The following is a 138,199-nucleotide window of genomic DNA, read 5'->3' on the forward strand; positions in this document are numbered from 1 at the left end:
CATCTTTTAGAAATAAAAAACCTCAAATAATGATTATTTTTAAAAATTTTGGATGCATTTAAATAAATTTCTATAACTATTTCAATTTTGTTCATCACAGTTCGAACAAATATATGGAGCTTTTGACGTTTTATAACTCTTTTCGAACTAGATTTCACACAAAAATATTGTTTGAATTAGATTTCATACAAAAATATCGTTCAAATTATCATCTCAACATTTGAATGGAAAATACCATATCGTTGAACGGTCTCAAACTCCCTTCGAACTAAAAATGTCTGTTCAAACTAGGTGTAACCCTCCCCTGCTACAACTGTACAAAACTTCCCGCCACAAATATTGTTTGAATGCTTAATGCAACATTCGAATGTAAAATACATTATCTTTCGAACCGATTAACTTACATTCAAACTCGTTTATTTTTTGGGATCTTATCTTTCATCCTAGAAACTATAGTATCAGTTCGAATAGATAAAAAATCGCTTCAATTTTTTGACACAAAATTTAAATTTCGTCTCAAATAACTACTATTTGGGACAAAATTTAATTTGTTCCTAAGAGTTTTGTCCTAAAAAATAAATTTTCTTGTAGTGTCTGCTCTTTTCTCCTCTCTTTTTTCCTTCTCCCTTGCATATTTACTTGATTCTTCTTTTTCTCTTTGATTGCCTTTAGCTTCCAAAATTAAAGATTTTTGCCTCTATCATTTTGGTATATTGGGGAAAGTACTGCGTTATCTTGCTCTTCATAATTTTTGAGGTCCCTCAAAAAACAGAACACAAAAAATAAAAATTAAATTTGATCAGTTTTATTGTTAGTTAAGCTACCATTATTGATCTGAATCTTGTAGTCGTTGTTTGCTTTCAGAAAATACCTCATCTCTTGCTCTGTCATATCGTCCCATAAGAGCCAGATTCATCCTAACATGCCTTGGGAGGAGGAGAATGCAAACTACTTAAGGTCAAGGGTTTTGGGTGAGAATACTAATGGAAATGGTAGGCTTTGCATCAAGTTGAAGATTTCCAAGGCCGAGTTAGACCAGTTGTTTGATTATGAACATGAACACAAACACCCTCTTACAACTGCAAAATGTTTCCCTCACATCAAGGCTGATCCTTTTGATCATAAACGAGTAGAAGAACAAGGTTCTACACTTGCAAAAGAATTCCCTGGCATCTGCAACTTTTGCAATAAAGTCTTTGATTTTGGTAAAGCCCTCGGTGGTCAAGTTTTAGAGAGAGAGAGAGAGAGAGGGGGGGGGAGAAAGAGAAAGGGTGATGGGTGATTATATGAGATTAGTTGAGGTCGGTTGTATTCTAAGCTTCCTAAAATGGTGATGTGTTGTCCGGTCATTGGAGGGTGTAAACCCCTCTAACACCGCATTCGGTTTGAAGTTAAACTCTAAAATATAACCACCTTTTATTAGGGTTGTTCATTTAGCCTGTTAAGTTGACCCGACCCAAAATTTTTGGTGATCCCGACCTGAATTGATTGACCCGAAATGAAATGGGTCAGAAACAGACCTGATAACAAAAAACTATTGATCCACTACTTGTTTACCCATTTTGAAACGACACCGTTTTATACATTTACTCAAATTTCTTTACCTGATAACTGAAACTCTCCTCTCCCTCGAATGTCATTGTCCTGAATCTTTGTTTCTTCTGAACTCACTCTCACTCTCAGTCTTCGACTCTTTAGTCTCCTCTATTCTCTATTGAGAAAACTTGGGGAATAGCCCATCTTCTTATCTCAGAAAATCAGGCCACCAATCAGAATGCGACACGACAGTTGTTTAGAACCATTACCATGCATCCCCTCTTCAATTCCCCTCTTCCTATTCGAACTCCCCACCCGACAAGCATCCCACTCCATTCCAACCCAATCGCGATGACACCCCATTCATCCCTGACGGCAGAGAACCGGCGCAATTGCCTGTCGACGGTAGTGTAACCTCAACGGCACCCCTTACGGCGCATTGCTAGATTTTCGGTAAAATGTTTATATTTCAAAATTTTCGGTCTTAACAGAGCTTGTATTGGACTTGTATTGGAGTTCTTGTATTGGAGTTAGATTGACTTTTGAAGTGATTGTAATATGGGCTACAGAAATTAATTAGTTAATTTTTTTGATAACTTATCTCTCCATGAATACCAACTGTTTGTAAAAACATCTCAAAGGCCCTTCAGCCATTGCACATTACCTATCATTGGTGAATCTCGGCCACTACTCATTACCTATCATACGTGCATCTCAAAGGCCCTTCGGCCACTGCTCAATCGCAATAATAATTATGAACAGAGCATGCACTCTAATTAAGCCAATCATCATGTAGATGTCCTTAATCTGGCATCTCTCCCCTGTGTAAATGCATTAGAAAGATGTCCTTAAGATTGACTTTCTATGGTCAGTGATTTTTGAGTTGTTGACATAGTGCTGGAACGAATTGGTTCTTGATTTTTTAGTGTTGATGTTGTGTTTCGCGGGCTTGGGTAACTTCACACCCCCGGTATCCAAGCGCTAACCTGCACAGTTACAATAGAGGGGGGGACCTCGGGGTCCGTTAGTCATCCGATGCTTAAGTCAGTATCTTGAAGAAGAAGATAACGAAAATGGGAGCAAGAACGATGGTGTGTATAAAAGGTGATAGTATTTTTCTCATTACCTCATCTGCTGCTGGGTTGACCCTTATTTATAGTTATTGTTTTGGATTTGCCCCTAGTGGGGTGTTGCGTAGCATGTGGCGATACACTCTGCGCATTTTATTTACCGAGCAGCTTCCATGTTGTCACCTTACCGAGCAACGATGGCCTCAGGCCTTCTCTGTGCACTGCTCAGGTCTGGGGCCGCATTCAATGCAGCACACTCTACGCTCCGGGGCACATTAAATGCAACGTGGCTCTGTTCTGGACCGCATTAAATGCGGCGTATTTCTTGTCTTGCGTCCCTTCCATTTGGTGACGCACGTCACGCTTCTCTTCCCCTTCCCAATCCTCCTCCAGATCTCCCGTCCCGACCCGAATTCCCTATCCATATTCTGGTTTGGGCTTCTACCTTCCTTGCCCAGACTTAGGTGACAAGGCTGGGCCTTATTTTCGGCCCAACTTCCAGCAAAGTATTCTCCCTGGGACCTTGGGGCCAATGTAATGGATTTTTTTTCCATCACAGTACCGTGCGAATTTCGAGCACACTTGTGGGTTGGAAATTCAAAAATTTCATCTTTCTACCTTTTTTTTTGTAATTTAAGTGTCGGTTCAATAACCCGGAGTTGGTTCATTCCTCGCACGGTCTTTCCACTATCAAGATGCCTTTTCGAATCCCGCGCCGTCTCTTTAACTTGGAGACCATTTTATTACGCCTCCCCCATTCATACTCGCGTTTCGTTTCTTCCATTTCTCCTTCTCTGATACCTTCGTCTTGCTCTTCCCACCGTCTTGAATTCCTGACCATCCTCCCGGTTTCTCCTCTTCGTTTTTCTTCATGACTAAGCAGAGTGCCGACGAAGCTCGTTTCAAGTATTTCGCAGGGCATCGATGGAAGTCGTCCATGACCAAGACCAAACTCCACACTTTTTGCAGGGAGTTTCCTCTTCCCGACGGGACCTTGATTGAGGTTCTGTCCTCCCGTGTCACTATGGTGGACAGACAAGGCCTGGCGACGGCTGTAGCGCTTTACCCCCACATGTTTTCCATTGGGCTACATTTTCCGTTCTACAGTCCAGTGATTGACGTCCTGGACTTTCTGAAGCTTGCCCCTGCGCAAATCAATCCCAATGCCTGGTGTTTACTCCTGGCCAGTTGCGTGGCCTTTCGAGTTGTTCTGTCCTGTTCGGAAGACTACCCTGACCTGATTGCCCGTGAGTTTCTGAGCGTTTACCGAATCAATCGGCTTGATGGGAACTGCTGTAGCTTCCAGTCTTATACCGCCGAGAGACGTTTTACGACCTTGGAAAGGCGTTATTCTTCAATAAAGGAGTGGCACCGATTGGGAATGTCCCGAGGGGGAGAGAGACTGCAGTGAGTTCCCAGTTCAGTCTGTTTGGGGCAAAGTCCCGACCACCAAATCTCTGGCAATCACTTTATCGCAGAGGGAGGAGCTCCGAGTTGCTTTCGTGGTATCTTGGGTATTGGCCAATCCCGGCCTATCTGAGACCAACGCGCTTTTGAACGACGATTACATTCGCTGTTACCTCGTTCTCCCGCCCCGGAACCACGTATTGGGCAGGGACTTCTTGTCAGGTCCATCTTCCCTAACCCGGGAAAAACATCCTGCCCCTTCCCCTTCCGAGGGGGACCGCCCCAAACGTCAGCGCTCGGAGACGAAGGCACCAACTCCCCTTCAGTTCATCCCTGCCGAGGAAGTCCCAATCGTCTTGCCCTGCACCTCTAAACCTGAAGCTGCTCGGCGAAAGGGGAAAGGCTCTTAGTGAGTGGTTCCTGGAGGCGAGTCTGGTCGGGGCGTTCGTAGGGATGACTTGGTCAAAGTTGCTTCTAGAGATGGCTCCCACCGAGCAGTTCCTAAGGACAATCCTCTCCGTGCCGTGGAAAGGGCCCGCTAATCAGTCCAGTATGTCGATCCTTCTAGAGGTAAATCATCACAAATCTTCAACTCTTTTTTTTTTTTGACTATTTGAGTTGTGAGTGATAGTGTTCATCCTTCCCGAACAGGTCCTGCGGGGTAAGGGGATGTCGAAGCTGCTGTTGCCTCCCTATTTTGCTTCAACTTTTGAAGGCCCAGAGCCTTGGGGGTCAGCGCAGGCACCGGGCACCTTCACATCCTTTGATGAGGCTTTCCTTGAAGAAGAATAACTTCTGCACAAGCGGCCAACTTCCTTCGAGGAGATGCTTGCTGAGTTTGACGCATCTTTTGAAGGGTGCTTTCCACGTTCTCCTATCCCTAATCCTGAGTCAGCTTGCTCTGCTCATTCTGGGGGCTCCCCGATCCCCATTCCAGCAGCCCTTCCTTTGGAAGAGGAAATTCCACCCACCGCGGGGCTAGGATTCCCCAAGGCCACGGAGTAGAGCCCCGAAGGGGCTACTCCTAGGTCGGAGGTCGTGGGGCCAAGCTGCCAGGAGATTACAGATCCCATTCGCCCCCAGGTCTCGGTGCCTATACCAGTACTGGCTCCTCTTGCAGAGTTTGGCCCCTCGATGACTCCAGAACAAACTCTCCCTTCAGCGGAGATTGCCCAGGTACTGGTTTTCCTTCTTTGTTTTCGTTGTGTTGTTCATTTAATTGTTTGTTTCTCTCGTTTTCTTTTTGTTCTCTTATCTCATGCTGGGTCAGGTGTTTCGCTCAGGAGTGCCAGGTCCCGCAAGCTATGCCCTCCCCTCTGCAACAAGGTGTTGCCGTAGTGGAGGTGGAGGACGATCCCTCCCTGAGCAGTAGCCCCTTTTGCTCGGGCGATGTGCAGGTGAGAGCTCGGCTCGAGCCTGGGGTTCGCCAAGCTCTCACTCCGCCCTTCCGCAGGATCCTCCCATTGAGGTTTCCTTTCGAAGTGAGGGGGAAAAAAGTCCACCTCCCACACATCAAGAGGTTATTCTATCTCTGATGCCTGTCGAGCCCTCTTCTTCTTCCGAGCCAAGGGCATCGCAGGGTCCCGGGTTTGGTCGTGTCAAGGCCCGAACAGCTTTTTTTGAATCATACTTCCAGAAGTTCAAACCCCTTTTCACCAATGTAAGTGTTCTTCTGCATAGCTGCTTCTCTTTCCATTCTACTCCCCCCTCCTTCCGTTTTGTTCCTTCTTTTTTTGCTAACGAAATGGGTTGACGTCAATTTCCCAAGCTGCTGAGCAGTTTGCCGATCTGGTCTCCTGAGAGCAAGAAACTCTGGAAGATGATCTTAAGACTCAGAGGGAGTTAAACAAGTTGCTGAACCTCTGTGGGAGAAGCTGTTGAGTGAGAAACAGTCCCTGGAAGTGGAGAACAAGTAACTGAGAGAGAGCAATGCGCTACACCTTGAGAAGATCTGTGACCATAGGAAGCTGAATAAGGATAGGGTGGAGTTGATGACGATCATGAGCTTGGAGCTTGATCTCAAACGCAAGGAGCTTCAGTTGAAGGGCATAGAGATAGACAGACTCCAGGCTAGAATGGCCTCAATGGTCACAGACCTGGAGTCTACACAAAAGGATCTGGGGGCCTTTCGTGCCCAATCTGGCCTTCTCTTGGCCAAGGGGGAGAGTGCCCGTGCGGAGGTTCAGAAACTGGTACGTGTGCTAGAGTCTGCTCGGGAAGCTCTAGAGAGGAGCATTGGGACTGTTAATGCCTTGGCGGATGAGCAAAGACACGTGGCCGAGCTAGAGCGTGAGCTGGAGTTCGCCCAGGTAGTGTTAAAGTAGAGTGAGGGGACAATTGAGACGTTGAAGGCTCAGAAGAAGCATTCCACCCAGATTCGAGTTCGCATGTTCCATCGGTACATGAGACTTCTCAAATTTGTGGACGTGACCAAGGCTTTAGCTCGCGTCTCCATCTCCGGCATGGAGGCCTCTCTGAAGGCTGCTCAGGATCGCGCGACCCTGCTGGAATCATAACTCAGGAAAGCCCCTGCCCTTCACAATCAGGCCTGGATCAATGGGTACAGGGAAGGCCATGAGCGCCTCTGGGGACTGCTCCTCTAGAACCTTGGGATTGATCTCCGTGCTTTGAACCTTCGGGAGATCACGCCAGATGTTAAAGCTTACGAGAGGATGCTGACCTGGGGCGTAAAGGAAATGCCATCGGCTTTCGACAACACTCCTCCTTAGCTGCTTTTTCCATGGTTTTGTTGTCTCTTTTTATATGAAAACATTAATGTGTAAACTTGCCTATAGTGTTGATTTTGCTTCCTTTATTCTGGCCTGCCCCTTCCCGTTAGCTTTTGTAATGTGCTTCGTAGTCTCTGAATATTAAGCCCTATCGAACCGAGTAGAGTGCAAGGCTCCCATGCGCGGGTAAGCACCCCGCAGGATAATTACCGAGCCGTGGTCCTTAGCAGCGATCTCGATGGCACGGGTGTTATCTCCCTGTTTTTACCCCTTGCGAGACCCATAGCATAGTTCTGTCTCCTGGACACAAAGTGACGCATCCCTAGCTCTGCCCAGGTCTGACCGGTCCCCCATTGGGTGGGGTACCGCACCGGAACCACAGTGTAGTTGTTCGCTTGGGGGAGGCCTTTCCCCATTTTGGCCTAATTTTCAGTGGCGTTCCTGTGTAGGTATAGACAGATGACGTTAATTCGCATTCAATGATTCTTTTAGTATGAACTCCACCCGGCGATTCTATCATGCAACTACCATATATTCCCAAGTGTCCACCGAGTTGTACGTCTTAATATTCACGCACGTGGGCTTTTGGTCCTACTGTTGATCTCATGTTTATCCTGGAGCTGCTTTTCACCGACACCTCTTCCTTCCTTCTTCGATCTAGGCATCGTTCCACTTTTGTTAGCAGCACCAACTGTCTCCATCAAACTCGTGACCTAAGCTTTATGTTTAACTTTTTCTTCAGTTGCCCTTTATGCCCCGTTTTACGTGTCAGACGAGGTTTCCCACGCTCAATTCTCCTTATTAACCGCACCCCGGGATTTGTGTATCACAAGGGACGCATGGAAAACCCTGAAGGCCCCACATACACGTGGGGGCCAAGGGGGCTCTTAGGTGTCGCGAGGCCCTGAGGATGCCCCGAGTTGTTTTTACCTATAAAAAGGGACGTTTTCATCTTCCATTGAAATGCATCCAGCCCTGTCTTCTCTCTTCTCTATTAACTTTGCCAATCTTCCGTGGCCTTTTTCTTCCCTCCTGCAGCTTACAGGAGGCAGACATGTTCTATCTTGGTGCTCGAGATGCTGCCAATAGTGGTTCAGATGTTGGGAACACAACAAACTTCACACATCTCTTGTTCCTACCTTCTTGCTTACAATGCCTTACTTGTTATTGCCCGTTGCTTACGGGGGTCGACCTCCGTGAGCATTTGAACCAGAACCTGCATCCCACAGGTTCTGGATAGTGCTCGATCAAGTTAGTGGCGCGGCACCTGCGACTGAGGAGGGCAGGAATAGACAGTCGAGGGGGGCAATTACATCTTAGTCGTTGCCTGCCCATCGATCTTCTGTTACCCAAACTGCTGCCGCTTCCTGGTTCAACCTTCAATCCCAATTCGCCACCAGGAGACTCTTGGTAGGGTGCCACCCGGCCTCTCGCCTGCAAAAGAGGGGACATGCTTTGCTGAATCTACAAGGCACCCATCTTTCCAATGCCGCCGTTTTATATTTGTAATAGCTTCGTAGTTGGGCCCTATTTTCTCTCTTCTTCTTCTTCTTATTTTTTCTTCTTTCCATTATTTTTTTTTTTTTTTTTACCCTGGACGATGTAAAATTTCCCTTTGTCGCTCCGCTTGTAACGCTATTCGGGATATAAAGGATTTTGTCTACCTTCTTTTCTGCGGGCTTTTTATATTTTGTTTCACCCTCGTTTTTGCTTGGATGATAGCTGTTAACAGTTCAGACTTCATGGCTTGGTTCTTGTGCTTTATACTTTGTTGATTGAAACCTATAGGTTGGTAGAACTCGAGGGCCTTGTCCCTCACCGACGCGTTTCTTTCTCTCTTTTTAAACGAAGCTCAGCAAGTCATTTAGACTACATTGAGAATAGCTGTTAGCAGGTCAGAGCTCGTAGCTCGGTTCCTGTGCTTTATACTTTGTGGATTGGCTCTTACAGGTTGGCAGAGCTCGAGGGCCTTGCTCCCTCACCAACGTAATTCTTTCTCTCTTTTTGCACGAAGCTCAGCAAGTCATTTAGACTGTGTTGAGAATAACTGTTAGCAGGTCAAAGCTCATGGCTCGGTTCATGTGCTTTATACTTTGTGAATTGGCTCTTATAGGTTGGCAGAGCCCGAGGGCCCTACTCCCTCACCAACACATTTTTTTCTCTCTTTTTGCACGAAACTCGGCAAGTCATTTAGACTGTGTTGAGAATAGCTGTTAGCAGGTCAGAGCTTATGGATCGGTTCATGTGCTTTATACTTCGTGGATTGGCTCTTATAGGTTGACAGAGCCCGATGGCCCTGCTCCCTTACCAACGCATTTCTTTCTCTCTTTTTGCACGAAACTCGACAAGTCATTTAGACTGCGTTGAGAATAGCTGTTAGCAGGTCAGAGCTCATGGCTTGGTTCTGTGCTTTATAGTTAGTGGATTTGCTCTTATAGGTTGGCAGAGCCTGAGGGCCCTGCTCCCTCACCAACGCGTTTCTTTTTCTCTTTTTGCACAAAGCTCAGCAAGTCATTTAGACTGTGTTGAGAACAACTGTTAGCAGGTCAGAGCTCATGGTTCAGTTCCTATGCTTTATACCTCGTGGCCGGTCTCGAGATCGGGCTTATCTAACTTAGGCTGTTTCAGGGAGACATAGTAACACAACATTTCAAAATTAGTTCATAAAATTTTAACCAGTAATAGTCTTACATTCGTTTGAGCTCAGCTCAGATCATTTTTATACAAAATACTTTCTTAAGTGTTCTGCATTCCATGGGTGCGGCAGCTCGTTCCCGTCATGGTCCTTCAGCCGATATAAGCCAGGTCTTCCGGTCGCCGTTACCAAGTATGGCCCTTTCCACTTGGGACCCAGTTTGCCTTCATCGTGGGTCGTAACTCCAGTTTGCTTTAAGACCATATCACCTACTTTGAAGTTACGAGGTTGGACTCGTTTATTAAAGTACAGTTCAACTCTCCGTTTGTTGGCTACTGTTCGGCTTACCACTTCCTCAATCGCTCGCTGTTCCAATCTGAGTCATATTGATGCACCCTATACGTGGGTATGGTCACTTCTGCTGGTATCACGACTTCCGCTCCATAGACCAAGGAGAAAGGAGTTTCTCTAGTTGGGGTTCTTACTGACGTCCGATAGGCCCGCAACATGCTCGGAAGTTCTTCAGCCCATTCCCCTTTCTGCGCTCCCAGCTTCTTTTTTAAGATGTTGAGCAGCGACTTATTGGTTGCTTCTACCTGACCGTTAGCTTGCAAATGTCCTGGAGATGAGTACTTAGTCTTGATCTTGAGCTCTGAGCACCACTCTTGATAGTGCGAACAATAAAATTGTCTCTCATTATTGGAGATGAGGCTTTGGGGAATACCGAAACGGCAGATTATGGACTTCTAGAGGAAATTTGTTATTACCCGAGCTGTGATAGTCACTAAAGCTTCCGCCTCTACCCATTTAGTAAAATAGTCTACTGCTATCACGACAAATTTTACCCCTCCTTTTCCTACTGGGAGGGGACTAATGAGATCCAACCCCCATGGGTGAAGGGCCACTGGGCAATGACAGAAGTAAGTTTTTCGGGAGGACAATGAGGGCTTCCTCCTGATCGTCCAGAAGAATTCCCTCTTGAAGAAATTTCAAAATATCCGCAGCCCATTCCGGGGGCTGTAGGACCTCGATAGTTGACACCCGAATTCCCATTGCAGCTATATCGATAGTTTGGGCAACCACATGATCTGGGAGTGGGACCTTTTCTTGCCTTGAGGTTGCCTTAGCTAGCCGATCTGCTTCCTGGTTCTCTCCTCTAGGAACCTGATGGATGACAGAATACTGGAAGAGATCCCGCTCTTCTCCAACCCGTTGAAGATATCTTTTAATATTTTCTCACTTCATGAGGAACTGTCCGGTTACCTGTCCCACCACTATCTGCGAGTCGACTTTTACTTCAACTTCAGTTGCACCAAGAGACCTGGCAATCGTTAGTCCCGACAAGAGTGCCTCATATTCTGCTTCTTTGTTGGTGACTTTGAATTCGAGTTTGAGCACGTAATCAAATCTCTCACCTGAGTCCGTCACAATATGCACTCCCGCTCCACCTCTTCCTCGACAGGACAAGCAGTCGACATAGACCTACCACGGCTTGCCTTGGGGTGCAACAACCACTTCTTCCGGGAAGTTTGAGAATTTAGCTACAAAGTCTGCTAGTACCTGTCCTTTTATCGATGTCCGCGGGAGATATTCGACCTCAAACTCGCTTAGCTCAATCGCCCAATTAGTCATCCGGCCTGAAGTATCAGGTTTCTGCAATATTTTCCTCAGGGGGACATTGGTTTGGACCTTTATCGAGTGGGCTTGAAAGTAAGGACTCAACCGCCTGGCGATGATTACTAACGCGAAGGCAAGCATTTCTGTTTGGGGATACCTAGCGTTTGCACCTCAAAAAGCTCTGCTAATGTAATAGACTGGGCGTTGAGCCCCCACCTCCGTTTGGGTTAACACCGACGACACCGCTTGGGTGACACGTCAGGTACACAGTCATGTTCTTTCCAAACGTGGTTTGGCTGAGTAGCAACGGATGAGCCAGGTACTCGTTTAGTTCATCAAAAGCTCTATTTTAGTCTTCATCCCATTCTCACGCTTTTCTGAGGATTCCGAAGAAAGGAAGGCACGGTCGGTTGACCTGGCGATGAGGCGGCCCAGGGGGACTATCCTCCCTGTCAGCTTCTGAACTTCGTTGATATTCCTCGGCGGAGGCATATCCATGATGGCCCTGATCTTTTCGGGATTGGCCTCGATTCTTCGTTCAGAAACCATGAAGCCCAAGAACTTCCTTGACTTCACCCTAAAGGTGCATTTATGCAGGTTGAGCTTCATTTTGTACTTTCTCAGCACTGCGAAGGTTTCGTTGAGGTCGTCAAGATGTTGTTCGACCCTTTTGCTCTTAACCAGCAGATCATCTACATAGACTTTCATGTTCCTCCCGATATAGTTCATGAACATTCTGTTAACCAGGTGTTGGTATGTTGCTCCTGCATTTTTTGAGACCGAATGGCATTACCATGAAGCAATAAAGTCCTCGGTCGGTGATAAACGTCGTTTTCTCTTCGCCACTAGGACTCATTTATCTGATTGTAACTCGAGTATGAGTCCATGAAGCTGAGTAATGGATGCCTGACCGTCAAATCTACTATCAAATCAATCCTTGGGACAGGAAAATTGTCCTTCGGACAAGTTTTGTTCAAGTCGATGAAATCAACACACATCCTCCACTTCCCACTCGCCTAATTGACTAGTACAATATTAGAGAGCCATTCGGGATAGTAAACTTCTCGAATGAAACCCATAGCAAGGAGGCATTCCACTTCCTCAGCTATAGTCGCGTACTTCTCCGCACTAAAACTGCGGCGTTTCTGCTTGACCCTTTTGGCCTCAGGATTTACGCTAAGCTGGTGCTCTATCACCGACCCATCGATACCCGACATTTGATCATGGCTCCAAGCAAAGACATCATGATGCTTCAGGAGTAGCTGTTTCATGGACTGGCTTAGATCGTCGGACATTTTGGATCCCATTCGTACAGTTCGCTCTGGGTCTCCAGGATCCATTGGTACCAAGACTAGGGGTTTGTTGGGCTCTGCCTGTCTTAGCATTTCTTCATCCCTTACTTCACGATCTAGCTCGGTCACCGTTAGAGGTGGTGGCTGGGCTGCCCCTTTGAGTCTCGTCTGTCTTTGTGCCCCTTTGTTTCCCTCATCCTGCTCTTGTTCGGTCCGAGCAGGCGATGTCGATTTGGCAGCTTGCTCGTGGTTCGATTCTAGAGTTTGTATGGTTATCGTCTTTGACTTCATCTCCCTGGTGTAGCAGTCTCTCGCGGTCTGCTGTTCACCTCGCATCTCCCCCACCCCGAATACTGTTGAAAATTTTACTTTTAGGTGGTACGTCGAAGTGACAGTCTTCATTTGGTTCAATGACGGTTGCTCGAGTATCACGTTGTATGAGGAATGGGCCTTGACCACCAGGAAGCCTACCATGAGGGATGTGGTTCTGGGAGCCACGCCTACCAGTACGGACAGAGAAATCGCACCGACTGGTTGGATGGTATCCCCTGTGAAGCCTTTAAGGGGCGTTGGCGTCGATCGCAATCTGTCGGGGGAAATCCCCATTCTGCTGAAAGCTTCCCAAAAGAAGATGTCTGCTGAACTGCCATTGTCAATCAATACCCTCCTGGTCCGGTAGTAGGCTATCTATGATGTTACTACCAGCGCATCATCATGAGGTCGTAACAGTCTCTCCACATCCTCTTCACTGAACGTTACCAGATGTTCTCTGGAAGGGTCTCTGCGGTGTGGTTCGTTGGGTAGAGAATACTTCTCCATACCTGGCCTTCCTTGCATGGGCCTTTCTAGCTGAGGAAGTCGCTCCCCCTGCATACCTTCCCACTATGGTATTGATCTCCTCTATAGGGGGTTCTTTCCTTCTTGAATTTCCTTGATGCAGGTCCTCTTTATGAGGGTTTGTAGTTCTTCTTCTTTTGGGACTTGCGTTATTCCTCCGGGCATAGCCCTGGCCTTTACGAACTGGGCTATATCTCTTGCGGGCTGGATCCCGTCTTTCCCAGATGGGACTTCTATCCCAGCTTCTCCGAACGGGGCTCTGGTCTCGATTTTTTTGGACGAGGCTCCGGTCTTGGTTTGTCCAGGAGTAAGGGCGGTATTCTCGCCGTGAGTCACTTCTTTCATTATTGCGTCGATCGGTCCAGGTCTCTGAATCATTAGGTCTTCCCCATTTTGTATAACAATCTTGGGTGTTGTGCCCACTGCTCCTATGAAATGAACAATATTTGGGTCACGACGGACCCTGTCTCCACTCCCCTTGTCGACTTAAGTCTTCTTCCATTTCTACTGCCAAGCTTGAGTGCAAGCGTGGGCCATGCTTCCTCTTGTCTTTGACTTCATGGGCCCTTTTCTGGAGGGTTCCTCCGTCTGGCCCTTGATGTCGTTCTATCGCTTTCTTGTCTACCCTTTCCAAGTCACGCTTCCTATGTGCTGTCAATGCCTGGAGCGTGTCCTCCCCATTTATGTAACCATCTGTCTGGTCCATAAACTCCCTCAAAGTTGATGGCCTCTTACTGGCAATTTCCATCATAAAGGGACTGCGAGGCTAGACTTTTCCTAATAGGGCCGCCAACATGATCTTTTCGTCTTGGTCATCCGTTGTCATCCGTTCCCTGTTAAAGCGAGAGAGGTACGACTTAAGGCTCTCGTCATCCCTCTGCTTAATAGTTAGCAGGTAGGCGGCTGGCATTCTCCTCGTCCTACTGGCCATGAACTGCGTCAAGAACCGACGTGCCAGTTCGTTGAAGCTATCTACAGTTCCAGGTCGCAAGGAAACAAACCACACTCGTGCTGCCCCTTTAAGGTGAGGGGGAACGCCCTACATGCTATCTCACTAGGGAAACCGTGGAGAGTCATGTGGGCTTTGAAGGTCTCTAAATCCTGTAACGGGTCCTTGGTCCCATCGTACGCCTCCATCTGAGGGACCTTAAACCTTGGGGGTATTGGTACAACTAGAATCCTGGTGTTGCACGGTAGTTCAGCGTTAGTGAGCAGCTGATCCACCGTGGTGGGTTGACTCATCTGCTTTGCTACTTCCATCTGGATTTGCAGGTTTATTTTACGTCATTGTTCCTCTGCGGTGATTGGGTTAGGTTGGGGGTGGTCCCCAGAATGATGGCTTTGTTGATCCGCTTCGGTCTTTTCGACATTCCTTCGTAACGCAATGTTCTCCTGCCAGAGAGTCTCCACATCTACCATGAGCTTCTGTATCGCCTCGTTTTGCTAGTTAAACTTTGCTTCAACCACTTCAAACTGCATCCATTCACTCTGTGAATGCTAGGAGCGGGTTATTGCTGACATACAAAGGACACGCTAGTTATGGGACAACTAAGATCTCACAGACGGCGCCAATGTTGATGTCGTGTTTTGTGGGCCTGGACAACTTCATACCCCAAGTATCCAAGTGCTAACCTGCACAATTACAATGGAGGGGGGGACCTTAGGGTCCGTTAGTCATCCGATGCTTAAGTCAGTATCTTGAAGAATAAGATAATGAAAATGGGAGCAAGAACGATGGTCTATATGAAAGTGATAGTATTTTTCTCATTAACTCATTTGCTGCTGGGTTGACCCTTATTTATAGTTACCGTTTAGGATTTGCCCTTAGTGGGGTGTTGCGTAGCATGGGACGATACACTCTGCGCATTTTATTTACCGAGCAGCTTCCATGTCGTCACCTTACCGAGCAGCGATGGCCTTAGGCCTTCTCTGTGCACTGCTAAAGTCTTGGGCCACATTCAATGCAGCACACTTTACGCTCTGGGGCGCATTAAATGCGACGTGACCTCTATTCTGGGATGCATTAAATGCGACGTGGCCTCTGTTCTGGGCCGCATTAAATGCGGCGTATTTCTTGTCCTGCGTCCCTTCGATCTTGTGACGCACGTCACGCTCCTCTTCCCCCATTCTCAATCCTCCTCCAGATCTCCCGTCCTGACCCGAATTCCCTATCCATATTCTGGTCTGGGCTTCTACCTTCCTTGCCCAGACTTAGGTGACAAGGATGGGCTTTATTTTCGGCCCAACTTCCCGCAACGTCTTCTCCCTGGGCCCAATGTAATGGATTTTTCCCCCATCATAGGAAGTTTTTGATTTTATCGCGACGAAAAGCTTCGGTGTAGTGGAAGGGGATGGGTTGGAACGAGGAAGGGGAAGAGGAAGGGAACTAATCAGCTACACCCTACTCTATTGTAAACAACCTCCATAAAGCTTACATGTAGACAGCCCGTTGGTGGGTTATTTTTCCTCCAACAGAAACTGGGTTGGTCCAAAGCACCCCTCTTCTCTATCTCATAGGCTCCAACTCACTACTCCTTGTCGCTCGCTACTCCCTCGCAGCTCGCTTGCCCTAAGGAAGGATTTCTCGGTCTCACAGGCTCCAACTCGTAGCTCCCTCCATCTTGCCTCTCTGTCGTAGCTCGGTTGTTCTCTCAATATCTCTCTCTGACTGAAGGTATGGGTGATCTGAATTGTTAGGGTTCTTGGTCTTGGGTCGATTTTGGTTGTTGAACTTTTGGGTTTTATAGTTTTTTTTTCAATGCTATAAATGCTTGGCTGAAAACGCAAATATGTGTGTTTGTTTGGATGGATGGAGGTTTCGTGCAAATCTGTGTGTTTGTTTCAATGAAGATTTTGTGCAAATGTTTCCTGAGGTTCTGCTTGTTTGGATGGAGGTTTGGGTTGTCTGAGGCGATCTGACTGTCAATGGGATGCTTTAGGATATTTTAATTTGTCTCGATTTTACTAAATCCTAATGGATTTTGGTACAATTTGTTTTTTGCCTTTTGGATTTGTTTGAAATGGATGAGGAATGCCTTTTGTTGGATCAACATGGTTTACGTTTTAACTTTGCTTTGTCAGAGTTTTTGTTGTTGATCCATCTGTTGATATGGGCTTAATGCTAAGATAAGATGTTCATTATTGTGGTAGAATGTTATCATTGGGCCTTCTGATTGTTTAACATTCCGTAGCAGTAATATGTTATAAATTAGCAAGTCTTTGGGTATGTCAATGGCTGACGGTGATGGTTATTGACATTTTTTAGTATCTTTACCAGTCCTGTATAACATGTTAGGGTTATTAAAACGAGTAGAAAATGTACACCATGTTGTTAAAAAAAAAAAAAAAAAAAAAAGGAAGTCAAGAAAGCTGATAAATCCTACAATCAATATTAACCCTCTGTACTTCATCCTTGAAGTACCATAATGGGACATATAAAGCCATTCTTGCTAGTGGGATTGGATGGGTTAACCACCAATCTAAAACGACCAAAGCTAGGAAGGGGGTCGAGTAATAGTACAACTAGCAGTCCTAGTATTAGACTTGCAAAGTACAATGAACAGAAGATAAGGTTGATTGGAGTTAAAATGAAATGTCAAGGGTTTAAAGAGTTTATGGCCACAATTGAGCCTAGTTTTCCAATCCCTTCTTGCATTACTATTATGTAAGACTGTTTGAAGTTAAATATGTCAGAGAAGGACAAGTTAAGGGACATGTTTATCACATCTAGTTATAAGATTTGCATCACTAATAATTTATAGACATCCATTCAAAATCTTAACTATATGTGCATAACGACTGATTTCATTGATAATGATTGGAACTTGCATAAGAAAATAATAAATCTTATGAAAGTTTTTGTTCATAAATGGGCAACAATAGGAGGAGAAATTGAGTCATCCATTCTTCAATAGGGTATAAAGAAGATAATTTACCATCACTGTCTACAATGCATCTTCCAATCAAACGACCATTGATTATTTGAGGAAAAGGGCCAAAGTTAAAAATTGTACGGTATTAGATAATGAGTTTGTGCATATAAGATGTTGTGCACATATTTTAAATTTCATTGTCAATGAATGAAAGAAGTTGATGAATTGATTGTGAAGGTCCGCGATGGAGCGAAGTATGTGAAATCTTCCTTTGCAAGACTATTTAAACTCAAGCTATGTGCTGACAAGTAAAATATATTGGGTGGTGGGCTACTTTCTCTTGATACTCCAACCAGGTGGAACTCCATATATCCGATGTCAAGTGTGGCTCTAAAGTATCTTGCATCATTTGACCTGATGCAAGATGAAGAAGGTTAATTTGTACCACATCTCTTGGAGGTTGGAAGGGAGGAACCAAATCTGATGATTGGGAAACCATTGAGGCATTTGTATGGTTTTTGAAGATTTTCTATGATGTCACTTTATGGATTTCGAGATCAACTAATGCAACTTCAAATTGACTTACTAAAGAAATTGCTACACTACATAGCCATCTGAACAAATTTTCTAAAAGTGTTGATAAGAAGTTGGCAATAATGTCAAAGAGAAAGCTATTGAAATATAACAAATATTGGAGGGATTTTGAACATGTGAACAAAATCTTGTTCATTGCAGTTATGCTTGACCTGCGATCCAAGTTGAAAGTTTTGGAGTTTTGGTTTATTGATTTTCTTGGTCCTGAGAGAGCATCCAAGCTTGTTGCACGATTAAGGGGAATCATTGAGCGGTTGTATAAGCAATATTCAAGTAGGGGCTAATAAAGTGCTGGTGAGACCCAAAGCAACACTTCTTATGATGATGAGGATGATCTCTATAGTAGGTATCGCCAATATCAAATATCAAAAGGTGTTGTAAAGTCCAAATCAGAATTGAATAAGTATTTCATGGGAAGCCTTAAAGGATTGACACCCAACTTTGATATTCTAATGTGATGGAAGGTGAACTCAAGCAAATATTTGATCCTTACCAATATAGCACGGGATGTGTTGGTTATTTCCATCTCTACTGTTACTTTTGAGTCAGCATTCAGCATTGGGGGTTGTGTGTTAGATTTATTTCGAAACTCTTTGGCTCCAAAAACAGTTGAAGCTCTTATTTGCACTCAAATTTAGTTGAAAGTTCTCTCTATTAATTATGACTCCCAAGATTTAATGGAAGATACCGAAATCTATAAGCCGGAAAATGGTAAGACTCGTTTTCAAATATCATATATTTTTCATGTGGTTTTTATAATAGTTATATTTTTAACATAAATATTTTTCTTCATGTAGAGATAACTTTGAATAATGTTTTGACTATACACATTTGAAGAATACGAGGTATTGTAACTTCTTGATCAATTGGGATTTGTATTCATTATATATATTGAAATTCGACCAACTTTCCACTTCCTTTGTTATAGGTGTTATCTAAAAATTTAGTTTCAAGTACAAGTTCATTGTTGTCTTCATGGTGATTTGGCTGTTTTTGTTTTTCCTCTACAGTTTTTGGCCTTCTGATGCTGATTTGGCTGCGCTGCAGTTGCCTAACGACTTGGGTCTCATTCGAGATCTATTTGGTGATATTCCATTCAGCTAAACAGAGTTTGATTCTCTCTGTTTTGATAATATTGGGCAATTTTTTATTACATTGAAGTTTGTTGGACTGAGAAAAATGGAGTTTCTGATGACTTAAGTGGTGTTGCTTGTATCTCAAGTGCTCATTCAAATTGTGAATGAGTCATATTGGTTTTTGTTTTTGGTTGGAATTTGGGTATCAACATAGTGGAAAAGAGTTTATAGGTACTTATGGTTAAGATTTGTTAGATAAATGTTGGGAGTTATTAGCATATGTTGCCATGGTCTGATGTTTTGATAGAAGTGGGTGCAAACCTCGTGTAGAAATATATTGATTATTTGTACAGATTTGTCTTTTGGCCGACCTAGAAGGAGTACTTGGCTTCTAATTACAGATTTAGAATAGAAAGTCTTTGGACATGTCATATTTTGCTCTCTTAGTTCTTCATCACCTTCTTGGTTTAAGCAGCTCTGTCATGCTTTCTTTACTGCATAACAATGAATTCCATTGATTGGATCTTAGATTGTATGAATCGCATGAATTTAAGATTGCTTTGTAGACTGCCTTTTCTTTAATTCTACTTGGAAACGATTTAGTGCAAGTATATATGATTATGTGATTGTAACCTGCTATGTATAGGGCTGTAAGAAGACCGAATCGAACCAGAAAAATCGATTGGACCGAATGATTCAGTTTGGATTGGACCGATAGTCTTATTAGACTATCAGTCGATCTCAGGATATATTTTTAAATAATTATATATAATATATTATTTTAAATACTAATTGTATAAGTTAATTATGTAATTTTTATCTAAGGGATCACCATTAACCATATATACAATAAAATTATTTAATATTTTATTAACCATATATAAAATGTTAGAAAGATTACTTAATTTCATTAACCATATATATACAATGAAAAAAATGTTCATCAACTGACTAGATTGATAGGTAATAGTCTGGTTCAGCAAAAATGATGGACAGAAATTTTCGATCCGTGACTTTCCCTGGATTGAACCGGATCGGACCGGACTGATTACACCCCTAACTATGTAAGTGGGGCTTTGTATTAAAAAAAGTTGAGTGATCATTTAATGTCAAATGTTCCAATTTCAAGGATCATTTATTTTTACCATTTATAATGATTTCCAACATATCTTATGTGTTCAACTACGAGTTTAAAAAATTGCGTTTGCAACGAAGGCTCTTCCCATGAGAAAAATTTTGCTTAAAGCATATGTGCTCGAAGATGTGCTTGGAATTGCAACAGTGTTCAGACAAGATCGAACCAGATTGGATTCTCATTTTAGATTTTTTTGCAGATAATGGATACTAAATTTTTCTAGCAAACTGATCTAAAATTTATTTACCTTTATCAAAAAAAAAAAAAAAAAAGATCGAAATCGGATCAAGACTCCAATTCTCATTTGGCTTTATTTTTTTTTTTTTTTTTGGTATAGAATGGTCATCAAATTTTCCTACTATACTGATATGAAATTTATATCAACACCCACACACACACTAAAAAGAAAAAAAGAATCTGTCGGAAAAATTTATTTTTCTGGAACTAGATTCGGATCGGTTAATCGGTAACAAATTCGGTTCGGAAGCTAAGTTTTCAAGGTTTTCGGGCCGGGTCGGTTGAACAGTCCTACTCTTTATTGTTCACATATTCTGTTATACTGCAGCAAAACAACTTACATATGATCATAATTCAAACTTAGGTCATGCAAAAACATGCCATTGATTGAGATATTTATTATTGTTATAAGAAGTTAAAATAACTGATGTGGTAAACTTTTATATTAATAGTGTATTTGGTGTGTAAATAGACAAACTTGTAAATATATATTTTTGTACTTATTATTATTATTATTAGAAATATTGTGTATATCAATACTCTTTATTCAATTGAGCTGAGAGTAGGAGGATAGTACATATTTTACAGGGCTTCCTAGTTCCTTATTTGAAAATCTTCCACCCATGTTTAATTATTATGACCTTCCTAGTGGAATTTGGTATGGGCTGGGCCGAAACACTTTTTTTTTTTTTTTTTTTTTTAAATGAGGATTTGGGCCATACTCTTTTGAGATTTTGATTGATTCTCCAATTTATCTTGCCAATGAGGGCTGGATTTCTGGGCCTATATCAGTGCCAGTCCGAATTACCAGCTTTCCTCTTCAATAGCACAAAGGTTGAGGTTGAAATTCCTTAGAATTTTTATCGAAAATCTGACCCGGTAAGACTCATGTGGTCCTTACCATATTTATAATTATTTTAGTAATGCTATTCATCTTAATTTTTATCATCTTTCTATTATTTTACGATATAGATTAGATGATTAAAGATTATTTATTATATTTTACTTGTGAAACTATCATCTAATGACACATAATGGGATGATGAGAGAATGATGAATAGATTTTTTCTTTATAATTATTTGAGTAAATTTATCACATATAATTAAATTCTGAATAATTATTAATATTGTTGTATATATAATTCAATTCGTGTTTAAGCCCTAAAATTCCAAAACTTTCGAATTAGATTTTAAATCCCAATTTTTTTTTTTTTTGAATGTGTTAATGGAGCAAACAAATTATAATTTTGTCTTAAATCCCATCATTCTTTGGGTAGCACTTCAATCTATGTTTTGTAGAACTTATTTCATTTTATAAAAACAAAAAAAATTATAATTTTTTAAATTAACGCAATATAATATATTAATTATAAAATTCTTTTATTATAAAATAAATTTGAATTCAATTCAATTCAAGTTATCTTCTAATTTATACTGATCCCAATTGTAAAAGTTTATTATATGCTCTAAATTCTGAAAGCATGCAGAAACTAATTAATGAATAATTCTTGAGGGAGAGAGAGAGAGAAATGAAGAGAAGTAACTATGAAGCCCACTTAAAAGTGATCAACTAACTTATTAATTTGTACAAAGTCCAACTACAAGATCAAGTACAAGATCATCATCATGCAGATAATTATCAGATAGTAATAATTAATTCCTTATAATTATATATATGATGTTCATGAATGTTATCTCTAGGGTTTGTTCAATTAATCGTGCATGGCACTAAAACAATCGTTGGTCTTGTTGCCCTTATCTTCATTGAGATTTTCATCTAACTTATACGTACAACTTCAGACATCGATCATTGATATATGTAAAATGTGAAACACTTGGGGTTTTTGAAGGGACATGCATGCTAGCTCCTAATTGAAACGGTATTTGATCGATGATCTGAGGCTGCTAGCTAGACGAGTACTACTATAAACTAACCCTAGCTAAAAGTCTCTTGGATCAACAAAGACATTCCCAACTGGTCCCTTGGCCAGAATTGATGCATGATCTATGTCCTCGTTGTGAATCAATCTTTTCGCATACCAGAGATCATGGATGCGTGACATAGAGGGTTCCTGAGGAATATGCTTTATGAGAGGATCAGTGACCCCCAGCTCGGTTATGATCACCACCTTACAGTCCTTCACATTTTGACCCACATTTGATGCAAAGCTCCATGCCGATTTCATGAGCTCCCCGAGCTTCTCTCCTTCTCCTAGAAGCCCATAAAGAAAGAGAAACCCAACGTCTGGTCTTTGAAAGGAATGATCACTACTACTACTACTACTACTCATTGGCCTTCTTAGGCAAGGGCAGATTTTCTCTGTAATTGCATGGCTCAGTACTGTTGCATGAAGAAACGTCGACAGTGGATGCGGCTTTCCTACCTGAAGTTTGTAAGCTTCACGAGTATTCCACATGCTAAAAATCATCCAAGAGCTTGTGGATTTTATACATGATGAGGCGCTGGTTTCTTGACCACTACAGCTTGTTGATCTTTCCAGCTTGCTCATGATATTCCAACCCTCTTTTTCATAATAGCATACCCACGTGCCGAGGCTGAGCTTTTCTTTCAAAATGGTGTCAATGTCAGTTGGATAGACTTCTTTGTCTCTAAGCCTCTTTTCGTACAGGGAAATTGCCTGGTCTATGGGTAACTTCTCTATCTTTATATCTTGGGAGAGATTCTTTGCAGGGAAACCAATTGTCTGAACAAATATGACTAATGAACCAAGGTTCAGATAATTGCATTTGAGAGTGAAGAGGTTCCTAGAGGCTGTATTGTTCTTTTCAGTTGCTAACAATGTGTACTCTGCTCCATTTCTCAGCAGCCATTCTTCCACTGACTTTACAAGTTTCAATCCGATTCCCTTCCGTCTACATTAATTACACATCAAAATTAGTCACAGAACATGCAAATTAAGTTATTAATCATGTACATTAATAGCCATAAATATATATATATATATATTAATGCAAACCTCATTTTGCATGCTTTCGTGTACTTATTTATGCTGCAGATTATGATCCATCTTAATTGCCTCGTCAAAAGTCGACAAGCTGGGAACTATATACTGCTTTCAAGTATTAGAAATTAATACTCATTATTAATTCTCAAACGCCACATAGATCTATCTGATCAAGTGAATTGATCTCATGTCAAGCTTGATGACATAAAATCCCAACCAATATATATTAATTATTTCTATTAATTGTACAAAAATCAAGCAAGGCAACCAAGTTTTTTTTTTTTTTGCCATGTCTTACTATTCAGACATATAGTCATAGAAATAGTAAGCTGGATCGATCCATCAAGATCAACTAATTGACAAATTTACCTAATTTCTCAACCCAACTACTTTCAAGGGTTCAATCCCGGCCGGCAATCATGTAATGAATGAATGCATACTATTAATCACCCCAAAAATCCAAATCATCACATCATTAACTATATATAATAATGCATTGATCCTTGTGTAGTACTTCTTGATCGATCACTTGACAAAAGGGAAATCAAATGAGTACCTACCGGTGAGTAGGAGAGACTCGAAGGCCTAGAATGCAACCCATCTTCACATGTACTTGTGCTTCCCCATGAACAGTCCCGACATCCTTAATGCATCCTCGAACCACGCCGACAAGCTCCCCATTTTGAAGCAGCTCAGCTACCTGTAGGCCATTTTCAAGAACATTTTATATTCACATATAAGGTCTTGAGAAGGACAAGTAGATAAAAAGTAGTACCAAGAAAGCGATAGACATCTGTAATAAAATCTTAACTGCACGCAGATGGGGAGATAAAAGGATGTAACGAATGCATGATTTGGAAAGATATGAGGAAAAAAAGTGATCATGAGCGCGCGTTACCCACCAGAATGACATGAAGGGGGTAGAACCTAATCCTACATAAAGGGTCACAGCTTATAGCTATCATGTTAGTGAAAATGGAGACCCCCGTTTTAGACCTCATCTCACAAATCCTTTCAAGCTTCCCCACCACTTCAATATCTCTGTCTTCATCGAATTCCCTTATAAGAACTTTCTTCTCTATGTTGTCAACCATGTTTTTACTGGGCTAAAGCAAGCGATCGAGTTGGTTACCAGCTCTCAGGTGTAGTAGTACTACTGCATCGAAAAGGAAATATACTCGAAGATAGATATGACTCTGCTTTGAATAATGGACCTGGCTGCCACCAGGGACGCTCTGACCCGGAAAAAAAAAAAAAAAAAAAACCTCATATATATATATATATATATATATATATATATATTATAATCTTGTCTAATTTGTATATTTCCCTTAATTTTTGATATTTTTGTTTTTATTCTTATCCACATTTCATAATTGGTACTGTCAAATGCCTTTCATTGATGACCAAATCTTAAGGGGTGACTTGTAAATTGTCAATAATTTTTTTAATAGATATTTCTTATATATCATTAAATTAGAATTTGGTCTCGTTTAAAGTTTTATGGTAACTATATTTTGTTTACTTCAGAAATTAAATTAAAATATAATATTCACATTATATTATTTTTTTTTTAAATTTGTAATTATATGGGTGAAACATATATATATATATATATATATATATATATTTAACAAAAACCCAGCTTACTTCTATTGGATATAAATGGTTATGCAATTGCATTATTTAAAAATTTTTAAATATATGACGTTACAGCTATATATTATTAAGCAAAATACATAATTTAGTTTATGGTTTATATATATATATATATTATCTCTTTTTATAATTTCTATACAGATCGTTTCCATAGTTCAACCTCTTCTCTTAATTGCAACACATAAAAAAAAAAAAAAAAAAAAAAAAAAAAAAAAAAAAAAAAAGTAAATGTAAAATTAGTGGTATTCATATAAGAATGCAAACTTAAAACTTTTTTTTTTCTTTCTTATTTTTTACTCAGTTTTTTTATAAATTTATTAAAAGTGTTTTTAAAAAGTTTTAATTTAACTATTTGTTTTAGACCAAAAAAATATCAGTCTCCCCGATTTTATCTCTGACAGCCTGCACTCTGCATCTTATTCCTGCGTATATACTTATTTATTTACCTTATAAATATTTCATTTACAATTGAAGATAATTGTTGATGAGTGTAACCGCGTAGCTACTAGGTAAAAGGTGGCGATTTCTCATCATTTGGAGTACAATTATATCTAAGTACGTATAATATTCGTAGTACGTACACAATCTTCACGCGTGAAGATTGTTTATAGAGTTTTGATACACAATCTCTGCCACACATTAAACTCCACATTTTTTTTAATTTTTAAATTTTTTAATATTTTCTTTTTAAATTTTTTTTTGAGTTTATTCTTTTTAAATTATTTTAAATTTTCTATTCATTATTCATATAATAAATATTTGATAAAAGAAAAAAATAATAAAAATAATAAAAATATAGAATATAGAGTGTGAGGAGGTTGTGAAGATTTATTCTTGTTTATATCCTTTTAAACAATAATCTAGCTATTATAGTATCGCCATGTGATAATGATTCATACGATCTATTATAATCATTTGCATAGTCTACATCCTTTTAATCACTTCCATCGTCTAGAAGATTCTTTATATATTCATCCTATCAACTGATATATATATATATATATATATATATATGCATGCATGCTCTGCACTTACCAATGAATTGATCTAGTGACTAGTACAATATTTTCGAAGAATATTTTATTTGGGTAAGATTTCTCTAACACAAAGAATGAGAGTAATCCAATTCTTTTTTATCATTTTTAATAATCCGTGTGGCACTATTATGTTACGCTAAGAGCATTAGTATTGGTCTATACATATACATATCCACTTTGTCATTCAAGCAAAACTTTCACATTTACTTATGCATATTTGAGACAAAATAATAATAAAATATTATTTCTTGCCTAATTTTTTTTATAGACTTTGCAATTAGAGGAAGAGCGTGCAATAATATCAACTTCATAATTCTATGCTCAAAAACAGTTTGTAATATCAACTTAATACGATAAAAATTTCTTCAAGATCATTACAATACAAAGTTCATGTTCATAGTTAATCTCCAAATTTACATAGTTCCTGTTCATAGCTATGTAAATATTTGGAGATGTATACTCCAATGTAGATGAAATTGCCTCATATTATTCAAATATGACTTTGCATATATATATATGCATAGACCAATGTTATTGCTCTAAAGTAAAATGAGTCCATTATACCGACCCACGTAACATCCTTTCCTTTTTCTCTTTCTTTTTTTTTAAATTTGTTTAACTATTAACGGGTTGGGATAGGCTTTTAGCCCACAGACATTGGCCCAAACTCAAGGATTTAAAACTATCCAAGTGATCAACCCATGTCCCGACTTTCTTTTCTCCTTCTTTGTCACGCTCCCGTCGCACCAATTTTGTTTTCGATCTATATTCCTAGGGCTAGGTAAACTCTGTAACTCTGATTCCGTTTGACACCCGCTCTAACTCCGTCAGAGTCAAAAATATCGAAGTTTGAGATTAGAGTTAGAGTTGGAAGGTGAAAAATAATCGAAGTTCGAAGTTGAACAAGACGACTACTGACTCTAACTTCGACTCCGACAATTATACTTCCCCCACAAGACCCATTTTTAAGTAAATCTTAAAACGACATTATTTTCACTCCTATATATATTCATCTCTTTCCTTTCAGCTAACCCTATGCATTTTGTTCTCCTCAGTCGTCAGCCGCTTTGTTTTCTCTCTCTACTTCCTTTGCTTCTTTGTTCTAACTTCTCTCTCTTAGCCTTGCATCCCCTCTCTTTAATTGAGTCTCTCATTCTGGTCTTCATCACCCTGATTTTTGCTCTTGTTGTTGTCTAGGCATGGGGTGGCATGGGTGAATATACGAGCCATCTCAACTTCTCATCAAAGATCTGTTTCGAGGCTCGAAAGTGTGAGTGGGTAAGAAGATTTCTTAATTTTTGTTTGGATGCTGGAAAGTACGAGTTGGGAAAGAAAAATCCAACTATGAATGGGAACTCCAATTCCATTTCGATACCGAGCAAGCAAAGCGGAACCAAAGTTATCTCTTTAAAAGTTGTAATCGGAGTTGTTTTTGGACTCTACCTCTTATCAGAGTCGGTGCTTTAAGTTGAGGAACCCAACTCCATTGGAGTCATAGCCCACCCCTATTTTTCCCATGCCACCTTGGTTGTCGCTGGCTAGGAGATGTTGGTAAGGCATCCCCGACCTCCTCTCACCACCGATGTCCACCTTCCTTTTCTTTTCTTGCACTAACGCAATTGTTGGGCTTTATAGCCCTTTGTGCCGCCACCACAGAGATGCTGATGAGGAGATTTATGGCCTTCTCCCGGGGCTAGAACCCATTCCTCCTCTTTTTTTTTTTTTTTTTTTTTTTTTTTTTTTTTTTTTTTTTTTTTGAGAATGAAAAACAAAGGCACTGTGAATCGGACTTTCACCAGTTTTGGGCTTTAAAGCTTGCAGACAACACTTCCCATCCAGAATTTCTAATGAGGACAATCCAACCATCCTTACGCCATTGTCCACCAATCCCTATGGCAGTTCTTCTCCTCAACTCTATCATATGGATCAATACGTAAATTCATAAACACATGAAGTTTATGTGAAAACGCAGTTTGTGAAACATTAATATTAGGATTTTTTATCTTCAATGATCCAGGATATTGAATATAATAATACGACTTAGAAAGTGTATATCTCTTCTAGTAATTTGACGAAGATCTTATCTGATTACGAGAGAAGAATGACCCTTAACAATTTTACCTCCGAGTGTTTCAAAATGGTTAAAGGTACAATTATGTTGTAGATGAGAACCTTTGACACTATCAATACTTTAAATAGATTTTCTAGCTATTATAGAAATCCTAGAGGAATTTATTTCCCATTATAACTCATTAACTAAATGATTTAATTTGAACTAGCATAAATACATTAGAAGTATGGGGTGTGTAGAGTGTAGACTCCTTATGGAATTAAAATCTTGCACCATTCTCCAACATTATGATGGTGCTGGATCAGAGTTTTGGTCCGTGAGGATCTTTGGCACATTGACCGGTATTGGCTGCGCACAGGCGGTCCCATGTATTTATGCCATAGAAGACTTCAACAACTGACTCCTGAAACTCAAAAACTGTTCTCTGCATCAAGTCGTCAAAAAGGAGAAAAATACAGTACTGTTTTTTCTTTGCATGAGAGAGAGGGGTCTTGAACAAATTAAGTAGTTTTCGGAGGATGGGTATAGGCCTCTTTGTTTTTTTAACAGCGTCCAAACCCGCCGTACGTTTTACACCACAAAATGCATGGCAGGTGGGACTGGAAAACCAAGAGGCGGCATCTTCTTCGATCTCTTGATGATCAGTGGGATTAGCTACAAGTAAGCTTCGACTGAAATCTTATCTAATTTGATGAATTGACAAAAGAAGTATATATGAACCCCTCATCCCCCCAAAAGTGCAAAACAAAAAACAAATGTCCAAAGATTATAAAAAGTAACAAGCTAGTCTTTCCCAAGTAAAACAATGACGTTTTACCCTAAATCGAAGGATGCTCATCATGATCATATATATGCACAATTCACATGCTATGGTTACCTACTAGCTATTGATCATGGCAACATGAACATTCTTTTATACATGTTCATACGTGTATAAAGTCAAGGGCAGCCCCATGTTCATCATCATGAACTGCATATATATGTTTCACGCTATGAACATGTAAAAGGGACAGCTCCATCCATGTTATGGTTTCCTATTCATGGCACAATTCACATTTGCTTCAAGCACCACACTGCCGTCACATCAAGCCAAGCTAGCCATGTGGGTTATGCAACCATATATTAGTGGCTTCAACGTCGAGAAAAAATACGTCAGCAACTAAGATGAGCTTTTCTGTCGGTTCTCTCAATCAGGAAACAAACTCATGAATCATGTATTGATAAGCTAGAATCAAATAATAATAATAAAATCTTAATACATTATCAAATCTATAGGACTAGATGTTGTGGAAAATATACACACACAACGATGGCAAACTAAAGTAAAAGCGAGTAGGGTCAAGCATACGACACACAATATATGTGATTTGACAAATTGTCTATGTCTATAGAGCTGCAGAAATCTTATTAACTAGAGGATATTACAATCACTCAATCTCAACTCACACTCTTTAAGACCTTTTTATTCTCTCACACAATATGCACTTACTTGACAATTGTTCTCTCTTAAAATGTGTTTGAAAGTCGTACAAAATAAGTCAAATATGACATATATATAGTAAATGGTGCTGAAAATCCTAATATGGTAAAAACTGTGTTCTTCGCTCGAGTAGTGTATTGAGCGTGCATCGAGCGAACGACTAATCGACATTGGCTCTAGTGGGGTGTTAAGCGATGCTTGAGCAAACATTAGGATTTGTGTCTCGCAAACTCACTGTCGCACGACACTCGAGTGAACTCGCCGGTTGAGCTTCGCTCTAGTACATATCGAGCAAACACTCAATTTTTCGATTTTTAACTTCAAAATCAATCTCCATGTACATTCAAACACTAAAATCATATTATCTAACACGTGTAATTTGGTGCAAAAGAGTTTTAATAGATACACAACTCAAGGCCCTGTAATGGACCCCGTATCCCAAGAATTTTTGTCCTCTTAACTTCAGCAACACCAGATTGTACTTGTGAAGCTAGCTTTATATCTCTTTGACAGCATTGAAAGGGAGAAAATAGAACGGCCAAGCCCATATTTTGAGTCATTTTTTACACAATGAAGTGTATAATGTATGTTTGGACCTTTGGGCCAATTTCTATTATTGGGCCCGAGAGGCCCATGTTAAGATTTTGTGCTAGACTTCTAAGTCCAACCCTGTCTGATTAGGTTGGATGTATTCCTGTTGATGGTTAGGACCTTCTGATCCGAACCCTTGCCATCATAACCAATATCGACGAGTTTTCTTAGAAAAGATAAACTTATTAAATGGAGGCGTGAATTCAAAATCAAGAGGCAATTTTCTTAGAATAGCCAGATCAGATGGGAATTTGGCATTATTTCTTCACAAGTAACGCTACTAAGCTGCTCTAATTATATCGTTCACTTTATCCTATTAACCTAACACCTCTACATCGTGCCCTTTGATTTATTAAAAAGATAAAAAAAATATTTAAAACAAAATAGTTTTGAAAACATTAAAAAAAAAAAAAAAAAAAAAAAAAGATTAGATACAATTGAAGTAGTCATTAAAGATGCTCTAGTACTCGAATCGTCAAAAAAACCTACTACCCATAAATCATCTTAATTCATTTCATCTAATTATTAAAAAAAAATTAAATTTTTAAACAAAATATAATAAACAATTCAATTTTTTTCAAATTTAAAAAATATATATTAAAATAATTATATTCTAATAATATTTTATTCAACTCTCAACTCATATTATCTTAACTCAACTCACAATCCACTCGTCTCATGTTGATTAATTTATTAAAAGGTTATAAAAAAGCGCAATTTGTTTTTTTAATCTTATTTTACAGCCGTTGTTCTTGTGACCCGATCATGACCCGTTCAAAGTCTACTTCAAACTTATCAATTAAGGACTAGCAACATCATCTTTTTCTAGAAGCTAGGAACATTAATCAAATATATTCATTCATTTAATCTTCTCATTCTTTTGCGTAAATCACGGGAAGTCAGTGTATTACTATTCCCTCACCATTTTAAATCAATCATGTGGTTTCATTCACCATAAGTAATCAAAGGGTCCAAATCGTAAATCTTACCATACAGAGAACAAATGCTAGAGTCCCCTTTGAACAGGATTAGTTTGAATTCAGACATAAAATGAAATAATTTTGGATGAAATATAAAAATTAAAAAAAAATTATTAAAATATTATTTTTTAATATTATTATTATTTTAAAATTTAAAAAAATTGAATTGACATTTAAAAAAATTGAATTGTTTATTATATTTTATAAAAATTTAAAAAATTTATAATAATTAGGTGAAATGAAACATTTTTTTAATCCAAACAGACCTTAGCCAACCATTGATTTGATGGCCAAAGTTGTTTTTCACGTGACAAACAACTCATCACAATAATTCATCATGACACGCCAATAAAAATAACATTCCTCATATAAAATAAGTGCTCATTTTCTTTTATTTCAAGATATGTATAATAAATTAAAGTACGTTGTTGCCAAAACACTTTATTATTTTATAATCCCAATGATTTTCAAGCATCATTCAAGCATCTATTATTTTCCTATCAAACAAAACTTATTAAAATTAAAAAAATAATAATAAACTCAACTTAAATATAGAAATGAATAATCCCTCTTTGGGTTTGAGCGTCGGTTTTGATTTTATCTTTTAGTAAGTTTTTTTTGTAAGGAAATAATAGAGTCTTTTTTAGTTTAAAAGTTGAAAGTATTTTATCTTCTAAGAAAATAATAGATATTATAAATTTTCTTATTTAAATATAATTTAAAATATATTATAAATAAGAGTATGTTATTAAGTCATCTCAAATTTATCGCTCAGATGAACTCTAAATGGCTGATCCAAGTAGTGAAGGTCTTGGTCTTAGGATATCACTCCCTTCAAAGTTTAAAAATTTCATGAGTGTAAACAATCATTTGGGATCATACTCTTGATAAAAAGTCAACGATTTAACCAGTTTTTTGTAGAAAAACTTTTAAAGATACGGTGCATAAAACTAGAATTTACTTTACAGGGATGGATCCGAAGTAAAAAAAAAAAAAAAAAAAAAAAAAAAAATTATAGCTCAGATAACTTTTTTGAAAAAAAAAAATTAATAAACCATGTTCAAAATAAAAAGGAGTTTTAAAAAAATTAAAACCTTAAATTTGAGTTTAATAAATCACATTATTAGTTTCAAACGAACGTGTATAAACAATTGTCAACGACAGGTCATCGTCGCAGACATAAGTTGAATAAAAAAAATATATATATATTTTAATTAGATTAAATAATTGACGATTATTATTGCCTCAATATCATAATTTTAATATAATCGAACGGTTGAAAATAGCTTCAACCATTCTGCTCAAGCTACAGCCTATAACTAAACTAACGCCCGCCACTGCTTCTTTCTCGGCCTCTTTTAAGTTGCGGGTTGTGTCTTCCGGACAAGCATTGGTTGAGATCGAAGATGGAGTGTGATCGGAGAGTTGGGGTGGCGGTGGACTTTTCTCCTTGCAGCAAGAAAGCGCTGAAATGGGCTGTGGACAACGTCGTACGGGACGGGGATCACCTTATCCTCCTCAACGTACGCCCCGAAGGGAACTACGAGGATGGCGAGATACAGCTCTGGGCAGCCACGGGTTCCCGTATTTATCCTCTCTCTCTCTCTCTCTGTTTGTTTCCTAATAATTAATAAATTTCCTTTCTTTTCTTTTTTATTTTTTTCCTATCGGTAAAGTAAGAACTCGGATTTATAGAATTGTTGAAAAGTAGAAGGATCTCCTTGTTAATTTTCGTGATACAGAAGAAATTTTGATGAAGGGCTTGTGTTGGTTATAATTGATTTGATCTTTTCTTATTCGTTAATATGGGCTGCCTTGGGCCTTATGATCTCAGGATTTAGTTTAGTTTATGGGATTTTCACCAGTTATCTCCGTGCCTTCTTCAAAAACAAATCTGAAATGCTTGAATGCTTGAGTTTCTTTACGAATTTAAATTAAAAAAAAAAATTCCAGACTGGTGGAAAAAAGGCACATGATCGATCTAAATGGAACTAAAGAAGATAGTATTTTGTGGATAAATTTTAGAATTTGTTTTTGGTTCACAACGATTTTATTTTGTGTTTTTATCTATAGCTTTTTATTAGTGACATGCCTGCTGAAATTGTATGGTTTAAAGACAGACTTCTTTGCCATTCCATTTATTGTTGCTCATGGATGGTTGTTTCTCTAATTGCCTATATGCAGCCTTAATCCCTCTGAGGGAGTTATCTGATCCTATTATTATGAAGAAGTATGGAGTGAAGCCTGACCCCGAGACCCTAGACATTTTGAACACTGCTGCTGGGCAAAAACAGGTACGGCCGTATCTTGTTTAGATGTGTGATATCTGGTGCTTCTGATGTTATTGTAATTATCAATCACAATAATATTTCGGGGTGGGAGCAGATTACGGTGATCCTGAAGATTTACTGGGGAGATCCTCGTGAGAAGTTATGTGAAGCAATTGATAAAATTCCTCTGAGCTGCCTTATTATAGGGAACAGAGGGCTGGGCAAGATTAAAAGGTAAAATCATTTCCTGCGTCAATCAATTGTGATGTTTGTTTGTGTTATTTTAGGTATTTTCTCTTCTAAATGCTCTAATTTGTGATGTGGATGGCATTTCTTAGTATAGATAGTGTTTTCAGGTGGCTACCTCAGTAATCAAGTTTTATATTGACTTCTTGAGGCAATGATGTGATACAAACTTTGATTTTTCTCCCTAATTATCCTCTTATGAAGCTAAATACTTCATGCTTCCACAGTTAAGTGGTAAAAACCCCAAGGGGCTGGCCCAAGTGGTGAAGGCCTTCATCTTGGGTATCACTTTCTTCAAGGTCTAAGGTTCAACACCTCATGAGTGCAAACAATCTTTTGGAGCCACACCCCTGGTGAAAAGTCAGCTATTTAACTAGTTTCGTATAGAGAAACTTCCAAAGGTACTGTGCACTGGACCGGAGTTTACTCTGCAAGGGTGGGTCTTAAGGGCCCTACCTTGGAGAGTTTCCCGACATAAAAAAAAAAAAAAAAAAAAAAAAAAAAAAAATGTTAAGTGGTAAAACTATTCTGGGGGAAGTTGACCCAAAAGTTATGGGCCATTTTTTTAAGCATGAAAATAATATGCATCACCATATAGCTGTCGAGTACTCGAGTTTGTTGCCAGCTTTGTTAGTAAAAATGATTTTCACTGGAGTGGATAAATAACCATAAGACTTCAGATGCACAATTTCTGGTGCAACTGTTAGTCGATTGTGGGTCCTTCTGGGATTTGATTGGATTTGCTTTGCTTTTGTTTGAATTTTTACAGGGCTATATTAGGCAGTGTCAGCAACTATGTTGTGAATAATGGTTCCTGTCCTGTTACTGTGGTGAAGATTGCGGAGCATTGAACACTAGTTCCATATACCTGTATGTGCTCTAGGAATAAGTGCAAAACTCTTTGCCAGCTGACTCCTACTTCACTTAGTAGCGCTATAGAATGGACTTATATCAAATAAGCCTTCTAGGCCTGCTGTCTGTAACTTTGATTTCGAAGTTGGATGAACTTCAGAGTCGGTGTATATGCCAATGGATTTTGTGTTTTTGGCGCATCCTGTGTGAAAATTTTTCTCTTTGTCAATGATGGGTTGCTTTCCCTGTATTTTATGGCAAATAAACTATAATATTATACAACACTTCTGGTAATACAAAAAAAGCACTTTTTAGTTAACTTTTTGGATGTGATTTTTTTGGTATTGGTAAGACTATCAAAGCAAGTTTTGCTTTCAAATGGAACAAACAAGGCCTAAGAAACAGTTGTTGCAACAAGTAGCTTTAATAATATCAACTGGCAAGGGAGAATCACATAACGTTTACACCAATTTAGGAGCTTGTGACTTTCTGTATATGGCATCTTCTCGTTGAAGATGGTTTTCTTGTTTCAGCTCCTGAATATTGCATCTTCTTGTTTTGGTGGTCAAAACTTTACTTTCTTGATTCCATGTAAATTTTATTGGTCCCAGATACCCATGGCTGTACGTGTGCTCAGAAAGTTTTTATGATTTAAACTGCTTTTGGTTTCTTTTGGTTTTGCAGTCCACCATCAAAACCTTGCGCATTTTTTTGTGCCTTTTAGCTTCTATAAAACCAGGAGTTCAATAAAAAATTATGCACTAGGATGTGATATAACGTTTTTTAGAAGATCTACGAGTCTCATCCAAACAAGACATTATAACCTGACCTCTCTATGTTTGGTTCAAATTTTATTTCATCTCATGATCTGTTCCTGCAAATCCCATAATCATCCCAGGCACAAGTTTTCTTTTCCCCAGTCCAAACCCCACCCATAACGTCTTAGCTATCTTTATCTCTACCTCTACACTGCAATCTACCCTTGTCCAAAGCTCTTTGAATCGGGGTGGCAGGCCAACACTTTAAGCCTCGTTTGTTTTCGCATATGAGATGAGATAAGTTGAAATTAAAGTTAAAAGTTGAATAAAATATTGTTAGAATATATATTTTTTAATATTATTTTTTTTTTTTGAGATTTGAAAATGTTGAATTGTTTATTTTATTTTGTGTGAAAATTTAGAAAAATTGTAATGATTAGATGAGATAAATTGAGAGGACTTGTGAAAACAAACTAGGCTTACTATCAATAGCTTTTGGAGACTGTTGAACTATCAAGATGCCACGGTCACTCACCTACCTGTCACATCTTCAGACCATAATCTCATTTTGTTAAGCATGACTGTTAATTTTCCTACACTCCCAAAGCTATTCAGACCAGTGAAATATGAAATTTAGGCCAACTTCATCAATTTCACTTTCAAACGCTAGAATCTTGATTTTCAGAAGATCTTGATGATCGAATCCAACTTGTCATCACTCTTGATTCATAAATTTATTTCAAAGTTAATGGCTGATAGATTAAAATTGCATGAGCACTTTCAACAACCTTTTGTTCCTAGGAAGAAGAATTCTCAGCTGACCAAAAAATACAAAGAGAAAAAGAGAAGAAAACCAATACAAGAGGAAGAACCATTTTAAAATTTTCATCAGTTGGTAGTTCTCATGCAATGCTGAACTAATTTATAAAAGTATCATAAAGACTGAGCAAGTTGTGTCTTTACGTTTGGAAGTTGGGCAAGTTAGCAGAAAATTACCGAGGTTTATGCAATAGGAACAAAGGAGAACCACGGGTTCCTTTGCAAAAGAAGTATGCAAGTATTCTTCTGCTGATATTTTTCAAGGAAGTTTGACCTTTACCAAAATCCTACCCAGTTCGAATTATCTTCTGCACGAATTAACTCGTTCAGCTACATCTGTTCACTTTTGCAGTGTTCAGGAGCTCTCCTTCCTCTGATCAAAAGTGGAAAATGCCTTCCCACTAATCTCAATCCTCATTCTATTTCTTTAGCTCTTTTCGTTTTTTTTTTTTTTTTTTCCAGTTGAATTCTGTTGGCAGAAAATAATCCAGGGTCCAGAATAGTAGAATACAGGCTAAACAAGAAATGGATAAGCATGCTTGCAATTGCAAACTGGTAGGAATGCGCGTTATTGGTTACAAGAACTAGGTACATCGAGAGGATCTTGATATATATTACAAACTCTTCAAATTTAAATGAAAACCTCGGATTATTTATATATATATATATTATATATTTTACTATACTGCATAGCATGTTGAATTGTCGAGCCAGCTTAAACCGCCTATAAATCTAAGACCCATCAGTGAATAGAGCACCATGTCCACTAGATTTCATGAGCTTCTTCAGCAAAAGAACAAGAATTGCAATGGTCAGTCCAACAGCAGCCCATGTAAACAAGCGATCATCAGCCGCTTTATGAACCCTTGGCTTTTGCAGCTGTTGATCATTTGAGCTATTGGACGGAACCTCCTTTGCGACCCTAACTTCTGCAGGGCTGGAGTCGGCATTTAAAGGGACCTCATGCACTTCTTCAATAATCCTATCACCACCGGCATCTTGCGAATTCACCTGGGCTTCACCCTCACTGTTTGTGCTCTTTTCTTCAGGAGCCTCTGAGGTGCCATCTCGAGGAACAGGGGGTGTCTTGCTTAACATATATTCATGAATCTGTAGTTATTTTGATCAGAACAGGGTTTGACAGTAATGAAAAAACATGTGAACTGGGAAGAGATCTTAAGTGCTACTACCTCATATATTAGCTTTTGACGTTCAGGAGACCCAAACTTTGGGGGTGTTTCACGAGATTTTATGGCCAGATCTCGCCTCTCTTCCTTCTTGTAGTCCAGTGAGCCCAGTGCACCATTTGGATTGGTGGGCATAAATGCCATAAGTGCAACTAATGCCGTCCGCACTGCCAACATTAACAGTATATCAGCCAGGTAAGAACTGTTTGTTTGCTTGATTAATTCAAGGGTTAATCATTTTAAACTGGCAGGTATCTTCATCCATGTGAACCACAATCATCATTAATCCTTGAAGTAAACATGGGTAGCAAAAATAATGAAACTGTAGCTTTCACGTTGATATATTGCCAGATGCACGTACATATCGATCCAGTTTAGCCTGATATACCACCCCGTTTCCACCACAGAACTTAAGTCTACTCCAATGAACATGCCATGAGTTATTAAGACATTCAAAAGCAGAAATTAGAAGACCATGACAAAACACCCAAGCCAAACTAAGCTCAGGCTGGATAATTGGTCCAGGGAAACATGGAAAGACCATACAAATTAATAGTACTGCCAACATAAAAGATCAGAGAAAAATTCAAACAAAAAAGTTAAAAAAGCCATTTGCTACAGCTACACAGCACGTTCATGGTTGGTGATATTTATACATGGGAGATTACACCCAGGTAGAGCGGTTGGCTGTTAACTGACTGGTTGGGTTCTGAGCCTCTCCCCTATGACCAGCAGCCTGTTCTTGCTCTCATAATTCATGAAGACGGAAAGTGCATGCATGTTTATAAGCATAAGACAATCAAAGCCATAAGATGTGTTTCCAAATCTGATACTAAATCGCAGGATGCTATTTAACACAAACATCAGGGGTATGGTTAGAAGAATGATGTTTACCACTCCACGATGGCTGCCAATGCTCAGGATGATGATTTGATATGCTTAAGCAAATCTTGGTTTGGGTTTCGAAACGTCCATTCGGCTGAAAGAACGGCATTAAAGTTATTAGCACTGTCATAATTTCATGATTAAATGAATAATCAGCCGACACCCCAAAAAGACGATAAGCACATTAAAATGACTGTATTTGGGAGAGAGTGCAAAAAAAAAAAATTACAGTTAACAACATAAACGAAGGTGGCTTCAATGGGTATTCTGCGGGCAACTGGATCCTTCCATGATAGATTCCGCCTTCAAATTCAGTATCACGGGGTCCCCTGATTGCAAATTGCCATTCAAATACATTTTCCTGAAAACGAATATCAAGTGCTTACTTACAATACTGACAATACTACATGAACAGCAGAAATTAGCTCAAATTGCATATAGTGCAAATATTTCCGCAATTCTACCCACTCGGGGCTTTTTTGTCGCAAGAGGGAAGTTTTGCGAAAAAATAAATAAGGGAAACAAAATCCAATATATTGAACCATATAATGAAAAAATAAATATGGGAAACAAGCTCAAAATTGCCTATATAGAACCACCGTTCAACAGCGTCAAAAATATCTAAACCTAGACACGATATTCAATATACAATAGATCAAAAATTGGATTATTACCGCCATTTAATTATCTAATATCAGCTATATGCAAAAATACCGGAAAGAGGAGAAAACTCAATACTCAATTGCAGGAGAAATCCATAATCCGCATAGTCAAATTTAAACGACTTGAATTGAGCAATAGGGCCATCTATTCTCCAATTTCATTCAATTGTCTAACCCCACCCCCCCAAAAAAAAATCCCCAATTGAAGCACAGATCCGGTGAACAACATGATTAAGGTAACTCAATTCGAAACCCCAGAATGTACAAATATCAGAATTTGAAAAAAATATATCAAACGAAACAAAACAAGAACAATGAAAGTGTAAAGCAAAACCTCGAGAGGGCGGCTCATGAAATCATCGGAAGGATTAGATTGCATCTCTTTGTACTCCTGCATAATCCGCTTCACCGCCGGGTTCTTCAAGTTGTACTTGTCGGCCGCCATTGTTTTATCCGACGCCGAGATCCACCCACCACGGTCCGATAAAACCGTATATACACTACGCCTATACGTATACGAACATCGACAGAGCACTTAATAAGATATGAAAAAGATTGAAAGAAGTGTCTTCAATTTAATGGTCAGAGGCCCGGAATCCAATTCGTGACGTTGTCTGTGGAGCTGACACGTCATTTGAAGTGCGTTTTTGTACGTGTCGCTCATTCATTGGAAATGCCGGATAGAAACCTATGGCCACTTTCAAAGTCCAGCCCAGAGAAATCGGTTGCTTTAATAAGCCTTTCGTGGGATGTTAGGACTAATTAAGTCGACTTCCTGCGACGTTATAGCTAAATGGCCCACTTAGTAAAAATATCTTGAGGGAAGCCTTGACTAAACCGACGTTCATTTGTTTCGTCCTAACAATCTGTCCGTCGGCACTGTAGCTACTTCTAACTAAGATCTTGTTTGTGTAATAAAGTAAGAGAATGCTACGTATAATCCTCAAAAGATGATTATATTGTAAGTTTAGTTAATTTTATCTTTATATTTTTTTAAAGTTATAATAATATCCTTATCAAAATGGTAATTTTTTCTATTTAATGAATAGCTTGCACATACAATTCCTATTTGAGAACTGTAAATAGAATTTCTCATAAAGTAATTCTCAAACGAGTAATGATATAGTTACAATTCTTTTATAATTATAATTTATTTTTAAATAACTAATGAAATCATGTCACTCTATTAAAAATAAATTTTAATATTACAAAATTATGCTCTATTTCACGTAGAGTTGTAAAATAGTAATAAAATAATTGTAATATTATCATTTTCTTTTTCAAATATTCTCATATATTTTATTTTCAAACATCACTCAAACATAAAACATTTATAAATTTCAAATTTTTTATTTTTTCATTTAATCATTATAATTTTCTTAAAACTTTTAAACAAAACATAAAAATCAATATAATTTTTTCAAATTTCAAACCAAATATAATATTAAACAATTTTTTAATATTTTCATTTAACTTTTCTTTTCTTATTTCTCAAAACCCAATAAAACATATTAATTCATAATATGTTACAACTATAAAAAGATTTTATAAAAGTGAACTTACAAACTGATATAATTTTATGTAAAAGTCAAAGCCACATGACCCATACTTGAAAAGGACCAGTCAATGGTATAATTAGAGTTTCATTGAAATATTATAAAAAGCAAGAATTTCTCTTTCTCAAATAATATAAGATCTTATATATCGCATATCCTTATCACTTATTAGAACGAGATATTACAATATTAATTATACTTTTTAATAAAAATAATTTTATTAATTTATAGTTTTACTTTTTATAAAACTATTTTGTGATTAAAGCTTTTCTTATTTCCAAATAAACTTTTTGGCATTCAAGACTTGACGTATTTGTCAAGATTTTGTTTTTTTAATGAAATGTATTTGTCAAGTTGAAGATGGAACACATGGACATGGTTCATGCACAAACTGAAGCCTTTCGCTCTCTAAAGAAAACCATATAGCAAGAATGCAGGCTTCAAGAACTTTTCAACTACAAAAATCATTCTTATTACCGCTGTATTGTACATGACCCATTTGTCAGGGATGTTACATTTGTTGCTTGTTCAATCACTAGTCTATGTTCTCTTATCCATGTAACTGTCTTGGCCAAACTGCTTAGGGGGAAATAGTATATTGTTTGGGCTAGAACTCTAGATTATTCCTTCCCAATCTTGTTTATTAATCTACATCTTTATCCAAATGGCAGTCGTATAATCAATGCCGTTGTGTCCCACGCTGCAGGCCACCTTGATAACATCAGCACAGCAAATCAATGTAACTGTACTTTGATTATGATCTGTGTTGTGGGGATAAGAATTTGTCAAACGTTTGACACTGTCATATGGAACAACGTCCTATTATTTTCGTTTTACCGAACTAAGCTAAGATATTCTGTACCATTTACCATCCATCAACTACAATTGAGATCCCAGATTGTGAGGTTATCCCCATTTTCATCTGGCAAAGAAGATGTTTTCTTCTGAATACTTTGGCTTTGATGGAGTTGAAGATCAATTCAGTTGTTCTGAGAAAGTTTGGGAGAGAATGGACGAAATGAATGGTGGGAAACACTTGCATTTTAATGCAGAAGCAGATCACCGGGCTTCTGGCTTTGGTTTTTATCAAAAGGAGTCGTCGTCAGAGGAAGGATTCCTTCTCTCCAAGTATCAACAACAAGAAATGCAACATGTATCCTTATCGGGTTATGGGCTTGTTGATGATCTGCAGTTCCATATTGGGTCTCCACGGCTGCAAACATGTTTAGAGGAAATCTCAAAGCTTGGAGAATCTTCAACTTTAACTCCATACAATGAACCCAAGAATCGAAACAAGCAACCATTTTCTTTGCTGCTAAACAACTCTGAAAATAGGTTCAAAGGGTTGAATGATGGTGACAGAATAGTTGAGCAAAGTAATGGCATGCCACGTACAAAGGGAAGACCGGAAATTGTCAACCGAGGAAATACTGAGGCTAGCTGGAGCCAAGTTCATCCAGTCATCTTCCCAAACAGCTGATTGTCTTTCCACGCTTAGCCATCCTTTTGAGTTTGCCTTCAATGGCCTCTCCAATGAAGAGAACGATGACTCGGAGCTTGCAGAATTCCTTTTTGCTTCTGCTGAGAAAGTAGGCTTTCAACAGTTCGACCGTGCAAACAAGTTTCTCAACCAGTGTGATCACTGGTCTTCCAAAACAGGGAGCCCTGTCCAGCGAGTGGTTTTCTATTTTTCTAAAGCTCTTCGAGAGAAAATTGATCGAGAAACAGGAAGAATCGCACCAAAAAACTTGGGAAAAAGTCACTGTATCGATGCTGACGAGGTATTTATGAGTCCAAGCCCCCCGATGCTTGCAAGTCATGAAGAAATTCCCTTCGCCCAGCTTGCACAATTTGCAGGGATTCAAGCCATTGTAGAACACATGGCGGATGCGAGGAAGATTCATGTAATTGATCTTGGCATCCGTAATGGGGTGCAATGGACGATCTTGATGCAAGCTCTTGCAACTAGATATGAATGCCCTCTGGAGCTTCTCAAGATTACCGCTGTTGGAACTACTTCAAAACATTTACTCGTGGAAACAGGTAAGAGGTTGGAAAGTTTTTCCCAGTCCTTGAACTTACCCTTTTCTTTCAAGGTGGTTATGATATCAGACATGCTAGATCTCAGAGAAGATCTTTTCAAGCTAGATGCTAACGAAAGAGTTGCTGTTTACTCTGAGTACTTACTGAGGAACATGATTCCTCGGCCAAATCAGCTGGACTCTATAATGAAAGTGTTAAGAAGTATCAATCCATGCATTATGGTTGTCACTGAAGTTGAAGCAAACCACAATTCACCTGTTTTCGCGAGCCGTTTCGTTGAGGCCCTTTTCTTCTTCGGTGCATACTTCGATTGCCTAGAAACTTTTATGAAACGGGATGATCCGAACAGAATGGTCATAGAATCACTATTCTTCGGTGAGGCAATCAGGAATATAGTGGGGCAGAGGGAGAGGAAAGGAGTATTAGAAATGTAAAGATCGATGTCTGGAGAGCCTTTTTTGCTCGGTATGGAATGCTGGAGACAGAGTTGAGCATGTCATCTTTGTACCAAGCAAGGCTGGTGGTCAAGAAATTTGATTGTGAGAATTCTTGCACGCTTGATATGAATGGCAAATGCATGATTATAGTGTGGAAGGGTACGCCAATTTGTTCTCTTTCTGCTTGGAAGTTCCTCTGACAATAGCAGAAAGGAGGTGAAACATCAATGATACATGTCATTGCTGACAACCCGGTTGTCTTCTTTCTATTTTGTTGTCTTCTTTCTATTTTAAGTGTACAATTTGAAGGTGCATGTGATGTGGGCAATCCAAAAATGCCTATTATGCTTGATGGTTTACTTTCTTGAACGTCTATGACTAGTTTCTATTTTAAGTTCTGGATCTGTAATCTTCAGATCATGCCATTTTGAGGGTTTTAATATCTAAAACATGGGTGAAAAGGCAACCGCCATATATATATCTTTATATTGCTCATATCTAGAGTGGATTGCTAGAGTAGGATTCCTAACTCAGCGGTACTTACTCTCCAAATTAAAGAAACTCTTAGCATTTTCACTGTAATTGCACCCTAACTTGTGTATCAATGAACAATCAATCCTCCGCAGAAAGGATTTCTATCTGAAGAAAACCAAGCCATTGAAAGTCTCTCAACTACTAACCAAATAGCTTTCAACTATAGAAATTAACAAAATCCAGAGTGGAGCTGCATAAGTGCAGCCGAAAACATGGTTTGTGTATTCAGTTCTCTTAACCGGTTACATCTTACAAGCACAACCGTTGCGCAAGCTTTCAACTATCGAACATCCTGCGTGTGATGTATCGGTTCATGTTTTAGGTTCTGATTCCATGTTTGGGAATCTTTAGTTTATAAAATTTCCTAAGTCGATGGCTATTTGCAACAATTCTTTTAGCTATTCAAAGTTTTTTGTTTGATTGGTATCCTTTTACTGAAGAGAACATGGAACTTTAAGAAAAGAAATACAGCTGTGTGATATTGCGCTGCTGCTACATGGGTTCCTATTCTATTTTTATTGTTGGCTAGTGTCCTCGGATAATTTTGTATATCATTGCTTTGGGTTTGGTCTTCAATAACTATTTTAGTTCAAATCCGTGTTGTCGCGACTCGTGATTCAAGAGAACGATACAAGTTATGGAAGTTTTTGTCCCATAATGAAGTCGATAGCGTCTTCACTTCATTGTCTTATTCTGGATTTTGGACAATTTCTACCGGCGAGGAATCCAAAACGAGAGACAGATGGGAGGGCTATGAGCCTATTAAGAATTATTCATATCATGTCAAGACAAACCCATCCCTCTTGACCCTTAAAAAGCCATGAATGGCAGAATAGCACTCCTTGTTTGGGTAACGATACATCTCTCTGAAATATCAGAAGTCACTCTCTAACATGATCCAGAATGTTGAGCCAAATAAGGGACAACTATACATGACTGGTGTGCGCAGGTTATCAATTGAAGAAGTCATGAAAGTAGCGAGAGAAAGGTTCATCCAATTCTCTTCCCAAAACTGTGATGATCATTCCATGCTTGGCAGTGTTTTCGGCAGTGCTCCATTTGGTCTCTCCTGCCAAGAAACCAAAGATGTGGAACTAGCATGTCTTCTTTTAGCTTCGGCCGAGAAGGTTGGCAAGAAAGAATTTGATCAAGGAAGCAAACTGCTAAATCTGTGTGATTTCTTGTCCTCCAAGACAGGAAGTTCAGTTCAAAGAACCGTTCACTATTTTACCAAAGCTCTTCAAGAGAGGATTGAGAGAGAAACCAGGAGAATGACATTAGAAGGCTCAAAAAGTAGTGAAGAACAGAAATCTCATCAAGAAACAATGATGTATGTGGATCCTGCTCTCATTGTATGTTTCCTTCACCTTCCCTTCTATCAAATTATTAATTTTTCCGGAATCCAAGCAATTGTAGATAGTGTGGCCTCTGCAAAAAAGGTTCATTACATTGATCTTGCAATCAGAAGTGGTGGATGCTGTATAGTGTTGATGCAAGCTCTAGCAACTCGTTTTGAATGCCCAATTGAGCTACTTAAAGTAACTGCTGTTGGAACAACTTCAAAACAAGAAATTGAGAAGACAGGTAAAAGACTAGCCCATTTTGCTGAGACTTTGAACATGCCATTTCTATTCAAAATAGTAATGGTGAGAGACTTCAAAGATCTCAATGAAGACATCTTCGAGTCAAAGGCGGGTGAAGTTGTTGCTGTCTACTCCCCAGTCATGCTGAATAAAATGCTGATGAAGCCTAGTTTCTTGGAATCTTTAATCAAAGTGCTTAGAGATCTCAATCCATGTGTCATGGTGGTCACCGAAGTCGAAGCAGATCATAACTCACCAACTTTCTTAGGCCGGTTCAGTGAAGCACTCTTATTCTACAGTGCCTTTTTCGAATGCCTCGAAGTTTGTATGGATCAGAATGATTCTAATCGGATGACATTGGAAGCAACATACTTCAGTCGGGAGATCCGAGATATTGTTGCAACTGAGGGTGAGTACAGAACTTTCAGGCATATGAAGATTGATGCTTGGAGAAATTATTTTGAAAGATACAGTATGGAGGAACAAGAACTTAGTATCTCATCTTTACATCATGCAGAACTGTTGGTGAAAAACTTTGCTTGTGGTAGCTCTTGCACACTTGATAGGAATGGGAAATGCCTAACTGTTGGGTGGAGGGGAAGGCCAGTTCTTTCTCTTTCTGCTTGGAAATTCCAACGAGAAAAATCCCGAAAAAGGATTTGCAGAATGTTTTCTGAATCTCTTATTCAACAAACCCCCTAACTTATACGAGTGTTGCGGCCAACTGAACTGAAACAACCGCATTCTGATCATATATATTACTTAAAATTTTCCAGTTGATATTGTGATGATGATCATAATACTAAACAACCGCATTCCGAGCCATTTGATACGGGCCATAATAACTTCAGTGTGGAAGAACATTCACTTTGACAAGTCGGGATTTGAAACCGAATTATTACTGATCCTATTTTTTCTTGTGTATCAAAACTTTCCATTTAACATTATTATCAACTCTAGTCACTGATTTTACTGCAACATATACGGGATTTGATTTCCCCTTTGTAATATAAAAATACGATGTACCTGCTTCTTGAATAATATAGAAAAGTTTTCTCCTTCGATGGCTACTCCCTCTCTTTCTTAATATGGCATCAAAGCCACAACTTGTGTGACTGTAAAGTTTTAAATTCCGTACCTCATCGGCTGGTATGGCCGAAATATAGTATATCGGAATAGTAGTCAGTACAGAGAAGCACTGTGTTTCTTACCCGATAAAATTCCTGCCGTACCAGAGTGTTTCGACTGGTACCGGCCGGTATTCTGGATTTCGGTCAAAATGATAATTTCGGCCGGTACGTATATAGGGCCAAGTGATCTGGGGCTTTTTGTAATTTCGTCAAGATGGTAGGGGCATTTTGTAACAGCATTAGAAAAGTAAAAATGAGTCCACAGTAGAAAATTAATTTAATGCATGCACCTCGTTTTGCAAATGCTTTCTTAATTTTCTTAATTAATTTAAAATAGATATGGATATCGTCTATTCTAAACAAAATGATAAAAAAATATATTATGTCTTTTATTAAAAATGATAATTTCTCCTCACTTGAATTTTCAGAATTGTATTATTGTTTTATGTGATCTCAATGAATTTTTTTATTATTTATTTTAGTTGGTAGTATTATTTGTTATTTTTTTATGTGATCTCAAGATGAGTGATTTTATTTTAATACTGGACTGAGACTTATTTAGTTTTACAAGTATGTATGTTCTTAAAACTTAAGATTTATATTGAGAAGTATTATTGAGTTTATGACTTATTTTATTATTATTTTAGAATATAGTTTGTGTGCATATATGTATAATTTATTTATGTATAGACTATTCTAAAACAATACACGAAACGGTACTGGTATCGAATTATTTTATTTTAGTGCCTTGACCGAAACGGCCACCGAAATGGTATTCAAAACTTTAGGTCTGAGCCCCTTCTTCATGCCCTCCTCACCGTCTTTTGCCATAACTTCTTCCTTTGTTGCTACCAAGATTTCTTAAATATTTTAAAATTATATATAAAAATTAAAATTAAAAAAAAAAATCTTAAAAAACTTAACGTATCACCCCGAATTTGTGTTATTGAATCTATATTGATATCAAACTGATGAGGTTGGATTGATTGCAGTACTCTGTTAAGTTTTATTGTTTCCTTAATTGCGTGCTAATAATTTGTTAGTCCATTTCATGTATTTGTAACGTGTAATATGGATGGATGGAGACTTGAAATTAGTCTAATGGTCGATACTGCTGATATATATATATATATATATATATATATATATATATATACGTATATATGAAAGTCATCTGTGAATGATGATGAGATTGCGGATATCATATCCTATGTACTGCCTGTCCAGCTCTCTCGTAGCTAACTCCTGGTTGATGTGAACAGACAAACAATGGAACATGCGGACAAAAATGTTGAAAAAAACTGACCACATAAACCATATAAAATGCAGGCTGCATTGTAAGCTCCCCATCATGTGCGTACGTTTTCCTTCAAGTGCTTATCCGAGTACCAAGTCTTCTCGTTGTATCTACTCCATGTTGTCTATTACATCACTGTTTAGTTACTATTCTAATGTTCTTCAAGTCATTGTCTTTTCTTGGCTGAACTTCTTAGGTTTCTTGGTTCTGATTTGCAATTTCTCTTATTTATTCATATAACATTTGTATAATCTATATTGATTTAATCGTTCTGGAGCCATAGATATATGTCCATCCAAACCGCATTAATATTATCAAATCATCGTGTGCCGAGCTGCAGATCGGCTTGATAAACTTGATAACATCAACATAGTTCAATGTCAATGTATCTGTACTTGATTTTTGGAGTGAGCATTTATCAAATGCGTCATGCGTGATGCTTGCTATAACATGAAATACTTTAATTTAGTCAAGGAATTTAGAATAAGAAAATTAAGAGTAATCTGTTCGTTTGTGTTTGAATCGTTGTGTATATATTGTAATAAACTAGCACCGGGTACCATCTACCAGCAAACAACTACATTTGAGATCCCAGATTGTGAGGTTTTTTTCTAAGGTGTTTTCTTTTGGAGAAGAGTTTGGCTTTGATGCAGTTGAAGATAACTTCACCTGGTCCGAGAAAGTTTGGGAGAGTATGGACAAGGTGAATGGTGGGAAATACTTCTATCAAGAGGATTTATCAGAGGAAGATTTCAATTTCTCCCAACATCAACAACAACAAGTATCTTTCTCAGAAATTGGGTTTCTTGATGATCTGCAGTTCCATGCTGCATCTCCACCGCTTCATACTTGTTTAGAGGAAATTGCAAAACTTGGTGAATTCCCAACTCTAATCCCAGAAGTTGAACCCCAGAAGAGGAAGCGGCAACGATTTTCTTTAGCCTCCCTTGAGCTCCTAAAAAATTATGGAAATAGGTTCAAACAGTTTAATGGTGACAAAGTAACAGAGCCAAGTAATGATGTCGCATGCACGAAGGTGGAAGACCCGAAACTGTCAACTGAGGAAATCGTGAGGCTAGCTGGTGCAAAGTTCATCCAGTCCACTTCCCAACCCGCCGATGGTCCGTCCAGGCTTAGCCATCCTTTTCATCTTGACTTCTGTGGCCTTTCCGATGAGGAGAGAAGAGATGTGGAGCTGGCTGAATCCCTTTTTGCTTCTGCTGAAAAGGTGGGCTCCCAACAGTTTGAGCGTGCAAGGAAGTTTCTCAACCAGTGCGATCACTTGTCTTCCACTACGGGGAACCCTGTTCAGCGAGTAGTTTACTTTTTTTCTGAAGCTCTGCGAGAGAAGATTGATCGTGAGACAGGAAGAAACACATCAAAAGACTCGGGAAAAAGACCATCTATCAATGTTGATGAGGAATTAATGAGTTCAAGCCCCCCCACGCTTGCGGCTCATGAAGAACTTCCCTTTTCCCAGGTTACACAATTTGCAGGGATTCAAGCCATCATAGAAAACACGGTGGAGGCGAGGAAGATTCACATAATTGATCTTGGCATCCATAATGGGGTGCAATGGACGATCTTGATGCAAGCCCTTGCAACTAGATGTGAATGCCCTCTTGAGCTTCTTAAGATTACTGCCATTGGAACTACTTCAAAACATTTGCTCGTGGAAACAGGTAAGAGGTTGGCAAGTTTTGCGCAGTCCTTGAACTTGCCATTTTCTTTCAACGTGGTTATGGTATCAGACATGCTAGATCTCAGAGAAGATCTTTTCGAGCTAGATGCTGATGAAACAGTTGCCTTTTACTCTGCATACTTACTGAGGAGCATGATTACTCGGCCAAATCAGCTGGAATCTATAATGAAAGTGGTAAGAAGCATCAATCCATGCATTATGATTGTCACTGAAGTTGAGGCAAGCCACAATTCACCTGCTTTTGTGAGCCGTTTCGTTGAAGCTCTTTTCTTCTTCAGTGCATTCTTTGATTGCCTAGAAACTTTTATGAAACGGGATGATCAAAACAGAATGATCACAGAATCAAAGTTCTTCGGCGAGGGAATCAGGAATATAGTGGCAGCAGAGGGAGAGGAAAGGAAGATCAGGCATGTAAAGATTGATGTTTGGAGAGCTTTCTTTGCTCGGTATGGAATGGTGGAGACAGAATTGAGCAGGTCGTCCTTGTACCAAGCAACCATGCTGGTTAAAAAATTTCATTGTGAGAAGTCTTTCACGCTTGATATGAACGGGAAATGCCTGATTACTGTGTGGAAGGGTACTCCAATTTGTTCTCTTTCCGCCTGGAAGTTCCTTTCACAATAGCAGAAAGGTCCAGGAGTTGATTAAATGCCCCTTTTTAGGATTTACTTATGTTGTAGTTCTAATAGTCAATGACCCTGTTAATGTACAAATACTATGTTGGGAAATTCAATTTCAAAACTCAAAACATGAGCAGCTAGCATGCATGTTTATCATCAATACTACCACACATGATCAGTTCTCAAAGGACACCTCATCAAAGAACGTGTCAAGCCAGAATGTTCAAGAATAAATTTCTGTTATACACGTGTAATGCCTCTATTTGTAGTGATGGAATCTGTTACAAAAGAATATTCTATTTTTGGTTATAAATATCATCCTGTACCGAATACAATATCAATGAAGAAAACAAACAATTTCATTTCATTATCTAGCATGCATGTTGATATATAAATGCAGTTTGTTTTGAAGTATCTTTTACAACCGAGTGTTTGAGATCATAAAAAAACTCAAAACCAATACTCCCAAGACCTGATATAAATGAAAACTATTTAAAGACATTGAGTCTTGCATCTTTAATACTGACGTTTTGATTATTTTGTGATTAAATTATTCTGCTCATAATTTCTAGTTGTTTCAAGAAACTATTAAAAATTATTTGCAAATGTGCTGATACAGCAATTACATCATTAATCCACAATCTTATTGCATCAATTAATATAAAAGATTATTTATATTTGAGGCGATCTCATTAAGATTGTTCATCTGGATATCCAGCTATATCCAAACTCAGCCTCGAATGTGTGATGCGGCCTGGGTACCCATCCAAGTTAATCTGAGTTATAACCCTAGCAGTTACCTTGAAGAATCCGAATTTTTGAAACCTAGGTACTCAAATAAACCAATTTTTGCAAAAACAAATTCTACTTTTTTGTATTTTTTGTTTTTTAAATTTGAGTACCCGAATTGTGGGTACTAAGCTTTAAACCCAATACCCGCCTCACGTAGTTGTACGCACCCCAAATATGGACGGGTGGATAATCTGGTTATTTGTCGTAAAATTCGAACTGAAAAAAAAAAGTCGGCCTGGATGAATAGTGCTAGATCTCACAACAAATAATAGTGCATTCTAAACCAATATGCAAGGAAGAAAAAACAATCCTCTCTTTTGAAAAGTTCTTTTCTCCTCCTCGTTAAAACCCAAGACTTCCGATCATCCTTTTTGTTTTGGAGGAGGAGGAGTTGTTCCTACCTTCTATCTCATCTTTTTTTTCAACAATTTCATTGTCAAAAACATTTTTCTTTTATTTTCTTATTACGTAGGAAAATATTTGATACATCGCTTTTCAAATATCAAATCCGTAATTGTGTCACATTATCACACTTCTCATGCATAATCCTGTTTGGCTAGTGCATGAGCCTCCCACACCATCCAAGGCGTACATGAGCTCCACACGCTATAGCGTTTCGCGACTATGATGACTACATGCATGATTGTCAATATATTTTGTTTAAAATACTTGTTGAAAGTGAGACGGCCGAGGTTGATTAGTTATATAAATGTGACTAAATATTACACTCTTATAAAATGGACCTTGTCTCTTAGGCTGAAAAGATTGGGAGTTGTATTTCAATATTTGCTTACCTTTCTTCATGGGCTAACAGATGGTTTGAATGTGTAAGTGTTAAAAAAAACCAAATTGAACAAATTGAAAGTCCAGCTCTGCTTATGAAGCCTAAGTCCATTGAAAAGCCCCATGCCCAGTTGAGCCTTATCTCACAAACCCTTTTGAGAAAACTTTCTAACCGGTTGGGCTTATAACCTACTAAAAACAGTCTGCCAATAGTATTCTACCACGTACGCTTCTCAAGTTAGTGATGGTGTGACCGCACTTCACCCGATTATTTGAACATCCATGTCTGGCATTTGAATTTTCAAGTTCCCTTTCGCGATGGTGTGACCCCCAACTCATCGCCGGGGACCCCTCTCGCGATGGTGGCAGCGAATCGCACAGCCCCCTCTCGCAACCGTGGTAAGGGGACGAACAACCCCCCTCTCGCGACAGATCCAAAAACCCTAGCGACAAATTCATTGAATGGATCCATTTTTCTTATTTCCAAGAATTCTTCTTCTTCGATTCTCTCTTCACATCGTTCACTACTTCAGGCTATAACATTTTCCAGTTTCTTCGATTAAGCAATTGCTTTTCTCTTCAAAATTTTGGCTGGGTGTTATTTCCATATGAAGATATAAGCTAATTTTACATACTCATTGACAATAGATGACTTTGTGGATTAATATTTGGAAGGTTGTACTACTATTTTGTGAGCTTTTACTGGATCTTAACATTTTGAAGGTCGGGTTCTACAGTGAGAATTGGTATGGTAGAATAGATTTGTTACAAGTATTTTGCCCTGATTTTTTGCCTGATATTTGTCACGATATTGTGTAATGGAGGACAAAGTTCAGGGTCCAATAGAATCGAGTAGTAATAGAAGGCATTTAAATGAGTGTGTATAGTGTTTAGTACACCGTGCTGGGACCCGTTGTTTCTTATCATGCAAAGTTTTGCATTGAACTTGTGCTCTCTCGAGAATTTGTTTGGGTAGCTAGTAAGTAACGTCGGTGCAAACGGAGAAAGAGACAAAATTTCTTACATGTGGTTGAGATGCAAGGAATGGATTCAATGCAAGGTCCAGAGCAATCGATATCCTCTTAAAGTGATTTCGCAGGTCGTAACCAGAGAAAGACACAAAATCTCTTACATGTAGCGAGCAGTGATTTTTCGATGGAATGGGTTGAAATCAGTTGGACTGAGATGGTGGCAGTTGAACTTCCAAAGCTCTTGGCCCCTTGGGCAATGGTGCAAACAGATGAAAGAGATGATCGACCCCTCGCAATGAGCAGTGATTTTCGATTCCGATAGTAGAGATGAAGGGTCTCGATGAGATGTGTTTCAAAAGGCAGGGGCTGTTTGAACTAGCTTTCTAATCGTGTGTGGTTACACCTATATCCTTTTTGGTCTGATTTATGACGTGGCTGATGATGATAGGAGGGCTGATTATCTCTAATAAACGGCCTGACCGCTTAGAAGCAGCTTTGAACCCTTTTTCCTCTTTCTGCATTTATCGAAAGGAAGGAGTCGAGGTTCGTCGAAAGGGCGGAATGGAGAAATTGGAAAAGTGACCGTTAAAGGAAAGAGAAGAAGAAATGATGAAGGGAAGTGGGGATAAAAGGAGCTGAGGTGCAAGGATGAAGGGGATCGTTGTTGCTTTGTTTTTAGTGTTCTTTATTCTTTTCTGTTTCTATTACAAACGTTGCTCTGCTAGGTTTTTATAGATTTTTGGAATCATCTATTACAAGATGATTCAAGGCTAATTTCTGCAACTAGGGTTGTAGGGAGGGTTCTCTTCCCCTTTCTAAGTATTGTTGTTTGCTGTGATGCTTAGCAAGAATCTGTCTCTATATTTTCGTTCATGATTTACTGTGGGTTTTGGAAGGATCTCTTGTTCTTGACCTGTTGTAGACTCATGGCACAACAAAACCTTGAAATAATCAAGGATCCTTCAGGCCTAGAGTCTTCAAATGAAAAGGATGATTAATATAGTGAGAGATTTATTTTTACTAGTGCTATAATCTGAGAATGCATGTTTGTTTGAGTTTAAGTGTTAATATCGTGATTGGTTTGATATAAGCAGATGAACCTCGTTGTAGCGCCCCAATCTCCCTTATATAAATACACAGGGATTGAGACACCAGGATGGTGACAACACGGTCACACATCCCAACGAAGTGCCAGTGTGTGTACATGCAACAGTGTACAAATAAAATAACGCAGCGGATAATCAACTAAGAACCAGAATTTATTTACAATCAAACATCAGTAAAGATTTAAATAACAGTTATATAGTCATCCATAAAATAATTTACAATAGTTCCAGATAAACAAACGAGTGATCCCAGATCACTCCTCAGGCAGAGCCGTCTCCTCAGGCTCGCCCTCCTCCTCCTCATCTGCATCAAAATCTGCGTTACCACAAAATGGTATCGCAGGTAAGTATAACCCAAAACAACAACGTAATATAAAATGCATTAAATGCAACTAACATGCATGCACATGAAAAATATGCATTTTTCCACAAAACATCATTTTTTCCGAAAATGATAATTTTCCAATACACGCCAAAATCCCATTTTGGCCCAAAATATCCGTAAAACATTTTCCCAGAAAATGATTTACCCAAAATTCAACTCGCACTATTTTCCCAGAAAATAGTGCATTAATTCCAAATGCACCATGCATTATTTCCATATGCACCATGGCCTCCCCTATGGACCATCCGCACGTCCTGGCTTCGTAGCGGTGCTCAGTTCCGCGCCCAGCGCGTACATGGCCAAGCACCCACACTACGCAACGAGCGATGCCCAGTTCCGCGCCCAGCGCGTACGTGGCCAGACATCCTCTAGTCCCCGCCAGCAGAAGGACCACGGAGTGGGCACGAGACCATCTCGTCCGATCCCATTGTCGCCCGGCGCAATCCAGGGGACGTTACTCAGTATATTCCGCTCCCGAGTAACCAGAGGAGCTCCACCGAGTTAATACCCCATCTCGGCTTGGGGTCGTGATACACACGCACCAAAAATCCATTCTCACATGAAAACCCAGTTTTCATAAACACATGAACATGAATGCAATACACGAAAACCCAGTTTTCTTTTACAAACATGATCATGCATGAAATAATGAAATGCACATGTACCAACACAATATCCAAACCAACAATTACCAATCCAATCAAATCCAACCAAACAACTCCAATCACAAATCCATCCGACCCCCGAACTCCTCGGACTCAGTCCGGCATGCCAAAAATACAGTGAAATGGGTTAGTGCAAAAATACATTTAAATTACGAAAGTTCTTTGGAGAAATACTTACAGTGCAATATAATAATTTCCGGAGGATCACGAAGCTGCAAGTGGTGATGTCTGAGCAACACCACAGTGTAAAATACACTGTGGCCGTGGGTCACAGATACCCACTTTTCAACGAGGACAAACGAAGACCCAAAAATGGTAGGGTAGGGCCTAGAGAGGTCGGTGAAGCCAATGGTGGTGGTGGTTTGCCGTGGGTGGCGACGCAAGGGGTGGTTTTAGGCCAAAAATGCACAAATCGGAAATGGGCTTGGTGGGGCTTCACCGGTGACGGATCGGAGCTGGGTTGGGTCCAATGGGTTGTCAAGAGGTCGAGGATAATGTGGTAGGAAGATGGTGGCCAATGGTGGTGCGATGGCGGCGCAACGGCGGAAAGAGTGCCGCGGCTTCGTGGGCTTCCTGGGGCTAACGGCGGCACGAACGGAGGTGATATTGGTGGGGCGAGGTCGCCGGCGGCTGGGGAAGCTAGCGGGCTGGCGGTGTCGACCACCGCCGATGCACGGCGGCGCTGGTTGGTGGAGAAGGAACGGACGCGGGGAGAGAGAAAGAGAGAGAGGTTGGGTCCGCGCGCACGGGGAGGGGAGAAATAAGGAAGAAGAAAAAAAAAGAAAAGAAAGAAAAGAAAAGAAAAGGAGAGGAAGAAGAATGGAGGGAAAAGAAATGAGGTCCAATACTCATAACTTGGGTCACAAAAATGATCCAACAGAAATGATTTTAAAACCACAAGTTAAATAAAATAATTTAAACGTAATGGTAAAGTCAAATTGAAATAATTAAATCCCACGGTAATTAATTTAAATATTAAAAGTAATTTAAATGCATAACAATAAATAAATCTTAAGAAAGCACATAAAAATAATTTTCACCAATTTAAAATCATAGAAATAAACTCACTAAAAATCCAACCAATTTAAAATAAGAGAATAAATTTTGATTACATAAAAATAATTCCTTCAGTAAAAATACACTAAAATACGGGGTGTTACATCCTCCCCCCTTAAAAAAATTTCGTCCACGAAATTGGCAAGGTCAAATATTAAACCAAGACAAGATCAAGATTCAACCAAGAGAATACTTAGAACATACCGTCAAAATCAATCAAACAAGTACGGATATTGCTCCCTCATGTCGGCTTCTCTCTCCCAAGAGAAATCTTGAGCCAACGGATCACCCCACGACACTTTCACCATAGGTATTACCTTGGACCTTAACTCTTGCTCTTTCCAATCCACGATCTGGGTTGGAGCAACTTCATAAGTAAGGTTGGGCCGCAGTTGAATGTGTTCGGATCCACAAAACGTGGCTCTTGCTGTCCAAAACTCTTCTTCAATGAGGACACATGAAACACATCATGAACATCCCCAAAATAATCTGGCAAGGCAACTCTATAAGCAATAAGCCCAACCTTCTCTACGATCTGAAAAGGCCAATATATCTTGGACTAAGCTTTCCTTTCTTACCAAAGCGCTTAACGCCTTCTTCTTCAAAGGATAAGTCTCTTCTTCTTGTATCTGCGTAACTTTTCTGGCGACTTTGCGCTTCAGCCATCTTCTTCCTGATAAACTGAACTTGATCCTTCATTTCTTGAATTATCTCAGGCCCAAGCAATTTGTTCTCGCCAACTTCATCCCAACATAAAGGCGATCTGCACTTCCGTCCATATAAAGCTTCATACGGGGCCATCTGAATGGAGGAATGAAAACTGTTACTATAAGAGAACTCAATAAGCGGTAAGTGATTCTCCCAACTTCCTTGGAATTCCATGACACAAGACTGCAACATATCCTCCAGAGTCTGAATAGTACGCTCTGATTGGCCGTCCGTTTAGGGGTGATACGCCGAACTAAACTTCAATTTAGTACCTAATGCTGCCTGCAAACTCTTCCAGAAATGGGACGTGAATCGCGAGTCCCGATCTGACACAATACTCTTGGGTATTCCATGCAAACGCACTATCTCCTTGACATATAACCGAGTCAACTTACCCAACGAGTCAGTATTATTAACAGGCAAGAAATGGGCACTCTTGGTCAACCGATCCACAATCACCCAAATGGAGTTCTTCCCACTAGGAGTCCTCGGCAACCCTACCATAAAATCCATAGAAATATCATCCCACTTCCATTCCGGAATAGGGAAAGGTTGGAGTCTACCAGCAGGTCTCTGATGCTCAGCCTTCACCTATCGGCATGTGTCACATTTCTCAATAAACAAAGCGATGTCCAACTTCATTCCTTCCCACCAGAAATTCTTCTTTAAATCCCTATACATCTTCGTGCTTCCTGGATGAACCGAATAAGGAGCCGCATGAGCTTCTGCTAAAATCCGCTCTTTAAATTCAGAATCTCGGGAATCACTCTACGATCCCGAAACCGAAGAATGCCATCCTTATCCAAGCTGTAATGCAAGGGTCCTCTAGACTTTCTGACTCTTTTCCTGATAGCCAACAAATTAGGGTCCTTTCTTTGAAGAGTCTTTAATTCTTCAAAATCCACTACTCGGATATCCAAGACTGAAGATAATAATTCTTCTTGCTGTGAACTCTCGATAAGAAGTCTCCTCATTCCACAAAGGAGAGAGTCCACATCTGATGATTCCGCTTCATCCACTTGTTGTGACTTCCTACTCAAGGCATCAGCGACTAAATTTGCCTTTCCTGGATGATACTTGATTTCACACTGATAGTCGCTAATTAGCTCTAACCACCGTCTCTGCCTCATGTTTAGATTCTTCTGAGTAAACAGATGCTTCAAGCTCTTGTGATCAGTATAAACTTCACAGGCTTCGCCATACAGATAATGCCGCCAAATCTTAAGCGCAAAAACTATTGCCGCCAACTCCAAATCATGCGTGGGATAATTCCTTTCATGAATCTTCAGCTGACGAGATGCATAAGCAACAACCTGTCCCTCTTGCATAAGAACGCATCCCAACCCGAATTTGGATGCATCACTAAAAATCACAAATGGCTTGTGTGGCTCCGGAAGTGCCAAAATAGTGCCGTTGTCAATCTTCTCTTCAACTCTTGAAAACTTCTCTCACATTTGTCAGACCATACAAACTCAGTATTCTTCCTAGTCAAGGCAGTGAGAGGTCCTGATAGTCGAGAAAAACTTTCCACAAATCTTCGATAGTAACCGGCAAGTCCCAAGAAACTTCGTATCTCACGAACTGTCGAAGGCGAGGCCACGACAAAACAGCTTCTACTTTACTAGGATCTACAGCCACCCCTTCTTGAGAAATCACATGTCCAAGAAACTTAACTTCTTCTAACCAGAATTCACACTTGCTCAACTTAGCGTACAATTGATGTTCTCTTAATTTCCCAAGTGCCAGACGAAGGTGACAAGCATGCTCTTCCAAATCTCGAGAATAAATTAAAATGTCGTCGAGAAACACCACCACAAAAGAATCCAAGAAAGGCCGAAACACCCTATTCATTAAATCCATAAAAGCAGCAGGGCATTAGCTAACCCAAAAGACATCACCTTAAATTCATAATGCCCATACCTCGTCCTGAAAGCAGTCTTGGGCACGTCCTTATCTCTTATTCTCAACTGATAGTACCCTGACCTCAAGTCAATCTTCGAAAAGATAGCCGCTCCCTGAAGTTGGTCAAACAAATCATCAATTCTCGTAGAGGATACTTGTTCTTAATAGTCACCTTGTTAAGCTCCCGATAATCTATACACATTCTGAGAGTACCATATTCTTCTTGACAAACAACACGGGCGCTCCCCACGGTGAAGTACTAGGCTGAATAAATCCCTTGTCGACCAGTTCTTGCAATTGAGTCTTCAACTCTTTTAATTCAGCCGGTGCCATGCGATAAGGTGCTTTATGCACAGAAGCCGCACCAGGTTCCAAATCAATAACAAATTCCATATCGCGAACGGGAGGCAATCCGGCCAAATCATCTACAAACACATCAAGAAACTCGCCCACAACTGGAATATCTACTAACGACTTCTTCTCAGATGGCGTAGACTCGACTTGGACCAAAAAAGCATATGCTCCACGAGCTATATCTCTCCTAGCTTGAATTGCTGATATAATTGTTGGTTTTGCCTTCAACTTACTTCCCGCGAATTCCAAATAATCATCATCCGAGAGTTGAAAACCAATTACCCGACTTCTACAATCAATATTTGCTGAATATCGATATAGCCAATCCATTCCCAAAATTATATCAAATCCCAGCAACTTGAATACAATCAAATCTGCATCTAGTGTCCTCCCTCCAAAATCCAAAGGACAGCCTAAAGCAACTTTAGAGCACCACACCATCTCACCATTTGGAAGTGCCACTACTAGAGATTACGATAAAGGCTCCGTGACCAGATTACACATCCGTGCAAAAGTGGCAGACACAAAAGTTCGAGACGCCCCGGAATCAAACAAAGTACATGCATAGAAATCATATAGGCGAACTCTACCTGAAGCAAACACATCCACCAGACAATTCCAAATAATCCAACCATATCAAACATTAAATCAAATTAAAATAATTAAATGCATACCAGTAATAACCCCAGCATCGTGAGTCTCTGGAGCTCCATAATTCACATCACCAGGGGTCACTGCATAAACCCGAGCTTGTACCAACTGTCTCTGGTTGCCCCTTCCACCTCGTCGACCTACTCGCGCTCCTTGCCCTCCTTGAACTTGACCAGGACACTCCCGAGCAAAGTGACCGGGCTGGCCACATCTAAAACACTGAATCCCTCTCTGGCCGCAGTCACCCTCATGGGCTCTATTGCACCTGTTACAAACTGGAGCTCGACCTCCAGCACGAACACCGGTGGTCGACTGCGGACGGGCACTAGTCCTTTGCACGAACTTATGAGGCGACCCAGAACTACTCCCTTCACCAACGTAACTCCGCCTCTTCTAACCCGGAGGGGAACCTGCTCCAAAACTATTTTCCCGTTCTACAATGCTGGCTAAATCCACTAACTCTTGAAAGTCCTTAATCCGAAGGCAGGCCACTTGTTTACGTACCTCATGGCGCAAACCCTCCTGGAAGCGCTCGACCCACAACTCCTCCGTAGTAATGAGGTGAGGAGCGAACCGTCCAAGCTCCATAAATTTTCTTGCATATTGCTCAACAGTCATGCCACCTTGGACCAAATTATTGAACTCCCGAGCCTTTTGCCTTCTCACTGAAGCAGGAAAGAACCGGTCATCAAACTCTTTCTTGAAACGCTGCCAAGACACAGCAGCCAAGGAACCCAACTCCATTTCTAATAATGTTCGCTTGGTCTCCCACCAATTTGCCGCTTCACCTTGCAGCATATAACTTCCATATAATACCATCTGAGCCTCCGTGCATCTACAAACTTCAAATGTTCTTTCCAAATCTTGAATCCACCTCCTAGCTCGCATTGGGTCCTCCTCCCCAGTGAAGGCAGGGGTCCTATGCGTTAGGAAGCGCTCATAGGGACACCCCACTTGGGCTCCTCTACTTGAATCTCCCTGCGGCGGTCGGAAATTCTGTTGAAGAAATTCTGTCATTCTATTTAATGCTCTTGCCATAGCATAATTTCCATCACCTCTAGGTAACTCATCTTCAGGCACCTCAGCTTGCCTTCTTGGTCTCACCATAATCCTGTCATAGAACATTCTCCAACCACGCTTAAATCCAGATAATTTATACTCAATAAAAAATAAACAATAATTAAAGCGATAAATAAAATAATTCAAATAACATCAATTAACATCAAATGACATAGCAATAAACTCATAATATAAAATAAATAACTTAACTTACATCACTAAAAAAAATTTTATTATTTTAAAATAATAATAAAAATAATTTTCTGGTACTATCCTAAGGGACATGTGGTTTTACCCAGAGTCGAACTGCTCTGATACCACCTGTGGCGCCCCCAATCCCCCTTATATAAATACACAGGGACTGAGACACCAGGATGGTGACAACACAGTCACACATCCCAACGAAGTGCCAGTGTGTGTACATGCAACAGTGTACAAATAAAATAACGCAGCGGATAGTCAACTAAGTACCAGAATTTATTTACAATCAAACATCAGTAAAGATTTAAATAACAGTTATACAGTCATCCATAAAATAATTTACAATAGTTCCAGATAAACAAACGAGTGATCCCAGATCACTCCTCAGGCTCGCCCTCCTCCTCCTCATCTGCATCAAAATCTGCGTTACCACAAAATGGTATCGCAAGTAAGTATAACCCAAAACAACAACGTAATATAAAATGCATTAAATGCAACTAACATGCATGCACATGAAAAATATGCATTTTTCCACAAAACATCATTTTCCCCGAAAATGATAATTTTCCAACACACGCCAAAATCCCATTTTGGCCTAAAATATCCGTAAAACATTTTCCCAAAAAATGATTTACCCAAAATTCAACTCGCACTATTTTCCCAGAAAATAGTGCATTAATTCCAAATGCACCATGCATTATTTCCATATGCACCATGGCCTCCCCTATGGACCATCCGCACGTCCTGGCTTCGTAGCGGTGCTCAGTTCCGCGCCCAGCGCGTACATGGCCAAGCACCCACACTACGCAACGAGCGATGCCCAGTTCCGCGCCCAGCGCGTACGTGGCCAGACATCCTCTAGTCCCCGCCAGCAGAAGGACCACGGAGTGGGCACGAGACCATCTCGTCCGATCCCATTGTCGCCCGGCGACAATCCAGGGGACGTTACTCAGTATATTCCGCTCCCGAGTAACCAGAGGAGCTCCACCGAGTTAATACCCCATCTCGGCTTGGGGTCGTGATACACACGCACCAAAAATCCATTCTCACATGAAAACTCAGTTTTCATAAACACATGAACATGAATGCAATACACGAAAACCCAGTTTTCTTTTACAAACATGATCATGCATGAAATAATGAAATGCACATGTACCAACACAATATCCAAACCAACAATTACCAATCCAATCAAATCCAACCAAACAACTCCAATCACAAATCCATCCGACCCCCGAACTCCTCGGACTCAGTCCGGCATACCAAAAATACAGTGAAATGGGTTAGTGCAAAAATACATTTAAATTATGAAAGTTCTTTGGAGAAATACTTACAGTGCAATATAATAATTTTCGGAGGATCACGAAACTGCAAGTGGTGATGTCTGAGCAACACCACAGTGTAAAATACACTGTGGCTGTGGGTCACAGATACCCACTTTTCAACGAGGACAAACGAAGACCCAAAAATGGTAGGGTAGGGCCTAGAGAGGTCGGTGAAGCCAATGGTGGTGGTGGTTTGCCGTGGGTGGCGACGCAAGGGGTGGTTTTAGGCCAAAAATGCACAAATCGGAAATGGGCTTGGTGGGGCTTCACCGGTGACGGATCGGAGCTGGGGTTGGGTCCAATGGGTTGCCAAGAGGTCGAGGATGATGTGGTAGGAAGATGGTGGCCAATGGTGGTGCGATGGCGGCGCAACGACGGAAAGAGTGCCGCGGCTTCGTGGGCTTCGTGGGGGCTAACGGCGGCATGAACGGAGGTGATATTGGTGGGGCGAGGTCGCCGGCGGCTGGGGAAGCTAGAGGGCTGGGCGGTGTCGACCACCGCCGATGCACGGCGGCGCTGGTTGGTTGAGAAGGAACGGACGCGGGGAGAGAGAAAGAGAGAGAGGGTTGGGTCCGCGCGCACGGGGGAGGGAGAAATAAGGAAGAAAAAAAAAAAAGAAAAGAAAGAAAAGAAAAGAAAAGGAGAGGAAGAAAAATGGAGGGAAAAAAATGAGGTCTAATCCTCATAACTTGGGTCACAAAAATGATCCAACGGAGATGATTTTAAAACCACAAGTTAAATAAAATAATTTAAACGTAATGGTAAAGTCAAATTGAAATAATTAAATCCCACGGTAATTAATTTAAATATTAAAAGCAATTTAAATGCATAATAATAAATAAATATTAAGAAAGTACATAAAAATAATTTTCACCAATTTAAAATCATAGAAATAAACTCACTAAAAATCCAACCAATTTAAAATAAGAGAATAAATTTTGATTACATAAAAATAATTCCTTCAGTAAAAATACACTAAAATACAGGGTGTTACACTCGTGACCAACATCTCGGTTGAGGAAACCCTAACTCTGTATTCCTAATGTTTACTTTCCTAGCAATTATATTTTCGATTCTCAAAGATTTTAAACCATTTTCCTTGTGCTAACTGTTTCTATTCATCAACCCATTTTCTAGAAACTAAAAGTTGCAAATATTGTTTTCACGATAATTTGAATTAATATTTTCTTTTAGAGTAATTACAACCCCTCATTCTTGATGACAAATTACAAACTCATCCTACATTTTGTACAAATTTAGTGCACATAATCCATCCTATTTTCACAGTAAATAATTCTAAACACATTCAACATGGAAACTCTGTCAATATACTTTCATATTTTTTTTTTTTACTATTTTTTTCTTTCATTTGAACCTTTTGCTGGATTGATTGTATTGACAAAGTTGTCTATGTGAAGATGACTTTGGAAGCTCCCTTTACTTTTAAATCTGCATTTATATTTGAAAATATTATTTGGTGAGTATCAATGCATGACACTAATATGGTTCCTTAATCTCATATATTATAAAATGCATCCAACTCGATCCCATCTAATTTTATAGTGTATCAACCCCACGTGTCAATATAGTGACAAATGCTCATTAGATGCTGTAGTCGATAGACTGAGGTCGAGAATGACTTTTTTTTTTTATTTTAAACTGTTGTGCAATTTTTAGCATTAACATTCTTCTTTAGTCATCTCACTAAATTTCTGTTTTTTCTGAATAGCCATGGAGGCAATATAAGTGGAGTTCTCGAATAAAATCATCAGAATAGATGATTGTAGCATCTTTCTTCCAATTGATCCATTTGTTAGATGAACATAAACTGTATTTGGAATTATGGTCTCGTTTGTTTTTAAAAAATATCTCATTTCATCTCACCTCATTATTATAATTTTCATAAATCTTCACATAAAATAAAATAAATAATTCAACTTTTTCAAATCCTAAAATAAAAATAATATTAAAAAATATATTCTAATAATATTTAATTTAACTTTTTAATTTTAATCTCATCTCATCTTATCTCATTTTTAAAAACAAACGAACCTAAGTTATTTTCTAAACACCCAGGCTTCTAACTTTATTTTAATTTAACTATTTTTTATTAGAAAAATTCAATAAGTAATTTGTAAAAAATCAACTTACTATTTTTTACTTAAAATAATTTTATCTATTCATTATTTAAACAGGACGTATTTTAATTTTTAACTGCGTATAATCATTAAGAAAGAGGTGACCTAGGCGACGAGGCTACACGTGCCAAGCAAACTTGACATGTGGCGAAGGGTCTCTGTTTCATGGTTGCCACGTGTACGGCTCGAGGATAAATGCCTGCCTAACTCGTTGTTCGACAAGAAGGCCACCGTACAATCTCTCTCGCTCATCCTGCATTCCTGCGAGTCAACTTGGGGACTGTAGTACGGTTCCAGAGTAAGGAAAAATGGACGTGGGAAAGATAAGGGAAGAAGTGGAGAAGAGTGGGATGATCGACACGTGGTTGAGAAAGCACAGTCTGATTCACACCGGAGCTACGAGGCACCCTTTCATCCTCGGTATTCGAGATGGGACCGTCGATCTCTTCGCCTATAAAACATGGCTGGTATAATTCATAGTCTAATGCCTTCCTCTTCTGTTTTCTGATTTTCTTCTATGTTTTTCGTATTCGGTTCATAGGATTTAAGCGCTAAACCGAATTACCCACACTCATGATTGTAAACTCCAATATTCTGGAACGGACGCTGAAAATTTTTGAAGTCAGTTCTGGGATTTGTGTTGATTCATTGCAATCTGTTCCTGGAATTTCTCATGCAGGGACAGGATTACCTGTTTGTTAGAGCGTTTATCCCATTTGTAGCAAGTGTATTGATTAAAGCTTGGAAGGAATCGGATAACAGCAGTACGGATATGGAAGTGATATTGAGTGGAATGGCTTCTCTGAATGAGGAGATTTCGTGGTTCAAGAGTGAAATCCCCAAGTGGGGTCTTCAACTATCTGGCATTGTTCCTCAGAAAGCAAATCAAGATTATTGCCGGTATCATGTCCGATACCATCATGCATGACTGTCCTGTGCTTTGCATATATTGATTCAAAATTCTTATTGTATTTGATGTAAAAAAAAAAAAAAAAGATTTTGTTTTAGTTAAGTTGAACACCTTCAATTTTTTCGTTTTGCTTTTCATGTGAGACGTGATATTCTAAGAGGCCTTTGAAAATTATTGTGTAGGAAACTAGGCATTCTCTGAATTCTGCTCCTGGATTCATTGTTGTAGATATGGTTATCATTGGAATCATTTTGTGATCATTTTGCGTGTTCATACAGATTTCTGGAGAATTTGATGGGCCCGGATGTTGAATACACAGTGGCTATCACTGCCTTATGGACCATTGAAGCCGTTTATCAAGCGAGTTTTGCCCTCTGCCTGGAGGATGGGGCGAAGACTCCGGCAGGACTGAGGCAGACTTGCCAAAGATGGGGCAATGATGGCTTCCGTCAGTATTGTAATTCTTTGCAGCAAATTGCTAATCGTCATCTACAGAAGGCGTCCAATGATTTGCTCACAAAAGCTGAAGTAGCATTGCTACGTGTTTTGGAACATGAAGTTGAGTTTTGGAACATGAGCCGTGCTGAGGCCTAGTCAGCCTTAACTTCAGAAACCTTGACATGATATGAGTGAGATGGTTGTTTGTGTTTGATAGCGTGTCCATCATTTATGTTGCAGTGAATGAAATGATGCGCATCTCAGTTCTTGTTGTAACCTCTATCACTGTTTTGTTGGATCTGTCAAACGTGTATATTGGTCGTGTATTTCTGGTCTTTTGGATGCAAATAATGTTGGGGATCAAGTCCCATAAGAGTAAAGTGTGTGTATATATATATATAAGTCGTGGCATTATTTTGTCCATTGCAGGAAAACCTTGAATTACGAAGACGAGTGTCTGGCCATACTGTGCAGCAACTGCACTGTCTAGTGTCTGATCATATGCGCCCTCCATTTCTCATACAATTAATTGATACAATGAGAAAATAATTAGATATATTTGAAAGGAAAAATGATAGACTTACTATCTTCTTGCCACTCTTTTACTATTCTATAGTATATTTAAAATTTTTATTTTTTTATTATTATTTTTAAGTATTTTGTTAACATCTTTAATTATTAAGAAAAAAATTAAAAAAATATATAATTTTACTAATAGTATTTTTTTAAATATTAAGTAAATAAAAATAAAAAAAATAATAAATAAGTAATAGGAAGTAGTAAGTTTATCATTATGATAATAATATCATAAAGGGTGCAGTTACTATGTTGCCTCATCTTGATCACTAAGCATATTGTCTAGTGTAAAAAAGATTTTTATTTTTCACATTTTTTAATATAATTAAATACATTTAAAAAATAAAAAAGATATTAATATATTTAAAATTATTTTCTTAATCACTAAATAAAAAAAATTAAAAAAAAATTTGACTAAGAGTCAAATAGAGATGTAAAAAGGAGTGGGCGTAGTGTTTATTTACCATAAATGGTTGAAGCGGATACATAAAACCGCACCTTAAAATTAAATCAAGTTCTCACTTCCTTCTCCAAGTTTGCAGCTTTAGGCAGACAGGCACGTAGTATTAACATATAATGGGTATAAGTAGATATGAACAAGCTTCGATCTATCTATGGAGGGGTCGTGGTCTCTGCTAGTGCTGGTACCTACTAATACTAATAATAAATAAATAAATAAATAAATACATCAAAAAACTGTGGCTGCTGGGATTCGAGCCCAGGTCTCCACGGCCACAACGTGGAATTCTTACCACTAAACTACAGCCACAATATTAATACAGAGTATCTTTCAAATAGATAATGATAGACTTAAATTACGTTTAGATAGTAAAAATATCTGAAAAATATTGAGAATATTTGTAAATAGTAGTGAAAAAATAATGAAAAAGTAATAATAAAATATTAAAAAATAGGTGAAAATTAATGATAGTAGAAAAATAGGTAAAAGTAATAATAAAGTAAAAAATAGTAATCAAGTACTCTCACTTGCCAAACACACCCTTATTATTTCTTACCTTTCTTTTACTACTTTTATTTTTATTTTTATTTTTTAATTCTTTTTTATTTTCTTAAAGTGATTATTAGTGATTAATATTTTTTTAATTATCTCCTAACCAACTTTAAATTTTGCATATAATTAAACTTAAATAAAATAAAAACATTATTAAAAATATATATTTTTTAACGTAGATATTAAATTTATTTATTTATTTTATAAATAAGTGCACCAAACATCTATAAATGTAAATATTATTTCTCTATTATATATATATTTATAATGTAGATGCCATTGCGTCCAATATGAGGGTCAAAATTGATGACGTAACCCAAAAGAACATTGTAAATGATCACATAGTTTGTGATGGATAGCTGCAATTAGCACTTCTTTCTATATAAAAAATAAAAACAGAAAGAAGCATAAATGTCCATTTCTTTGAACAGAAAAGTAAGTCATGCACTAGTTGAGAGATCTTTGTTTAGATACAAGAATGTTTTATCTCTCGTTTCGTCTTATCATTTATATAATAAATAATTCAGTTTTTTTAAATTATAAAATAATAATAATATTAAAAAATAATATTTTATTTAATTTTTATTTTAATTTATTTCATTTTAATTCACTATTCAAACTGCACTTTCTAAAATTAAAAAATAAACTTCAAAAGAAGAAACACCGAAAAAGGAGACAAAATAAATATAGACTTAGAAACAACGAAAAAGGGGAATCCAACGAAGAAGATCAAGTTTTTTTTAATTAAATTTGAAAATGAATTTTTTTTTTAATATTATTTTTAACTTAAACGTGTAATAAGTTGATTTGTACTTGACCAAAAAATGAATGAATTGACCTCGTATTAATGATTTATACAGTTATAAGTTTGTGTAAATTGTTTACATTCATTTAAAAAAATAAACACATACGAGACTTTGTGGGAAAATTTCTTTTTTAATAAAGGACCTAATAATTTTTTAAATAGACTGTGCGATGGTTTTAAAGAAACGCCGTCGTTTTTTAGAGTACGGTCCCCTCAATAGGAACGCACGCGACGTCTATTCGCGTGCGGCACCGCTTGTAGATGATCGATATTTTTCGTATGATTTTTTTTATTTTTTTTTGGCCTTTCCCGTCCTGAAGCATCTTCACAGGAAGAGTGGCCGTACCGTAAAGGTTCGAAAAGCATCATAGCAGGAAGAGTTCGTTATATCTCTCTCTGGAGTCGAATATCCGAAGGACGCAGCCTGACACACGGAGCTCCTTCCCAAAATCTAAAGACAAATTCCTCGTCCCGGCGCGTGCTTCACACTCGCAAATCCCCCTCTTCGGTTTTTGTTTTCCCAATCTCGCAACTCTGCGAACTCTCAATCCCTCCCCCGTCCCCCCATTCACCACTATCCTTCAATCCGCAAACATACAGAATATACGGAAGAAACTCGTTGCTTGATTGAAGGTAACCTATTTCCAGCGAAACGTTTGTTGAATTAATTGACGTTGTGGTAACTCTTCAGATATTTAGAATAACGGTTGGACATGTATTTGGTTTGTATCAATTTTTTGTGTTCAATAATCTTGTATGAGCTCAAAGTGCGTATCGAAATTTGAATTTAGGGCTTCTGTTTCGCTGCCACAGAGAATGCATTATGAATTCTTGGAGGTCAGGGTTGCAAAAGAGTAGGAGAAAGTCTTTGTCTTTCTGGGATTGCGTAATTGGTTATATTGTAACCACATTTAAAAGGTTTTCATTCTTCCCGTTTTCTTTTCGTCTTTTATTTTGTATATTGTGTAGAGAGCGACAATTGCTTTTATTTTTTACATGTATGAATTTAGTGGTTAAAACATGTAACGTGAAAATCATGGATCGGGAAAAGAAAAATCTTTATCAGGTGAAATGGTAAACAATAGTTAGTTATTTGAATTATGGGATGTGAACAGGTTATCAAATTTTGTATTACTGCTTGGGCTCCTTGCTACATTTATCCCACTTACCGTTTTCAAATGGCTTTGGATGCTGCTAAGATCTAGGGCTTTGAGCAGTGAAGCTCAAGAGATACTTTCTTATTGGTATTCTAGCTTGGGGTTTTTGGATTTTATTTTTGCTTGTTAATATTGCCTGAAATTTAGAATGGAGCTTATGATTTTTCACTGTTCGTTTGAAGGTATCCATTGTTCTTTGAAGTGGTAGCCAGATTTGTTATGGGAGTCATACTGGAGGTGTCTTTAATGATACTTTATTGTGTTCGTTTATGCTCAATTTGTTTAGATGTGCCTTGCGATGAAAAGCCATTTTCATGTAAAAGAGTTATATATAAGATGTATTTTGTTCATAGGTTTGTGAATTTGCATGATTCCAATTGAATTTCAATTTTCTGGCTAGACGTAAAAAATGCAGTGTATGGTCACCACTTTTATGATTTTATCTCCTTCATCAGTACAGAATGTATATTTTCTTCTAAACTTATTGTATAATACATTCAAGCTCATATCCAGAAGGGAGCATCTTTTTTCAATACGGGAATAAAATCTTATCTAATTACAATAAAATGTTCAGAATAAAGTACATATTCAGAGAATAACCAAAAACAAATTTGCCAATCTAGAATCAATCACAAATGCCTGGACATAATTAAAAATTGAAAATATTAAATCTAAAGGGGACCAAGAAAGAGAGGCTATGTGTTTCAATTTACGTGTTTGGAAATCTTTTGACTGCATTCGATGGTTGTAAAGTAGACTTGTAATTAATTCCTTTTAGTTTTTACAGGGAACATGGCTCTTAGGAAATACATTCCGTCTGGTGCTGCACAGAAGGATATGAAACCATTGAGATTTTCCTCTAAAGGACATGAGAATTCTGAACTTGCGGATCCAGAGACAAGTCATACAATGGAGCATGAAGTGGATGTTGACCTCAGAGAAGTTTATTTTCTTATTATGCATTTTCTTTCAGCTGGGCCATGTCATAGAACTTATGGACAGTTTTGGAATGAACTGCTTGAACATCAACTTTTACCCAGAAGATATCATGCTTGGTATGCAAGGAATGGGAATGGGACACATAGTGGGGTTGAAAATGATGATGGCATGTCAGTTCCATTAAGTTACACCATGTTGGTCGAGAGGTATGCAATACATTTTTTGTTTTTCTCTTCAATTACTCTGTTTTTCTATGTCATTTCGGTACTGGCTAAGTTATGGAGTAACTATTAATATTTTTGTTGTTATTCATAATATATAATGGTTAGTTCCATTAACAATCACGACATTCAGGTTCCCATGTATATCCTATTCCTGCATTAATGGTACTGTTATGTTATAATTAGGGAATAAATAACAACTAGATTACTTATTTGTTGTGCTTTCCCCTTAAAACATTTTGATGATTAATGTTGCAATTTATACTTATTTAGGTATCCTCATGTTGAAAAGGATCACTTGGTAAAGCTTTTGAAGCAGCTATTACTAAGTGCAGCTCCTCCACCGCGCGATATCAGTGGTAGAAATGCCCCAAGTGCAGCTGACGTACCTACACTTCTTGGGATGGGTTCATTTTCACTTTTAAGCTGTGGGTGACTTCCTTTTAGTTTTATGCAGTTTATAGTGGTGTATAATAATTATAACAGTTGAAGTTGGGAATTTTTTAATCGATTGACGACTGGAAATAATATATATCTTGTGGTTCCAATACTAAGTCATTGTTTCTTTTTAATCTCTATTATTCATCCATTGGTGCATGAAAGTTCTGGGTATGCTATTTTCCTCATTCTTTTGAGGAAGTACTTTTGTGACCTCATTTTTTTTAGGAAGTACTTCTGTGACATCATTTGCACCCCTTTTCCCTGGTAGTGGTTGTTTTTCAATTTCTATCTTATTATGGTGTTCTTATCCTCTTTCAGATGATAGGGACAAAGGAAATAATGATGCCAATCGACCCCCTGGTTACATGCGTTGGCCTCATATGAAAGCTGATCAGGTTCGTGGTCTAGGTTTGAGGGAAATAGGGGGTGGTTTCACAAGACATTGTCGTGCACCATCTATTCGTGCAGCAAGTTATGCCATTGCAAAACCATCTACCATGGTACAGAAAATGCAAAATATCAAGAGGCTAAGGGGGCATAGGAATTCTGTATATTGTGGTATGGCTTCTAATTTTGGACTTGCATTTAAAATTTAAATTTTTGTGGAAGATGATTGTTGTCTATTATGGATTGATAATCAACAGGTTTTATATAGGTACTAAATCATTTATCAAGATATTTTTGGTTTGATGGGTATGATTAGGGAACACGATACGAAATTAGCGAGTTTGGGTTTTATGTTAACGGGTTCGGGTCAAAACGGGTTGATCCATTTAGACATGATTCATTAATGGGTCAACCCTCTTAACCCGTTAGTGACCCATTTAGATCCGTTAAATGTTTTACTCAAAATTACAATTATATCCTTTTAACCTAAAAACAAAAATACCCTAACCCTATTTCATATTTCCTAACTCTCTCTCAAACCCTCACTCTCGCTCAATTTTCAATTGAGTCAGTTCTCATGAGTCATGACCGCCTCCCACACTTCCTCTGAATTGTAATTTTGGTGTTTTTATTGTTTGGATTGTAATTTTGGACTTATGTAGTTAGTTTTATATTTTTGGGAGATTTTGATTTTAACTTTTATGTGAAATTATGTTAATCAGATCAAATGGATTATTTGGGTCAATTCAACCCATTTACATAAACGGTTGACACGGGTCAAAATGGGTCATGTCATGTCGTGTCAACCCGTTATTTTAATGACTCGTGTTAGGGTTTAGAAATCTGATTTGTTAAGCTTAACGGGTCGTGTTAGGGTTGGCCCATATCGTATAATGTACACAACTTGACATGACACGAACACGACCCGTTAACATGATTTGCCACCCCTAAATTGATTGAACCTTTTTGTTTCTTTATGTTTATTACTATTGCTATTTTATAAAACTTTGTAAGAGCTGCTTTTCCATCATTAGTATGGTGACCTACACGATTTAGTCATTTGCATCTGGTCTAATCATATTTAATAGCATGCTTGTAGAAACTTTTGTGGAGTGAGTTTGAGATAATTAAGAGCACATTGGGAATGCAAGGGTTGATTGGGCATTAACAGTTTCATTCTACTGAAGGTGGAGCAATTATGTATTTTTTTTTTTGGGCTGAAAACAAGCTTCTTGCAATGTGTGTGCTTCCTCTATTGGTGCCATCCCATTGGTAGGTGGCAGTTATGTGTTTTCCAAGAATCGAGACGTGTCCTGCCTCGGATGGGGTGGGTGAGCTGCATGCAAATCCTCTGGTCAGTGAAGAGGTATGTTGGGAAGCACCTATGCCACTGAATTCGCTGCACCCAAGAAGCAACATCCAGGTCTCATATTAGGTCTTAGACAAAGCCAGGGAGATTCAACATTGTGAGGGGATATTGTGTGATGGTTTCGAGAACCAATTTATAGCTCTCCTTGCAGCTATAGAGGCTGGACAGAGTCACTCTAGCTCACTAAGCGAGATCAATTCAGCAAATAAGAGAGCTAGAGAATTAAAAAGGCTCAACTAGACAGTCAACGATGAAGTAGGAGAGAGGAGTTCTAACCGTGGAAGATCAAGGGAAAGGGAAATGGATGTAGTTTTATGAAGCCGAAAATTGTTTCATGGAATGTGAGGGGGCTGAATGAGAAGGAAAAGTTTCTCAAAATTAGAAACCAATTATGTAGTTGGAGAGTAGACATCGTTTAGTTACAAGAAACGAAATTGGAATTTATCCCCCTAAGCACTATTAGGAGCTTGTGGTGTTGTAATTAAGTAGGGTGGCATTATTTACCATCCAATGGAGCATCGGGAGGTATCTTAGTGATGTGGGATAAAGAGTGGTAGAAAAGTTAGAAGATTGTATGTGGGATTATATGGTGGCTTGCTCATCCAAGAATGTTGTGGATGGATATTAGTGGGCCTTTGCCGGTATTTGTGGTCCTAACTTAGATTGTACAAAAAGTTTACTATGTGACGAATTGGCTGGCCTAGGCAGCATATGGGACTTAACTTGGTGTGTTGGTGCTGACTTTAACATTACTCGCTTCCTGAACAAACGATTGGGTGGCTCTAGCTTCAATTCACCAATGGTAGAGTTCTCTAACTTCATTTCTGAACAAGATTTACTTGATATTCCTCTTGCAGGTGGCACCTACACTTGGTCAAGCAACCGAGAACACCCTTCCGGGTTAAGGCTCAATAGATTCCTAGTATCACCTGAATGAGAATCACATTACTCGGAACTTATTCAAAAGAGGCTTCCCAAGTTGTGCTTAGATCACTTTCCCATGCTCCTTGATTGTCGAGGTATTCATGGTGGGCCAAGGCACTTCAAGTTCAAAAACATGTGGTTGAAATCAAATGGGTTTCTCGATAGAGTCCAGCAATGGTGGTCTTCTTATCAATTTCATGACACTCCAAGTTACATCATGTCATGTAAATTGAAGTCTCTGAATCTCTGAAGGTTTGGAATGAGCAAGCATTTGGTAATGTGGAAGATCAAAAGTGTACTCTCCTTGTGGAACTCAAAGGATTGGAGGGAGTAGGGGAGGAGAGGACTCGTAAAATTCAAGTGACTGCGGACCTCGAAGGGGTCTCTCTACCAGAAGAAATATCTTGGAGACAAAAGTTGGGAGCACTTTGTTTGAAGGAAGGGGATAAATGCACCAAGTTTTTCCATCGGGTGGCTAACTCGCATAGGAGGAACAATGCCATAGAGACGTTGATGGTTGATGGAGCTGCTTCTTCCAACCAAACCGGGATCACATTGTCAACTATTACAAGAGTTTGCTTTTTGAACAATTTTCTTGGAGATTGAGGCTAGATGGGCTTCCCTTTGACGCTCTTGACTTGCAAGAAGGAGGACAACTTGAGAGGCCTTTTGAAGAAACAAAAATCACAAAAGCGTTAGGAAGCATGTTGGGTGACAAAGCTCTAGATCCGGATGGATTTTCTATGGTTTTTTTCCAAATTTATTGGAAGTGATCAAAGAAGATATAATGGTGGTATTCCATGAATCTCATGAAAATGGTAGGTTTGAAAAGAGTCTCAATGCAACATTTATTGCTCTTATTCCAAAAAAACCTGGCACTGTAGAGGTAAAAGAGATTATCACCCTATTAGCTTGGTGAGTGGAATTTACAAGATCCTTTCAAAACTTTTAGCGAAAAGATTGAGCATGGTGGTTGTGAAGTTAATATCAAAGTCTCAAAATGCCTTTGTTTGAGGTAGGCAAATTCTCGATTCGGTGCTTATTGCCAACGAATGCATGGATAGTAAACTCAAGTCGGGAGTGCCGGGGCTTTTGTGTAGGCATGATATGGAGAAGGCCTATGACTGAGTCAATTGGAGATTTTTGCTTTACATGCTTAAGAGATGTGGCTTTCGATCAAAATGGTGTTCTTGGATCAAACAATGTATCTCCACTGTCTGTTTTTCTGTCTTGGTGAATGACACCAAAGGGCTTTTTTAAAAGCTCATGAAGCTTGAGACAAGGTGATCCTTTATCTCCGCCACTCTTTGTTTTTGTATTGGAAGCTCTTAGTAAGATGATTTCAAGTGTTGTGGAGGGCGGGTTCTTATCCGGATTCTTAGTGGGGGAGGCAAATTTTGTCTCACTTCACATATCTCATCTTTTATTTGCCGATGATACCCTAATTTTTTGTGGGGCCAGCCATGATCAAATTCGAGCTTTGAGAACACTCCTTTTATGCTTTGAAGCTGCTTCGGGTTAAAGGTGAACGTGACTAAATCAAATGTAGGATATCTCAGCTGCCGATGAAATATTTGGGCCTTCCTTTGGGTTCCCTGTTCAAATTGAAATCTATTTGGGACGATGTACTAGAAAAAATGGAGTGGAAATGGACGATGTACCCTTTCCAACTTGCCAACCTACATTTTATCACTATTTCCTATTTCCACCAAGGTGGCTTATCGCATGGAGAAACTTCAACGTGATTTCTTTTTTTTTTTAGAGGGGGGGGGGGGGGGGGATGAACGATGAGTCAATGAGTTAAAATGCCTCTTGGTAAAATAGGCCACAGTATGCTCCCCTATCCTGAAAGGAGGATTGGGTATTCAGAACTTGCAATCTTTTAACAAAGCTTTGCTTGGCAAATGACTATGGAGATACCACAATGAATGGGGAGCATTATGGAGAGCCATCATGGAATCGAAGTATTGTGAACCATGGGGAGGATGGTGTTCAAATGAGGTAAGTGGGACATAAGGGGTGGGAATATGGAAACACATATGAAGAGTATGGGACACATTCAAGAAATATCTGTTTTGAGGTGGGTGATGAATCCAAAATTAAAATTTTGGCACAATGTATGGTGTGGCAATAGGGCACTTAAGGAAGCTTATCTAGAATTCTATGGTATAACAAGAATTAAAGAAGCCTCAATTGCAGATCTCTTAATCCGATCTAATGGCACTCCCCATTGAAACGTTACATTCTTCAGAAATGCAAAAGATTTGGAAGTTGCCACTTTCTCGGAGTTCTATCATCTAGTGTACTCTACCCATATGAAGAGGGTGGGGGAAGGGAGAGAGGGGGGGGGGGGGTTGAAGACGATCTTTTGGCGCCCTTCTAAGAAAGGGAAGTACACAGTCCACTCAACTATCAAGCCATGACCACGCGTAACACAAATCCATTCCCATGGAAAAGTAGAAAGACAAAAGCACCCCTGAAGGCAATTTTTTTTTTTTGTATGGACGACTTCGTTAGGGAAGATCCTCACAATAGACAACCTATGGAAACACCACATCATAGTCATGGATTAGCATTGTGCGCGCAAAAAAAATGGAGAGTCCGTAGATCATCTATTACTTCATTGTGAAATTGCTACGACTTGTGGAATGACTTCTTTGCTCGGACGGGCTTAGCTTGCGTGATGCCGAAAAAGGTAATCGACCTCCTAGCTTCTTGGCGTGTCATCCAAGGCAACTCCTAGATTGAAACAGTGTGGAAGATGGTCCCAATTTGTCTATGGCGGTGTATTTGGAGGGAGAGGAATGCAAGAAGCTTTAAAGATCGATAGTGGTCAATGGATGAGCTTAGAAGTTTATTTTTCAATACTTTACTCTATTGGTCGATTGCAATTGGTTTTAATTGCATGTCTTTTCATGACTTCCTTGTATCATTAAACTCGCATGCATAGGCGACGCTCTTGTATATGTCCCATATACTTTGGCCTTTTTCTATTTTGTGCTCAATAAAATTTTGTTTACCAATAAAAAAAAATTTGAGACATCCTAAAATGGTCTAGAATTGACAGGTTTCCTGTTTCCCCCTAAATAGGAGGTCCAATTTCTAGATGTTTCTCAAAGGAGGCTTCTTAAGTTGTTATCATAACATTTCCTATCGATGCTTGATTTCTCATCCTTCAAATTCGAAAGTATGTAGCTAAAAGCAGAGGGTTTTGTGGACAAGATAAAGAAGTGGAGTCTGGATGCCCTAGTTTTTTATTGTCTTGCAAGTTGGAATCCTGGAAAAAGATGTGAAGAAATGAAATGAGGATATTGGCTTATTGAGAACCAACGAAACTATTATTGAGAAAGTGTGTTCTTGATGGCATTGCGGAAGATTCTCTTAATTATACCAGCAAGAAGATAGAGTCTTAACCATAGAAGAAGATGGACAGGCTTAGAAAGCATAGTGTCCAATTTTACATCTCTCTGCACTGGACGGTTAGTTGGCCTCCAAAATTGGATGGACTCCCATTAGATGCTATTGGAAAGGAGAAAGTTGAGTTGATGGGAAAAGAGTTGGAGGAAAGTGTGGTTCTCAAAGTCTTGCAAGCTCTAAATGGAGAGAAGGCGCCTACTCCAGACAACTTTTCTATTTTTTTCTTTTACAAGTATTGGGAGATACTCACTGCCCAATTTAATGAGTGTTTTCCATTAATTCCATTTGAGGGAAAGAAAGTTTGAAAAATACCTTAATACAAATTTTATTGCACTCACTTCTAACAAGGCAAGAGTTGTGGAGATCAAGGACTTTTGTCCTATTAGGTTGGTGTGAGGTGTCCACAAAATCATTGCTAAGGTTCTAGCGAACATGATGAAGACATTTGGAGGAGGTGATTTCCAGGGCCCAAAACAAATTTATTAAGGGGAGTCAGATTTTAGACCCCATCCTAATTGTTACTGAATGTCCTATTTGCAGGATCTGCTTGAGGACCCAAGGTTGTTATGCAAATTGGACCTGGAGAAGTCTTATGATCACGCCAACTGGGGCTTTTTGTTGTTTTCAAGAAGATGTAGTTTTAGGGCAAATTAATTCGAGTAAATAGCACTTTCTATTTCTTTTATGAAATTCTCTGTCTTGATAAATGGTAGGCCATTTATCTGGTTTCTCCAAGAGCTCTCCCAGATTGCATTAAAGGAACCCAGGCCATTATCCCCATTGTTCTTTGAGCGGGCTTTGAGGCTGTTTCAAGGTTGGAAGTTAACTTGACAAAATTAGAGCAAGTCCTTGTAGGTGATGTGGATGACATTGGGGCATATATTGTTTTCTCGTTGTTGAGTGGTGGGGGCAACATAGGTTCATTCTCCTTGCACTTTTAAAGGAAGTATAGTACCTGTATAGTGTAAAGTCACTTTATGATTGGCCTAGCAGCTTAATTTTACTCTCTGTTGGATTATCAACATCTATATACTTAATCACCGTCTATATACAGATCACTAGATCAGAGATACTTTTAAGTCCTTTTTCCTTTTCTATTAAAAACAATTATTGAAGAACACTTCCTGTAAGTATCTAATTTTTTGGTTTTAGTGATGTTTCTCTTTATGTAATTCCTGCAGCAATATTCGATCGCTCTGGGAGATATGTTGTTACTGGCTCAGATGATCGCCTTGTAAAAATCTGGTCAATGGAAACAGCTTATTGTCTGGCCAGCTGCCGTGGACATGAAGTGAGTCTGGATGGTCTATAAGACACAATCTTGCCTTCCTTGATCATTTATACATGCAGAGCCAAAAAAGAAAGACCAAAGTGGTTTATTTGTTACATAAAGTACAGGCTTTTTTTTGGAATACAGAGTTTCTTCATGTCTCATTACATATAAGATCATATTTTATGCTCATAGGGTGACATCACTGACTTGGCCGTGAGTTCCAACAATGCTTTGGTGGCATCCTCTTCAAATGACTGTACCATTCGAGTTGTAAGCTTTGTTCATTACTAAATAACATGTTTCCCCCCTTTATTTGCTGTTGGATGCTTAATGATTTTTTTATTGTTTTCCTTTTTTATGACAGTGGTGTTTGCCAGATGGGTTTCCCATTTCGGTTCTGAAGGGACATACTGGAGCTGTCACTGCTATTGCATTCAGCCCCAAGCCTAATTCTGTTTACAACCTTCTATCGTAAGGCAAATTCTTTTGTGTGTGGTCTTGTTAATTTGCCGTTTATAATTTGATCTTCTATATGACCTTGTTGATTTATGCTATGCATCACAATGGTTCTCTTTGTTTTTTTAAATTATTTGATTTATTGCTTTGGATTTTTCTCTTGTTTTTAAAATTTTATTGACCATTCTGAAGATCCAGACCAAGTAGGGGGGAGAATTCACACTGGAGGAGCAAAAATATCTTCTTGCTTGGTTTGGATGGTCTTGGATTCTTCTGCATTACACACTGGAGGGAGCATCTTCATGTTGCTGTTTGAGTGTTGCAAGATGATTCCCCTGTTTGGGAGTTTATTCCCAGAAGTGGTTCTCAAGCCCTTACATAATATAGGATTTAGAAATACCAATCCTATTAGCCATCTTTGTTTTTTTTTCCCCTTCCCTTGGTCATTCCCAACATGTTCTATTTTTTGTTTCTTTTCTGAAAAGGGCTATTGTTTGGTGCAATGGTAAAGTTACAGGCTGCCAAGCCCTAGTGGGCAGTTCCAAGTCTTGAGAGCAGCCACTCTATTAAAAAAATACTGAAGGGTAGGACTGTACCTAAGGCCGCTCCTTTCTATCAGAGTTTAGTATTAAAAGCCTCTCTTACTCTTCTTCTTCTTCGACTAGTCTTCTCATTGTATATATTTTTTGTTTGTTAAATTTTTTGTATTATAAATCAATTCATAAAGCTTTGGCATTAGTTCAAGTGATTTATGACTTCTTTCATCTGCAATATGAAATTTAATATTTCTTAGTTTCCAGTAGATATATATTCTCCACCTTTTTTTCTTATTGAAGTTCTGAAGTCTAATATGATTGTAATGTCTGCTACTGCAAACCAATCATTTTTGTAACATTGACTTTATTTGGCCTTGAGACTCATTCGCTGTGTAGGAAAGAAATTTTTTGTTTATACTTTAGATTTTATTTTTATTATTATTTATTTTATATAATTTACCTTGTTGTATATCCTTTTCCTCTGCAGGTCATCTGATGATGGAACATGTAGGATATGGGATGCTAGGAATTCCCAGTTGAGTCCAAGTATATATATTCCAAGGCCTTCAGATTCTCTAGCTGGTTTGTTGGTTTTTGAGTACCCTTTTGACTGATTGAATGATTTTTTGGTGTAAAAAAGCTATTCTGGAATAACTGATTCACTACAGGGAAAAACAATGCTCCATCCTCAAGTATTGTTCCACAGAGCCATCAAATTTTTTGTTGTGCATTTAATGCTAATGGAACCGTCTTTGTTACTGGCAGCTCTGACACACTTGCAAGGGTACGTGAAACTCAAATCTATCTGTTCTAGTTATACTGTATTCACACATCTTCTGCTTATTATTTATCTTGTTTTCTCTTTTATCAAAGATAAATGTCAATGTATTGCGTAAGTTTTAGTTCTTTGCTGTGTGTGTTTACAAAGTGAAGTAAAGATATGAAAGATTTTGTATAAAGAATGGTATGCTTGCAGGTATGGAATGCTTGTAAACCAAATGCGGATGATTCAGACCAACCAAATCATGAAATTGATGTGTTATCTGGCCACGAGAATGATGTCAATTATGTGCAATTTAGGTTAGTTTGGCCCGATATGTTGCCAATGTTATTGCCTAACTTTTTGCATGCTGACATGTTACTCCATGTTTTGCAGTGGATGTGCTGCAGCATCTAGATTTACTACGTCTGACACCTTGAGAGAAGATAATGTTCCAAAATTTAGGAACTTCTGGTGTGTTTCTTTGTTTGTTTGTTTTTTCTTTAGGGAATGGAGTTTGGAGAGTTAAAAGTAGCTTGCCTTGTGGCCAGCCCCCTTTTTTTCTCTCCCTTCAGCTCTGCCTATTTAGAAACCCATTTTATCTTTTATGGATATCTAAAAATATATACCTAATCTATATGTTTCCAGGTTTACTCATGACAACATAGTTACCTGTTCTCGTGATGGCAGTGCTATTATTTGGATTCCAAGATCACGTAGATCACATGTAAGTTCTCATCATAAGACTTCTGACTTTCTGGTTCTTGTAGCGTCTGCTCTCTTCTCTTTCTCTCTCACCCCATATGATTTTTAGCTAGAAAATTGTAATTTTAGTATCTTGTTTCAGGGGAAAGCTGGCCGTTGGACAAGAGCTTATCATCTCAAAGTTCCACCTCCGCCAATGCCTCCTCAACCTCCACGAGGGGGTCCTCGTCAGAGGATGCTTCCAACCCCCCGGGGTGTTAATATGATTGTTTGGAGCCTAGACAAGCGCTTTGTCCTTGCTGCTATCATGGGTAACTTGCTTGCTGCTTTTTTTAATCTATTTTTATTTTTTCTGGATGTGTTGCTGGCACTTGCTTGAAGGTGATTGTTGTTAATATCAATTGAAAATGAGCATTGAAAATAAGTTGCCCTCTTTTTTTTATAGCAAATAGTTCAGGAAAAGAGTGTGTATGCTAGTGTTGACTTTTCAGTTTTGGGCTATGGAGCTAGATGGAGGTCACAATCAATTCGATCATGCACTTTTAAGGAGAATGGAATTCAATGTTCAGCATTTGCATGATTATGTTAGCTTGCATGATTATTAGAGGTAACAATCAATTCGATCATGCACTTTTAAGGAGAATGGAATTCAATGTTCAGCATTGGCTTCATCATTGTTCAGCATTTGCATGATTATGTTAGCTTGGATGGAACTCTACTGTTAAAGGTGGTATTTGGATTCTTCGCTTACAATGTGCAGCCTTGCTTGAAGCGTTCAGTGTGCACGGTGCAGTAGAAGCATATGTGTATGTTGCACATGGCTGCTAGCTCCTTTGTCAATGGGTGATTGAGGAAATTAGAACACGCAGAAGAGAAGGAATCCTGGAAGCCTGTCTTTAACTTGTCCAAAAGGCTTTATTATTATTATTTTTAATAAGTAAGAATTTTATGAATAAGAATTAGGCAAAACCCAAGTACATAGGATGTATACAAAAGGAGACCTACTTAAGAAGAAGAGGAAGAAATAGATACGAGGAACTCATGAACAGTGAGAAAATTAAAATCTATAGCCATTGACAAAAGAAATAAGGTTCTTATAAATTGGCTTCTAAGCTCCTTCGAAGCTCCAGTTGTTTCGTTCCCTCCAAATTCACCATAAGAGGCTTATGGGACCATCTTCCAAATTGCTGCAATTTGCTGAACACCATTAAGACTTCTCCAACTGGCTAGGAGATCAATCACCCTCCCCGGCATTATCCATGCTATCCCACCTTGGTGAATAAATCATCTCACAAGGCCCTAGCAACCTCACAGTGAAGAAGCAGATGATTCACTGTTTCATTTCTGCACATGCAACACCAGTAAATTATAATAATCTGCCTTTTCCATAGGTTGTCCATTGTCAATATATTTCCCAATGAGGCTGTCTGTACACAGAAAGCAGCCTTTAAAGGGGCCTGTGAGCCATACAATGAGGCTGTCCAAAAGGCTTTTTTGTCCATAAGCTATTTTCCATTATGATTTTGTCCGACTCAGTGGCAGGCTTTTCTGTTGACCTCCATCTACTCTTTGAATTGGTGGTTTCTATTCTTTTACAACTGAGAGTTATACTTTTTCATCAATCGACTTGTTGAACGATCTCTGCACTTTCCATTACACTAAATGACTTCGTCCACCTTCATTTGACTTGATGTGGACGTCCCAGGTGAGCTTGAGGGAGCTGTTAGCTTCAGTTCTTTACTTAGCTTCAATGGGATTGGTTCAAGCCAAGCCCCCTGGTAATAGAAAGAAGCTTTAACAGGTTGCCCCAGTCTTTAAACACTTAAAAATCTACTTTTGATCTATTGGAAGAGACGGATGGGTGTAGCAAAGACAGAAAATCAGAGTGCTATTTATGTGTACATCTATATATAGTTATATGTAAAAATATATATATATATATATTCGAGATTGATCTATATCAATCCCTCATCTTCATCTAATAGATAGTTTTGTAGAAAGGTGCATCTAGTTCTTTCTTACTATCTATTTTATTGGATCTATATAATGCCGATTCAATCTAGTCCACCTATTTCATTTAAGACCTGGAATTGTAATTCCTTTCATTTTTCAATCATTGATAAGAACTAATAAATAACTCAAGTTAAATTAAATGAGTCATTTGTACTTAAGGTTTATATGAAACCTCTATTTAACGAAGAGGAAACTAGAGTAAACATTGGAGTAGCAAAAATGCTGGGTTCTTCTGAATGAAATCACAGAAACATATCATAGAAATGACTTTTGTTCTGATTTTTGATAGCCGTGTCACATCCTATCTCATAAGGTAAGTGGCCCTATGTTAGTTGGGGTCGTTTTCTATTTTGGTCTTTATGATCAACTGCCTTACTCCGCGTGTGGCAAGATTTTCTGTAATATCATGTGTTGAGCATAGGAAGTTGGTGAATGGGATGCCATATTGCTTGGGAGAAAAAGTTCTTGTCCTTTATAATGATTCCAAGGAGCTTCAATTATAATATTGACTAGTCCTTTTGGAGTATATGTCTGTCCATATGGGGCATGGGCCTTTCTTAGATTGGTACATTATTCCACATCAGTGCTTGTTTGGATCACCACCTGACTATGATTTCATATATGACTTTTTCTGGCTTGCTCGTATATCTGCCCAGCTACGTCAGAAGCTTGTGCTTCGTGCAAACAGATGTTTAGCCTTAATGGAAGTGTCTCAGGTAGGAGTTTAAGCTTACACTGATAGTCATACAAGACTAGTTTTATGAATGATATTCATTCACAGGATTAGCAGGTAGAGGCTTATCTGCTTGACCTGTGAAGTGATGCTATGACGGTTTGAGTAGTGAAGAAAATCATGAGTTCACATGATATGGTTTAGCACACAATATAGGAAAGGACCTTCCATGCTCTTTAAAAAGGGGGAATCTAGTCCGTGGTTTGTTTTCTGCAAGCATTACCATGAGGATGAGGTTCTTGGCTGATTAATCATCTCAATTTCAAATATTCTTGGTATTGGAGGAGTCAAATGGAGGCTGATAGATACCCATTAGATTTGTCTCATTCTCTCTTTGGTTTTCTAAGCATTAACACGGGGCCTTATTATGATATCCCATATGATAAGGATAAGGGCAGGTGGTGTATGAGATCCCACATTGCTTGGGAATGAGAAGTTATTGCTCTTTATAATATTCCAATGGGGCTCCAATTGTATAATTGACTAGTCCTTTTAGAGTATAGGTCATATGGTTTGGGCCTTTCATTGGGGCGTTACACTTATAGTATTGGCTTCTTTCCTCTTGAAGTAACCACTTCCATCTAAGATTCTTTCCTACTTTTAATTGTAGTTATTTTTTTTCACTTGCTGCTTGAATGAAGCACTACTTCGTGCTTTTTATGTATTACATTTTTGGTCTGTTCATGTGCTCTCGGCCCATGTAAAAATCTCAAGAATTTTTATTTGACTACCTTTTATGAACTAGGAGTAAGCAGCATCATGCTCTCTAGAGTATCCTCATTGGCTTGGCCAAATGAGGAGGTTGGCTAAAATTTACATAATTGATGTAAAAAATATCCCACATTGAATTGGGCAAATCTAAAATAATTTAGACTTTTGCTACAATGGTTGGCCAAATATGGAGAACCACAATTGATTCACCAAACATTAAAATACTAATTTCTCACTCCGAACAAACATTAAAATATTAGTTTCTCACTCCAAGCAAAAATACTATTTGGTTTGTAATTAAGAGATGTAGATAGAATTTTAAATGAGTTTAATCAAATATTTTTTGTTATTAGCATTAAATGACTTTTGAAAATATGATTTTTTTAATATTAATTTAATTAGAATATAATTATTATTAACATTTAATTGGTAGAGATACAAAATGTGATAAAAATAAATTAAATTAAAAAAATATTTTATTATTATATAGAAAGTGAATGGATAATCCAATGTGGGGGTTGAATTTAAATGGAATAGGCAAATGTAAAAAAGTGTGATATTGGCTAAATTTTGAAAATGAATTTGGTCAATCCAATGAGGATGCTCTTAGTTGCTTTCTTGTGGAGGCTAAGTCGTGACTTTTAACCATATAATGTCGGTTCTGTGATGCAGATTGCAGAATTTGTGTTTGGAATGCTGCTGATGGTAGCTTAGTGCATTCTTTGACGGGTCATACTGAATCTGTAAGTGGTTCACTTTCTTTGTAATGAAACTATTTCCTTTGATTCTGGATATTTTGGAACAGAAGTGACTATTTATGATAGATGGAATGAGTGCCCTGTGTGCTGCTGCTTGTACCTAGTATTTAATAGTCACAAATGTTTATTAGATTCTTCTTTTACCTAGTGCTTGTTAATACCAACATGAGAAGTGTTGGAACATACAATTAAGATACCCCATTTGTTTAAGCGTTGTCTCTTTAGATTAACTGCTTGATCAGTACAGTGTCAAAGCTTTTTTTTGGATAAGTAAATACAGTGTCAAAGCTAAAGTCCATATGAAATGAATGCCCAACCTAATGAAGGTCAGTTGTACCTGATGCATGTTGCATAGCCTTCCAAGTAGGGGGCATATTTCAGTTTGATGATCTTTCAAACCAGCAAGGTTCCTATTGCTATCACTGGTCCCCACCATCTCTTGATGGCTTATGCCACTGCTTTTTTATTCGAGGATGTGTCAAGATGGATTCTCTGTTATTCAGGAAACTCATCATTTGATACAGAGTAATATTTCTAACTGTGCCAACTTGGTTTTTGATAGACATATGTTCTGGATGTTCATCCCTTCAATCCACGAATGGCCATGAGCGCTGGTTATGATGGAAAAACCATAGTGTGGGATGTAAGTTTCTACTTTCTTTTATCTCATTGAAGCTTTTTATAATTTTCTATTACTGAATCATCTTACTTTTTGTATTTTAGATATGGGAAGGCACACCTATTCGAATATATGACACTTCACGTTTCAAGCTGGTAGATGGCAAGTTTTCACCGTAAGTGAATGATAAAAGACTTCTAGAAGTAGAACTTATGCCTGCAATGAACCAGTCAGTTTGGTTTAGTCCTTATTAAAATCAATTTGGAAGGCCATTCTATTCATTTACTATTGACACTTCCCTCTACAATATTTTGCTTTTCGGAATAAGATTGAAATTGCCCACACTTTGTCTTATTATTTAACTAGATATTTCATTTTTTTGGGAATCAGAGATGCATTATATAAAATGAGAATAAAAGCCCAATTACAGTGAAAACAATGCTAGAAAAGAGAAAAAAGTGGGCAATGGACCAAAGTTCGTACCTGTTTTCCTTTTTTTGTTGGGGGGGGGGGGGGGGGTACTTTCAAAGGAGACAGTTTGTTGGTCCAACTGGTGGACTAAATGGTTTCTGTTAAAGGCCACAACTGATTAAGTGGTGTTGGAATCGATTGTTTTAGTGAATTTGTTGGATATTTCCATTTCCACGACTTCTGGTTCTTCATTTAGAGAAGGTAGTAAAATAGTGAATAACTAGGTGTTATCCATGTATACTTCCTATGTACTTGGGCTTTGCCTATTTATTTGATCAATAAAATCTTATTCTACCGATCAACAATGTAAGATAGTGGAATAGTGAGGATTGGGCAATTCAAAACTTTGGCAGCACCCAGAAAACATATGCGACTCTACTTGCACGTGGTGCTCCCTTGCTGTCGGGGAAAGGGTTGGGAGGGCCGTATTTTGAAGAGCTGAGGCTGAGAAAGCTTCTGTTGTAGTGCAATGCGTGTGGTTTGTGGGTGGCTAGAAAGCAATAGATTGGGACTTTCCCAGTCTAAAGAAGAAAAAAAAAAAAAAAGAACAAAAACCACACAAGCCATGGACAAGTGGGAGGGGGAGGGGGAAGAGGGCCCTTTCCACTAGGAGGAGATTTTGGCTTTTGGGTTCTTAGGGACAAAAAGAGAATGGTTTTTAGAGAGACGCTAAAATAGACATTTCATAATTCAATGTGGCCTTGGTCTTTACTCTTGCCGTAGGGGTCCTGTTGCTGTTTGTTGATCATTCTCTCGTATTGGCTTACATATGTAATATGTTGATGCTCCTGTAGTAGGATCAATTAGCAGTTGACATTCTCTTCCAAACTCTAAAGCTTAGACGTCGCATAGCAATAAATTTATTGTTTTCTTTATTGTTTTGATAAACTATCCATACTTTATTTTTTTAAGTAAGAAAGAGATTGTATTAATCCATGTACTTAGGCAAGGCTCAGGTATACAGGAAGTATACAAGAAAAGCCTAGTTACAAGCTAAGCGCTGCGAAAAGCAGCATAAAAGTCATTAAAATTTGTTCCATTCAATACAATAGATGATGCCCAAAGAAGCAATGTATGAAAGAAAGAGTCCCTAAACCCTTCCGGTGAGCGCTCCCTATCCTCAAAACAGCGACCATTCCTCTCATTCCATGTGCACCACATTAAGCATAGAGGCACCATCTTCCAAACAGCCGCGATCTGCCGGTTGCTCGAATACCTCTCCAACATGACAATAAATCTATCACCCACCTAGGCATTATCCATGCAATGCCAAGTCTTGTGAATATTTCATCCCATACAGCCTTGACTACTTCACAATGTGAGGAACCATCGGCGAAAAGTAAGTGAGAGATTGATAGACTACCATGTGAGGAACCACCCACTGAGAAACTCGAGATGAAGTCCCTATCCGCCATCCCTTTCAACATTCTACTTAGAACATCCATTACTAAAATGAAAAGAAGAGGGGATAAAGGGTCCCCTTGTCTCAAGCCCCGAGAGCTATTAAAGAAGCCTTCGGGAGTGTTGTTAACCAAAATAGAGAATCTGACTGTTGTGATACAATGTTTCATCCACTGACACCATCTTTCCCCAAATCCATACCTGCCAAGTATATACACCTAGAATTCCCAATTTATATTGTCAAAGGCTTTTTCCATATCCAATTTACATAAGATACCTGGAATGTCAGCTTTGACTCTACTCTCCAAGCATTCATTAGCGATGAGGACTGAGTCTAGTATATGCCTTCCTTTCACAAAGGCATTTTGGGACTTCAAGATAATCTTCCCTATGACTTCGCTCAACTGCTAGGCTAGAACTTTAGAGATGATCTTGTAAACCCCACTCACCAAACTTATAGGACGGAAATCTTACACCTCCACTGACCTTGCTCTTTTAGGAATAAGGGCGACAAATGTGGCATTAAGGTTTTTCTCAAATTTCATAAAAAAAGTGAAATTCGAGAAAGACCTTCATGATGTCTTCCTTGACAATGTCCCAACTAGCCTGGAAGACAGACATTGTGAAACCATTGGGCTCAGGGTTTTGTCTTTGTCCATCCCTTTTAGCACACTTAAGCGCCTCCTCCTCTTCGAACGGTGTCTAAGCAGCACTCGATTGATCGATAGAATAAAAAATCAGCCCATCTACTTTGGATCTCCAATGATGTTGCTCCTTTAGAAACTTATCATAAACGTGGACAATGTGATCCTTGATAGCGACTCTGTCCGAAAGAACCCTCCCTTCCAAATGAAGAACCTCGATGGCATTGTTTCTTCGATGGGAATTAGCTACTCTATGGAAAAACTTTGTGCTCTTGTCCCCTTCCTTCAACCAAAGGGCCCGAGATTTTTGCCTCTAGGAAATCTCCTCCATAAATGTGATTTTTTCCAGCTCAGCTACTACAACCATTTTCCTTGCCTTGTCATTATCCGAGAGGACCCCATCCACCTCTTTTTCATCAAGACGCTGCAGCTCATGAAATAGATTATTCCGCTGGTCATTAACGTTCCCAAATGCTTCCATGTTCCATTTTCTCATATCATTTTTCAAGACTTTAATTTTCCTGGCTAAAACAAAACTGGGAGCCCGAGAATTGATATGAGGACCACCATGTTCTAATCTTGTCTGTAAACCCATCTACCTTCATCCACATGTTCTCGAATTTAAAATATCTCTATCCCTTATGGAGACCCCCACAATCCAATAGGAGAGGAAAATGATCAAAGCAGAGCCTAGGGAGTCGTTTTTTGCATAGGTTGGGAAAGTGGGCCTTCCAAGAGGGAGAGACAATGGGCTCGTTTGGATACAGAAACCATCTCATCTCATCTCATCATTATAACTTTTCCAAATTCCCACACAAAATATAATAAATAATTCAACTTTTTCAAATCTCAAAACAATAATAATATTCTAACAATATTTTATTCAACTCATCTAAAACCATCTCATCCCATCTCTTCTCATCTCACTATCCAAACAAGCCTTGAATCTATCTAACCTAGACCAAGCTCTCCCGTTAGACCAGGTATAATCTCCCCCAACTGAAGGTAGATCAACCAAATCCAGCTCGAAAATTAAAGCTGAGAAATCAGCCATGGCGAAACCCGAGCTAGAGTCTCCCAACCTTTCACTCGAAAACCGAGTGATGTTGAGATCACCTCCGATACGCCATGGGCCATCCCACCAACTACACAAACCAGCAATACAAACCAACGATCTCATCCCAAAGAAGCTTTCTATAGCTGTCATTATTGGGCCCGTATACTCCTAAGAACCCCCATCCAAAACCATCTTCCACATTCATGAAGAACAAGCTACCGAAAATTTTCCGATATAATCCTCCACCAAATTTATTACTCTCTTGTCCCACATCACTATGATGCCCCCTGAAGCACCTTTAGAAGCAAGGTTGGTCCAACCCACATAAGAGCAATTCCACAAGTTACTTATTACGTTCCTATCAATAAACTTCAATTTAGTCCCCTATAAACAAATAACGTTAGCCTAACATTCCCTTATTAAATTCTTCACTCTAAGGCGTTTGCTCAGATCATTCAGTCCTTGGACATTCCATGAAAGGATCTTGGGCTTCATGGGACGTCGAGGTTCGCCCTGTCGTTGTGCCTCCTCCTACTAGCACTTCCTTCCCTTGCATAATAATTTATAGAACAAGAAAGCCTTTTGAGCTCCCTTTCTTTTTTAGAGGCAGATCTGTCTATGAGGGGTTGTCTTGTTTCGATGGCCGTAAGGAGTGCTTTAAACTGATCCTCAAAACCCTTGCAAGAGATCCCTATGCAATGGCGAATTTCATCTACCTTCTTTAGGACCCAATCTGATTGTGAGCTAATCCATAGAGGCGCTGGAGGTAGAGAGCAAATAGAACTAGGTTCGTCCCCCGCATCCCCTAGATCGTTAAAGGTAGCGATCTCTCCAGACTCCTTGCAAACTAATTGTAAAACAGACCCAATTGATGACCCGTCATCCAAGAGTGCCTCATCTTTGGGAGCAGTCTCATCCTTTTCTTCCAACGTGCACAAAGCCCTTGAAGGCGTCTCAGCAGCTACCACTATAAATGACCCCTTGACGTTAGAGTCTTCTTGGGTCATTGAGAGAGGGCACTGAGCCTTGGAAGAAGCCTCTAGAGGTTGTGGAGGATGTGGACCAGCGAAAACTTCGAATTGAGGCAGCCTAGTTGAGGCCACCACCTCATTGCGGTTGTTCATCCCCTCCGAGGCCGAAAGCTATTCCAAGTTGTGTACCGTAGGGACGACGGTGGTCGGCGGCTCTATCTGTGTCGACGACGAGCTCTTGGTGACCTGAGAACAGGCGGCAGCTTCATTTTGAACTAACCCAACAATTGTCGTCACCTCCATGCTTCTATCTTCCCTGTCTTGGCTTGTAACTGGACCCTACTTGGGCCTGTAGGATTGTCGGAGGTCGACGGTTTTTTCTGTGTCATCGGCGAGGCGGCCGGCGCAACCGTCAGAGGATTTGGGATTCTCAGGCGCAAGATGCTTCCTTAGCCCGCCACTTAGAGACGAGCCTAAGTGATGTCTCTCCAACCTTAACGGGCCTAACCCCTGCAGTCCTTACAACATCATTTGCGAGCCCCCTTCTGCTCGAGCCCAGCCCAGCCTTATCAGAACTCACCGCAGGCTCTCCATTCTTCATGAGCCCACTACCCTGACCCATAGCCAAACTTAAGCCCAAGTCCACTTTCCTCTTCAACATGTTAATTTCCTCCGATATCCCTGACAGTTGTGCTCTGACAGCCCACTGGATCCCTTTTACTTCTCCCATCTTCATACTATCGACAAAGGAGCCCTCATCTCCCATGTCAGTCTATGGAAAAAGACAGATAGCTGTAGGTGGGATAGGCCTGCAGCTGTGATCTCCTACGCTGCCAATCCCTTTACCCTTCGACCAACTCCTGTCAACCACCATAGCAGAGTTGCTCCTTGACTAAGTACTCGCCAGTAACCTTAGGATTGAAGCGTAGGTGACGCCTTTTGAGGGGAGAAACCTCTCTACCTCCATCCCACTACCAGTCTCCCCTCCCCTTCGAAATCCACCCTCTGCTCACACCCTACCTGTATTGGCAGCAGCAGAGTCATAGAAGCCGGTAACCTTCTCAAGGTGGTAAGCAAAGTCTTCCCAGCCACTGCCCTTCGAACCTTCAAGGACAATCACAGAACCCCTATTCTTGTCATTCTCGAGCTCTGCCAAATGCAAGAAGCATCCCTTAGAGTTAACATGACGTTGAATGGTGAGAACTCCATCACCCACCCTCATTTTTCTGAAGAAGCCTTCATTCCGACGAGAGTCTAGACCTTCCTCTACCATTTGTACCACCCATGAAGCCAACCTCCTACTTATGACAATAAATGTAACCATGATACTGCTTCTCTCAGTGATACAAATGTATTGCCACCCACTTCTGAAAGAACAAAGGTTTTTGCTTCCAGTGTAAATCACCTATCACCCGCCATCTTATTAACACTAAAAGAAAGACTAGTAACAAAAGGTAAAAGAGTTCCCGACGAGAAGCGTCGTGGGATAAGGGAGTTAGCTCCGGCGAGAAGCCCTGGAGGTGAGATTACTGACGAACATGAGAATATAGAAATTGTACGGAGATAGCATTATAATATTCATTATTGGTCTTGAAATATTGATGTTCTAATGATAATTCCAATCTGGATAATTCTTAATAAACTATTATGCTACATGTTCTTTTCTAAGTTTAAGAAACTTCAAGCTTCGAGTTTCCTAGTAGCCTATGATTCCATGAATATTAGTAGCCTATGGCTGAGGTTGAACCTTGACAGAAGAAGTATCAGAATTATCAAAGTTGGAGTTTACAAGCGTAATGCAAGTGCAGGAGTTAAATTTGGGAATGGAGCTTTTTATTGCAAAATTGAAGACAGACTAGGATAAAACTAATAATAAGTCTTTAATATGTAAATATGAACTTTGGAATTTTAGCTTTTGCATGAACTTCTTGTTGCTCACATGAAACTACAATTTAGTTTGTTTCTTTTTTTGGCAGGAAGGATATATCTGTTTTGTCATATATCTATAGCTCATATCATAAGTCCTAGGGGTTGCCTCAAGTTGTAAGGGTCTTGGTCTTGTTGGTATGCTCCCTCCAGGTCTAAGATTTGAACCCTTAGGTGCAAACAATTTCTAGGGGCCACGTCCCATTTTTGAAAAGCCAATGATTTATCATTTACCTGATCTGTGTGATGGGAACGCTTAGGTCTACGGTTTAACCGGGTTAAAGACGTTGCGTATACATGGTCTCCGGGATTCCTCATCGTCAAAAAAATATCTAAAGTTGTTTCCTAGTCTGCGTGCGAATTTATATTAACAACATGTAACTGTGTAAATTTTTTAACATGAACTGAACTGAACTAAGCCCTAATCCCAACTAAATTGGAGCTTGGCCTAAATATAAACTCGGGTAAATTTGGAGACATGGATTTTTCAATTGCTTGTGATCTGATGGTAAATTTAGCCCTAAAGATAGGGCAGAATGATTTTTCTTTTTAATGAAATTTTAACTCATTTGTAAGGGATGGGACGTCAATTATACTCTCGGATGATGTTGGTCAACTGTATATACTAAACACAGGGCAAGGAGAGTCCCTAATAGATGCCAAATATGATCAGGTACTTCATTTAGTTTCTTTCCCAACCCTCCATAATAATAATAATAATAATAAAGGAGTTTTCTGCAGCTCTTTGCTGTGCTTATTTTGTGTGCTCTTGTTTGACAGTTCTTCCTTGGTGATTATCGCCCCCTTATTTATGATGCTCATGGAAATGCAGTTGACCAGGTTGGTTGATTTTTGGCAACTTTGTTCATTTGTGATTTTTTACTAGGTGCTCCATATTTACCCTTTTTTTTTTTTTTTTACTATAGTTTCTAAGTTCTGTTGCTTGGGGTAAAAAAAGCTACATGCTAATTATGGTGCTATACTTCTCTAAGAAATTATTCAGAATTGGTTTATTTTTGGTTTATATAGATCGCAAGTAGTTCTACCACAATGGACTGCTTGAATTTAATGCAACATTACGCTAAAATGTGATGCTTATGCTACATTTTACATAATAAATATGCTCATACCATGAGAAAGTAAAGATTAACATAAATGAATGAAAGGGATTAGGCCCTGTTTGGATACAAGAAGTGTTTCATCTCATCTCATCATTACAATTTTCCTAAATTCCCACACAAAATATAATAAACAATTCAACTTTTTCAAATCCCAAAATAATAATAATATTAAAAAATAATGTTTTATTCAACTTTCGACTTTCATCTCAACTCACTATCAAAACCGCACCTTAATGATTACGCTTGTATGTTTTAAAAATGTTTGGTCGTTTAATAATGTGTGATCATACTCTAGCAAAAAGACTGAGGCAGCCATCAATTTATGGTCCATGGAGGTTGACCCACTTGAGTACACCATCATTTGTCAGTGCTGTTACCTCATATGCGACTCCACTCAGGGCCACAGGAATGGAGTTGTGATCCTTCTGATCACCAGCCCTGCACACTACCCAAAAGTTTCAAAGAAAAATGTTTTATGATGTGTGGAATGTTCTATCGCTGTTTTTTAAGATAAAGGATGCTTACAATGTTACAGTATGGGATGCTATTTACTGATTATTCAACTCATTTTTATTTTTATGTTTTAAAGTGTTGTAGGTAACAATGACAACGAGTATACAGATCAGAGCCTGTAGAGGAGACAATTACCTAATGAAGTTAACCTAGGCTATTAAGATTTTTGTTTGAATAATGCTGAATTTTATATATTTATTATTTTGAGGTTTAATAAAGTCTATATTGGCTATATAACCCTTATTACCTGGTGCTAGGAGAGTGTTAAGTAGCATTCCTAACTTTATAGGGAATGAGGTGTAACAACTTTCTTTCCCAATACTCTCTCTTTGGACAGCTTCTATATGTTTTAATGGGCTTAACTTTCATGATTTTCTCGTATCTTTTTCTCTTTCTAGATAGGTTTCTCTCTTGTATACAACCTGTGTACTAGGGTTGCGTCTTTTGGCTTTCAACAAAATGTTTTTACTTGTAAAAACTCATCTCCCAAATTCTGAAGCATGACAACATTGATTTAGGAAACTCAGCTTCCGCCATACCGGAGGAACATGGAAGATCTCCTTTGTGGCTCAGGTTCAATCTATGGACTACCTTAATATTAATCTATTTTTTGTGATAATCCCAAAATCTTTTTTTTTTTAATAATTAATAATCCCATTTGGTTGGAATGCTAGACATGATACCGTACCCAGAACCCTATCAGACTGCATACCAGCGAAGACGATTAGGAGCTCTGGGCAAAGAATGGCATCCTTCTTTGAGACTTGCTGTGGGGCCTGATTTCACCATAGATCCAGACTACCAAATGCTGCCTTTGGCAGACTTGGATGTATTGCCTGAACCACTGCCACATTTTGTGGATGCCATGGATTGGGAACCAGAAATTGAAGTACAAAGTGATGATACTGATTCAGAGTACAATGTTCCTGGTGATTATTCTACTGGAGGAGAGCAAGGAAGCTTTGGTTCGATTTCCTCTGGCGATCCAGAGTGCAGTGCAGAAGACAGTGAGGCTGACACTCAAATGGACAGCCTTCGTAGATCAAAGAGGAAAAAACATAAGGCAGAAGTAAGTTTATTTCTTTTCGAGGCAGAAAAAAGTTTTACTTGAGATTTTTGTTTGGGTTGCTTGAATTGATTTTCCCCTTTCAGGTTGATATAATGACTTCCTCTGGGAGGAGGGTTAAAAGGAGGAATCTGGATGAGGGTGCTGGCAATCCAATCAGATGTAACCAAACTAGGAAATCAAGAAATGGCCGAAAAGCTTCAAAGAGGAAATCTTCCACATCAAAGTCTTTTAGGCCTCAAAGAGCTGCTGCACGAAATGCACTTAATTTATTTTCGAAAATCACTGGTACATCTACAGATGGTGAAGGTGAAGATGGCTCTGAAATTTTTTCAGAAAGTGAATCCACATTGCAAGATTCAATCATTGAGAGTGATGAATCTGATAGGCCTTTGGAAAATGAGGAAACAAAGCATTTAAAAGGTAAAGAAGTGTCACTGGATGAGTCTAAGGATGTTGAACATTCTGAACTACCCGAATCTTGTATTGACAGTGGAAACCGGAAAAGATTGGTCCTCAAATTGCCAATTCGGGATTCAAATAAGCTTCTTCTCTCAGGGAGAACATTGCATAAAAGTAACTACCAGGCTGATTTGATGGGTTCATCATCTAAAGCTCCACAGGAGACCATTGAAGAAAGCAGCAATCATAAAAGCTCTCGGGATCTAGGATACTGTTCTGGTGATGTAAAGGGCAGCATCATTGAAAGAAAAGGGAGAAAGAGATTAGATAAGGTTGAAGATCATTTTAATCTGTCTGAAAGTTACAATAATAGGCAAATTAAATGGGGAGGGGCCAAGGCTCGCACATCCAGGCGTCTTAGATTTGGGGAAGGGATGTCATCAGGAGCTAATGTCAGATCTCATGCAAGTCTGGTTGGTCATGACGAAAAAGAGAATAATGTTGAAGGACATGTAAAATCTCAAAAGGACTGTGATGCAATATCCCCTTGTTTAGAAATTCTAAATTATGGGGATAATATGGATGGGTTGCCACTAACAGAGGAAACAAATATTGTTGCTACTACCTCTGAGGGTTTTAATGGTGAGTCACCAAAGTCTGTTCACATGGTTGCTCAGGATAGCACCACATCATTGCAGTACAAGGATGGGAACGATCAGCATCATGAACAAAATGAGAGAATGAGGATAAGGTCAAGAAGAATTTCAACAGATCCTGAAAGTCCTAAGCAGGAAAGGACATTTTCAGTAGAAAATCGGGACAATAGTTGGCATGCAAGCCCTTCAGACAAAGAACAAGATCCAGTTGTGCCTGCTGATGAAACCATCAGAATTAATACAGATCATGGAGATGAAGCACAAGAATTGGACAGTCAAATGAATAATAATTCTGTATCAATCGTGCAGGATTCACAGGTGTTGCATTCAAATAGAAACAAAATGTATACAGCTGTTTACAGAAGGTCGAAATCAAACAGGAGTAGGGCTAATTTAGAAATTGATAGTGGTGGCATGGGAGAAAGCAATTCACATGTGAGCAACCAGAGTCTAACTGTTGGACTGGACTCTCAAGGCTCTATTGATGGGGCTCGTAGGACAAGGTCCATGGTACCGAAGGCATCTACACGTGATTCAGATATTGTCATTGATAGTCTCAAGTCACAACAAGGACACGAATCAGGCCATTTTAGAAGTACCCGTAATAGTTCCACAGACAGATGTCAACTCCCTTCTGAAAAATGGGGATCAAGTTCTAGAATGACTGTTGGTTTGAGGTCTACTAGAAACAGGAGGAGCAGTAATTATGCCTGTGAGGGGAGTCCAATAGATAGAAGGAAGTCTCATCAGCCAGCTAGAAAAGGATCTTGGTTATTGTTGTCAAAACATGAAGAGGGCTCCCGATATATTCCCCAGCAAGGGGATGAAGTTGTATATTTGAGACAGGTGAGTTGTATGAGATACACATGATTTATTGTTGCTTATATTTATTCATTGTTTTTGGGCTTTGGTGCTTTGGGCTCTTAGTTATTTACCTTGGTAACTTCTATTTTTCAGGGCCATCAGGAGTATATTAATTATTTTAATTCAAAAGAATTGGGCCATTGGAGAACAATGATGGGAAGCCTTGACTTATCAAAAGAAATGATGGGAAACATAAGAGCTGTGGAGTTTTGTAGAGTTGAAAGCCTTGAGTATTCCTCACTTGCTGGGTCTGGGGATAGCTGCTGTAAAATGACTCTCCAATTTGTAGATCCAACTTCCAGTCTGTGCCATATATCTTTTAAATTGACTCTGCCAGAAGTGACTGGCTTCCCAGATTTCCTTGTTGAAAGAACTCGGTTTGATGCTGCTATGCAGAAAAGATGGTCATTTAGGGATAAATGCAGAGTTTGGTGGAAAAATGAAGGCGAAGAAGATGGTAGTTTGTGGGATGGTCGGATTGTGTCTGTGAAGGCCAAATCGGAAGAATTTCCCGACAGTCCGTGGGAGAGGTACACCGTTCAATACAAAAGTGATCCCAGAGAAAGGCATAATCATAGTCCTTGGGAGCTTTATGATGCTGATACTCAATGGGAGCAGCCTCATATTGATGATGAGATCAGAAATAAGCTGCTGTCTGCTTTTGCCAAGTTAGAGCAGTCGGGAAACAAACCCGAGGTATATAGGCAGAAAACTTTTATTTTTCTTTGAATTATGCGAATGCCCATATTTCTTATATGTGGTTAACATTTCAGGATCGTTATGGGGTTCAAAAATTGAAAAATGTTGCAGATAAATCATATTTTACTAACAGGTAAGTATTTGTTTATGCTTACGGAACTTGTTCATATGTTGCTAGTATTAAGGGTGAACATGTGAGTTCTTATTCAAGAAGTTAGCGACAGCATGAACTATCTCTTTGGGCATGCTCAATAACACGTGTCTTGCTTTACTGATACCTAAGGATGATCTTCCTTGCTCAATGTAATTTGTGCAGGTTTCCTGTTCCATTGTCACTTGAAGTGATCCAGGCAAGATTAGAGAACAATTATTACCGAAGTTTAGAGGCATTGAATCATGACATATCCGTCATGTCGTCAAATGCCAAAATATACTTCGGAAAAAATGCAGAAATGTCAGGCAAAATAGATCGCCTATCAGATTGGTTAATGCGGACATTATCATCTTTGTAGTTCCTAAAGTTCTGTAGAGTAGTTCCATAATTAGGTTCAAGTTTCTCCCCTGTTTTTGTAGATATTACATTGATTCTTATGTATTTAGAGGTTTTTTTTCATAGCACGTTCAGTTCTAATTTGGGGAATTGGTTAGTCTTTTGGGAATTCTTTTTAGAGGAGATGAATGTCTTCTGGAATTAGCCAGTTGCCGTAAAAACTTTTACCAGAAAATTCATTCATGTATAGACGGATGCTTGATACAATCATCAATAACAATGAAGGCAAAGAGAAACCTCACATTTTTTCTGGCTCTCTCTCTCTCTCTCTCTCTCTCTCTCTCTCTATATATATATATATATATATATATATATATATCCCTGTGTGTGTGTTTTTTGTCCTTTTGATGCCTAAATGCCTTCCATCAGAGTTGGTGTCCCATATTCAAATGCGAAGATGCAGGCTTCATGTCATTACAAACCTACGAAACTGTCCCCCCCCTTAAGCTGATCTAGCTGCTGATAACTCTCGTCGCTTTGGTCTTGCTGACTCTATTAAATAGTGGAAATTCTGATGCCATCTCAAAAATGTCATTTACAACTCCTCTTGGGAAATTTCCTTTCCCGGGTTTCCCCAGCCATTGGTAAAACACCGTTTTGTTCCCACAGGTATTTGTGGTCTTTTAAGGTTGTGTTTCCCGGCCGGAACTCGACCATTATACATCTTTAATTCCACCAGCACTAAGATTTTCTTTCCAAAATGATTTTTACCATTTGATAAATAATTGCTTACCTAAAATACAGTGCCAGCATTGGGTGTTACATTACTTACATACCATCAATTCAGTTAAGCAATCAGAGAAGATAGTTATTCCCCACTCATCTCCACCTTCTAGTCTTGACACTTCTCAACTAATAATTAATATTCCTTTGATCGGAACTTGTGCTCAAGTGGAAAAATGGCACTCATTAACCAAGACGCTCAGTCTCAGCTGAGAATCAATTACGCAACCATAGAACGCAAATCTTTTGATGCAAAAAAAAAAAAAAAAAAATCGAAGATCACTGCAGGCAATAATACATGATTACGTTACCAACTCTACGATGGTCACAGAAAATTGTGCGAGAATGCAGCATTTTTTGGCTTCTCAAAAAAAAAAAAAAAAATGAGCCTTGTCATCCATGTCCATGGATCAGTAATGAGTCTCTTGAACTCCATGCAACATACTGTCACAAAAGTCGTCCTACTATTTCCACTGAAGAGAAGAACAGCCTGAAAGATTGCATCAATACTTTGTTTCATTCTTAATCTCTCCATCGATGGCCACAGTTTGGGTTACAGCAGACAAAAAAACAGCGTCATACCCTCCTCCCCTCTAGCAGTGGCCTGCATATTTTTTGAAATTTTTTAGAAACTGGAACAGTCTAAAAGTTAAGAGTCAAAAAGTTGCTCATGATCTTATTAAGGGGTTGCCATGAATTTCTCACTAGAGAAACATAATATTGCCCAGCATAAATTAACTGTAGAAAACGACACTGAAGCACTTCTATCCATAGCAATAAGAGGGTATAGGAACTTCACTACTCATGATCTTATTAAGGGGTTGCCATGAATTTCTCACTAGAGAAACATAGTATTGCCCAGCATAAATTAACTGTAGAAAACGACACTGAAGCACTTCTATCCATAGCAATAAGAGGGTATAGGAACTTCACTACTCATGATCTTATTAAGGGGTTGCCATGAATTTCTCACTAGAGAAACATAGTATTGCCCAGCATAAATTAACTGTAGAAAACGACACTGAAGCACTTCTATCCATAGCAATAAGAGGGTATAGGAACTTCACCTGGAAGAAGACAGCCTCTCCATGGTTGCATTGAGTACAGCGAACAGATTTAGTGCGAGGAAGAGTTGGATCTGCAGCCACATCCTGTAACACTTGAGTGCGCTCTCCAACAGCATGGTGTATCTCGTTTCTATAGACACAGTTGTTATCAGCAACCTCCTGCAAGTTGTTGGAATCTTGACCAAATATTAAACAATCAAACGTATAAAAGAAGGAACAAAAACTCTTCTATCAGACAACAAAAGACCCTATTAATAAGGCAAAATCAATCTATGCAAACTGAGTCCTGCAACATTAAGAAATTCTTGCTGTAGCCAAAAGGAAATGCAACCATAAAACATTTTTAATCTTTAATAATTACATCAGAAATGCTAAACCCACCAAAAATTCGTCCCGAATGTGTGTCCCGAAGCTTTTTTTTTTTACTTAATGATTAAGGAAGTATTTTTTAATGATATTATGAATTTTTTATTTTTTTAAAAACATGTTTATGATGATTTAAAAAATACACGAAAAAAATAAAAGAAAAATAAAAAAATGAAATGTACTTTTCGGGACACATATTCGGGACAAATTTTCGGTGGGTGTAGTGTTACTCTAATTACATTTCCACTTCGGTGAAATGTTAACTTAGTTAAGAGGAAGTGAAGCCCTCAGCTACACAATAACAGCAAGGCTAAGAACTAGAGGGTGAAAACTTAGCTCAGACTAGAATGCATGAATGAGATGGCTGAAATGTCTTTCTTTAATATAATGTAAAACTCGGCTCATTTATAAACTAATTAAACAAACTTTAGAATTAGCATGCTAATGTTGCTAACCTATTGAGAATTTAGATGCGTTAGGGGATTCGGGTTTCAAAACAGATTGAACTCTCTTTTGGGTACATAAGAATCTAAGCAACAAGGACCCCAAAATCTATTCAGAACTTCAACTAGCGTGATAAACAACACATTTTCCCATATAATATAAGAATAAAATTAGGGTATGTAACCCTAGCCAGTAGAAACAATCTAAATTCAGGTTCTATCTTTTACTTATAAAAAAAAAAAAAAAAAAATTGACGTAAAAATTAAAGTTCGTAATTGGTCGACACGAAAGCAATAAATTTTATCGATTACACCGTTTATATAAAAAATAAATTAAAGAGAAACCCCACAATCAGTTTTACGGTAAGAATTTTAGTTAAAAAAATGAGAGCGAGAGAGGACCTGGTGATCGCAGTTGCGGCACGCGTAGAGGAGGATATTCTGGTCCTTATCTTCCTTAGGGTAGAGAATATTGTTGCTGAAATAAACAAAACTTCAAGCTTTGTTTCCCAAAAAGAATCATATAAAAAAAATCTTTGGAAAAATCGAAGCATGCTACGAATGACTGTGAAAGCAATGCACGATGATGGATACTGACCATTCGCGGCAAAATTTCATGGTACTCATCTTGCCAGGTAAAAGGAAGAGACCCGGGGGGCGGTAAGGATTTGAGTGCTGTGCTTGGCGGAATGCTTTGGCTGGCTATCTGGTGTCTGCTACTCTGCCTTTACAGCAGCACAAGAGGAGAGAGAGAGAGAGAGAGAGAGATGTCTCGTGTTGGCAGACAAAATTTAATTTGGAAATCTTTTAGTAACGCAAACCACGCGAGATTATGTTTAGTACGGCTCGAGAAAGAGATTATGAATTGATTCGAATTAACAGGTAAGAAATCGAATCAATTTTAGGGGATATTGGGATTGAAATATTCTCAATTCATTTCATCTCATTATTATAATTTTATCAAATTCTCATATAAAATATAATAAACAATTCAACTTTTTCAAGTCTCAAACAAAAATAATATTAAAAAATAATATATTAATAATATTTTTCAACTATTATCTCATCTCATCTCATTACTATCCAAACCTCCCCTAGAATTTTTGAACGGTTTATTGAACTGCTTTAATTGATCGATTTAGGTCGATTTAGATCGATTCTAGTAGATTTTAGATTGGTTTGAACCTATTTAAAATCATATTTATTCTTTAATTGTCTAATAACTATTTTTAAAAAAAAAATCTTGTACAGAAATATGATAAAACTAAACATTTATTAACTTTTTTATCATTATTTTCGATAAGAATTGCATAAAAATTAGAAGATAAAATATGTAGTTTTTTATTTTCTTTAGTTAAGCCAAAAAACTAGGAGATGAATGAGTATTTTTATATTAAATTTTTGGTTGTGCATAGAATACTACATTCACTATGTGCTTATTAGTTATAACTTAATGATCTCTATCTTCTTCGTATTTGAGGTAAAAAAAAATGTCAACAAATGAGATTAAATACATAAATTACATATTTATTAAAACTATTTATTTCATATAATTTTTTTTTATTGAAATCAGTCAATGAATTTATCTTTTATACTCTTTTATACATGATATAAAATGCTTGAATTGCAATATATATAATTTTTAATACTTTTTATCAACATTAAAATAACTGATTCAAAATTATTATGAAAATTGCCTGATTCATTGAATCGGTCCTTATCTGATTCTAAGCCTGATTCCGATTTTTCAAGCTTTGGTTAATATTATGTCTCTCTAACTTAAATCATCCATATTTAGTAAAGCAATTAATCAATTGTTAATTATCTTGATAATTTATGATAATGCAAATTATAAAAACATTGGTATTTTATTTTTTATTTTTTACATTATTAGTTTAGGTTTAATCCACATTGAATTTATAAGCAAGCTCGTAATATTTGATTAAAAAAAAAGGGTTAAAGTTGATGAGATTAACTAAGACATCCTAACTTGATTTCGTATTAATTTTTCTGAAAAATATGATACAGCTGCTACTTGTAAATTTGTGGCAGTTTGAAACTAGAAAGAAACAGTTTAGTTTGGGAAGTATGAGGTATAGAATACAAAATATAGGTTAGTTTGATGGTACAAACTACCAAGTACGATTTTTCCCTCTGAAAAAATATGCAAGCAAAAGAAGGTGGTCCAAGCTTCTGAAAAGACTGTAGCATTGGGCTAATGGCACACCCTGCTTTCTTGTTTGACCAAATGAAAAGGAGAGTGAATGAAAAATGTACTAAGAGCCAATACAAAGTTACAAAGCAGCTAATGCAAATCCGAAACATTTCACCAAATCCAACAGTCCAAACATTCCTAAGCTTATTTTAGAAGGCATAACTTGCAACAGCAGAAAGCCTTTAAGCTTCCTCAGCAACAGACGCGAATATATTTGGAGCAGACAGATCCCAGGTTAATAACAAACAAGTACAACAACAAAGCAAAATATCACTACTGCATATGTTGCTCCCCACCGTTGGACAGCCTCCTTCAGCGCCTTCGACCATGCCTCTTGCTCTTCCTGTGACTTGTCCTATCACCAGAATCAGACTCTGACGAATCAGAAGACTCAGAAGAACTGCTGTCCCTCCTACGCCTCCCCCTCTTCTGCTTCTTTTTCTTCCTCCGCTGCCTCCTCTCCTCTTCTGAATCAGATGAACTATAACCAGAGCTACTCTCATCTGAAGAAGAATCCGATTCTGTAACTGATGATGTCCCACTATCAGTCTCGAAAACTGAGGCCTCACTATCACTGCCAGAATCAGAAACTGACCTATACTTCCTTTTGCTTTTCTTTGAGCTCTTTTCAGCCTTCTCCTCCTTGAGGTCTGGATTATCTACACCATAAGGGATTGATGCTCTCATCCTCAGTTTGGGGTTCTTGAGCTGCTGGGTCCGAGAGGGTCGAGAGATGTAAACTCGTTCGTTTTTGCATTCATATGTCCAATGCCCACTCTGGAAACACTTCTGGCATTGTGAAGGCACGCCCGAAATAGTAGACATAGTGGTCTTAAGGTCTTTTCTTTCACCTAATCTCACAGCCTTTTCAGTGCTATTCAGATACATCTGTCTCTTAGCTTCCCTTTTCTCCTGCCATCTGCTAGGTCCTTCTTCCTTTTGCCCATAAGCATTAACATTTCGGGCTGCAGCCGCCGCTGCCCTTTCAGCCTGAGCACGACTAAGACCCTTCGCAGCAGTCAAGGTCGCTGCCTTGATTCTTTCAGCTGCAGCCTGGGCTTTCTCTTCCTTCTTACTTGACATTATCTCTATCTCAAATCAAACACAATAACTAAAGTTCTAATTCAATATCAATACCACCCAGATCCTCCTACAACATGCATTCAAAACACATATTAGTCGTTCCATTTTCAACTATTTACATTTCAGGGATTAACAACATAAGAAAACCAGAAACTCGAAATTAAACAGGAAGAAAAGCACAGACCCCTAAACATTCCCGACATGGAAATACTTGCAAAACAATACCTCCGTGTATGAATGAAATGCAAATCCAAAAACAAAGCACAGTTTTGCCTATCTAATTGTTCGAGAAATCTAACCAAACAAGCCAGATTCATTCAGAAAAATCACACATACCTAATTAAAAACAGTCAAAACACAAATTTTAACGCAATTCCAAACCCAAAGGAAAACACAAATTCAATTACAAGGCTTAGCTTGTATAATAATTTCACAAATATATCTTAAATCAAACCCGAGATACACAGGAAATAAGAGATCACCGATCATTTCCTCGGGAATAGTACCCGTCAGAAGAACATTAAAAAACCCTAAGCATCAAATAAACCCAGAAAACTAGTTCAATGTGATACAACTTTAACATTCACAGAAACCAAATTGAAAAGCCAGAAGAAACTCGAGCCCTAGATTCGATCGCATCCTACAACCACCTTAAAAATTACCCTTTTTATCACAATCCCAAAAAAAAAAAAAAAAAACAGAAACCAGATTCCGAAAAGGCAGAAGAAAGCAATAGTACCAGAACATAAGAGCGAAGGTCGTAGAAACTGTAAACGAAACCGGAAGACAACAAGTAGAGGGTAAGATGCGAAACTTCGTACCTTGCCTTACGTTGTAGCGGGATCTGAAGGGAGCGGATGATTCTTTAGAGTGCAAAGGGCCTTTTCTTTGTCAGACTCATTCATATAAAGAGTCGCGGATTTTTGGAATAAAAAGGAAAAAAACCTAAACGGCTTGTAGCATTGGTTTTTCAACCTACGAAGGTATTCGCCAAACGACATGATACACAACGTTGGTACTTGATACGTTCTCCAATTGCATTAACTAGTAACTACCCGTTGTCCTTATTTTTTCTTTTCGTTTTCATAAGAAAATTTGTGAGAAAGGAAAGGCACGAAACAATTGAATTTGAGTCAAAATAGGTTGAACTAATAAGATATAATTAATATAATCAAGTCAATTGCAGGTTAACTTGTGACATCAGAAATCAATTTGTATAATATGAATAAATTTTATTTTAAAATTTGATAAATATTTAGTTATATGTGTCTCTTTTTGTTGTTACGATGTAATATTAATAGTAGTATTTGACAACTTATCAAACTATTCATTTTTTATTAATATGTAAGTTCATTTTATGAATATTTACTTTCTTATATATTATTGGTTTGGGTATTGATAATAAAATACTTTATCATAAATTCAATTGTAATTTTGAGTAATTTATATGGTTATTCTTGTATCCTATGTCAAATTATATTAATTAGGTTAAAAAATAAATATATGGGACATCTTAATCCATTTATTTGAAACGGATTAAATAGGTCATGTCTAGGTTAACCCAATAAAATTTAATTATTAAATGAGTTAAGCAAACCGTGTTGTGTAACCTGTTATTCATATGATCCATATTAAGATTTTAGGGTCTAACCCATTTAATTAAAGGGATCATATTGAGATTGACTCATATAGTACAATACTTATGGCTTGACATGACAAGCTCATATATATATATATATATATATATATATACACACACACACGCACACTAGAACAAGAGCAATGTGCAAAGCATAAAGAAAAAAATTGATCAATCAATAATTTAATGCATAGGGAAACAATTATAAATTCTAGCAAAAATTTCTGGTCAATGATAGTTAAGTGGAATATAATAATTACATGTTTGCATAGATTAGAAAACAAAAATATTAGTTCAAAATACAACATAGTTTAATAAAAATTTATCATATTGATAGTTTTAGTAAACTTGTTTAGGACAAGTTTAAGACAAGTCTAACAAAAATATTAGTTCAAAATGTCGGTTGGTTGGTTTTTCTTCTGTGATTCATCATTTTGTACCATTATATATGAGATCAATTGAGAGGACATTGAAATTTTTGTGCTGCTGTTGGTTGAATCGTTCAAGGTCTACAGCAAGTTGAACTATCTATTCTTTTTGTGAAGCTTGTGCTGCAACATTCTCTATATATGGTAAATGCTCTTGTATAATAAAAATTTAATAGTTTTGCATGATTAATAAAAAGGCAAAGAATCTATATGTAGAAAATTCAAGTACAGTAAACTAATACAAATCTTACAATGCAATGTTTGTAGTTAAATTATTATGTATGTTGTAGATAAAAATAACATTTTTTAATGACAAACTAATTAAGAATAGGGTAATGAAATAGACTACTTTATTTTATTTTATTTGACATTCCAAGAAAATATGATATTCATCTTCTTACTTTTGAGAATAAGAGTTATTTTCTATGCTACCTATATTTTAATGCTACAATATAAAAATCAATTAAAAGAATTTTTCTTTTAATTTTTAATAGATTTTTTGTTTTTATAATATAAACCTCCATCAACATGAATAATGTAGTAAATATTTAAAATTAGAAAATAACCTTTTTTTATTTTACACAATAAAGTAGTGCAAAATAGAAAAAAAATACCTCGCGGGTGTAATTCAAGAAGTCATTTGCTGAGTGAACCAAATGCTTCTTCTGCAAATCTATATTGTGTTTGGTTTGATTTTCTAAATTCCTTCTCTCTGTTTGTGTGTTCCTTGAGGGAGCCTTTTTTATACATCTAATTTTTGTCTGAGTTTGTGGATTATAGCTGGTGCGAAAATATTTCAGATCGCCTGCTCACTGTTTGTTAAATATTTTTAGCAAATGATTTCTTCTAGATCTTCATATATATTTTATATTATGTTGGGTTTGATTTTTCAAACCACTGTTCTGTTTCGTGCTTTTCTAAGAGCATTAGCATTGGATCCATCAAATTCATCTTCAAAATTTGATGAAAAGTATAAGTTTTCTATAAATCTAAAACCTTCTATATATAACTCCACATTGGATTAGTCATTGGATTCATCAAAATAATAATATAATATTATTTTTTTAATAATATTTGTTTTAATTTCTTTTTTCATATTTTGCAATTACACTAACCATATGTACATTAATAATTTATTTTGATACTTAAATTATTGTTTTCTAATTAATGTTTTATCAATTTGTTTCTAACCGTAATGTAGCCAACCAACTTGTTTCCATCATGAAAACAAGCCGCAGCCCAAAATACAAAAACTAACAACAACTTATAACATCAATTTATAATACAAAGGCCAAGCTGCATCCCAAAAATCCATCAACATTCAGTATCACCCAACAAAGGCCAAGCCGCAGTATATTTCAGTATCAACATTTCTACCCAACATTTACACCAACAAACCAATTCATAAACCAACAACTTCAATATATTCACATTTTAGTATCAAAATAATGTAATAGCTCCACAAACCAGTTCATAAACCAGCAAATGAAAATAGCAGTACATTTCAGTAGCAGTTTTACACTTCAGTAGCAGTACCCAAATAATTTCAACAAGTTCAAAATAATTAATACAGATCTCATAGTGACTACCCAGCCACATGTTTGTCCAAAACATGTCTTCCTAGTTTTTTGCATTCTGTAACCTTAAAGATGACCTTAAGCTGCAGCCTGCAGAGAACAATATTTTAAATCTATAGATATTCAAAAAAATACAGCAAGAGAAATTATTAAAACACACCAAAGTAATGAAACCTAATGGAAAAGTCACCAAAGAGAAAAGGCAAAAGGCAATCAACTGTGCATATATGATCAGTGTACATGGTTTTAAGAATTATATTCTGTCACACAGGGCTTTCATGCGCAACAACATTGAGTACTCGATCGACTAATTGCTTGAAATCTAGCATGATCATTCAACTCATACTACTAACACTGCATATACAAAGGAAACCATTAATGTAGCGGCAGCTTTAGGAGGAGTAATATATATAGATATATATAAAGAGTGATTGGCATAAATTGATTAAGGACTTACAAATCCTAACCACATAATTTACAACACATTTGTACAGAGTCAAAGATTGTATAGCATCATGAGCAATCAGCCTTAGATTTTAGCAGAGTGACTGCTAATGATGTTATATCGTTTCTGTGAAGTAGTGATCTTTGTGTGCTGCAATTTAATTTGAAAATCCATGATGATGATCTATTGGAAGCCCCTGCCGAAAGCAGGAGCCCAATAACCTGCTCCATTGTCTCTCCCAACTTGCAGCATACATGACATTGGAATCAGACACAACCCTCTACTTCTCAGATCTTTCTTTGGCTCTTTATGACAATCCTAACGATTTCGAATGAAAACAAGAAAGTAACAGCAAAAAGAAATAAAATAATAATGCATATTAATTCCATTTCATTATTAGGACCATGCAGAAGAAGGAAAAAAAAAAGCTTTCCATTGAGACAAAGATCACATGATATCTTCTTTTTAAGAAGAAAGAATTATATTCCTATGTAGTCAAGAACTACCTGCAGCTCAGGTGCCTCTTTCCCCTTAATGTAGTTGTCATTCAACAACTAGTCAAGAAAGGGAAAAACCATTTCAAAAGCATTATCAATTTTAAGTGGTTGGTGAAACTTTAAACTTTAAAGCACTTGGTTTTCTAGTTTAGCAGACACAATAAAGTATTTGCTTTTCCAAATCCAAGTTCCCAACATCAGTCCAACACCCATTTAAAATGGGAGTGGATCCAATAAAGCATACTTGACCAGGGTCTTCAGGAAATATACAATTCCTTTGATCTCCTTGAACCTAACAAGATTATAGTAGAAGAAAATAACAATCATTAATTAATCGTGCCCCGTTGTTGACCATAAAGACACTCGTGCACATGCCACACAGAGAGAGAGAGAGAGAATTCTTCTATTGGGAAGTGAGAAATTATGGTTCATATAGTAGTATCTTACAGAAAGGTCCAGAGCAAGGCAGCGTCGACAATTTACCATGGTGAGTTCTATGTTTCTGAATTAACAGCTTGGAAGCCATGCCTTCAACCTCTAACTACTGTTAAGTTTCTATGGCTTTTCTAGGAGTAAAAAAAATTGTTGCGTCAAATTGTATTTGCTTACTTTCCACTTATCCTTCACACTTTTTCTTAAATATTTATAGAACATAATTTCTTCTAAATCTTCATATATATTGTATATTGTGTTTGGTTTAATTTTGTAAATCACTTCTCTGATTCGTGTATTCTAAAATTCTTTTTTCCTACATCTATAAAAAGCTAAAGGGCGACTCAATAAAAATAAAAATTGGATATAATATTGTTTTATGTTTAACTTACGAGTAATGCTACATACAGTCGTGAATTTGCAAGCGTCGTACAATCGTTTTGAAAAAGAGTGAGGTCTGTTATTAAAAAATTATTTTTTTTTCATATGAGTTCTGTATTTATTCATTTTTTTTTTCAAAATAATTACGTGGTGTTTGCACACTCATAACTGTAACAACCATTTCTTAACTTATATGGGAAGGTCAGGTGAGGGGATGGATGGGTTGGCTTGTGGATGATGGGATGTATACTTTGTGCTCTTTTTCTTCCCTCTCATGTGTCTCTAGTCCTTAGAGCATTCTCATTAGATTTCCCATATCTTCTCTATTTCTATAATTTAGAGAAAATTTTAGAGTTTTGAAAAAAAATCCCTCCCCATCCCAATCCCAATTTTCTGGTTATGGTTTACGGTGTGTACAGTCATTCCCTATATATGGGGAACGACTATACATCCCCTTCGCATTCAGTTTGACCTTCGTCTCGCATCTTCTTCCCTCTCGATTGACTCCTCCCTCGCAACACCAACGATCGCATCCCTTCTCCATTAGCAATTTTTGTAAGTTTGATTTCGGTTTCTTCAAAATTGTTACCGTTTATCTCCTCCCTCATTTTCTTGTATTTTTCTTTTCCTATCTCTCTCCTTCTTGGTTTCTCTCTTCCCCTTTTTCTTCTTTCCGACGCCATGATCAAGGTATAAGTATGCGATGAAGAGCCTACAACTCTCTTTCTACGTCAGCGATCTCTTCGCTATTTGGCTGCCGAGAAAGTTGAAATGCTTTTACCAACTTCATTTTTTTTTGTTACTCTCGTTTAGAATTTTGATTTTAGGCTTTATTTGAGGAAACCGCTTCTTATTTTTTCTTACGTTGCCATTGATTTGACTGTATTTTTTTGGTTGTGTTGACTGTTTGGCTGTCGAGAAAGTGATGATGCTTTGACACTTTTTTTTTTAATTACTTTGTTTCTCTCATTATTGTCCAACTGTTTTTCTTGATCAATCAATTCATTTAGGCTTGGGATTGTGGATTTTTTAGGATTATTTGTATTGGGTTTTTGGCTGTGTTGATTGTTTGGCTGTCGAGAAAGTGATGAGCAATTTCACACGAATTTTTTTTTTAAATCTGTTTCTCTCATTGCTGTCCAACCATTTTTCTTGATCGATCCATTCATTGAGGCTTGCGATTGTGGCTTTTTGAGGATACTCTGCAATGGGTTTTTGGTTGTGTATGTGGTTGGCTATGTTGACTGTTTGGCTGTTGAGAAATTGATGATGCTATCACATAGAATTTTTTTAATCTATTTCTATCATTACTGTCCAACCGTTTTTCTTGAGGAGAATTTAGTGGAGTTTGTGATTCTGAAATTTGTGGGGTTTATGGAATTGTTGTCCAACCGTATACACTATGTTGATAGTTGTATGATTGCGCGACAGTTTCGGGACTTCATCATTAAGTTGATCACACTCAATGTTCAGACCCTCACTATCATCACGCTCGTCTTCAATGATCATATTATATAGAATAACAAATGCTTTCATTATATTTTTTAGTTCATTGACTTTGAACATTCGGGAAGGTCCACAAATGATTGCAAATTGTTACATATAGGACAAAAAATGTTACCGTTTGAGAGTAGATAAAAAAAGTTACCGTTGAAGAAAAGATAGAGAATATTATCGTTAAATGTAGGAGTTCAAAATGTTACCGTTGTAGAAAGTCTTCAAAATCTTACTATCAGAGAAAGGACAACAAATGTTACCGTTACAGAAATGACAAAATTTTTTATCATCAATACGTGGCTAAGTATTACCATTAGAGAAACTGAAAAAAAGTAGATATTAAAAAATATCATCACATTAGAAAATGCACATATTAACAAAAATTACTATTTTTATAATACGGATTTCGGTTTGAAAAATAATACTATATCTGATAGTCAAAATCATATAAGTATTTAGTAGAATGTGATATTTGAAAAGAAGATAATAAGCCAAAAGAGTTAATAGTTAAGACTGTAAATGGAAATAAGAGAAAAAAGTAATAAAGAAAGAATGAAGAAATATTATTTAATATAATAGAGATAGAGATGTGGAATGAGATGTGGGAGGTTTTTAAAAGATGAATAAAATTTAGGGAAAAATTTTTAGATAATGTGATTTTTAGTTAAATTATAGGAAATTTTATGGAGACCTAATGTGAATGCTCTTATAGCCGAGTTTTTAGTGTTTCTTTTTTGTTAATTACACTTATGTCCTTAAGTTTGATCAATTGATTAGTGGATACAGTGTGATATAATGCGTCTGTTACAATTTTTTTTTTTTTTTCATCTGGTCCAATCGATTCTTAGAGCATTAGCATTAATCTATGCATATGCATATGCAAAATCACCTCTTTTGCATAACTATTTTGCCATTTAAGCAAAATTTCCATATTGGTTTATGCATATTTGAGACAAAATAATAATATTTTATTATTATTAATTTTTTGCTAAAATCAATTTTTTTTATATATAGTTTGCAATTAGCATCCACTACATACATTTGACATTAATAATACAAATGCAATAATAAAAAATATAATGTTTTTATATATTAGATTAAAAATATAATAAAATGAAAAAAAAATATAATATATTATAATAACAAAATGAATGTGCATGTGAATGTTTGTTGTGTTGTTGAATGATGGAGAAAAAGAAAGGATTGTGAGAGAAAGAGAGTGGGAGGAGAGAGAAATAATGATTAAAATATATTTTGTAGAGTGAATATTGGTTATCCAAATTTAGATAAGCATTGATTATAACTAGCTAAATATTTAGATATGTATAAGCTAATGTAGAGAATTTTAGGATCATATTATGTAAATATGACTTTGCATATACATATATATAGGCCAATGTGAATGCTCTTAAGGTGGATTTGTATCTTTTTTGTTGGGTTGATCTACAGTTGCGTATATTCCCTAATTTTTTTTTTCTACATCTATGTAAGCTAAAGGATGACTTTTTTAAAATAAAAATCCGAATATAATATTATTCTTTTTTGTTTAACTTAATGATCATATATTATATAATAATACACATGGAGAGTTTGACATGTTATAAACAATTATAGACAAAAATTGACTAGATGAAATTTCAAAACATTTTAACCCTTAAATAAAAAAATCTTTAATGTAACAATAGCATTAAATAAACAATCCCAAAAAATTAACGTTGTGATTCACAAACCCATGCAGAGAGTAGAAAGCAGAACAAACACCATACCCACAATGCATTTGCCGAATATCTTCAACCAGCAAAATCCGAAAACATCAACTGGAAAACAAGAAACAATTGGGAAAAAAACGAATTTAGTCTGGCAAAGAAATATTCGAAAAGATACATACAATCGGGAAAAAATCAGAATAAAAGAAAAAATTCGAGAAGAAATATAAACTATACTACCAATAAGATAAAAACCCAGAAAGTTGAAATGCCCAACCTCTTCAACCAACAAAATCTAAAAGAAACAAGCAGAAAAAATAATTAGTTTCGGATCTAAAAAAAAATAAAAAATAAAAAATTCCTAAAATCAACACTTAGATCCAAATACCACGAAAAAGAAGAAAATATTAAACCATACAAACACCAAGATGAAACGCCAGAAACGTCCCAGGCCCGAAAGTCTCCAACTAACAAAACATGAAAACAACCGGAAATAACCCACCAAAAATAATTAGTATTGTCTTCTATATAAAAAAACAGAAGTAAATAAAGAAACCCTTGTTGAAAACAACACTAAAAAAATTCCCAAAGAAATATTCACATCCACAACTCACAAACATAATAGGAAATAGATAATCAAACACCACAAGCACAGCGCACCTAGAGGAAGGCCAAATATGCAGAACTGAAAGAAAAGAGAACAAAATCAACAACAAAGAAAATGAAGTGACGCTCAGATTCACAGCCCACATATTGGAAAATCCATTTCAGAAGAACAAAACATTTCGGAGAGAGACTAACAAACTCACTTCATTGAAACTGAAACTAATACATACTACGCACACAGTAGGGAGTTTGATCTATAAGAGTTTTATTTAAACTCAATGTCCCACACACCCATCTTGATAGAGTTTGGAATAGTTCAAAACTTATCAGTTAATAGATGAGTTATAATGGGATAAGAAAACCCCTAAGAGATAAGATTAACTCTATATCTCTAATCACAGTCAAACACGATTGTCAGAAGTCTACAAATAGCACTGAGGGGGTTAAAGGGTTCTCACCTACAACATCAGAGTGCCTCTAGCCATTGGGAGATACTTGTTAGGCTAAGTTGCTAGGGTGAACATTCTCTCATAGTCAATTCAAATTCTTCATTAAACAGATAGAGAAATGTACGTGTTTAATTATCATTGTTTTATTATTGTGGATCATAGAAAATCAAAGATCCAATTATTAATATTCATGTTAAAATATTTAACATGTGGTATTAAAGACAAGTTATAGATTTTTTATGATCTCAATAAAGTATATAGTGAATAAATATTTGATTTTATATTTACTTTCGTATCTGTGATTTTATCATGCTACAAAAGACTAAAAAGACTGTCTTTTGATATGGAAGAGAAATTATGATGATATTCTCTATTACATCTATTATGTGAAAGACCCACACAATAACATTACGCACATGTATTTCGGTGTTCTTATTTCTCATTTTTGCCGTATTGTGTTAATGCTGGAGAAAGATAAAAAAACTCTCAGAATTGTTCGCGATTCCAACTTCTTGCTTGGGTTTTATTTTACTTCCCTGTGTATTGTTTACATTATTGTGTGTTGAGAAACCATGAGTTGCTGAGTGCTGTGTTGTATGGAAATTTAGAGGTTTTGTGTTGGAGAAAAGGGCCTTGTAACATTGAGCTGTAGGGTAGCTGTTGGGTGTGGGGTAGAGCACCGCATATGGTGGCCGGTAGCTCAACACGCGGCCCTGTAAAGGAGGTGGCCGGCGGCACAGTGGGGCCATGAAATCCCGAATGGGTGCCGCCCTTGCCTATTTATGATTCTCGTCGGCTACGTATGGTAAGGTTGACACTGGGAGGAGGAGTGAACCTCTTCGCTAGCGCCTCTGTAACGGCGGCAGAGGGCTCTCAAGCCCACTGGTCGCGACAGTTTGTGGCAATAACAGTAAACAAAAAAAAAAAAGAGGGAAAACTGTGAGTGGAGTTGGACCTCGGCAGCGGGAGGAGGCTGGGGAAGCCATGCCGTCTCTTCCTCACCGAAGACATCCACCGTTGCGTCAAAACCGAAGGAAGTGATCGGCGCTGCGTGTTGAGGGAAAAAGAGTGCGGCGCTGTGTGTAACGTGCGTTAAGGGAAGACAAAAAGAAACCAGTAGGGTTTCTTCTAAAGACTAAGGGCCTGGGCTTGGGCCTTGGCCCAGCCCGAGAAAGAGTTAACTGGCCACTGTTGTGGCCCAGTCCGGAAAAGAATTAAAAAAAAAAAAAAAACTCGATTCGAAATCGGGCTGTAGGCCCTATACAGAAGGCCCGAACTGGGGTCTTTGTTGACCAAAGACCTCACTAATGAACGGGTTTTGGCCCGGGTTACTGGACCGGACCGGTCAAATTATAATATTATTTATTTATTAAACAAAAAAATCTGAAATTTTATTTTTCTTTCATATGCATTTTATTATTGTTAAATACATGTATTAAATCTTATGTACATGTTATTATTAAATACATGTATGAATTGTTTATTTTGGCTCTCATTATCATGTCATGTATATTTGTTTATCTAATATGGGGCAAATGATTTATATCAAAATTAAAGAAAAGATTGGTTGCCCAAAGGTACAAGATTTTCTTAATTTTGGTGAAAAATCATTAAACTTCATAGTAAGGTGGATAAAGTTGGAGTAAATAATTTGTGTCAAGATTTACTCCCAAAGGAGGATCTTGATGACACTACTAGTTCATCCATTAAAGTAAAAGTTGGGGTGAACAATTTGTATGCCCGAGTTTACTCCCAAATGAGTATTTTGGTGATACAGCTAGTTTATCGACATAATTTAAGGTTGGAGTGAACACTTTGTATGCAAGATTTCACTCCCAAAAGAGAATTATGGTGATACAGCTAGTTCATCCATATAATTTAAAGTTGGATGGAACACTTTGTATGTCAGAGTTTACTCTTAAATGAGAATTCTGGTGATACAACTAGTTTATCCACAGAATTTAATACTTGTGAGAACACTTTGTGTATCAAGATCTACTTCCAAAGAAGGGTCTTGATGACACTATTAATTCATCCATAATTGTTCAAATTCTTATTATTGTTTCTGAGTGTCGAACTCAAAGCATTAATGTGATTAAAATACTTTTCTTGCAGTAAGTATACGAATATCTTTACAATGTTTGCTGTAAGGGATTGACTCTAGTACAGAGAAACATGAGCATGTCAAATTTATACTAAGAGTTTTAGACCCTGGTTTATCCATTTTAAGTCTTAACATCAATTATTATTGAGAATAGTGATAAGGGTCAGAAAAATACAATATTTTATCAAACTATAAGAATTTCTTAGTTTTGTACATAATGGTTTACTTCAAAGGCATTATTATTTCATTAAAGTAATGAGATATGAAAAAGTTGGTAGCATGATTGTTAGCTAGATACAAATTTATTTTGCTAATTTGTATGAAAAATCATTTGTATCTTTTGGGAAAGGAAGAAAATGATGGTGATAAAAATATAAGAATTGTGTCAATTGAAGTTTGAAAGAAACAATGACACATGAAGGTTTATGTGCTATAAGCATGAGACGTGATTCGAAGGGAAGGGTAAGCTTTTTTTTCTGTATAAGTTTCGAATCAGATCTTATACATGTTTATACATTCTTTTAGATTGAACTTGAGTGCAAATGTTCATATGTATTTTGTTTGTATAAGTTTCAAATCAAACTCTATAAATGTTGAGACTTATTTTAGTGGTTGAACTCAAGCACAAATGTTCAAATTTTTTAAATTGTTTCAAAATGCCATTTATGTTTGTTCCAATTTTTGTTCCAATAAAATTTGTATTTATCAGGCCTTCGTATTAGTATTTTTGTTAAAAAATTTTCATTTTCACTCATGAGGCATGTATTGGAACCAAATGAAAAATGATTTATGAATATTTTTTTACAATTTATGGCATAGAATTTGAAACATAATTTGTGACATAAAAGTTTGAAGAATATCTCCATGAAAAGTTGTAGAAATTAGTAAATAAAATATTTTCCGCATTTATATTTTCTAATATCAGGATGTGTATTGATTTGTATAAGAGGAAAACAAATCAAACATATCAAGAAAAAATGGTACAAGAAATAGAGAGTTTCTAGTGATAATGTATATATACTTTTTTATTTTTTTTATTATTATTAATTTTTTTTATAGAAGAGCCAGTAGTGGCCCCGTCCCAAGTTTATTAAAGAAGCCCTTACTTATGGCGGAGGAATACCGTGGAACAAGAAAAACAAATGGGAGAATACATCAAAGACTCCCAAACAAAAACAACCATCAATCCCAAAACAGCAATGACTCTAAACAAGCCTAAAAAGACCTCTAAATATGCCTAGCAAAGCCTGAAAGAATACATAAAAGATTTCCAAACAAAAACAACCATCAAACCCAAAACAACAACTACTCTAAACAAGCCTAAAAAGACCTCTAAACATGCCTAGCAAAACAAGAAAACTAAGACCGAATATAGGGAAGACCCAATTTGTCCAGCCTAGCTAGGCCTCTAATATGACAAGGTAGACTCTGGGTATCCATGTAAAACATATCCACACCCATCGCACCTTCCTTAGCTAAGGAATCTGCCACTGAGTTCCCTTCTCTAAAGCAATGACGACACTCAACATCCATCTCTTCAAGATGATCAACAATAAGATCCTAGAAATCCCACAAATACCAAAGAGAGCAATTCCTGGACTTAACCCAGGACACCACCACCTGTGAATCACAATCAACATCAACGTCCCTCCAACCGGCATTTCTGCAAAGATGAAGGCCCTCAAGCAAAGCACAGAGTTTAGCCTCTGTATTGGTACAAGACCCAAAAGTTTTAGAGAAAGCAAAAATAATTTTGCCATCCTTGTCACGAAACACTCCACCACCACCACCGCTCCCCGGATTACCCAAACTACTCTCATCCACATTCAATTTAACACGATTATGGGCCGGTTTGGACCACCAAACCACTCTTTCCTTTTTATGTTTAGGAACGACAAAGGGAATGTCAAGACGCGCTAGAAGCCTAGTATCTCCGATGCTCAACTTATCAACTTTGGATATACTTTCCATCACCACATGCACCCAGAATTTAATCGAATGCCAAACCTCATTCACAGACTCATTCCTATTTTCCATCCGGGCCTTACATCTGCGTTGCCACAATCTCCACACAACAATGGACGGAAGTAGACCAGTAAGAATCCCAACTTAGGACTGACGCGTAGCACGTCGAAACCAAGCTAAAATACGTTCGCTCCAGCTCTGGATAGCCACAAACGGAACATCCATCTCAGCGGAAACTTTCCTCCAAAGGGCAGTAGCAAAATCTCCACTACCCAGGACATGATTAAGATCTTCACATTGCCGATTCTCGCAACAATTACAACAAGAGACAATAAGAATACCAACCTTGCGAATTTGATCATCCACACTTAGACAATTAAAGAAAGCTTTCCATACACAAATAGATATCTTACCAGGCAACCATTTATTCCAGATCCATAGCGCACCATCCATTTTTGTAACTCTGACACAAATAATCTCCCAAGCCGACTTGGTAGAGAAATCCCCGTGCTTATCCGGAGTCCAAATTAACACATCATCTTTATTCTTCACCCTACCCACCAAAGACATAATCTCACTGGCCAGTTGCAGTCCGATGAGCTGATTGAGTTTATCCACGTCCCAATAGTTCTGCACCACTATATCTTTCACCCTAAGTTGAGTCTCCGAGATGTCATTTGCCCTCATACATATAGGTCCTGCCTCTATAAACTTGTCAAACCAAAGAGAGACCTTGCCTTCCCTTACTTTCCATTGAGAATTCTGTAACAACAACGGAATGCCTTGAAGAACATTTTTCCAAAACTGAGAGCCAAGCTGCCCTTCCTGAATCAAGGAAATATGATTATTTTTCACATACTTAACATGAAAATAATTAGCCCAGAGAGAGTCTTGAGTCAAAAGTTGCCAGCCAAACTTTAGGAACATAGCCCGTTGAACCTCACCAAGGTCCTTGACACCCACACCTCCCTCTTCACACGGAACACACAGTTTTTTACAAACTCTCCAATTCCTTTTCTTTTTTCCTTCCTTTTCTCCCCAAAAGAAAGTGGCAAACATGCTATCCAATTTCCTCTTCACAATTTTAGGCATGTGAACCACCGAAAGCAAATGAATAGGCATGCTAGAAAGAACGTGCCTCAAGATGATCAAGCGACCACCTTGCGATAACAATCTGTTTTTCCAACCCGCCAATTTGTTCGCAACTTTCTCCACAAGAGGATCAAAATGGGAAACTTTGAGCTTGCCATCAACTAGAGGGGCCCCCAGGTAGGTGAGTGGGAAATGACCCTGAGAGAAACCAGTATCAGCCAAAATACCTCTAGTACGACTAGGTGGTAACCACTTAGACCAGAAAATAGCAGACTTATCATAATTAATCTGTTGACCCGACCAAGCCTCAAACGTACGGAAAATCTCCATCAAGGATCTAACAGTGCTTTTAGACGCATTAGAAAATACCACAATATCATCAGCATACAAAAGTGAGACAACAAAGGGGCACTAGAAGGCAGGGAAAACAATTTAATTCTCCCCTCCCTCACCTTCTTGGAGATCAGTCGAGATAAAACTTATTGGACCAGAATAAAGAGATAGGGGGATAGAGGGTTACCTTGCCATAGACCCCTCTCAGATTTAAAGAAAACTTTATACGTACTATTCATCATGACAGAAAACCAAGGGGTGGAGACACAATTCCAAACAAGTGTGCAGAAGTGGTCAAGAATACCAAAGGAGCGAAGGACCAGCATCAAGAACCTCCAATCCACTCTATCGTAAGCCTTGCTCATATCAACTTTCATGAACAAATTACCCCCTCTTGCCATCTTATGCAACATTTTAATAACTTCTTGAGTAAGCGAAATATTTTGAAAAATACTGCGCCCCTTTACAAAAGCACCCTGTTCAGGAGAAATAAGCTTGCCAAGGACAGGAGATAATCGATTCACCAGTAATTTAGCGAAGACTTTGTAAATCACATTGCATAGACTTATCGGACGAAATTTATCAAAACTCGTAGGATTAGGCACCTTCGGGATCAACACAATAAAAGAAGAAGTGAAGAAACGAGGCAAACTTACCCCATGGAAGAAATCCTTCACCGCAGCCATGACATCATGCTTACTGAAATCCCAACAAGCAATGTAAAAAGCAGATCCTAGCCTGTCAAGACCAGGGCTAGAACCTGAAGAAATGGAAGCAATCACCTCTCTGACCTCGACCTCCGAAGGCTCAACCATAAAACCATCCTGATCACTATCCACAAAACAAGGCTGAATGAGAGAAGTTAAATTCGGAATAGCACCATTCCCAGACTGCCCAAGGAAATCTTCAAAATGCTTCACTGCCCCCTCATGAACTTGTTCCGGAGAAGAAAGATTGACATCGTCAGAAATACGCATGGACTTGACACTCGAGTTCCTACGCCTTTGAGCAATAACAGCATGAAAAAATTTGAAATTCCGATCACCCTCTTTAATCCACTTTTTCTTAGCCTGCTGAGTAAGCTAAACATGTTCCTTCTGCATCCAGGAGTCCAACTCAATCTTGGACTGCAACAAGTCAGAATCTAACTGATTGGAAAAGCCATTTGAAGGCTTTCCTCAAGAATCTCAATCTGCTCTTCAAGTTCTCGGATACAAAAATCCACCCTGCCAAATATGTTTTTGTTCCAAGCACGAAGAATGACTTTATTCTTCCTAATCTTTCCGGCTAGAATAATCAGATTATTGGCACCTTGGGACTCCACACACCAAGCCTCCCGAGCCACCCTAAGAAAATCCTCATGCAATAACCACATATTCTGAAAACGAAAGGGAATCAGACCATACCTTTGGAGGGAAGGCGTCAATTGGAGAAGAAGGGGCGAGTGATCAGACGTACTACGGTTAAGAAGCCTAGCCTCAACACCTCCACACCTGACTGTAAAAGTATTATTAACCAGAATATGATCAAGCTTAGCCCAGCTGTGAGCTAGACCCTGTTGCCCATTACACCAAGAGAATTAAGTACCAGAAAGGTTCCATTCCAACAAACCGCAATTATCAATACAATTATTAAATTCACTCATAGCCAAACGGGATCTTGGATTCCCACCCCGTCGTTCAGCGTCCACACGAATAATGTTAAAATCTCCCATAATAATCTAAGGAATTCCCGTGCAAGTTATACTACTTAGATGGTCCCATAACTCAAGACGCTCAATCATTAAGCATTTGGCATAAATGAAAGAAATCATGATAGCCTCGCCATTACAAGAGAACAAACCTGTAAGTGATTGGTTAGTCACGGCTACCCGATCCATATCTACCTCTTCTTTCCAACAAAGCCAAATTTTGCCTCCCACATCCATATTAGAAGTGAACTTGTGAAACCCAATACGAATCGCCCACTTATTAATTTTCTCAGCTGCCTGGAAAGGCTCAGATATTGCCAAGATTGAAATATTCATCTTCTTTAGCAAACTACGTAACCTTCTCTTGGAAGTGCCCAACCCTCGGACATTCCAAATTGCAATATTGCCAAACATCAACAAAGTTTGGAAGGAAGGGCCTTAGCCCTCTTAGATCTCCTCGGCTCAATAGTTTTTCCTCCCATAGGTACTCCCTCCTCCCCTATCCGCAAGTCACCAGGTTCTAAGTTATAGTCTTTATTAGCATCAACCACCGATAATGGCTCTTCGTCAGATAGAGCTTCATATCTGTTTTGACAAAGAAACCCATCAACAGTACCCAACATTCCTTCCTCTTCCTCTTCATGCGTAATATCTTCAACGAGCACCTCATCTTCGACATTGTTATGGTTCTGGCAAGTATCTACGGGTGGCTGGATTGTCAACCTAGCAAGCACGTCCTCTTCAACATTATTCTGAATCTGGCAATTTTCTACGAGTGGCTGGACTGTCAACCTTGCAAACATTTCATCTTCAACATTATTATGAATCTGGCACGTATCTTCGAGTGGCTGAACTGTCAACCTGCCAATTACCTCATCTTCATGCGTAACACGGTTCTCATTGTCTTGACTGGTACCAACTAGAATCGCTGGAGGAAAGGAAACCCCCTCCCCACTTTCACAAGTTCTTCCCCCGTCCCTGCAGTCCATCTGAGTCGCTTGACCCACAACTGGTTTCTCCTTTTCCTCTGTACTGCCCGCTGCCTTACAAGACTCACCCTTATCCTGAGCTATATCACCTTATTAGCTTCCTCATGCGTAGTCTCAAGCACTGGATTCTTCCATCCCACTTCCTTCCTTACTTTTGCATCATCCTTATATCCACCCACCTACCCCTTCCTATGCACGTCATTACCACGTTTGGCACTCTGCCCATTTCTGCAGACCACCTCGGTATGTCCTTGTCTAAAGCACTTGTTGCAGTAAAATCCTGGTTTCTCATATACAACCGGCTGCCAAATCTCATTCGAGTTGCCAATCCTCACAGGAAAGCCTGCAATCGGATCATCCCTGAGATCCGCTTCAACACACAACCACGCACCTGTGGCCCGAGTTCTGTATATTGTCTCGTTATCAGTGCCTAAGAATTTACTGAACATAGTAGCAAAACTTTGGAGGCAATCCAACCGATACAAGTGCAATGGGAGACCTGGTAAAAAGATCCATTGGGGGTGCAATGGAAGGTTCCTTTTTAACATCAAAACCCAATGTCCAACTAAACAACCTAAATTGCACACCAGCCACCACGCGCCCTTCACGAGCCCATGCATGGAGATAGTCTTTCTCATTCGCTAAGTGCAAGAGGACGTGGAAATCATCCATAAAACTTATCATAAGCACCTCACTAAACCCCCATGATTTAATAATATGCTTCCGCAACACATCAATGGATGGTCTAGTGTTCAGGAATTTAAGAACCAAAGCATACTTTAAATCTTCGGCAGCCCTTGCCATCTCAGTATCCGAAAAAACAAAACCCAGTTCACCATTGATTACCTTAAGCCGCCGGATTGGAAGTTTGAATGTTGGAGGTGGAATAGGCCGCTGCAAAGCTTCCACAAAAGATCTATGTTCGCACGCCTCAGAGTTTTTACCGGCCAAACGCTCCAGCCCCACCAGAAGGGGCCCTGTCGGAGTATTCTGCTCCAGCCCGCCGGTACTAAAGGCCACTGGAGGGCCGCTCATCACCACAATCGAAGGACCAGCGCCGCACCAGGGATAACCTTAGCAGAGCATGCACGCGTTACGTAAGGAAAGGTTTTACTCTACTGTTTATTACCAGTGATAATGTATATATACACATGTAAATCTTTTCTCTATAATGTTTGATAGATATAAGTATTTCATTACTTTCATAGATGATTTTTATGGTATGGATGTATCTATCTGTTATATGAGAAGTCTCAAGCCATTAGTAAATCTTGAGGCACTTCTCATAGGGAGGAAATGCAACTAGGTAGAAATGTGAAAATCATTGAATTTGATTGAAGTAGTGAGTGCCAGGAAAAATATTATGAGTCAGGTTATAACCCTGACCTATTTTGTTAACTTCTTGAAAAGATGTGTAGTAAAATTATTAAAGACAATGGTACATATCTTAAATTGTGTTCCCAGTAAGTAGTCTCAAAGACTTTTGAGTTGTGGAACTTGATTTAAGACTTCTACATGTATGAATAATCAATTTAAAGTAAGGTTTTACAATCCAAATGAAAGAAAGTTAGATCGTATAATAGTTAATGGTTGTATTGTCTCTATTCATAATTTGAATTATGAAGAAATTGAAATGTCAGATTCTTTATGGTTGGCAAAATCAGTGAGAGTATAGAAACTAGAGATGTGATTATTGTGAAGTGCATTCTTGTACTTTGAAAATACTTATAGTTCATTTTATGATTATCTTAATGATAACATGAAACAACAAGTAAATGATCATCTACCTCATCACAGGAACACCACTGAAGAATTGGCCATAAAGACATCAGAACAAGTAACCTCATATGATCTTCTTGATTTGATTTTTGGTTAGGTTGCGCGGTGTATTTTCAAAATTTGAATTTGACATATAAATAAATGAAGGTTCGTATATGTTTTCACAAGTTATAGAAATAAGTGATTTTATAAAAGACCGATGCATAAAAGAGTGATTGAAATCCATGAATCAATGTAAAATCTATAATTTCATCTAAATTGTCTGAAATGTATAAAAGTCGAATGTAAATGGGTGACAAAACTCTGACTTTAAAGGCAATGTTGAACGATATAGAGTCATACTTGTAATCAAGGGTTTCACTCAGAAATGAGCTGACTAGAAAGAGATTTCTAATAAACTTGAAAGAACTCATTAAGAATCACTTGACATGAGTAGCTCATTATGGTTTAGTGTTACATCAAAGAGATGTGAAAACAATTGTAGAATGCAAGTCTGAAGTCTACAAGAAACGAATAAAATGATTTTTTTTAGAAAGATAACAGATTTTTTTGAAAAATTTGTATCTGAAATTTGATAATACCAATACTGTTTTGGAATTAAGAAAAATATTATTAATGTATATACCCGTAAGTCAGTGGGAGTATATTTTTATGATCATGCATGTATATGACTTTTGGCAAGTATGAATTATGGTTTATAGTACAGCATTAAAGTTATGTCTCTAAGCAACTTTAAAAATGAAATTATGAATGAGACATCTTTCGTAATTGGGATTGAATCTTAATACCAAGACGATGACTGTTAGGATTGTCTTAGTATAGTTGTATAGAGTTTTGAAAGATTTTACATGAAGAATTGTTGTTTAATAAATGCTTTAAAAATAAAATGTGACATGCTCAATATTTTATAATGTCCTCAAAATGATTAGGTTGTTAAAGAAATTTTGTATATGAATGTTATAATAAATCTGATGATTGTACAAACCTGTATAAGGTTGAATGTAAGTTTTTCAGTTGACATTCTTGGTTGTTGCCAAACTAACCCAACGATGTTTGGCCCAAAAACTGTGAAAAGAGTGCAATGTTATTTGCAAGAAATTAAAGACTATATATATATATTTTTTTGATAATAAGTGATCACATTTCATTCATAAAAGAGGACATACAACTTTGACTTAAACAAGTCAGTTATAAACATTAATAGCTCCCCAGCACACTTTCGTGGCTGATATGGTCTAGCCCAGACGACAGAACTCTAAAGACTTAAGTCTAAGAGATCTGTCGTGCATATCTCTGTCCCCGACAAAGTAAACAGTAACCAGGTGACAAAACCCATACCTCAACTACGCGAAGTAGGGTGCACCAACCCCATACACCGCCTAAGCGGAGATGGGGGATCACACCTATCGGACCAAGGTCCGAAGGGATAAAATTTTTGGATTTTTTTTTTCACAGGACACGAAAATTACAAAAGAAAACAATTGTAACAACAGAAGGGACAAAGCTCCAAGAGGGTGCAGAGGCGCGTGCAGTACACGCGCCACCCTGGGAGAAAACCGACGGTCGATCTAGGAGGTTTCGGACTCACAGACCCCAGTGGCGTCGCACGTGGCCCTGGCAGAGGGCCTCCCAGCAGCTCGAGGAAGCCACTTGCCGAACGCCTCCGATTCTTTTGGCCGCGCGTGCGAGCAACTCACCGCTCCGTTTGGCGCCGCCTTCGATAGTCTTGAAGATCGGAGGCTGGGCAACGCCATGGAGAGGCGCGTGCTGATCAATGGTCCCCGGAAGTACCAGATCCGCGATTCTCCCTTAAAGACTATATTGTTGCTTAAGAAGAACTGATACTCTTAAGGAACTGGATATTCAAACCCTTTTTTGTGGGATTACTTTAATGATTGAAAATACAATTATGATTAAGTATTTTTCTATCTAGTAGAGTTATTTTATGAAAAAGTATGAGGCAAATATTTTATTGCTGCATATGCAATAGGGATTGAGTTTGTGGTATGCTTTAAGGCCACAATGTATGGTATCTGACTGAGGAAATTTATCTTAGGATTTGGAATTGTCAACTTATAGCCAAGTCGCTAAGAAAATATTGTAAGAATTTCTCAGAATATTTTTCTCAGAATGATAAGTATTTAATGAAAATTTAAATACATTAAGTGTTATGGAGAAAGTACAAAAACAAATATGTCCATAACAATATTGTATTAATGATTATACCTTAAGGGGCATGTTTAAATGATGACAAGATGATGTCTACGATAAACATGAATTGGAACCTAATGTATTACAGTATTAGCCTTAATTATCTCAATTAAAGATCGTGTTAAATTAAGTTACTGGTGTTGTGGTACATGGAATGGAATTTGTTGATCATATAACAGATGACCACCATGACTTGCATTGGTAGCTGGTTTGACATTGATATTACAAAACTCATTAAATGTATTTTGAGCTATGAAAGTTTCAGGAAATGAATTTGCGCAGTATGGTTAATTTCCTATGATAAACGCATGAACAGAAAATATTATTTTATGGGCGTATAGGCCAAGTGGGAGAATGTAAGAGTTTTATTTAAACTCAATGTCCCACACACCCATCTTGATAGAGTTTGGAATAGTTCAAAACTTTTCAGTTAATAGATGAGTTATAATGGGATAACAAAACTCCTAAAAGATAAGATTAACTTTAAATCTCTATTCACAGGCAAACACAAAGTCTTAGATTTCTTGATGGTCAGAAGTCTATAAATAGCACTGAGGGGTTAAAGGGTTCTCACCTACAACATCAGAGTGCCTCTAGCTATCAGGAGATACTTGTGAGGCTAAGTTGCTAGGGTGATCCTTCTCTCATAGTCAGATCAAATTCTTCATCAAATAGATGGAGAAAAGTACGCATTTAATTATCATTGTTTTATTATTGTGGATCATAGAAAATTAAAGATCCAATTATTAATGTTCATGTTAAAATATTTAACAATTTCCTCCAATTCCACTATGCAATCTGAACTAAGAAGAGCACTTTTAGCAAGAGTGTGAGCTATTACATTGCCCTATCTATTAACATGCTTAGTGACACAAATATCAAACAAACTAATTCTTGACCTTATATCTGAAGTGATCATTCCAAAATAACTTTCATTTGGTGCATGCTTTTGGATCCTTACTACTATTGTCTCAGAATCTCCCTCCAATATAATCTTTTTCATTCCCAGTTCATGAGCAAAATTAACTGCTGTCAATGCACCTACTGCTTCAGCAATTAAAGGGCCAGGATTAAGAAGTTGGTTCTTTCTCATGGTGGCTAAGTAATTGCCTTTCTCATCTCTAGCTGCAATGCCAAAACCAATCTTGAAATACTTTTTGTCCACTGCCACATCCCAATTTACTTTGCAAACACTTGATGGAGGGGTTTCCCATGTTTAGGTCCTCAATGTACTTTTGCCATGATGTTGATTATCTGTGTTGGCTTCAATTACTGCAAGATCAAGTTGCATTTGTTGAACTCGATGTAGAACTGTTTTAGGATCAATCATAACATTGTTGAACACTTTTTCATTTTTTCTTTTCCACAAATTCCATAGAGCCAGAGCTAATTCTTCCATTTCATCCTACTGTAATTTGTTGAACATTTGTTCAAGAAGTTCTTTCATACTCAGACATGTATTGTTACACTTTTGAATCTTTTTTGAACACTGCCCCAGAATATCAGTAGTAGAAATACATTGCCATAGAATGTGTATGGTAGTTTCTGGTGCTGATAAACACATAGGGCAATTATTTTATGCTAATACCTTCTTTTTGTAGAGATTTTCTTTAGTGGGAAGAATATTGAGACGTGCTCTCCATAGAAAATTCTTTGTGACTGGAGGGATACCTAGATTCCAAATTTTGGTCCATTCCTCTCTATTTTGTTTACCCTTCGAGCTTTGTCCCTACCTGCTGTTAAGAATTTCTCCCTGCAAGTAAGCACTCTTTATATTGAACATTTCATTTTTTGTACACCTCCATATCAATTTATCAGACCTGTTACAGCGACTTAAAGGCATTTAAACAATAGTTTATGCATCCTCCTTTGAGAAAATATCTTTTATAACATTGTTATTTCATTCTCTGGTATGTTGATCAATAAGCATTTCCATTTTGGCCTCTTTATCAAAAAACTGAAAACCACTTTGAGGCTTAAAAGTAGAGGATGTTGGCAACCACTTATCTGTCCAAATTCTAACAGAACTTCCATTCCCAGTCCTCCAAATAGTTCCTTCTTGAAGTAGAGGTCTAGCCACTAGTAAGCTTCTCCATAAAAAAGGACTGCTACCTAACTTTGCATTGAAGAAATCTGAATGTGAAAAATATTTAAGCTGTAGCACCTAAGCAGCTAAGGAGCTAGGCTTTTGCAATAATCTCCATCCTTGCTTTGCTAACAAAGCAATATTAAAATTTTCAAAATCTCTAAAACCCAATCCTCCTTCAGTTTTTGATTTCCCCATCTGGTTCCAACTAATCCAGCTTATTTTCCTTTCTTAATTGATTTGTCTCCACCAATACCCTTTAATCAACTTGTTGAGTTCATGCAACAGGCCTTTGGGAAGCTTAAAAACCCCTATTGAATAAGTTGGAATGGCTTGTATGACTGATTTAAGTAGAATTTCTTTACCTGCTCTAGAAAGAAATCTCCACTTCCAATTGTTCAATTTTCCTCTCACCTTGTCTAGAATAGCATAGAAGGCCTTTCCTCTTGATTTTCCTGGCAAAACAAGTAATCCTAGATAGCTTTAATAGGATGATATCGATCTCATACCTGCTATACTAAGAATGCTATCTATTGTAGCTACCCTTGTGTTGTTGCTAAAAAATAAGGAAGACTTCTGTTTGTTTAATCTTTGCCCTGATGAAAGCTTATATTGTCCAATCAGTCCTTGCAACCTACTCCATTCAATGGATGAGGCTTGAAAGAATAAAATACTTTCATCTGCAAAAAATAAATGATTAATAGTTAACTGTCCCCTTGCCAATGGAAAACCAGATATGAGGTTCATTCTTTCTATTCTATTGAGAATCTGAGTCAGAGCTTCATAGCATAATATAAAGAGATAAGGTGATAGGGGATCACCCTATCTAATGCTCCTCGAAGGCTTGAAAGAAGTCTGTGGGTTTCCATTAATTAAAAGAGAGCATGATACTAACTTTACACAGCTGAGTATGAGCTCTATCCATTTATTTGCAAAACTCAATTTTTCCATCACTACTGTTATAAAGCTCCATTATAATCTGTCATATGCTTTACTCATGTCTAATTTTAATGCCATATAACCTTTTGCCCCTTTTACTCTATTGTTCATTGAGTGTAACACTTCAAAAGCCACTATGACATTATCTAGAATCTGTCTTCTAGCCACAAAGGCACTTTGTGTTGAAGCAATGATTTCTGGTAGGATTTGTTTCAACCTGTTAGCTAGAACCTTGGCCATGAGCTTGTAGATTACATTGCATAAACTGATTGGTCTTAATTTTGTGACCTTTGTTGAACATTTCTTCTTTGGTATTAGGACTATAAATGTTTTATTGATGTTGCTATCCCAGTTGTTTGTATTTAATGCCAATATCACTGCTTCACAAAGTTCTTTGCCCACTGTATCCCAATGTTGTTGATAGAAACCAGCAGAAAATCCATATGATCCTGGAGAACTCATGGGAAATACAGCTTCTTGTATCTCTGTGAAGGTAAATTCTACCATCAACCTATTGTTCATTTCCTCAGTAACCTTTGGTTGCATAGGATCTAAGCATTCAGTTATGCCAGTTGAGCTAGAAGTCGAGAATAAGGAAGTATAATACCTCTCAAAAACATGTTGTATTCCTTGTGAAGTGTTATGAGGCTTGCCATCATCATCATGTATGCAGCTGATATGATTTATTTTCCTTATCTGTGATGCACAATTGTGAAAAAAAACTGGTGTTCCTATCTCCATGTCTAAGCCAGCTCTCTTTTGCTCTTTGTTTCCATCTCAGATTTTCTTCTTCTAAAAGTAATGTCACCTCTTTCTTTATCTGATTTATTTCTTGTTGATCATTCCCATCATTTCGCTACTGCAAAATATGCAATTTAAATTTTTTATTCTCAATGCTTCTCATAGTTTCCTACTGATGATTTCTGCTCCATTTGAGAAGTTGTTCTTTGCAGCTACTAAGCTTGTTTGACACTGTTGATATTGTTTGTGCCATATTGGTTCCTTGATTCCATGCATTCGAAATTATACCTTTGCATTCCATTTTTCTCCCCCAGATGAACTCATATCTAAATATTCGTCTATTTTTTTTCTCCTCTTGTTGTAAATGTGAATTGAGATTTAAAATAAGAGGATTATGATCAGAATTACAAGCAGGAATGGTGGTGACACTAAAATTTGAGATCATACTGATGCAATTTTCATTAGCAAAAACTCTGTCTAACCTTTCTTTTATAAAACCATTGCCTTCTCTGTTATTGAACCAAGTGTACTTTGGTCCTATAAAACCAAATCATTCAATTCACAATCTTATAAGGCTTGTTGGAAGGAATCCATTTGATATTTAGGTCTTACAACTCCCCCAAACTTGTCATTTTGATTCAAAATTTCATTGAAGTCACCTATACAAAGCCAATGACTATTATCTATAGGTTTCAAAAGCCTTAGCAACTGCCAACTACCTTATCTAAGAGTTGTACATGGATTGCCATAAAACCTTGTGAGAAGCCATTCCTTTCCATTTTCAGATTCTGTTACCTTCACATATATGTGAAATCTTGTATATGATTCCAGTTCTATTTGATCTTGAAAATGCCACATCATTGTTATACCCCCACTGAATCCTCTACTGTCAACAACAAAACTTCTATCAAATCCTATCTTATTCCTTATTATTTCAACTTTGTCCCTCTTGCATTTAGTTTCAGTAAGGAATAGGATCTTTGGGCTCTTTTGCTTCATTAAAAAATGAAGCTCTTGAACTGTTCGAGGGTTCCCAAGCCCTCGACAGTTTCAACTGAGACATCTCACCACCTTATGATCCTGATTTAAGCTCCTCCCAGGATTGAGCATAATTTTTTATTTTTTGGAGATACCTTGTTGAGCAACACTACCAGATTCTGATGTCTCTTTTCCTGCTACCTGTATCATTTATTGAAGTGTCCCTGGGTGTCAATTCAGTAGCCCTATCCATGAAAACCTGTCTTGCCCTTTTCTTCCAACCAGGTTTCTTCTTGTCACTCCTTTCTGCAACTACTAGAATGTTCAAAGAAATATCAGAGTTGCTCTCTAATTCTGTATTAGAAAACCATACCTCATTTTCTTTTCTGTTTGTGTTGCTAGATTCCCCTATCAATCTTTCCTTGGTAGATAAATCTGCTTGTAAATTTTCCAAGGATAAGATTTGAGTTACTTCATTTTTGTCAAGAATCTGATGAACTTTCTTTGGTATGAATTCTTTTTCCAAGCTTATCTGACCGCTCAATACAGAATTGTTTTCAAAACTGCCATCTTCTTTCCTGCAATCTTTCCCATGAAGTATTGGTGATATTAGCTTAGGTTGCTGTGTTCCACGAGTACCAAATCTTTTTTCACCCAAGCCATTTGAAAGAACAGGAGAAGCTCTCAACCATTGTCCATACTGAACAGTTCCCCACCCAGCTGTCTTATTTTTTTCTTTTCCACTGCAAAGCTTCTATGTACATGTTTTATAGCCCCGCACTTGAAACAGAAAATTGGTAATCTTTCATACTTAAATTCAATCCATCTCTTTATCCCTTCAATTCTAACCATCTTACCTCTAGGAAGAGGTTTTGTGATATCTATATTAATACGAACCCTGAGAAATTTGCCCTAACCAACACCCTCGTCATCCACATTAACTGTCAAAACTTCACCTATTGAGCTTCCAATTCTTTCTCCCCCTTCAAAAGTCATAGCAGCTACAGGCAAACCATGAAGTTGAACCCAAAAAGGCTCATGGTTAAAAACCATTTCAGAAGGAGGTATACTACTATCAAACTCTTGGATACATATTAGATTTTTATCAAATGACCAAGATCTTCCCTTAAGCACCCTTTCTACCTCCATACCTTTATGAAATTCTACTATAAATTTGTTAACCCCAACCTCTTTAAAAATAATCCAACCCTCAAGATTCCAAAGTTTAGTCATGGTAGTCTTAAAAGCTTCCCTATTGATGTTTTTATCAACCACAACTAGCATAAGTAGACAGTTTTTACCACGCAAATTGGATCTACTAGTTTCTTCCTCTGTAATGGTAACTTCTTCCTGCTCTTCTTTTTTTAATTTGAAACCTTCCCATAGTTGTACCAGTTCCTCAGACATGACGATCCAGTTGAAAATTTCCTTCGATTCTATGCAAAACTGATGCAATTCTGTACCACCGCCTTATCTCTCACAAGGAAAGAGAGGACAACTACCTGAACCTTCTACAGAAGGGAAGGACCCTTCTGCTAGAACTATCATTTAATCTATGTCGGATAGAGACTTTGGGAGTGAATGAAAAATAATACAGTAGAATCCTTTTAACCCTTTAATGTTCACCCTCTTCCCAATAATGTCCCATCACCGTCCCATCACAACACTGCAGACAAAATCACCAAAGAATATTTTTAGTGCTTTGAGAACCGAAAAGGTAATACAAACCGAACATGAACAGCAAATTAAAAAAAAAAATTAAAGAAACTTACTAAAGTCAAGCATTAACAATGTATTAATCAAAAACTATAAATTAAAAAATAAAAAAAAGGAAACATAAAGTAAAAAGAAAAAAAAAAGTTGCATGAACAATGGGGAAAAAAATATAAGACCCAAAGAGAGACACATCAACCCAATTCGAAATTTTGTTTTCAAAGAATGCTAAAATATAAACTCTAAACTATAGTAAGGTATAAGGATTTTCATATTTTTGACATATTTGATCTCAAGTTTGTACTTCATCTCACTTTAAGGGGTGAATAAAAAAAAAGTAGAAATTATAAGTTGGATGGCCTAACGGCCTAACGCATGAAGAGTAAGAAATTACAATTTCCTAGACGGATGGATTGATAGATAACAATAAGAGCTTAAACACAAATCAACACATTAGCAAGGGAAAAAAAGAAGAAAAAAAGTACACCAAAAGACAGATGCACACTAACACTTACCTAGACATTTTGTACTAACACAGCCGGCAAAATCTAAAAGACAAAGGTAAAACCTAAACACTTTACCACTCGATAGATACAGAGGCGAAAAAGAAAAAAAAAACACCTTGACCGACTGACACAAACAGACCCTTCCCAGTTCTCGGAACACTCAACCCATCCCCATCCTAACACTGAACCCTGGCCCACCTGACGTACTGACACAATACTGAAAAGACAAATAAATCCTCACTTAAATTGACACAAAAAAGTAGAACAAAAGGATAAAAAAGACACAGCATGACACACACAGACTACACACGAAGGATGACAAAAACATTGTTTATTACTGTTCATACTCAATAGACACTTATTATAATAGAATAGATATAGTATTAAGAAATTTTAGTCCAATTTACAGAAAGGACAATTTACAGATTGTCCTTTCTGTAATTCAAACATGTGACATAATCCTTATTCTGATGATAATTTATAAAAGCCTAACCACTATTTCACAAGCTAGAGAGACTTTAAGTTTGAGCCCCATGCCAGCGTATGCGTTTAATACTCTATATTTTTTTTACACGGAATCCAAAAGTTTAGACCTTGTTTGGATGTGGGATGAATCTCATCTCAACATCCATTTCTCATCTTATCCCAACATCCAAACATTATTCAAACATAAACACTTTTTAATTTTAACTTTTTCATCTAATTATTACTTAATCATTACAACTTTCACAAACTTCTAAACAAAACATAGAAAACAATTCAACTTTTTCAAATCTCAAAACAAAAATAACATTAAGAAATAATATTTTAATAATATCTTAATTTTATAATATTTGTATTCAACTTTTTCTCTCTTTTCCAAAACTCCATAAAATATCTTAACTCAAACCATTTCACTATTATTCGCAAATCATTTTACTATTATTCACAAATTTTTCATCTCATCTCATTTCAACATCTAAATGAGGCCTTAACCTTTCACATGATAAAAAATAAAGAAATATTCAAAAAGACACTTCCCATCAAAATAGTAACATATCCACCTCCAACAGATCCACCTTCCTTTTACATTAAACTTAAGTCAGCATTTGATTTGTTGCAAGATTCTACCAAATCAACACTTTGGGTGAAAGTTTGCTGGCCTGGACCGGAAAACCCGACAGGAACAAATGGTTCCAGTCGGTCCAAACTAGACTGATAGTTACTCCAATCAGTTTCGGTCCTACCAATGAAAATTTTTTGATTTTCAATTTGATCTCGGAGTGTAGTTTTTTCACCCGAAACCGAACCAAACCAATCGTATATAATTATATATATTTTTAAATATTTTACATATATTATTATTTATATAATCGTTGTATAATTTTAAAGTTAATTATGTAATTTTCATCTAACTTATCACTATTGACAATATAAAATGTTAAATATACGAATACTAATATGCTATCAATTAACTAATACATTATATGAATTGTGATAAATAATAAGACTATATGCAATGATACATACTCTATTATCTCAATCTAATTAAAGTAATTAGGAAAATGTTTTGTAAAATACCTAAGTTGCAAGTAAGTGTGAAGTATCTCTGGTCAATGAAAATTATTCATTAACCATATATAAAATGTTAAAATTTTAATATAGGCCATTATGCATTAAATATCTTAATACATTTACATACTATTGAGTGTTGAGTATTAAGTTAGTAACCATTGACATCATAAATATAATTATAATTCATTAATTTTCTAATGATTTAGTTACATAATCCACATTAAAGAGTTAACTTAATTTTAATTTTACTAATTTAAATAATTTGTTGTATTAATATATTTGCTAAAAAAATGATGAAAAGATATTTTTAACTCATACGAAATTGGCATCGTTTAAAGTGAAATAAGATCTAAACGGTGCCGTTTAGATCTAGTTACATATAAAATATGTGTACTGAGTTGTGTGCTGTCGTTTCATGCAGCTCAATTTTTTTTTAAATACCTGTGTGTTGAAACCATGTCATTTAGCTTTATTTTCAATCGAAACAGCGTCGTTTCAACATCCATTTCCGCAGAATCTTGGACCGATTGGAACCATTTAATCAATCTCTCATTCTTCTACTCACTGCCAAATATAAACCCTAGAGCGTAATGTGTTCTTGCCGCAGCTCCCAGCCCCTCCACCGCATGCTGCCACTACATCTAAGGTACATAATCCCAATTGATGTTGTTACTTGAAAAAAAAAGGGTCTAAAAAACTTTTATTTTTGAAGTTTCACTCAAGTGATTTAATCACAATTTTTGGCCATGTTCTGACATGATCTCTACCTCTTCTATTTCCATCTATTTCTTACAGTCCTAATTTTGTAGAAACATCCATTTCTGTAGCTCCCAAGTCCCAGCTTCTCTGTTGCATCTAAGGTATAAATTCAACCGAATCAAAATGTTTATTTTCTTTATTTATTTTTTTTTTTGTGAACAAAACAGATACCATATTAATTACTATTCTACACATATAATGATATAGTACTTGGGTTAAAACAAATGTCTTTATTTTTCCATCTATGAAATAGTTAAATGCATTTTGTTAACACTATAGTAATTAGTAGCATGCCATCATTTGTTGTTAATGTGAATTATGTTAAGTGACTTATTTGTTATTAGTATGTTTATGTTGGCAACAATTATTATGTTCCTGCTACAAGCAATTATTAGTATGCCATTGTTTTCAGTTTTGAGTCATAGTAGTATTTTATAACCTGTAGGTTGTAGTCGTATGCCATTGTTTTTAGGTTTACCAAATATAAGAAAACATTCATTTTTTTAGACTAATAAAATCAAAGTGAATTACCAAATAGAAAAAAACATTAGTTCTTATTTTCAGTGTGATTATTTACTTATTTTCAGTTGTGTTTTCAAATTACAATGCTTACTTGTTAATTAATTTTTGTTTGATTATTTTCTAGATGGAAACTTTAAAAGAAACGCAAGCGGGAGACTACCACGAATAATGCTAAAGATTCAACACAAGGGCAAGGCATTCTTCCACTCCCACCCAATGTGAGTATTAAATCGAGTAGTAATAGACCTAGTGGTGGGCGAACTAGGTCAATGGTTTGATTGATTGGAGGTGGCCAAAAATACTTGCAATGCTTGCCATTGCAAGTTTGAATAATGGTATAGTTTCTTTTTTGAAAAAGAAAACCAAGCATAAGAAGGATACTATTTTGGAACATGATTCTTGCATGTGAAATGTTGTGCCCATATTTCAAATTTGATTGTTCGTGAGGTGTTGAAAGAATATGATGATTCTATTACCAAGGTGAGAATTGTTATCAAATATGTTAAATCCTTTGTACAAAGATGGAGTGTATTTAAATCATGTATACAACTAGAAGAAATTACTTGCAAAAGTCATGTATATCTAGATGTACTAACTAGGTGGAACTCCACCTATCTTATGTTGGAGATGGCTAAAAATTTTAAAAAGACTTACAGTTGGAGGAAGAAGATTCGGGGTTCCTTTCTAGTATTGGAGATGAGGATGATGATGATGATAACGATGATCATGGGATGACGAGGAGAACGTCAAAGAAATTAGGGCCTCCCAACAAGGATGATTGGGAGAAGGTAAGATTGTTTATGAGATTTCTTAAACTATTTCATGATGCAACTTTGCATTTTTTAGGTGGTCAATGTGTAACTTGCAACTCCTTATTCTTCTTTTTTTTTTTTTTTTTTTTCTTTTTTGCAAAACTAGTTACAATTCAAAATGCAATTAGCATAGAGTGTGAAAAATGAAGACTTGTGGTGAGATTAATGGCACTAAATATGAGGAAATAATTTGAAAAATATTGGGGCAACTTTAATAATATGAATATGTTGTTGTATGTTGGGCTTATTCTTGATACTCAGTACAAAATGCGATATCTTGAATTTTCATTGAAAACAATGTATGCATATGATTCCTCAAAAGCGGTTGAGTTGAAGTTGAAAGTAAAAATGTTTTTACCAGTATATGTGATGCATATGTTGAAATTAAATAAGGGAATAATTCTGGTTCACAATAGCAACGTACAAGTTCCCCAACTAATGATGTAACTACCACTACATGTAATAGACTTGAGGATAGGAAGGCACTAAGGTTGGCACAATTTAAGCAACAGTTGTAATCAGAGAACTATTTGGAAAGCGAGTTATATGTTGATAGATACCTAGCTGAAAGTTGTGAGGAAGATGATGGGAAATTTGACATTCTGTCTTAGTGGAAGATTTATTCTGTTAGATATCGTGTACATTCAAAAGTCACACGCAATATTCTTCCAATACCGGTATCTACAGTGGCCTCTGAATCCGCATTTAGCATGGAAGATCATGTACTTGATCCATTTGAAAGTAGTTTATCTCCGATTATGTTAGAGAGCCTCATTTGTGTGTAGAATTGAGTTCGTTCTTCTTCTACTCCAATTAGCCTTAAGACTATAATTCATTATGTGGAAGATTTTGAGAAGCTAGATATGGGTATGTAACAAACTTATTTCCTTATATATCTTTTCATGATTTATTTGTTATGTAAATTTCTATAATTTGTTTTTTTATCTTTTATGTATAGCACATATGGGGGAGGTTGAAAATTATGCAGAGGCGTGGAATACAATATCTACACCTGTTGAAGATGATTGATGTGAAAAGATATCTGAATATACTACTATTAAAGACCCGACCCAATAATTCTAAAATCGAAATATTGATCATTTTTATTGAGCCTAAATTATATTTAATGAGACATATTGGATAAGCACACGAGTGATAAATTATTGAGGTTGATTAAGAGTTTTAATTAGGCTCAATGACTAGGTTAAGTCTCATTTATTATTTATTGAACGAGATAGATTTCTTTTAGAATTTAAAGATTGGCCATTAAAAATTGATTTCAATTTAAAATCATCACTGATTAAAGTCTCCTATGCAGTCTCAGTCACTGTCAACCCTACATTAAATAAACTACTAGATCATGTTTTTAAATTCAAACTCTCTTCTTAGATAATCACGACTGAGTGTTCAGCAGATTAGTGTCACTACATGTATTAATCGAGTCCAACTCAAACTCGTCAGCACCCTCTCCCAACGGGATTATAACTCTACAGTCTTTGTCACCCAAAATTTCTAAACTCGACTACCCTCTATACATATATATGTGTGTGTGTGTGTGTCTCTCTCTCTCTCTCTCTCTCTCTCTTCAACTTGTTACCACCCACTATTTTTCTACCAGGGTTGCCGCAAGTCTACTTTATTTTCTCAAAAAGCCCAGACACACGACTTATGTATTAAAGCAATTATTTTTGTTCTGTTACATGTTCTATCTGATCGAAAATAATTTCTACCTTTCATATCTAAAGTATTACAAAAAATGACATCTAAACCATTGTCCGTAGCCTTTGTTCTTGTTCAACATCTAGAAGACTTTTAAGGTATTTTTATACCTAGAAGACTTTTAAGGTATTTTTATACTTCTGCCCTTAATTTCAATTCATGGCTGAATGTATACTGTGGATGTGGGCTGAGCTTACTTTTACAGTAATGAAACACGAAAGAAGATTTATGAAGCAACACTACAAGATAAGTAGTTTGATCATAAATTAGGATTAACATACATTAGATAGTTATATATATTATTATTAAAATCAGTTCTTTGAAAACTAGTGTTTATGTATTACGCATGTCATGATATTTGCAAGCACGTCATTCATCATATTTCATTTTACATATTATAGTTATGTATGTATTATGCATCTCATATTGAATAAAACACGTAAGTTTTCATAAGATCAATTGTAAGATAAGTTCATAACAGTTAATTAGATGGTCATTCAGATGTATGGTACCAATGCAGTCAGGGTAGATATGCAAGCCATGGACTCAAGCGTAGTCCACCATATCATTTTGTCAAATCAGATTCACGATTCCCTTTATGGCCACAAGATGTGAGACCAGTGCACAACCTTGCAAACATGGTTAAGTGTGTTGGCCAATCAGAACAGTCAGATAATTCAGATCAGCCAAACAAGTCAGTTAATTCAGATAAATCATGCATGTCATAGCATACGTAAGAATAGTCATGATTTTAAGTTCTGAATATGAAATATTTTATGAAAAACCTTATGTTAAGTATATTTACGTTATAATGGGTTTTTTATTGAGTCATCAACTCATTTTAGTTTATTTTTATATTTTTAAATCAACCCAAATTAGAATATTTATGAAGGTAGAGCTGCAGTACGAGACTTGATTCAGGGAGTCGTGACAGTAGCCTAGATCATATACAAAGATTTTAAATTACGATTTGTATGGCACAAATTTTGAAAAATTTTAATAAATGCTTCCACACACTCTCATTTATTATTTCAGTATTTTAATACAAAACAACCTATTTATTATAAGAAATTTGTGTACTTGACGCTTCCTTTAGTATCTCAGTAACACTCTGGCTCCCGTGAACATCTAAAAATGACGTCTTTCTTAATCGT

General features: G+C 37.6%; 9 protein-coding genes, 1 long non-coding RNA gene, 1 other non-coding gene and 1 pseudogene across 13 annotated transcripts; 6 read left to right on the forward strand and 6 right to left on the reverse strand.

Annotated features, from left to right (window-relative positions):
• Window positions 1–21,580: 21,580 nt before the first annotated feature.
• On the reverse strand, window positions 21,581–24,098 carry LOC121235313 (probable N-acetyltransferase HLS1). Its single transcript, XM_041131653.1, has 3 exons — window positions 23,906–24,098; window positions 23,564–23,703; window positions 21,581–22,911 (listed from the first exon to the last, which is right to left on the reverse strand). Exons 1-3 carry the CDS (start codon window positions 24,095–24,097, stop codon window positions 21,978–21,980), a joined length of 1,266 nt encoding a protein of 421 aa, XP_040987587.1. The 5' UTR covers window position 24,098; the 3' UTR covers window positions 21,581–21,977.
• An 8,019-nt stretch (window positions 24,099–32,117) lies between these two features.
• Window positions 32,118–34,508, forward strand: LOC121239771 (universal stress protein PHOS32-like). 2 transcript variants are annotated; one of them, XR_005935362.1, is made up of 5 exons: window positions 32,118–32,405; window positions 33,006–33,115; window positions 33,207–33,325; window positions 34,107–34,269; window positions 34,395–34,508. XR_005935362.1 is itself a non-coding variant. In XM_041137095.1 (4 exons), the coding sequence occupies exons 1-4, from the start codon at window positions 32,228–32,230 to the stop codon at window positions 34,186–34,188; spliced, it is 489 nt and encodes a 162-aa protein (XP_040993029.1). In that variant the 5' UTR covers window positions 32,118–32,227; the 3' UTR covers window positions 34,189–34,508. The 2 variants fall into 2 exon arrangements, 1 of the variants encoding a protein (XP_040993029.1); XM_041137095.1 differs by having other exon boundaries at window positions 34,107–34,508.
• Window positions 34,509–36,281: 1,773 nt separating this feature from the next.
• Window positions 36,282–39,054, reverse strand: LOC121234806 (ubiquitin-conjugating enzyme E2 32). The gene is made up of 5 exons (XM_041130913.1): window positions 38,835–39,054; window positions 38,068–38,199; window positions 37,848–37,932; window positions 36,957–37,120; window positions 36,282–36,876 (listed from the first exon to the last, which is right to left on the reverse strand). Exons 1-5 carry the CDS (start codon window positions 38,943–38,945, stop codon window positions 36,499–36,501), a joined length of 870 nt encoding a protein of 289 aa, XP_040986847.1. The 5' UTR covers window positions 38,946–39,054; the 3' UTR covers window positions 36,282–36,498.
• A 1,856-nt stretch (window positions 39,055–40,910) lies between these two features.
• On the forward strand, window positions 40,911–42,932 carry LOC121234733 (annotated as a pseudogene).
• A 1,070-nt stretch (window positions 42,933–44,002) lies between these two features.
• On the forward strand, window positions 44,003–45,355 carry LOC121238204 (DELLA protein GAI1-like). The gene has a single exon (XM_041135064.1). The coding sequence runs from the start codon at window positions 44,003–44,005 to the stop codon at window positions 45,353–45,355; it is 1,353 nt and encodes a 450-aa protein (XP_040990998.1).
• A 1,784-nt stretch (window positions 45,356–47,139) lies between these two features.
• Window positions 47,140–49,556, forward strand: LOC121249050 (DELLA protein RGL1-like). The gene is made up of 2 exons (XM_041147703.1): window positions 47,140–49,416; window positions 49,474–49,556. Exon 1 carries the CDS (start codon window positions 47,775–47,777, stop codon window positions 49,404–49,406), a length of 1,632 nt encoding a protein of 543 aa, XP_041003637.1. The 5' UTR covers window positions 47,140–47,774; the 3' UTR covers window positions 49,407–49,416; window positions 49,474–49,556.
• A 14,182-nt stretch (window positions 49,557–63,738) lies between these two features.
• Window positions 63,739–65,169, forward strand: LOC121250922 (probable bifunctional TENA-E protein). Its single transcript, XM_041150215.1, has 3 exons — window positions 63,739–63,965; window positions 64,178–64,398; window positions 64,687–65,169. Exons 1-3 carry the CDS (start codon window positions 63,807–63,809, stop codon window positions 65,000–65,002), a joined length of 696 nt encoding a protein of 231 aa, XP_041006149.1. The 5' UTR covers window positions 63,739–63,806; the 3' UTR covers window positions 65,003–65,169.
• Window positions 65,170–66,119: 950 nt separating this feature from the next.
• Window positions 66,120–66,191, reverse strand: TRNAH-GUG. Its single transcript has one exon. It is a non-coding gene; the product is annotated as a tRNA-His (tRNA).
• A 1,344-nt stretch (window positions 66,192–67,535) lies between these two features.
• On the forward strand, window positions 67,536–97,242 carry LOC121250264 (bromodomain and WD repeat-containing protein 3-like). The gene is made up of 25 exons (XM_041149331.1): window positions 67,536–67,872; window positions 68,053–68,157; window positions 69,184–69,541; window positions 69,830–69,984; window positions 70,316–70,555; window positions 77,276–77,385; window positions 77,560–77,637; window positions 77,732–77,838; window positions 78,847–78,941; window positions 79,028–79,143; window positions 79,336–79,439; window positions 79,516–79,593; window positions 79,768–79,846; window positions 79,967–80,135; window positions 83,954–84,024; window positions 84,602–84,682; window positions 84,763–84,833; window positions 91,705–91,801; window positions 91,909–91,968; window positions 93,281–93,335; window positions 93,437–93,831; window positions 93,915–95,732; window positions 95,844–96,446; window positions 96,524–96,582; window positions 96,766–97,242. The coding sequence occupies exons 3-25, from the start codon at window positions 69,189–69,191 to the stop codon at window positions 96,959–96,961; spliced, it is 5,190 nt and encodes a 1,729-aa protein (XP_041005265.1). The 5' UTR covers window positions 67,536–67,872; window positions 68,053–68,157; window positions 69,184–69,188; the 3' UTR covers window positions 96,962–97,242.
• On the reverse strand, window positions 72,873–87,326 carry LOC121250269. The gene is made up of 3 exons (XR_005937742.1): window positions 87,315–87,326; window positions 83,143–83,144; window positions 72,873–73,023 (listed from the first exon to the last, which is right to left on the reverse strand). It is a non-coding gene; the product is annotated as an uncharacterized LOC121250269 (long non-coding RNA).
• Window positions 97,243–98,094: 852 nt separating the features above from the next.
• Window positions 98,095–100,382, reverse strand: LOC121248961 (DNA-directed RNA polymerases II, IV and V subunit 9B-like). The gene is made up of 4 exons (XM_041147595.1): window positions 100,197–100,382; window positions 100,001–100,076; window positions 98,790–98,948; window positions 98,095–98,326 (listed from the first exon to the last, which is right to left on the reverse strand). The coding sequence occupies exons 1-4, from the start codon at window positions 100,223–100,225 to the stop codon at window positions 98,276–98,278; spliced, it is 315 nt and encodes a 104-aa protein (XP_041003529.1). The 5' UTR covers window positions 100,226–100,382; the 3' UTR covers window positions 98,095–98,275.
• Window positions 100,383–101,904: 1,522 nt separating this feature from the next.
• LOC121234653 (zinc finger CCHC domain-containing protein 10-like) lies at window positions 101,905–103,833 on the reverse strand. 2 transcript variants are annotated; one of them, XM_041130685.1, is made up of 2 exons: window positions 103,718–103,833; window positions 101,905–102,963 (listed from the first exon to the last, which is right to left on the reverse strand). In XM_041130685.1, exon 2 carries the CDS (start codon window positions 102,894–102,896, stop codon window positions 102,126–102,128), a length of 771 nt encoding a protein of 256 aa, XP_040986619.1. In that variant the 5' UTR covers window positions 102,897–102,963; window positions 103,718–103,833; the 3' UTR covers window positions 101,905–102,125. The 2 variants fall into 2 exon arrangements, with proteins under 2 accessions (XP_040986619.1, XP_040986626.1); XM_041130692.1 differs by having other exon boundaries at window positions 103,636–103,749.
• Between the last annotated feature and the right edge of the window lie 34,366 nt (window positions 103,834–138,199).

The sequence above is a fragment of the Juglans microcarpa x Juglans regia genome, chromosome 1D, assembly GCF_004785595.1.
Source record: "Juglans microcarpa x Juglans regia isolate MS1-56 chromosome 1D, Jm3101_v1.0, whole genome shotgun sequence".
Taxonomy (NCBI): Eukaryota; Viridiplantae; Streptophyta; class Magnoliopsida; order Fagales; family Juglandaceae; genus Juglans; species Juglans microcarpa x Juglans regia.

Excerpts from the sequence above, each read along its gene's own strand:
- LOC121235313 (XM_041131653.1), bottom strand. The coding sequence starts at position 24,097 with ATGGTTGACAACATAGAGAAGAAAGTTCTTATAAGGGAATTCGATGAA. Across the intron at positions 23,704-23,905 it reads ACCCCCTTCATGTCATTCTG|GTAGCTGAGCTGCTTCAAAA; the intron begins GTGGGTAACGCG and ends AATGGCCTACAG. Across the intron at positions 22,912-23,563 it reads CGAGTCTCTCCTACTCACCG|ACGGAAGGGAATCGGATTGA; the intron begins GTAGGTACTCAT and ends TAATTAATGTAG.
- LOC121239771 (XM_041137095.1), top strand. The coding sequence starts at position 32,228 with ATGGAGTGTGATCGGAGAGTTGGGGTGGCGGTGGACTTTTCTCCTTGC. Across the intron at positions 32,406-33,005 it reads CTGGGCAGCCACGGGTTCCC|CCTTAATCCCTCTGAGGGAG; the intron begins GTATTTATCCTC and ends GCCTATATGCAG. Across the intron at positions 33,116-33,206 it reads CTGCTGCTGGGCAAAAACAG|ATTACGGTGATCCTGAAGAT; the intron begins GTACGGCCGTAT and ends GGGTGGGAGCAG.
- LOC121234806 (XM_041130913.1), bottom strand. The coding sequence starts at position 38,945 with ATGGCGGCCGACAAGTACAACTTGAAGAACCCGGCGGTGAAGCGGATT. Across the intron at positions 38,200-38,834 it reads TCATGAGCCGCCCTCTCGAG|GAAAATGTATTTGAATGGCA; the intron begins GTTTTGCTTTAC and ends ATTCGTTTTCAG. Across the intron at positions 37,121-37,847 it reads TTGGCAGCCATCGTGGAGTG|TGCGGACGGCATTAGTTGCA; the intron begins GTAAACATCATT and ends TAATGTTGGCAG.
- LOC121238204 (XM_041135064.1), top strand. The coding sequence starts at position 44,003 with ATGACTGGTGTGCGCAGGTTATCAATTGAAGAAGTCATGAAAGTAGCG.
- LOC121249050 (XM_041147703.1), top strand. The coding sequence starts at position 47,775 with ATGGACAAGGTGAATGGTGGGAAATACTTCTATCAAGAGGATTTATCA.
- LOC121250922 (XM_041150215.1), top strand. The coding sequence starts at position 63,807 with ATGGACGTGGGAAAGATAAGGGAAGAAGTGGAGAAGAGTGGGATGATC. Across the intron at positions 63,966-64,177 it reads TCGCCTATAAAACATGGCTG|GGACAGGATTACCTGTTTGT; the intron begins GTATAATTCATA and ends TTTCTCATGCAG. Across the intron at positions 64,399-64,686 it reads GCAAATCAAGATTATTGCCG|ATTTCTGGAGAATTTGATGG; the intron begins GTATCATGTCCG and ends GTGTTCATACAG.
- LOC121250264 (XM_041149331.1), top strand. The coding sequence starts at position 69,189 with ATGGCTCTTAGGAAATACATTCCGTCTGGTGCTGCACAGAAGGATATG. Across the intron at positions 69,542-69,829 it reads TACACCATGTTGGTCGAGAG|GTATCCTCATGTTGAAAAGG; the intron begins GTATGCAATACA and ends ATACTTATTTAG. Across the intron at positions 80,136-83,953 it reads TGTCCTTGCTGCTATCATGG|ATTGCAGAATTTGTGTTTGG; the intron begins GTAACTTGCTTG and ends TCTGTGATGCAG.
- LOC121248961 (XM_041147595.1), bottom strand. The coding sequence starts at position 100,225 with ATGAGTACCATGAAATTTTGCCGCGAATG. Across the intron at positions 100,077-100,196 it reads ATGAAATTTTGCCGCGAATG|CAACAATATTCTCTACCCTA; the intron begins GTCAGTATCCAT and ends TGTTTATTTCAG. Across the intron at positions 98,327-98,789 it reads GAGAGGCTGTCTTCTTCCAG|GCCACTGCTAGAGGGGAGGA; the intron begins GTGAAGTTCCTA and ends AAAAATATGCAG.
- LOC121234653 (XM_041130685.1), bottom strand. The coding sequence starts at position 102,896 with ATGTCAAGTAAGAAGGAAGAGAAAGCCCAGGCTGCAGCTGAAAGAATC.